The 144,179-nt window shown below is 44.2% G+C and overlaps 1 protein-coding gene across 1 annotated transcript; it reads left to right on the top strand.

Annotated features, from left to right (window-relative positions):
* The first annotated feature begins 62,258 nt into the window (after nt 1-62,258).
* TMA16 (translation machinery associated 16 homolog) lies at nt 62,259-128,453 on the top strand. Its single transcript, XM_044299900.1, has 7 exons — nt 62,259-62,396; nt 86,777-86,886; nt 90,744-90,781; nt 102,496-102,580; nt 105,700-105,848; nt 118,232-118,274; nt 127,743-128,453. Exons 1-7 carry the CDS (start codon nt 62,394-62,396, stop codon nt 127,903-127,905), a joined length of 591 nt encoding a protein of 196 aa, XP_044155835.1. The 5' UTR covers nt 62,259-62,393; the 3' UTR covers nt 127,906-128,453.
* The last annotated feature ends 15,726 nt before the right edge of the window (nt 128,454-144,179 follow it).

Raw genomic sequence — 144,179 nt, 5'->3', positions numbered from 1 at the left:
CCTAGTGCGAGCCCTGTGTTCAGCGTTCCACGTGGCGTCCCACGTGATCGGACATCTTACTTGATCTCCGATGCAGCACGCTGTTGTCTGCTGTTGGTGTGCTTTGGATCTTTGTGTCAGGGATTTCAAATGATGCACTGCTTTATCTGGTTGTGGCTGTACCAGGGATCTCTCTGGATTACTGTGGTCTTTCCATACGTGTTTCCGAGCAACAAGATCCTTCATCAGTGGCTCCTGCCAGTAATCCATATGTTGCTGCCATTTATAACCAAAATCATGGGTGGGGCAGGTTTCTCTCTAGGATTCTATCAAGAGGTGGAATGGATCCTCACATTGTTCTGGTCATACCTTCAGTGAATATACTAATAGATATTAAAAACATGTTAAACAATATATTAAAAGAATAGTTTATATAATCTCTACATACTATATAATGGACAATATATGGAGTTATCCATTTGTATATACCAATCAAATTCCACCCATTACCAAAAAACACATGTGCATTTTCTATATAGAGTCCATAAATGCACCTCTTCCATTTTAAGGAGAATACACAAAAAAGAAAGTGTAAACAGAGGAAAACAAATATATCCTCTATTCTTGGGGTATTGCTTCCCAACTAATTGATCTCCATCTATGAAATAAATCCAATACATCAATAACTGCATCTGCATTTTTTATGTGTTTTTGTACAATGGATAAATTATGTACTGTAAACACTAAAGAACCGTTTAATAGTTGTGTAATTGTATCAGTTTTCATATAAAAAGAACATATAATCATATATTTGGGACTTTTCTTTTCTCATCCTCATGTTTTTATTTCTGTATGTTTCCCCTCTCCTTTCCATTTTGTTATTTGTGTTCTTTCTTTCTTTCTTTCTTTTTTTTTCTTATTTCAGGTGGACCTCCTCAAGAGCACATACAGAAGAAAATAAATATATCCTCTCTTCTCGGGGTATTGCTTCCCCACTAATTGACCTCCATCTGTAAGACACATCCAATACATCAAATCTTTGTTTTTGATGTGTTTTTTGTACAAATGGATGATTTATATATTGTAAACACTAAGGAACTATTCAAGTTGAGTTATATAATTGTATAACTATACAAATCTTTGTTCATATATAAAGAAAAAGAACATATAACCATAAATTTTGCACTTTTCATATCTCATATTTTTGTTTCTGTATGTTTCTCCTATCCTTTCCCTCTTATCTATGCGCTTTCTTTCTGTGAGGAATATGGATTAATATTTACTGTCAGCCATGTCCCCCCCCCCCCCCCCCCCATGTGCTGACAGATAGCAGAGGTAGGGAACTCCACAGGAGGGCCCTGCTTCAAAGCCCCAGTCCTGATTGTAATTTGATGCACCTTTTGGCATGTTCAGTGTACATGCAAAATGGGTTTCCACCCCCCCCCCCAGCCATCTGAGTGTCAGTTGGCAAGAGCAGAGGCCCCAGGGGGTCCAGGCTTCAAGGAGAAGGTCACACCTCCGTGCACCAGTTTGGAGCCAACTGAATCTTGCAGGAAAACCCCCAGCATGGGGTATCCGCCCTTCCCCAGGATCAATGAGACTTCCCAGACATGTTGGCACCTACCTTTCATAAGGAATTATGAATCGCCTGGCCATCGCAGATGCAAACCAGATACATATTTGTGTCCCGGTGCCCACGAGGTACGTTCCCATGGTCTTTGTTTACTGGGACACAGTCGGGGAGGGAGATACCCATATCTCCCCATAGAAACCACATAACAGTACCAGGTTTGGGCTCTACTTGTAGCCGGAACCCAGGCGGGTCCATTAGTCCCAGAACCATCTCCCTGTGACCTTCTGGTCTGGAGCTATGAACCCTAAAGGGTTTTGTGGGTCATTTGCTGCCAGCCCAGAAGAGGGGGAGTGGACCCCTCCCTGAGGCGGGGAGGGGCCGGCTGCAGGTTAAAAGTCTGGTGCCAGCAAGTAGGCGGGTCTTTCTCTGAAGAGGGGTAACATCCTACACATGTGTTTAGAGCAGGGGTGCACAACCTGCGGCCCGGGGGCCACATGCGGCCCTTGATACCATTCTGTGCGGCCCCCAACCATCTGGTAACAGACATGTATGCCTATCTCTTGTGGCTGCTTACATGTATTTCTGCCATTAGATGGGAGTCCTGGAAGTGTAACTAGACATTAATGGTATATAATGTGTGTTCAATATGCCATAAGTACAATATTTCAGTTGTTAATACAACTTTAAAATTAAATTTCGGCCCTCGTCATTGGTTCATTCTGGCAATGTGGCCCCCAACCAGGAAACGTTGTGCACCCCTGGTTTAGAGGGACCCAGGAAATAGCTGAGTTCACGGCCCTTCATGTGGACTCCAGCAAAGAACATCTCAAAGGAACTTTCATCATACTCGGTAACTGACTTTTACACTGCTTAACCCTGTTGTAACCATATAACCTGTATCTGTAACCTCAGACCACTGTATATATTCTTAGTGCATATTGTGTTAAATCTAGTGTGCCCATACGGCTATTAAATCTATAATTTAATATTGTGCTATCTTGTATCTCGATCACGAATCCCTACGTCCGTGTTTTGGCCTAGTTATAAGCTACCGCGGGTTGGTTTCTGACCCTATATAATCCCGTTAGCGGACCGGGCTTATATCAAACGAGACTGGTGGCAGTTACCCGGGCTGAGGGCGTGCTGTTTTCACTGCGGCAGTGAAAAAGGCTCCCTCAGCTTGTTGCTTCTCTGTGCCCGCATGGACAGGAGGTGTGTGTGTAAACTATACCAGCCTGACCTTACGTGCTCCTCTGGAGGTCGTAACTTCATGTTTTTGGTAAACCCTGTGATCATACCAGGTCTCGTGAACCCGACGTGGTTGACGTCAAGTGGGCACGTGGTGTGGTATTCATCACACTTTCTTTTTTTGTTTTATTTCTTATTTCAGGTAGATCTCATCAAAAGGACAAACTTCATTAAGATGAAGATTAGGGATGGGGGCCTCCCACAGAGGCAAGATTGAGGTGCTGTTACACAGCCGGACCCCGATGTCGCATCCATAAAGGGCACCCATCCCAGTTCTACAAAAATCTGAAGAGTTCCATTTCTGAGTTTAGGCCATTGGGGATTAAGGTATCAAACTCAAAAATTCTCCTGGATTCATTTCTTGACATAGATGCTATATGATCTCCTCCTCTCCACTGTTTCCTCACCTTTTCAAGAGCTATAAAGGTTAGTGTTAATGGTTCTTTATTTTGAAACTGTTTATAATGTTTCATAACAAATGCTGTTCTAAACAGTTTTTAATATTATTAATATGTTCGGATATTCTTTTCTTTATTGTGCGTTTGGTTCTACCAATGTACAGGGAGTGCAGAATTATTAGGCAAATGAGTATTTTGACCACATCATCCTCTTTATGCATGTTGTCTTACTCCAAGCTGTATAGGCTCGAAAGCCTACTACCAATTAAGCATATTAGGTGATGTGCATCTCTGTAATGAGAAGGGGTGTGGTCTAATGACATCAACACCCTATATCAGGTGTGCATAATTATTAGGCAACTTCCTTTCCTTTGGCAAAATGGGTCAAAAGAATGACTTGACAGGCTCAGAAAAGTCAAAAATAGTGAGATATCTTGCAGAGGGATGCAGCACTCTTAAAATTGCAAAGCTTCTGAAGCGTGATCATCGAACAATCAAGCGTTTCATTCAAAATAGTCAACAGGGTCGCAAGAAGCGTGTGGAAAAACCAAGGCGCAAAATAACTGCCCATGAACTGAGAAAAGTCAAGCGTGCAGCTGCCAAGATGCCACTTGCCACCAGTTTGGCCATATTTCAGAGCTGCAACATCACTGGAGTGCCCAAAAGCACAAGGTGTGCAATACTCAGAGACATGGCCAAGGTAAGAAAGGCTGAAAGACGACCACCACTGAACAAGACACACAAGCTGGGCCAAGACTGGGCCAAGAAATATCTCAAGACTGATTTTTCTAAGGTTTTATGGACTGATGAAATGAGAGTGAGTCTTGATGGGCCAGATGGATGGGCCCGTGGCTGGATTGGTAAATGGCAGAGAGCTCCAATCCGACTCAGACGCCAGCAAGGTGGAGGTGGAGTACTGGTTTGGGCTGGTATCATTAAAGATGAGCTTGTGGGGCCTTTTCGGGTTGAGGATGGAGTCAAGCTCAACTCCCAGTCCTACTGCCAGTTTCTGGAAGACACCTTCTTCAAGCAGTGGTACAGGAAGAAGTCTGCATCCTTCAAGAAAAACATGATTTTCATGCAGGACAATGCTCCATCACATGCGCCCAAGTACTCCACAGCGTGGCTGGCAAGAAAGGGTATAAAAGAAGAAAATCTAATGACATGGCCTCCTTGTTCACCTGATCTGAACCCCATTGAGAACCTGTGGTCCATCATCAAATGTGAGATTTACAAGGAGGGAAAACAGTACACCTCTCTGAACAGTGTCTGGGAGGCTGTGGTTGCTGCTGCACGCAATGTTGATGGTGAACAGATCAAAACACTGATAGAATCCATGGATGGCAGGCTTTTGAGTGTCCTTGCAAAGAAAGGTGGCTATATTGGTCACTGATTTGTTTTTGTTTTGTTTTTGAATGTCAGAAATGTATATTTGTGAATGTTGAGATGTTATATTGGTTTCACTGGTAAAAATAAATAATTGAAATGGGTATATATTTGTTTTTTGTTAAGTTGCCTAATAATTATGCGCAGTAATAGTCACCTGCACACACAGATATCCCCCTAAAATAGCTAAAACTAATAACAAACTAAAAACTACTTCCAAAAATATTCAGCTTTGATATTAATGAGTTTTTTGGGTTCATTGAGAACATGGTTGTTATTCAATAATAAAATTAATCCTCAAAAATACAACTTGCCTAATAATTCTGCACTCCCTGTATTGTTTGTTACATGGACATTGTATAATGTACACTCTCCTAAAGAATTATTAAGAACACCTGTTCTATTTCTCATTAATGCGATTATCTAGTCAACCAATCACATGGCAGTTGCTTCAATGCATGTAGGGTTGTGGTCCTGGTCAAGACAATCTCCTGAACTCCAAACTGAAGGTCAGAATGGGAAAGAAAGGTGGGCTACAACAGCAGAAGACCCCACGGGTACCACTCATCTCCACTACAAATAGGAAAAAGAGGCTACAATTTGCACGAACTCACCAAAATTGGACTGTTGAAGACTGGAAAAATGTTGCCTGGACTGATGAGTCTCGATTTCTATTGAGACATTCAAATGGTAGAGTCCGAATTTGGCGTAAACAGAATGAGAACATGTATCCATCATGCCCTGTTACCACTGTGCAGGCTGGTGGTGGTGGTGTAATGATGTGGGGGATGTTTTCTGGGCACACTTTAGGCCCCTTAGTGCCAATTGGCCATCGTTTAAAGGCCACGGGCTACCTGAGCATTGTTTCTTACCATGTCCATCCCTTCATGACCACCATGTACCCATCCTCTGATGGCTACTTCCAGCAGGATAATGCACCATGTCACAAAGCTCGAATCATTTCAAATTGGTTTCTTGAACATGACAATGAGTTCACTGTACTAAAATGGCCCCCACAGTCACCAGATCTCAACCCAATAGAGCATCTTTGGGATGTGGTGAAATGGGAGCTTCGTGCCCTGGATGTGACTCCCTCTAATCTCCATCAACTGCAAGATGCTATCCTATCAATATGGGCCAACATTTCTAAAGAATGCTATCAGCACCTTGTTGAATCAATGCCACGTAGAATTAAGGCAGTTCTGAAGGCAAAAGGGGGTCCAACACCGTATTAGTATGGTGTTCCTAATAATTCTTTAGGTGAGTGTATATTACATCTGTGGAATTACATGTCAGGTTATCTTTAATCTCTAAATAAAAATAATTCCTTGTGGAATGTACTATAGTGGTCTTCTTTGGGAATTTAGTAATTTTAGAGTTGTTACATATCCCACATCTGAAGAACCCTTTTAGCTCCAATCAATTATGTATTTTCATTATTCCAGGTCTTTTGTATGAAGGGGCAATTTTTGAGAATTAAAGTCGCAGATACTTGAGTACGGCAGAGCTCCTGACTCTCCCCGCCCACCTGCTGCTGAATGACAGTTTGTTTCCATATGAATCAGCAGCAGGTGGGCAGGGGAGTGGCTATAGCTCTGAATTAAATATACGCCGGACTCATGTACATCACGCCGGACTCGAATCAGCTCATTAGCATGCGGCATGCGGCATCTTTGTGTGTATATTATGAGGTAACCATCTGTCACACCAGTAAGTGAATACATCTAAGGCACTTTTTAGTAGTTAATGATTGTATTTGATTAGTTAGATTATAATCAAACATCCACATGACAGGTTCCCTTTAAATAGTTTATTAGATATACACTAAAACTAGGGAGAAGTGTGTGAGTCCCTAAATCTACAAACAAACAAAAATTATATACTATATGTTGACACTAGACGCTTGTGAGATGCGTTTAGATCCCACCAGTACATGTGGCTGTACAAGAGGTGCGGAGCCACTATTGCATCAGCTAGTGACACAACATATGTATAGATGCTGGATAAACAGTGGTAACCTAAAGCGATGATAGCATCTGTGAAAGAACTACTGTGGCGTGCTCAAATCACAGGTTATCATATGCTATATCATCAAGTAAAAGGTTACCAAGTCTAGGACTGAACATTGCCAGGGGGGAGAAAAGTAACCACCTTTGAGTAGGTGACCCTCATTTAATGAACACCAGGTGAAAAAATCCTCCCTACATGCCCCTCCATGCAACAAACATTCAGAGTCCTATCTAATCCAGCAGGCGGCTGTCTGCCCTAAATAGCATGTGGATGCGCTATGTCCGTAGCCTAAACCTAATATTGAAGCTCAACGCTTCGCCTTGTGGAGGCTCATCAGGATTAAGTATTAGGTTAAGTATTGTTCAAACAAACACGTAGGTGCCGTCCGCCTCTGGTGGTGAGGCGACAGCTCCGGCGCTATGATGGCCTCACACAGTGAGCGCTAACTTGAACCCAGCCTTCTGACCCTGCCTACTTGCAGAACAAGTCCTAGGCAACAAGCCCACAACTGGTCGACGGTCCGTATACTGGTAAGTGCAGAGATACAATCGGAGACCGCAGGTACCTGTTCACACAAAGGACCAGACAAACAAACGCCAAGGAAAGTCATGCCAGAAACAGTCAAACCAGGAGATCAATACCAACACAATCACTAAGCAGAAGGAGGAAGCAATAACAAGCCAAGGGTCAATGTCGGACAAGAAGAAAGTACAGAATTGCTAAGCAGAGAGAGAGGTCTAAGTAAAGCCGAATTCAAGTCCAAAAGTAACAGTTCATCTAACACACAGGCAGCAGAGCACAGCAAAGAAAACCTATAAGTGGCAAAGATGATTGCCAGTAGCTGCCTTAAATAGGGAGCTAATCACCTGAGCGCTGACATCACCGAAGGGCGTAGCTCAGGTGACATCATCAGTGGACGTGACCATATCGGGCGATCGAGAGGGGGCGTGACCTACACACCATCAAGAGGGGCATGACCTAAACTACATCGAGAGGGGCGTAGCCTAAACGCAGAGTCACCAAGGGGCTTGGCATGACAGTGTGTCTGGCACCGCGCTGCAGTGTCCGAGCCCCAGACTGCAGCACTGGAGCTCGGACAGGCAACTTGTTGACATTACCCCCCCTTTTATGAGGGACCACCGGACCCTCAATACGGGGCGCCGGCTTAGACGGAAATTTAGAATGAAATTTCTTAACGAGACAAGGAGCATGGACATCCGATCAGGTACCCATGTCCTCTCCTCAGGACCATACCCTTTCCAATGTACCAGATATTGAAGAGAACCTTGAGCCATCTGGGAATCAAGGATTCTCTCCATCTCATACTCAAGTTCATCAAGAATAATAATAGGGTCAGGAGGGCTAGGAGGAGGAATTGCCGCAAAGAAATGTGAAAGACATTCAGGTAACTGCAGACGAAATGACACTGGATTTATGACAGAAATGATCTTGTAAGGTCAAATAAATTTAGGCACCAGTTTACCTGAAAGCACCTTGAGACGTAAATTTCTGGTAGACAACCAAACTTGTTCACCCAACACAAAATTTGGCCCCTTGGACTGTCTTTTATTGGCCTGTCTAGATTGGATCCTTTGGGCTTTTTCCAGGCTCTTGCAAGCCTGGGCCCAAACTGTGCACAGATCTTCTACGATAGCATCCACAGCAGGAGAAACATAACTAGAATGACAGACTGACGAAAACTGGGAATTTAAACCATAGTTACAATAGAACGGAGACATGCCGCTAGAGGAACTCACATGATTGTTGATAGAGAACTCTGCAAAAGTTAAGAACTTTCTCCAATCATTTTGGTGATTCAACACAAAGCATCTCAAGAATTGCTCCAGTACCTGGTTGACCCTCTTTGTTTGCCCATTAGTCTCAGGGTGGAAGGCTGATGAGAAGGAAAGCTTAATCCCCAGTTTCGTGCTGAAGCCTCTCCAAAAATTTGAGACAAATTCGACACCCCTATCCAAGATGATGGAGTTCGGAATGCCATGCAACCTAAGGATGTTATCAATAAATAAGGTAGAAACTCTTTAGCATTCAGGAGTTTTTTTAATGGGATAAGATGACACATCTTCGAAAACCTGTCTATTAAAACCCAAATGACCAACCTACCCTGGGAGTGTGGGAGGTCAGTGATAAAGTCCATAGAGATGTGGGTCCAGGCCCTCTGAGGAATGGGCAAGCGGCAAAGCAAACCTGCAGGACGTCTCCTGGGTACCTTGGCCCTAGCACATACATCACAGGCAGAGACGAAGGCCACTACATTACGTGACCAGGTAGGCCACCAGTATACATTAATATATTAGATGCTAAGTCCCCGCAATACCTGGATGACCTGCCAACACAGAACAATGAAATTCCTCCAGTACTTTAAGATCTAAATTTGGAGGTACAAACAGTTTGCCAGCAGGAAGATCATTGGGAGCTGAATCCTGACAACCAGCTATCTCAGTGGCCAAATTAATAGCAGCAAGCACAACCCCAGGAGGCAGAATATTTCCGGGCTCCGTAACAATACTCTGCTCCTCATGAAAACTCAGTGATAATGCATCCGCCTTTACATTAGCAGACCCGGGAAGATAGGTTACAACAAAGTTAAAACGCGTAAAGAATAGAGCCACCTTGCCTGCCGGGGATTTCAAGCGCTTAGCAGTATCCAGATAGGTAAGGTTTTTATGATCAGTCAGCACGACGATCTTGTGCTGAGCTCCTTCTAGGAAATACAAAAAGTCAACGGTCATAGGACCAAAATATCCCTTTAGGGGTCTCCACTGAATACTGTAAAGTAAAATTGTCTCTTTATTTCATTATTTAAAACATACGGTGTCAGGGCAGAAGAAAAACTTTAAAACTATCAGTCCAAGATAGAATTTAGAACCAATTTGCCCAGTGGCTGTTAGTAGTCACTAGCGGTGACTGAGAGGCATGTGTTCCTATGGCTATTGTAACCACATCCAAATGCTCATTGCACTATATTGGAAAGTGAGCAAGACAATATGTGTGGTTCTGAGTGCAAATTTACAAAGGGTATGCACATAACCCTATTTTTGAAGGCATATATTAGCCATTGACAACAGAGTATAGTTTGTATTAATGATGGAATCAGGCAGGCACTGTGATAGCTGATTTGTTGTTCATACGTGTGTGCATTACATGCAGGCTTTTGATGACTGAGTAATGCTAAATCTAACCACACAATTCTTTTGTGGTTGATCTATGTCTGTTTATTCCACAGGCATAGCACTTTTGTCAATTGTCCTGTAACTGTTGCAATGTGTGCTAAACAGCTGACTCGGTAGCATATATTGTTACTGAACACTATCTAAATGCTGCCCCTGTCTTTGTCTGTCTATACTGTGTAATGGCGAGCCTCAATTGCCACACATACTGCTAACTAACTTGCCCGCAGTGACACATCGCTCACTGTGATTCCACACTTGGACTGTCTAAAAACTTAAGCGCAGCACGATTACACCCCACCAGACATGTTTCGCCACAGAAGTGGCTTCGTCAGGGGATGTGGGGTACTAGCGTGTGCGCGCTAGAAAGTGCCGATTGATATGCATGTCTGGGGTCCGCCCCACCACGTCAGCGTCCAATGGTTAAAGGGAACCTGTCACCGGGATTTTGTGTATAGAGCTGAGGACATGGGTTGCTAGGTGGCCGCTAGCACATACAAAATACCCAGTCCCCATAGCTCTGTGTGCTTCTATTGTGTAAAAAAACTGATTTGATACATATGCAAATTAACCTGAGATGAGTCCTGTAGTTGAGATGAGTCAGGGACAGGACTCATTTCAGGTTAATTTGCATATGTATCAAATCGCTTTTTTTACACAATAAAAGCACACAGAGCTATGGGGACTTGATATTGCGAATGTGCTAGCGGCCATCTAGCAACCCATGTCCTCAGCTCTATACCCCAAATCTCGGTGACAGGTTCCCTTTAAGCGGTAATGCAAATTGTCTGGCGCACATCACTGACCAGCCGGCGCGTACTACTGACTGAAGCGGGCGCATCACTATGAGGTATTACTACGTTCAATACCATTTTAACCCTTACTGTACTCCCATCGATGTTCTGTCTCCTCCCCATCTGTGGCACTCATTGCTGTGAATTAACCCTATAGGTATCACTGATCTATTTACATCCATGCTAGGGAAGATTGATGGAGAGGGAACACCAAAGTATTCCTGATGATGGCCCTCCTTCCAGCCATATTATACTACACACATGTTGTCTGAGTGTATACACACCTAGGTGTGTTAATTCTATGATATCAGTATGTAAAAACGAATTACTATACTGTGACATGATTGTAGATTATCGCAATATGAAGAGGAGACGTGAACAAAGTTGCGGCACTCACCGAAGTATGAAAATCTTCTTTATTGAAGCTTCCTCAAAGGGTAGCTGGAGGATCCAGGGGCGGACACAAAGTTGCAAGCGGCGACGGCCGTTTCGCGCGCGGGATCGCTCTTCCTCAGGCCACTGGACACGTCATCGCGCATACATGCGCTTTATGCAGGTGGACAGGGGGACGGCCGGCGCCGTCAGCAACTATCTCGCTCCCACAGATAAATGACAAGACTAAAATACATGCAACTAACAGGTACGATTATAGTGAAAACATATTACAAAAAGACAGCACCAAAATTAGAAATACATCAGAAAAAGGCGAATATCGGGGAGCACAATACAGAAGCACAACACATATATAAAATTTCAGATGGCAATATTTGGATTATCATCAATGGGTGGTGGCAATATAAAGGGTCACGAATACAGACCCCCACCACCACCTGTGCCCAGTCACATTTATGTAATAAATTCGCCAATGCGGGAAAGGAGAAAATATGTGTGTAGTTGCAGAATATAAACAAAAAAAGCACCTCTATATCGAGCACATGCGACTCATAAGAACACTGACATATCATTCCTATCATTCATTCCCACCGCATGCATTGCTTCCGTCTGCATGATCCACCTTGCCTCCCTCTGAAGGAGCAGGCGATGTCGGTCTCCACCCCGAGAGATGGGACGGACATGCTCCACGCCTGCAAAGGAGAGGCAACGTGGATAGGCATCGTGGGCCGTGCGGATGTGTTCAATGAGGCGTGGACTGCCTCTACCTGATCGAATGGAGCCAACGTGTTCGCGAATGCGCTCGAATAGAGGGCGAATTGTTTTTCCTATATAGAAACGCTTGCAAGGACAAAAAACTACATATACCACGTAGGACGTACGGCAATTAATAAATTCCTGTACTGTGTGTTGTACCCCACCTATCTGTAGATATTTACTGCAGACGTTTAATGCACAAAAAGAACAATGGCCACACTTAAAATTGCCCACAGGTTTCCTAAGCAAACTCTCATCCCTAGGTGTGGAGAATACACTCCTAACCAATTTATCTTTGAGTGTAGGACACCTTTTAAATGTGACCAATGGTCTGTTGTTGGTGAAGCTGTTAAGAGTAGAGTCCCCTTTAAGTAAGTCCCAATTGCGATTAATAACCTGTCGAACCATCTCAGCAGCTGGGCTATACTGAAAAGAAAAAGCAAAGCGCAAGGGTTTGGCATTGGTACCCTGTTCCATGAGCAAGACGCTGCGGTCTAACTGAGCCGCTTTTTGAAGGGCTAATGAGACCTCTCTCAATGGATAGCCCCTATCAATCAGCCTAGCCTTGAGTTCCCCAGCCTGTCGATGGAAACTTTCGTCTGTGTCATTTATCCTGCGCAGTCGGACGAACTGCCCATACGGGACTGTGCGTTTGACAGACGGTGGATGGAAACTGGTCTGGTGGAGGAGCAAGTTGGTCGCCGTCGGCTTACGATAGCCGCTGGTGTGTACCACCCCATCTTTTACCATGACATGTACGTCTAGAAAATCCAGAACCTCACCACCAAAGTTGATGGTGAACTTCATGTTCATACGGTTACGTGCGTTCAAATGATCGACAAATGCACGACACGACCCCTCGCTCCCCGACCAGACCAGAAAAATATCATCCACATCTCTTAAAAATAAGTGGATGTGGCGCATGTAGGGGTTATCCATTGAGAAAATGTAAGTCTCCTCAAATACCGCCAGGTACAGGTTAGCAAATGTGCACGAAACAGGCGTGCCCATAGCTGTACCTAGTACCTGGCGGTACCACTGTCCATCAAATTGAAAGACATTGTTGCTTAGAACAAGGTCCAATGCCTCATGGATAAAGTCACCAAATGCTTCTGCTTAAAACAGTGCTAATTGCCTGGAGTCCTAGATCATGGGGGATCCGGGTATATAGACTTTCGAGATCTAGGGATACGAGACTGAAATCTGTGTATAGAGCTGAGGACATGGGTTGCTAGGTGGCCGCTAGCACATCCAAAGTACCCAGTCCCCATAGGTCTGTGTGCTTCTATTGTGTAAAAAAACGGATTTGATACATATGCAAATTAACCTGAGATGAGTCCTGTACGTGAGATGAGTCAGGGACAGGACTCATCTCAGGTTAATTTGCATATGTATCAAATCGTTTTTTTTACACAATAAAAGCACACAGAGTTTTGGGGACTTGATATTGCGGATGTGCTAGCGGCCATCTAGCAACCCATGTCCTCAGCTCTATACCCCAAATCTCGGTGACAGGTTCCCTTTAAGCGGTAATGCAAATTGTCTGGCGCACATCACTGACCAGCTGGCGCGTACTACTGACTGAAGCGGGTGCATCACTATGAGGTATTACTACGTTCACTCCCATTTTAACCCTTACTGTACTCCCATCGATGTTCTGTCTCCTCCCCATCTGTGGCACTCATTGTTGTGAATTAACCCTATAGGTATCACTGATCTGTTTACATCCATGCTAGGGAAGATTGATGGAGAGGGAACACCAAAGTATTCCTGATGATGGCCCTCCTTCCAGCCATATTATACTACACACATGTTGTCTTATGAGTGTATACACACCTAGGTGTATTAATTCTGTGATATCAGTATGTAAAAACGAATTATTATACTGTGACATGATTGTAGATTATAACAGGTATTGTGTAATTACTTGGCATCAGTGTGTAGAGGCCAATCACTTACCTGTGACGGAACTATGTGACTTTAATATATAAAAAACTGTCACAAAATTATACCAGGATCTATTTGGCCAAACGAAGCCTCAGTTAATGGCCAGCATTATGTGGACTACATGTGACCCGTAATCATTTTTATACGGTGCAGTAATGCTGTTATTTCATGGTCAATATAATGTGAAATATATGCAGACCACAGTCATCCTATAGGATGTAGTCACATTGTTACTTAAGGGCACTAAAACACAATGGGTGTGTAGGTATAAAAGGCCATATTTTACCTAGTGATCCTATGACATGCAATCAATTAGGCACATCATTCCATACCTGCCTGACTCTTGGCAGTATTCCTAATAAATTACTTGGCATTATTTTTACTATGTTAAATGTTAAATGAAGGCAGTATAGGAAAATCCTTCATTTAGGCCATTGGGGCTGAGGGTCTGTAACCTATGGATCAATCTTGCCTCTTCCTGAAGCAACTTTTGATCCAGGTTTCCACCTCTGGGGCCCAATTAAATTTTGGTCAAACCCCAGAATTTTAAGATGTCCAAATTACTGTTGTGGGCATATGTGATATGTCTATACAGTGAAGTATCTTTTTCTGTATTGATGGCACTAATGTGTCCTGATATTCTCCTCCTAAGTTCTTGTATTGTTATCCCTACATATAATTTAGGGCAGGAGCATGATGCCCCATATATAATCCCACTACTCCGACAGTTGAAGAACTCACTTATCGTGTATTCTCGCCCATCCACCGGATTTCTGAACTTCTTGACTTTGGGTACGTATTTGCACAGTGTGCAGTTACCACATGGGAATGATCCAACAATATTTGATTTTAACCAGGTTTCTTTTGTTTTTGTTTTTTGCATTGCAGGGAGAAAACTGTGAACCAATTTATCCCTAAGATTTTGTCCTCTTCTGTAGGTCACACTGGGATATGGTGATATGACTGTACTCAATTCTCGGTCACCGGTAAGTATCTTCCAGTGTTTTTTAAGGATGTTCATTATCTGTAAATGATTGTGATCATACTTACCAATACATCTTATCTTTTTTGTATCCTGCATGGAATTAATTCTCTTTTTTTGAGATAAAAGCTCCTCTCTTTTTTGATTCTTTGCTCGATTGAATGCTTTTTTGAGAGGTTTTCGCGGGTAACCTCTTGCTCGAAAACATTTGTATAATTCATCCGACTCCTTTTTAAAGGCTTCCTCTGTTGTACAATTTCTTCTAGCCCTTAAATATTGACCAACCTGTATCCCATTTTTCAATGGTGTCAGATGCCAGCTTGTCCAATGGAGGAGGCTGTTTGTCAACGTTGGCTTGTGAAAAATCTCAGTTAAAATCTGCCCATTTGCATCTTTCTTGATTGTTAAATCCAGGAAACAAATGATGTTTGGATGGATCTCCCAGGTAAAATGCATACCTACATCATTGGTGTTTAATTGGTCCACAAATTCTATAAACTCTTGTTTGTCACCATCCCAAAATAACAACACATCGTCAATAAACCTTCCCCAAAATAAAATGTGAACTTGTGAAATGTGCATAGGTGTCCGAAAATAGTATTTGGTCCTCCCACCACCCAAAAAACAAATTATCAAAAGTCGGTGCACAGGGTATCCCCATAGCGGTACCTTTCATTTGATGGTAAAAGGTACCGTTCAAAGGAAATAGTTATGAGTGAGTATGAATCTCAACAAACTTAGCACAAAATCATTATGTTCTTGAAAACATGTGCTCTTAGTGTCCAATAAATATTTAATTGCCTTGATGCCAATCTCATGTCCAATATTACTGTATAAAGCCTCGACATCTAAACTGGCTAGAAACGTGGATGCAGATAGTGTTATACCGCTAATTTTAGTGAGAACATCAGTGGTGTCCTTGATGTAAGACGGTAGTGATGTTACAAATGGTCTCAGCACAGCATCCACGTATTCACTAGCCAGTTGCGTCAAAGCATCATTCCCTGACACTATTGGACGTCCCGGTATTGGGATCTTTTTCTTATGCACCTTTGGGAGTGCATAGAATGTCGCAATAGTGGGATTTTTGTTATACAGGAATTCAAATTCTTCTTTGGATATCAAGCATTTCTCCCTCCCTGTCTTTAGAATTAGATGTCATTCATTGAGGTATCTATTTGTGGGATTCTCTTTTAGAATCTCATATATTTCTTTATCCATCAATAACCTATTGACCATCTGGTCATATTCCATTCTGTCTTGGATAACGATGTTCCCTTCCTTATCACTCTGTCATGGTCTTACCTTCTTGCCGTTCTCCTTCGTTTGACATGTGCTGGCGGCCATCTTGGTTTCTGGGTTTCTTGTAGCCTCCCACCCGGCGGCTTCTCCTTCCCACTGGGAGGAGCTGGATGCCTAGCTCATATATATAGGAGGTCTGTGGCTTCAGTTCCTTGCTTGGTCCTCCTGTGTTCACATGCTTCTAAGACTGCTGCTGCTTCTGGTTCCTGATCCTGGCTTCGTCTGACTACCCTGCTGGTTCCTGATCCAGGCTTCGTCTGACTACCCTGCTGGTTCCTGATCCTGGCTTCGTCTGATTACCCTCCTGGTTCCTGACCTCTGGCTTCGCAAGACCCTGCTTCGGTTTAGCCATCCGTTTGGACTTTTGCCTTACAGCTGATTTTCAATAAAGCCCTCTTATTTCCACTTATCTCTTATTGTACGTCTGGTTCATGGTTCCTTGACATTAGGACCAAGCCATGAATTCTGACGGTACAGGGCCATCCTCGCTACCTACGCTGGTTGCCAGACTTGATCAGCAGGATCACCTGTTGGATCGGTTCGCTGTGGCGTTGCAAACCCTGCTTGAACGCACGGCTCATTTAGCTCCCGTTGCCGATGGGTCGGTTGTCGCTCCTGGGCCCACTCCTACTGCCGCTCCGGTTTTTGCGCCAGAGTCTACCCCGACACCTGTTGCTGCGCCTGCAGTGTTTCGGGGTATGACCGGTTCTGCCCCCCTTCCACAGCGCTTTGGGGGAGAGCCAACTCAGTGCCGAGGTTTCCTTAACCAGGTGGGCATTTATTTCGAGTTGCTGCCACATGCCTTTCCTACTGAGAGATCAAAGGTGGGCTTCTTGATCTCGCTGCTCTCGGACAAGGCCTTGGCCTGGGCCAGTCCCTTTATGGGAGAACAACAATCCGGTGGTTGCCGAGTTTTCCGGTTTTGTTGCTTCTCTTCGGAAGGTATTCGATGTGCCGGCTCGTGCTGCCTCTGCTGCGAAGCTCCTTATGTCCATCAGACAGGGTTCACGATCCGTAGCTGAATACGCCATTGAGTTTCGTACCCTGGCAGCAGAGGTGGGCTGGAATAATGAGGCTCTGGTCGCTGCTTTCTCTCATGGTCTCTCGGATGCCTTGAAGGATGAGGTTGCAGCTAAGGACCTACCAGTGGAGCTCGAGTCTCTTATTTCTTTCCTGATTTTGATTGACACCAGACTCAGGGAGAGACCTTCCTTTAAGGAGAGCCTGCGGAGGTCTTCCTAACAGATTGGCGCCTACGTTTGCTGTCCCACCCGTGCCTCCCTCTCCTCCCACGCCTCCTGGGGATGACTTGTCTGGGGGTGAACCCATGCAGCTGGGGTTTGCTCGCCTGTCCGAGGGGGAGAGGGCACTCCGGAGACGCGAGGGCCGATGCATGTACTGTGGTCTCGGTGGGCATTTTCGGTTGGCATGCCCGAACCGTCCGGGAAACGCTCGCACCTGAGATCCTGTCGGGGGCAGATCTTGGGTGGAGTCTCCTCGTCCCCGGTTTCCCGTGTTGACAAACCACTGATTACTGTTGTCCTCTCCTGGGTCGGGGGCTCGGTGACGACCCAGGCGTTGGTGGACTCTGGTGCTGGTGGTTTGTTCATTGATAGTGTGTTCGCTGCCGCCAATTCCATTCCTCTGCAGCCTCGAGGTTCCCCACTGGCTCTTGAGGCGATAGACGGCAGACCCCTTCTGCCGCCACACGTGACTCATGAGACCCTTCCAGTGGGGATGGCCATTGGTGCCGTTCACAGAGAGTCGGTCTGTCTCCAGGTTATTTCGTCTCCACACTACTCGGTGGTCTTGGGGTACCCCTGGCTCCAGAAGCATAATCCGACTTTCGATTGGAGATCGGCCGAGATCCTCTCGTGGTCACCGCAGTGTGGGGCTAGTTGCATCCATGGGTCTGTCAAGTTGCTGTGTACTTCCTCGGACTCTCTGTTGCCTCCTGAATACGAGGAGTACCGGGATGTATTCGATAAGGTGCGTGCGGTTGCCCTACCTCCGCACCGCCCATACGATTGTGCCATAGAGTTACAATCTGGTGCCGTTCCTCCTCGTGGCAAAGTCTATCCACTGTCGGTAGCGGAGAATGAGGCCATGGAGGAGTACGTGAGGGAGGCGCTTTCACGCGGACACATTCGCAAATCCTCGTCCCCGGCAGGGGCTGGATTTTTCTTTGTGAAAAAGAAGGGCGGTGAGTTGAGGCCTTGCATCGATTACAGGGGTCTCAATCGCATCACGATCAAGAACGCTTACCCGATACCCTTGATTTCCGAGCTGTTCGATCGCCTCAAAGGGGCCACGGTCTTTACCAAACTCGACCTGAGGGCGGCATATAACCTGGTAAGGATCAAGGCGGGCGATGAGTGGAAGACCGCGTTTAACACCAGGACCGGTCATTATGAATCCTTGGTTATGCCCTTTGGGTTGTGCAATGCGCCCGCAGTCTTCCAGGAATTCATCAACGATGTTTTCCGTGACCTGTTGCAGCAGTGTGTGGTGGTCTATTTGGATGACATCTTGGTATATTCTGAATCCATGGAGGCCCACATTCTGGATGTCAGACGAGTGTTGCAACGGTTACGAGAGAACAAGCTGTTCGGTAAGCTTGAGAAATGCGAATTTCACCGATCCCAGGTAACCTTCTTAGGTTACATCATTTCCGCTGAGGGGTTCTCCATGGATCCTGAGAAGGTTTCGGCTGTCTTACAGTGGCCCCAGCCCAGTGGTCTTCGTGCCCTGCAGCGCTTTTTGGGCTTCGCCAATTATTATCGGAAGTTCATCAGGGACTTTTCCATGCTAGCCAAGCCTCTCACGGATCTGACCAGGAAGGGCAGTAATCCCCAGGTCTGGCCGCTCGAGGCCATCCGAGCTTTTGAGGCTCTAAAGTCCGCCTTTGTGTCGGCTCCGATTCTGTCGCATCCCAACCCTGGGTTGCCTTTTGTCCTCGAGGTGGACGCGTCTGAGACGGGAGTAGGCGCCCTTCTGTCTCAGCGTAGAACACCAGAGGGTCCTCTGCTTCCTTGTGGGTTTTACTCCCGGAAACTGTCTTCCGCGGAGTGCAACTATCAGATTGGTGACAGGGAGTTATTGGCCATCGTGCAGGCCCTTAAAGAATGGAGGCACTTGCTCGAGGGCTCGGTGGTTCCGGTTCTCATCCTGACGGACCACAAGAATCTGACCTACCTCTCTGAGGCCAAGAGATTGACACCACGTCAGGCCAGATGGGCTCTGTTCTTGTCACGTTTTAATTACGTGGTCTCCTACCTACCCGGTTCCAAGAACATCAGAGCGGATGCCTTATCACGGCAGTACTCCGAGCTGTCCGGGGAGGAGTCGATTCCGACTTCGGTCATACCTCCGAATCAGATCCTGGCCGCCATTCGCACCAGCCTGACCTCTCCCCTGGGTGAGCAGATTTTGGCGGCTCAATCTGGTGCTCCCTCTGGGAGACCCAACGGCAGATGTTTTGTGCCTGAGGAGTTGCGCACTCGGTTGTTGCGAACCTACCATAACTCCAAGGCCGCGGGGCATCCTGGAAAGAATCAGCTGTCCTGGGCTGTTTCACGTCTGTTCTGGTGGCCTTCTCTACGTTCCGACATCGCCGCATATGTAGCGGCATGCTCCGTTTGTGCCCAGAGTAAGTCCCCTCGGCACCGTCCGTTGGGCCTTTTGCAACCCATAGCCACCGGGGAGCGTCCATGGTCACACCTGGGGATGGATTTCATTGTGGACCTCCCTGCATCCCGAGGCCATACGGTCATTCTCATGATTGTGGATCGGTTTTCCAAAATGTGCCACTGTGTTCCTCTCAAGAAGTTACCCTCTGCACAAGAGTTGGCCACGATTTTTGCCAGGGAGGTCTTCCGGTTGCACGGTTTGCCCAAGGAGATTGTGTCGGATCGGGGGAGTCAGTTTGTGTCCAGGTTCTGGCGCTCCTTTTGCTCCCAGTTGGGGATTCATCTCTCTTTCTCCTCGGCCTACCACCCTCAGTCCAATGGGGCCGCAGAACGATCCAATCAGGCCTTGGAGCAATTCCTTCGTTGCTATGTCTCCGATCACCAAGACAATTGGGTTGACCTCCTGCCTTGGGCTGAGTTTGCCAGGAACACGGCGGTGAACTCTTCCTCTGGGACGTCTCCCTTCATGGCCAATTATGGGTTCCAACCTGCCGTGTTACCGGAGGTATTCTCTCCCCAGGATATTCCGGCTGTGGAGGATCACCTTTCCGTCCTACGTGCTTCTTGGGTACAGATCCAGAGGTCCCTTGAGGTCTCTGCGCAGCGCCAGAGACTCCAGGCTGATCGCAGACGAGCGCCCGCTCCTTCCTACCAGGTCGGAGACCGCGTATGGTTGTCCACCCGCAACCTCAACCTTCGAGTGCCCACTCCCAAGCTGGCGCCTCGCTTTGTTGGTCCCTTCCGAGTGCTTCGCAGGGTAAACCCGGTAGCCTATGCCCTTGCGCTTCCTCCTGGCATGCGGATCTCCAACGTGTTTCATGTCTCCCTGTTGAAGCCACTGGTGTGTAATCGTTTCACTTCCTCGGTTCCTCGGCCTCGTCCGGTCCAAGTGGGCAATCGTGAGGAGTATGAGGTGAGCAATATCCTGGACTCACGCCTGGTCCGCGGTCGGGTGCAGTTTTTGGTCCATTGGCGTGGTTATGGTCCAGAGGAGCGTTCCTGGGTTCCCTCCGCAGATGTCCATGCTCCTGCCTTGCTCCGAGCCTTCCACGCACGCTTCCCTCAGAAACCGTTCTTTACTCCGCGGAGGAGGGGCCCTTGAGGGGGAGGTACTGTCATGGTCTTACCTTCTTGCTGTTCTCCTTCGTTTGACATGTGCTGGCGGCCATCTTGGTTTCTGGGTTTCTTGTAGCCTCCCACCCTGCGGCTTCTCCTTCCCACTGGGAGGAGCTGGATGCCTAGCTCATATATATAGGAGGTCTGTGGCTTCAGTTCCTTGCTTGGTCCTCCTGTGTTCACATGCTTCTAAGACTGCTGCTGCTTCTGGTTCCTGATCCTGGCTTCGTCTGACTACCCTGCTGGTTCCTGATCCAGGCTTCGTCTGACTACCCTGCTGGTTCCTGATCCTGGCTTCGTCTGATTACCCTCCTGGTTCCTGACCTCTGGCTTCGCAAGACCCTGCTTCGGTTTAGCCATCCGTTTGGACTTTTGCCTTACAGCTGATTTTCAATAAAGCCCTCTTATTTCCACTTATCTCTTGTTGTACGTCTGGTTCATGGTTCCTTGACACACTCGATTTGATGACTATGTTCTTATTTGACCTTAGTTCCTCAAGAGCAACATATTCCTCATTTGTCAGATTTTCCAGAAAAATGTCAGTTTTAGCTTCTAATTTGTCAATATCCTGAGAAACCAGTTCTACGAAGGTCTCAATATTTTTTTACTGTGAAAATGGTGGTGTCCATTTACCCGTATCAGATGACATACTGGCAAATTGTTTGTGCAGTGCTAATTTCCGTGCAAATAAATTAATATCCTTCACCCAACTAAACTTGTCAAAATGTGGTACTGGTGTGAATATGAGGCCTCTTTTTAAAAAAGTGTAATTTGTGCCTCTGTTAAGGACAGTGCTGCCAGATTAATAACTTGGGTCGTATCCGACATTTCCGATAATTGATCTACATTATCAACTCTCATATAGGGGAACCCTAGGTTCCCTGGGGCCACATGTAATTTCAGCCATTGGTGACCTCTTTCATCGCCAATTAAATCTATTTTGCATTGTAGCCCCATTTGTCCCTGTCCCTTAGTTGGACATTGCTCTATCCTAAAAAAAGGGGGACTATAGGGGCCCATATTCTGTTGCACTGTCATGATGGTGGTGTTCACACCTATATGTGTTAGGGATGATGATGCTGTCACTGGGGTATTCTGCCTTTCTATTGTCATTTTTGGCCTTATAGAGATTGTATTGTTCATTGGTGCCTGAGCTCCAGTCCCCCTGACACCGTATGTTTTAAATAATGAAATAAAGAGACAATTTCACTTTACAGTATTCAGTGGAGACCCCTAAAGGGATTTTTTGGTCCTATGACCGTTGACTTTTTGTATTGATATCCCAAAGGTCTCTATTAGGGCGTTTTGAATACCTTCTAGGAAATGCTGCCACTCCTCAAAAGCCCATTTGATAGCCAACCACTCACGGTTACCGATATCGTAGTTTTTCTCTGCAGGAGAGAACTTTCGGGAAAAGAAAGCACATGGTTTTTAGGTTAGTCAGGGAGGACGGCCCCTGAGATAGAACAGCCCCAATACCTATCTCAGAGGCGTCTACCTCAACCACAAAAGGTTGTGTGACATCAGGCTGCACAAGCACAGGTGCCTAGAGTTTCAAAGGCAGACACAGCCTCAGGACCCCCCTTCCTGGTTAAATCCGTCAATGGTTTGGCAATGACTGAGAAATTCTTAATAAATTTCAGATAATAAATTGCAAAGCCCAGGAACCGTTGAAGGGCTTTAAGAGAAGTCAGCCTGGCCCACTCCACAATGGCACACACCTTACTCGGATCCACGCAAAAATTCTGGGATAATAATGTAGCCCAGAAAAGAGAGTTCTCTAACTCCAAGCTCGCATTTAATCAACTTAGTGAACAAATTACAGTCCCTCAGCTTCTGAAGAACCTTTCTCGCATGAAGTACATGGGACGACCAATCGGGAGAGAACACCAGTACAGATGTGTCCACGCTTAACTAATCACTTATCTCAACATGTCCTGAGATGTGTGTCACGAAATGGCCTTATATCTAAGGCTACTTTCACACTCACGTTTGGTGCGGATCCGTCATGGATCTGCACAAACACATCCGTTCAGATAATACAAATAATACAACTGCATGTATCCGTTCAGAACGGATCCATTTGTATTATCTGTAACATAGCCAAAACGGTTCCGTCTTGAACACCATTGAAAGTCAATAGAGCTTTTTGGTTTCCGCCAAAGCGTAATGGAGGCGGAATTGAGCCAAACTGAGCCAAACTGATGCATTCTGAGAGGATCCTTATCCATTTAGAATGCTTTAAAGGGAACCCGTCACCTGGATTTTGGGTATAGAGCTGAGGACATGGGCTGCTAGATGGCCGCTAGCACATCCGCAATATCCAGTCCCCATAGCTCTGTGTGCTTTTATTGTGTTAAAACAACGATTTGATACATATGCAAATTAACCTGAGATGAGTCAGAGCTTGAAAATATGACTCTTCTCTGGTCACACAAGTAAGATATGACTCTTTTATGTTAATTTGCATAAAAGTCGGGAAGTAGAAAAATGCCTAATACTTATTGAATTCATCTGCAAATGAAATTAAGTGTAATTTATATGTTTAGGGTAACACAATGAACATTTAGAAACGCTAAGTGAGGGTAGCATAGTAGAGGTGACAGGCTCCCTTTAAGGGCAAAACTGATCCATTTTGGACCGCTTGTGAGAGCCCTGAACAAAACCAAAATGCCAGTGTGAAAGTAGCCTAAATTGGATAAATTGCAATACAACGGTCAGACAGCAGGCGGCGCTTTGTGTTACTAGCTATACAACGTTCAGACAGCAGGTGGCGCTTTGTGTTACTAGCTATACAACGTTCAGACAGCAGGTGGCGCTTTGTGTTACTAGCTATACAACGTTCAGACAGCAGGTGGCGCTTTGTGTTACTAGCTATACAACGTTCAGACAGCAGGTGGCGCTTTGTGTTACTAGCTATACAACGTTCAGACAGCAGGTGGCGCTTTGTGTTACTAGCTATACAACGTTCAGACAGCAGGCGGCGCTTTGTGTTACTAGCTATACAACGTTCAGACAGCAGGTGGCGCTTTGTGTTACTAGCTATACAACGTTCAGACAGCAGGTGGCGCTTTGTGTTACTAGCTATACAACGTTCAGACAGCAGGCGGCGCTTTGTGTTACTAGCTATACAACGTTCAGACAGCAGGTGGCGCTTTGTGTTACTAGCTATACAACGTTCAGACAGCAGGTGGCGCTTTGTGTTACTAGCTATACAACGTTCAGACAGCAGGCGGCGCTTTGTGTTACTAGCTATACAACGTTCAGACAGCAGGTGGCGCTTTGTGTTACTAGCTATACAACGTTCAGACAGCAGGTGGCGCTTTGTGTTACTAGCTATACAACGTTCAGACAGCAGGCGGCGCTTTGTGTTACTAGCTATACAACGTTCAGACAGCAGGTGGCGCTTTGTGTTACTAGCTATACAACGTTCAGACAGCAGGTGGCGCTTTGTGTTACTAGCTATACAACGTTCAGACAGCAGGTGGCGCTTTGTGTTACTAGCTATACAACGTTCAGACAGCAGGTGGCGCTTTGTGTTACTAGCTATTAAACGTTCAGACAGCAGGTGGCGCTTTGTGTTACTAGCTATACAACGTTAAGACAGCAGGTGGCGCTTTGTGTTACTAGCTATACAACGTTCAGACAGCAGGTGGCGCTTTGTGTTACTAGCTATTAAACGTTCAGACAGCAGGTGGCGCTTTGTGTTACTAGCTACACAACGTTCAGACAGCAGGTGGCGCTTTGTGTTACTAGCTATACAACGTTAAGACAGCAGGTGGCGCTTTGTGTTACTAGCTATACAACGTTCAGACAGCAGGTGGCGCTTTGTGTTACTAGCTATTAAACGTTCAGACAGCAGGTGGCGCTTTGTGTTACTAGCTATACAACGTTCAGACAGCAGGTGGCGCTTTGTGTTACTAGCTAAATAGCTGAACTTAAGGTAAAGACCTGGTAATGGAATAACAACTGTGAAATTTGGCTGGTTTCACATCAGGTCTTTGTCTTACATTTAACATATATGAAAAATAGATGCTCTTTTTATTTTACTGTGCGAAGATTACCATATATTTTGACCTGTGCTATTGTTCATTACTATTCTATATGCGGTATACGATGATTTAGATACACTTGGCTTCAGTATACAGTGCTAGTCAAGTATTATAGTTATTATATTTAAAATAACACACACCAACCACAGTATTATGCAGAGATTATTATATACTTTTAACAGTCCTATTAAATATTACAAATGCTCATAATACAATTCAGACACATTGGGTATCAGTATATACTGCAATTTTTGCATGACATTTAAAATCCTGTGTGATACTGTCTGCAGAGCTGAGTATCTAATCCTATCCTGTGTGATACTGTCTGCAGAGCTGTGTATCTAATCCTATCATGTGTGATACTGCCTGCTAAACTGCATAGCTAATCCTACCATGTGTGATACTGTCTGCTGAGCTGTGTATCTAATACTACCATGTGTGATATGGTCTGCTGAGCTGTGTATCTTAACCTACCATGTGTGACACTGTCTGCTCAGCTGTGTATCTAATCCTACCATGTGTGATACTGTCTGCAGAGTCGTGTGTCTAAGCCTATTGTGTTTGATACTGTCTGCTGAGTTGTGTATCTAAGGCTACTTTCACACTGGCGTTTTGAATTCCGTTTGTGAAATCCGTTTCAGGGATCTCACAAGCAGTCCAAAACGGATCAGTTCAGCCCCAATGCATTCTGAATGGATGAGGATCCGTTCAGAATGCATCAGTTTGGCTCCATTCCACTCTGGAGGCGGACACCAAAAAGCTGCTTGAAGCGTTTTGGTGTCCGCCTGGCGAAGCGGAGCCAAACGGATCCGTCCTGACTTACAATGTAAGTCAATAGGAGCGGATCCGTTTTCACTGACACAATATGCGAACATATGGAGATATTCGCACCCGCCATATTCTTTTACATTGTGAAGAACTTTGACCCATGACACATCCATCAGGTGGTACAGGACAGCCAATTGAGACATTTCAGCACATGGACACACCCCCCTACCTTATAAATAAACCCGATCTGGCCGCCATTTTACATTCAGTGTTTTCCCAGTGTAGGGAGAGGTTGCTGTGTGGAGCAGGGACAGGCTGTTAGGGACACCAAACACTAGCTAATAGGGCCACAAAAGTCCTTTTAAGGACTGGTATAGGTGTGCTATCGATATGTGTGATACACAGAGGGGTGTGATATACTTATAATATACTTTTATAATGAGTCAAAAACACACAGGGCCAGATTTATCATGACTGACAGCTCACTCCACTTTCACATATGGCTAAAGTCCGTTTTAGCCAAGTCAGGTTTATGATCGGCCCTTTAAGACTGTAATTAATGTGGTTTGACGGTAGCAGTTTATCCGTCAGTAAGCAGCTTTACAAAAGTTGCACATCATCATCTAGGCCAGGGATGGATTTTTTTTGTTTTCCCTCCTGGATTCATGGATGTGCACTGGAACCCCCCGGATTGTGGTAGGACATATGGTTTCTGATTTAGTGCCGCCGGGTTCTTGTTATTGCCTACCACATCTATGCTTTTTGCTTAAATTTTATTTATTTTCATTTTGAGGGATATCTTTTCCATTCACACGTCCGCAAAATGGGTCCGCATCCGTTCCGCAATTTTGCGGAACGGGTGCAGACCCATTAATTTTCAATGGGGCCAGAATATGCTGTCCGCATCCGCATATGCGGATCCGCATATGCGCATCTGTGCATCTGTGCTTCCGTTTCTGCAAAAAAATTAACATGTCCTATTCTTGTCAGCAATTGCAGACAAGATTAGGCATTTTCTATTATAGTGCCGGCGATATGCGGTCCGCAAATTGCGGAATGCACATTGCCGCTGTCCGTGTTTTGCTGATCCGCAAAACACTTACGGACATGTGAATGGACCCTCTTAGTAACATTAATAAAGGTTACGTTTTATCTTCATGTATATTCTAATGGATTGCCTTCCTTGTACAATGTTATAATCTACTTTCTATGTTAGAAAGTATATTATAGTGCATTTGTATTGTGCGGCAGTTGTGTGCGGTTCTGCTGCGATACTGCAGGTATATAGAGGGACAAGCGTTATTGGAACAAATAATTTCTACTGGTGTGATATACCAGTCATCCCCCCAAAAAACTGATTGAAGCAGGGTGTTATATACCTATATACTTTCTTTATAGTGCATTTGGGTACTGTATAGTGCATTTGCGCATGTGCGTGCGCCAAAATTATATTTTCGATATTTTGCATTTAAAAAAAATAATGGAGATTGCAAATTCGAATAATACATCTGGTATGTCACTGTCCATGTTGTGGGACTTGTAAGAAGGAACAAGGAGCCGTCTTTGACGGAAGATACGTGTCACCGAGGTTCCTGGCCTCGGTGAGGTAAGAACCGGGTTTTTTCCTGAAGTGTCAGGTCTGTAGTGCAATCTGACACTTCAACTGTTAGAATGGCTGTAAAGCCAATCCGGGCCGGTTCTTATTGGGAGCAGCCAAAGAGCAGGGTGGGTGGCTGTTCCCCACGGTTCCAGGCCGGGTTTTGGCTGGAATGTAAAAAACCCAGCCAGCATGTTCAGGTGGTGGATTATCCTCCATGACAGAGGAGCTGAGGAGTCTGTGGTTTGGAGACACTGAGTCATCTGTTTGTGTGAGCCATAGGCTGGGGAAACAGGCCACTAAAGACTGCTGCGGACTCTGGGTGAAAATCATCTGCTGACCAGGTGACGTCTTTTTGCACTGTGAACTTTGTGTGGTGTGAACAGGCACCAAAACTGAACACTTTCTTTTGGCTTGTTTTCTTGCTATGTGTGAATAAACACTGAACTTTGAATTAAACCTTGTTTTTGCCTCTGTACTGCGTCCGCTTACCCTGCCTACCAAAGCGAATCCCCACATTTGGTGGAGGATGCGGGCAAACGCAGTGAGGCAGGCCTGAAGGCCGAAAAGTTTTTGTTTATCCGGGCACAAGTGCATGTCCTACATTAAGCCGGCAAGGTTACGACTCGTATCCCCTGACAAAATGGAGGCGGTCGTGAAGGCCCTTGTGGAGGCTAACTTGCAGCAGCGGGAGGCTAACAAGCAGCAACAAGAAACGAACCAGCTGCTATTGCAACATGTGATGGCGTTGCAGGCGTCAGGAGCGTCCCAGAATGTCCACGATGCCCAGAAAGCTGTCCGCGCGGCGATTCCGAAGATGACTCCCTCGGATGACGTCGAGACCTATCTGGCGGTCTTCGAAAAAGTGGCCGTGAGGGAAAAGTTACCCCGAGACCAGTGGGCTGAGGTCGTTGCTCCGTTCCTGGCATCTGGTCCCCAGCAAGTATTGTTTGATCTCCCCGATGATCAGGCGGCTGACTACCCGACAGTAAAAGGTGAGATCCTGGCGAGACTCGGGGTGAATGTATTGGTCCGGGCCCAGAGGGTGCATCAGTGGGAATTTAACCCGGCTGAACCCGCTAGACCACAATATTATGATCTGCTGCACCGTTTGCAAAAATGGCTGCAGCCGGACATGTTGACTCCCACTGCTATGTTGGATCGGCTGTTGGCGGATGTGTTTTGGAGGGCTTTGCCGTACCCTCTCCAGCACTGGATCGGCCAGGTGTCTCCGAATAATGCCCTGGAGATGGTTGACCTGGTGGAGCGCTATGAGGCCACCAGAAATCTACAGGGGGGTTCTTTTGGGAGGGGGCCAGTCAAACCCCGGAAAACTCCACCCCAGACCCGGCGGCCGGTGCCAGCTAGACCCGCCCGGGATGTACCCCCTGCCGACCCCAACCCGGTGGTCTGCTGGCGTTGTCAGGAGCCTGGACACATAAGGGCTGACTGTCCCCATCGGGGGGAACCCATGGACACCAACTATGGCTTCCGCCACTCATTATATGCCAGGATGTTGTGTGCCACAGGAACTTCAGAGACTATGGACAACAGCCACCTGTGCCAGGTGGAAGTGGGGGGCACTCTGGCGGTGGCTCTGCTGGATTCAGGGAGCCTGGTGTCCCTGGTAAGAGCTGCCCTGGTGCGGCCGGCTGAGTATACTGGTCGAAGAGTCGGTGTTGTTTGCATACATGGGGACTTAAAGGAGTATCCCACCGCCCTGGTCTCTCTGTCAATGGTGGCCGGCAGGTGGATGCATGAGGTGGCCGTCGCCACAAAGCTACCATATGACTTGATCATTGGGAGAGACTTCCCCGGGTTCCCGGCACTCTGGCCAGATACGAAAGTTACCCGGGAGACAGATGTACCCCTAGCAGAGTGGCCTGACTCAGGGGGGAGGCCAGAACCTTGGGAACCGGAGTCAGAAGGACCAGCGGTAGGGGTGACCGCCACTTCGGTGGAAGAGGGGGAGACAACCCCGTTAAGTGTGATGGTAGGAGACGTAGAGGATTTGCCGCCGGGTCCTGAGCTGGCAGACCTCAATGTCTCTAGGGATAATTTCGGTACAGCACAACACCAGGATCCGACTCTATCTCGAGCCTGGGAAAATGTGGTAGTAGTTGAGGGTGAGCAGCAACAACCGGGGGCCGAATCTATGTTCCCCCGTTTTGTGGTTCAACAGGAGATGCTGTACCGGGTAAATAAACTACGGGGTGAACATATTGAACAGCTGGTGGTGCCCCAGGCATATCGCAAGCTCGTGTTGAAATTAGCCCACCAACATGTTCTTGGGGGACACCTGGGCCAGCAGAAAACGCAGGACCGGATTTTACAGCGGTTTTACTGGCCCAGTGTGTTCAGAGAGGTAGAAGAGTTTTGCAAGTCTTGCCCAACCTGCCAGATAACCAGCCCCCAGCCACATTTCCGTAGTCCTCTGGTCCCTCTCCCGATTATTGAGGTTCCCTTCGAGCGGATCGCTATGGATCTTATAGGCCCAGTACCGAAGTCAGCTAGAGGGCACCAGCACATTCTGGTCATCCTCGACTACGCCACGAGGCGGTGCCATTGCGTCATACGTCAGCCAAACTCATAGCTAAGGAGTTAATGGAAATGTTTTCTAGAGTGGGTCTGCCTAAGGAGGTTCTAACTGACCAAGGGACCCCGTTTATGTCCAAGGTCATGAGGGAACTCTGTAAGTTGCTCCAAATAAAACAGTTACGGACATCCGTGTATCATCCGCAAACGGATGGCCTGGTAGAGAGGTTTAACCAGACGTTAAAAAATATGCTGAAAAGAGTGGTATCTAAGGATGGGAGGGACCTTCTTCTGCCCTATCTCATGTTCGCAGTGCGAGAAGTGCCCCAGGCCTCTACTGGGTTCTCGCCCTTCGAACTACTATACGGCAGACACCCTCGTGGTTTATTAGACGTCGCCAAAGAGGCGTGGGAACAACAAACCACACCGCACAAAAGTGTAGTTGAGTATGTCACCCAGATGCAGGGACGGATGGAGACAGTGTTACCTCTGGTTAGGGAGCATATGGAGGCAGCGCAGCGAGCCCAGAGTAGGGTCTATAATCGGCAGGCTCGGGTCCGAAACTTTAACCCGGGTGATCGGGTGTTGGTTCTGGTACCAACGGTAGATAGCAAGTTCCTAGCTAGGTGGCAGGGGCCCTACGAGGTACTAGAAAAAATTGGACCAGTAGATTACAAAGTACACCAGCCAGGGAGGCGAAAGCCGGAGCAGGTGTACCATGTGAATCTGCTCAAGCCGTGGAAGGAAAGGAAAACCTGTACGGAAGACAGCCCACGGCCAGGGTTCCTAGGGGAAGCGGTTTTGGCCCCTCAGTCTGAAGCAGGGGAAGCGGCTGTCACAGTGAAAATTGCTGACAGCCTCTCCTCTAAACAGGCTCAGGAAGCCAGGGAGTTCATTAGTCGGAATACGGATGTGTTCTCAGACCTCCCTGGACGCACGTCCGTAATCCGGCATGACATTGTCACTGAGCCTCAGGCGAAAGTCCGGTTAAAACCTTACCGGGTACCCGAGGCTAGGCGACAAGCCATCACGGAGGAAGTGCAGCTAATGCTCCAGCTGGGTGTCATCGAGGAGTCAAAAAGTGAGTGGGCCAGTCCGATAGTATTAATACCCAAGCCAGACGGGACATTGCGGTTTTGTAATGACTTCCGCAAACTTAATGAGGTGTCCAAGTTTGACGCGTATCCCATGCCCCGTGTGGAGTGGATGAGCTTATTGAAAAGTTGGGCCAAGCCCGGTATTTTTATGTGTTGGACCTCACCAAAGGGTACTGGCAGGTACCCTTGACGGAGGCTGCCAAAGAAAAAATGGCTTTCGTCACGCCAGAGGGGCTGTATCAGTACAAGGTATTACCCTTTGGTCTACATGGCGCTCCCGCCACGTTTCAAAGGTTAATGGATATTGTACTCCGTCCACATCGTCGATACGCTTCAGCGTACCTGGACGATATCGTTGTCCATAGCAACGACTGGGAAAGTCACTTACCTAAAGTCCAGGCTGTAGTGGACTCCCTTAGGAAGGCTGGCCTAACCGCTAACCCAAAAAAGTGCTCGATAGGGTTAGAAGAGACCAAGTACCTGGGGTATGTCATTGGGCGCGGAGTGATCAAACCTCAGGTGAACAAAATTGAGGCAATTAGGAATTGGCCCCGACCTGTCTCTACTCGGCAAGTAAAATCGTTCCTGGGTATGGTGGGGTACTATATGAGGTTTGTCCCCAATTTTGCTACAGTCGCCGCACCATTGACAGGCCTTTTGAAGGGACGCAAGTCAGTGACGGTCCACTGGAATGAGCAGGCGGAAAAGGCTTTCTCCGCTTTGAAGTCGGCCCTGTGTGGGTCCCCGGTTTTGGTGACGCCCGACTTCAAAAGGGAGTTTATAGTGCAGACCGATGCCTCCGAGGTAGGTCTCGGTGCTGTACTGTCTCAGGAAGTCAACGGGGAGGAGCATCCCGTTGTCTTCCTCAGCCAGAAGCTCACCCCAGCCGAGACTAGGTACAGTATAGTGGAGAGAGAGTGCCTGGCCATCAAGTGGGCACTCGAGTCTCTCCGCTACTACCTTTTGGGGAGAAGGTTCCGTCTGGTGACTGACCACTCCCCTTTGAAATGGATGAGCCAGGCCAAAGAGAGGAATGCTCGGGTCACCAGGTGGTTCTTATCTTTGCAAAATTTTAAGTTTTCCGTGGAACACAGGGCAGGCAGGTTACAGGGAAACGCGGATGCCCTATCCCGCGTACACTGTCTGGCAAGTGTTCACCCCCTCAGGGTTGAACAAAGGGGGGAGGTATGTAAGAAGGAACAAGGAGCCGTCTTTGACGGAAGATACGTGTCACCGAGGTTCCTGGCCTCGGTGAGGTAAGAACCGGGTTTTTTCCTGAAGTGTCAGGTCTGTAGTGCAATCTGACACTTCAACTGTTAGAATGGCTGTAAAGCCAATCCGGGCCGGTTCTTATTGGGAGCAGCCAAAGAGCAGGGTGGGTGGCTGTTCCCCACGGTTCCAGGCCGGGTTTTGGCTGGAATATAAAAAACCCAGCCAGCATGTTCAGGTGGTGGATTATCCTCCATGACAGAGGAGCTGAGGAGTCTGTGGTTTGGAGACACTGAGTCATCTGTTTGTGTGAGCCATAGGCTGGGGAAACAGGCCACTAAAGACTGCTGCGGACTCTGGGTGAAAATCATCTGCTGACCAGGTGACGTCTTTTTGCACTGTGAACTTTGTGTGGTGTGAACAGGCACCAAAACTGAACACTTTCTTTTGGCTTGTTTTCTTGCTATGTGTGAATAAACACTGAACTTTGATTTAAACCTTGTTTTTGCCTCTGTACTGCGTCCGCTTACCCTGCCTACCAAAGCGAATCCCCACAGACTATTTGTGCCCTTCTAGTAATTATTTCTTGGCTGCAAATATGAGCTGAAGGTTTTTCAGGTTCGCCTGCCATTAAAATGAATTGGAACCGCTGCGAACTTGAGGTTCGCAAACAGTTGATTGCGTTTGCGAACCGTCCCGGCAGATGTTTGTCCATCACTAATTGTATGTATCTGTATAGAGTGTTATACAGGTACAGAGATAAGGAGCTGTACACTCCAGCCACTGCTGAGATAAGAGAGGTGGGGAGGTGCTGATGGATTTCAGTCCCTGTATTTTCCTGTCTTGTGGAGGAGGCCTGATTACAAGTTAAATAAGTTATAGAAGCCCATTCATGTGGCTATTGGAAAACATAACACAAAACATTCTTTAGCCCCTTGCAGACTAGCTTGTTCTGATTAGGTCAGTGATAATTGCGCGTGTTAAAAAACCTCATCCGCTTGTTCGCGCAGCCGGCATCGTCTTCTTTCTTCTTCTTTCAGGACCTGCAATAGGACCTTTGATCACGTAATGAAGATAGAGGATTCTATCTTCATTCAGCAGGACCTGCGCTGACATCACCGCGCTCACCATTAAAGGTCCCTTTGCAGGTCTTGAAAAAAGAAAAAGAAAGACGATGCCGGCTGCGCAATCAATTAGATAATGTGAGTTAATTTTTATTTATTTTTAACCCCTTAATCCACATTTTACTAAATATTCTGTATTAATAATGCTATTATTTTCCCTTATAACCATGTTATAAGGGAAAATAATACAGTGAATAGACTTTAATGGGATCCGGGGTTGCTCATCCCTATCATCCTCAGCAACCAGGCTTGAAAATTGCACCGCATCTGCGCTTGCTTGCGGATGCTTTTGATTTTCACGCAGCCCATTAATTTCTATGGGCCCTGCGTTGCGTGGAAAACGCAGAATATAGAGCATGCTGCAATTTTCATGCAACGCACAAGTGATGCGTGAAAATCACAGCTCATCTGCACAGCCCCATTGAAGTGAATGGGTCCGGATTCAGTGCGGGTGCAATGCATTCACCTCACGCATTGCACCTGCGCGGAATTCTCGCTCGTGTGAAAGGGGCCTTATTGTTTTGGGTCCCTGAGGCGGTGCTTATTTTGAGAAAATAAATAAATAAACACTTTCCACAGAACACTACATGCCACTGGTTTTGTCCCCCTTACAGAACCAGGTATGTGGACCTTTAGAAAAAATGCTTGAGTACTCCTGATTCAGGGTTTAATTTTAATAAACTTTAATTATGGGTTTAATGCAGAAAATAACAATTGCACCATTTTAATTTACAACATTTCCCAATCCCAAAGAATTACAATCGTGCAGCTGTAGTCCAGGACCACATCATGGATCTACAGTAGGTCTGCCCTTTTCTCTTCCATGGCTAACATGAAAAGCTTTAGTGATACAGAATGTTACATGGTCTTTCTTTTCTATCACTAATGGAAGGACTTTATACAGATGATCAATGTGATTAAGTGCTCTTGCATGGCAAGACCACTTACTGTTATCTCACATACAGTCAGGTCCATAAATATTGGGACAATGTGCTTTAACTGCAGACTGTCAGCTTTAATTTGAGGGTATTTACATCCAAATCAGGTGAACGGTGTAGGAATTACAACAGTTTGCATATGTGCCTCCCACTTGTTAAGGGACCAAAAGTAATGGGACAGAATAATAATCATAAATCAAACTTTCACTTTTTAATACTTGGTTGCAAATCTTTTACAGTCAATTACAGCCTGAAGTCTGGAAAGCATAGACATCACCAGACACTGGGTTTCATCCCTGGTGATGCTCTGCCAGGCCTCTACTGCAACTGTCTTCAGTTCCTGCTTGTTCTTGGGGCATTTTCCCTTCAGTTTTGTCTTCAGCAAGTAAAATGCATGCGCAATCGTATTTAGGTCCGGTGATTGACTTGGCCATTGCATAACATTCCACTTCTTTCCCTTAAAAAAACTCTTTGGTTGCTTTTGCAGTATGCTTTGGGTCATTGTCCATCTGCACTGTGAAGTACCGTCCAATGAGTTCTGAAGCACTTGGCTGAATATGAGAAAGATAATATTGCCCAAAACACTTCCGAATTCATAATGCTGCTTTTGTCAGCAGTCACATCATCAATAAATACAAGAGAACCAGTTCCATTGGCAGCCATACATGCCCACGCCATGACACTACCACCACCATGCTTCACTGATGAGGTGGTATGCTTAGGATCATGAGCAGTTCCTTTCCTTCTCCAAACTCTTCTCTTCCCATCGCTCTGGTACAAGTTGATCTTGGTCTCATCTGTCCATAGGATGTTGTTCCAGAACTTTGAAGGCTTTTTTAGATGTCGTTTGGCAAACTCTAATCTGGCCTTCCTGTTTTTGAGGCTCACCAATGGTTTACATCTTGTGGTGAACCCTCTGTATTCACTCTGGTGAAGTCTTCTCTTGATTGTTGACTTTGACACACATACATCTACCTCCTGAAGAGTGTTCTTGATCTGGCCAACTGTTGTGAAGGGTGTTTTCTTCACCAGGAAAATAATTCTTCGGTCATCCACCACAGTTGTTTTCCGTGGTCTTCCGGGTCTTTTGGTGAGCTCATCGGTGCGTTGCTTCTTTTTAAGAATGTTCCAAACAGTTGTTTTGGCCACGCCTAATCTTTTTGCTATCTCTCTGATGGGTTTGTTTTGTTTTTTCAGCCTAATGATGGCTTGCTTCACTGATAGCAACAGCTCTTTGGATCTCATCTTGAGTGTTGACAGCAACAGATTCCAAATGCAAATAGCACACTTGAAATGAACTCTGGGCCTTTTATCTGCTCATTGTAATTGGGATAATGAGGGAATAACACACACCTGGCCATGGAACAGCTGAGAAGCCAATTGTTCCATTACTTTTGGTCCCTTAACAAGTGGGAGGCACATATGCAAACTGTTGTAATTCCTACACCGTTCACCTGATTTGGATGTAAATACCCTCAAATTAAAGCTGACAGTCTGTAGTTAAGGCACATCTTTGTTTCATTTCAAATCCATTGTGGTGGTGTATAGAGCCAAAAATGTTAGAATTGTGTCAATGTCCCAATATTTATGGACCTGACGGTATATATTATTATTATTATAGTCAAATTTACCACCCTAACTCCTCCCACACTTTTTACACTACATAGACAGTAATATACCGAAACGTCCGGATTGTTCCCAATTGGTGTGCTATTACTTTGTGAAACGTTTCACCGAATGGGTCACAAAATATCAGCGTTTTTGTGGCGAAATTAATCCCATAAGAATGAATAGTGGAATGTTCAGAGTGGGAGCTGACAAAAACTAGAGTGTGAGCTGAAAAATCAAGGCATGATTTCTAAACTGCCACCACTCCCTCATTTTCAAGCCCACCTACACAAATCATATCAAAACATTCAGCTATCCCTGCTGCCACTAAAAATTTCCACGGCTAAGCCATAATCCTGATAGTTCTCACAATATGACCATTTGTTTGCAACTCACACCGCCCAATGACATTTATTGAAACTCCACTCTAGCCACCTCAAATTTGAAGGGCAATTTCTAACCCACGACTGTGCCTTCATTTTTAATATTTCAGAGACATACTATGTACTTACTACATAGTGCTCTTTGCTGTAGCATTTATAATTTATAAACTACAACTGTTTGAAGATGGCAACCGCCAGTGAGGTGAGCAAGTTGGAGCAGTTTGTTTTTAACCGCTCTTCTCTGCCCTTGCTGTAGAGTGAGTTGACATAGGAACCCAGGTGTGTGAGCAGCCAGCAGAGTGACAAAAGCTAGAGTGTGAGCTGAAAAAGCAGAACAGGATTTTTAAACTGCCACCACTCCCTCATTTTCAAGCCCACCTACACAAATCGGCTACTAATGTTTTTATAAATGTATGTTTTAATGTAACTGTGAAGCACTTTGGGCAACAACATTGCATGTATATGTGCTATATAAATAAATAAAAGTTGAAATGCATTTCTCACTCTATCAAGCTTGCCAAGTGCACTTTTTTAATATGACTTACTCACTCCAAACACGCCACACAGTTACTCTGCCCACTCCATAAAGTTACTCTGCCCAGTCCAGCCTTTCCACAGTTACTCAAGCCACTCCACCCAGTTACTCCGCACACTCCAGTTGTAGACTACTGCTGGAGGCCAGAAATTGTAGATTTTCCAGTTGTTGCATTGTTGTACAGTTAGGACATCATCCCAGAACTTAAGTATCCCATCAATCAACTCCTGCATAGTCCTTTGGCTTTATTTTAGACCTTATAAATCTCTTGGAATTCCATACAGGTTTAGTATACCGGCACAGCCAACGCAGGACCTACCCATACATGACATCCTTGCCTTCTCTGGAAGAGCTGTATCTGACATTCCTCTAACTGTCATCACACCAGAACTGGCCGAATTATTGTTTGCCACAAGTCTGGGACAGCTTCATTGTTTTGCACAAGCAATCTTCCAAGAGCATGTGCCCCATGCGATGTACCTGACCTGGGTTAAGACTGTGAACTTTGATGGCAGTCGGGCAAAGAGAGCTCTGCCCAGCAACTTGAAGGAGGATATTTTATCCAGATGCCGAAATAGGTTCAGGCTGGGACTAACAGAGATTGGCATTATCCGTGACACCTTGAATGAGTCCAGCCATGGAAGAGCCATAAAGAACTACTAGCATTCCACCAGCCATTTTGACGTTTCATTCCCTTTCCAACTGTATTTCACTTTATAAATTTGGCAGCCTGAGAAAGTTGCAAGTTATTAGATTCTGTAAATTAATAGTTTTATTGTGTAAGAAGACATTACACAATAATTTTTTTAAAGAAAGTTTTATTTTTTTAAACAAACAGAATTTCGGCCATGCTACATAAGCACTTTCCCATTGCAAATACTGTATAATGTGTGGTAATACAGAATGTACTTATATGTGTGTGATTGTTTTTACTGCTGTTATTGTAAGTAAAATATTTCTTAAAACAAAATAACCACATGTAGCTGTTGGGTTTTATATTTGAATTGTAAAGTAAAAATATGACTGTAGGCACAATGAACACAGAAGGGCAGGAAATAAAATAAAATAGCAAAAGGCATTAAGTTACAATTGCTTAAATCACCTTTCTTTCCCATTCTGACATTCAGTTTGGAGTTCAGGTGATTGTCTTGGCCAGGACCACAACCCTACATGCATTGAAGCAACTGCCATGTGATTGGTTGACTAGATAATCGCATTAATGAGAAATAGAACAGGTGTTCATAAATAATTCTTTAGGTTGGTGTATATATATCTATAGCAAAAATAAAGGATACCGCGGCACCTCCAATAAAGTGACAGGTGCTTTATTAACCAATTAGGCGCAACGTTTCGGTTCACTCCACGGAACCTTTTTCAAGCAGTGACTCCATGGAGTGAACCGAAACGTCATACCTAATTGGTGAATTGGAGGTGCCGCAGTATCCTTTATTTTTGCTGTATGTACGGGTGGTAGGACCACCGCCTTAACTGGTGGCACTCAGACTTTGCCTCGATTTGGTGGTGCTGCCCAGGAGCATTATTTTCTTTATATATATATATATATATATATATACACACTACGTGCAGAATTATTAGGCAAATGAGTATTTTGACCACATCATCCTCTTTATGCATGTTGTCTTACTCCAAGCTGTATAGGCTCGAAAGCCTACTACCAATTAAGCATATTAGGTGATGTGCATCTCTGTAATGAGAAGGGGTGTGGTCTAATGACATCAACACCCTATATCAGGTGTGCATAATTATTAGGCAACTTCCTTTCCTTTGGCAAAATGGGTCAAAAGAAGGACTTGACAGGCTCAGAAAAGTAAAAAATAGTGAGATATCTTGCAGAGGGATGCAGCACTCTTAAAATTGCAAAGCTTCTGAAGCGTGATCATCAAAGAATCAAGCGTTTCATTCAAAATAGTCAACAGGGTCGCAAGAAGCGTGTGGAAAAACCAAGGCGCAAAATAACTGCCCATGAACTGAGAAAAGTCAAGCGTGCAGCTGCCAAGATGCCACTTGCCACCAGTTTGGCCATATTTCAGAGCTGCAACATCACTGGAGTGCCCAAAAGCACAAGGTGTGCAATACTCAGAGACATGGCCAAGGTAAGAAAGGCTGAAAGACGACCACCACTAAACAAGACACACAAGCTGAAACGTCAAGACTGGGCCAAGAAATATCTCAAGACTGATTTTTCTAAGGTTTTATGGACTGATGAAATGAGAGTGAGTCTTGATGGGCCAGATGGCTGGATTGGTAAAGGGCAGAGAGCTCCAGTCCGACTCAGACGCCAGCAAGGTGGAGGTGGAGTACTGGTTTGGGCTGGTATCATCAAAGATGAGCTTGTGGGGCCTTTTTGGGTTGAGGATGGAGTCAAGCTCAACTCCCAGTCCTACTGCCAGTTTCTGGAAGACACCTTCTTCAAGCAGTGGTACAGGAAGAAGTCTGCAAGGTAAGAAAAACATGATTTTCATGCAGGACAATGCTCCATCACACGCGTCCAAGTACTCCACAACGTGGCTGGCAAGAAAGGGTATAAAAGAAGAAAATCTAATGACATGGCCTCCTTGTTCACCTGATCTGAACCCCATTGAGAACCTGTGGTCCATCATCAAATGTGAGATTTACAAGGAGGGAAAACAGTACACCTCTCTGAACAGTGTCTGGGAGGCTGTGGTTGCTGCTGCACGCAATGTTGATGGTGAACAGATCAAAACACTGACAGAATCCATGGATGGCAGGCTTTTGAGTGTCCTTGCAAAGAAAGGTGGCTATATTGGTCACTGATTTGTTTTTGTTTTGTTTTTGAATGTCAGAAATGTATATTTGTGAATGTTGAGATGTTATATTGGTTTCACTGGTAAAAATAAATAATTGAAATGGGTATATATTAGTTTTTTGTTAAGTTGCCTAATAATTATGTACAGTAATAGTCACCTGCACACACAGATATCCCCCTAAAATAGCTAAAACTAAAAACAAACTAAAAACTACTTCCAAAAATATTCAGCTTTGATATTAATGAGTTTTTTGGGTTCATTGAGAACATGGTTGTTGTTCAATAATAAAATTAATCCTCAAAAATACAACTTGCCTAATAATTCTGCACTCCCTGTATATGATAGGATTAGATACACAGCTCAACAGGCAGTATCACACATAATATGATTAGATACGCAGCTAAGCAGGCAGTATCACACATTATATTTGGATTCTGGATTTAGTGTTCCTTTATTCTTATGTGTTTGACTTTCGCACATTTAATATTCTCAATAGATCTCACCAAATATAGATACGCCTGCTGCTAAATATCTCATATTTGAGACTAGCTTCTCTGCAGCTTAAAAGGAACCTGTCATGTGGATTTTTGATTATAATCGAACTAATTATATACAATCATTAACTACTAAAAAGTACCTTAAATGTATTCACTTACTGGTGTGACAGATGGTTACCTCATAATATACACACAAAGATGCCACATGCCGCATGCTAATGAGCTGATTTGAGTCCAGCATGATGTCATTGAGTCCAGCGTATATTTAATTCAGAGCTATAGCCACTCCCCTGCCTACCTGCTGATGATTCATATGGAAAAAAAACTGTCAATCAGCAGCAGGTGGGTGGGGAGAGTCAGGAGCTCATGGATATTCATGACTCCTCATTATCAGCTGGAGCTTTTCAATACAAGATGTTGGCAGATTGACTGGGTCAATTGAAGAAAGTGACCCAGCATTTTGCTAAGAGAATCAGTCACTTATTTATGTTGCCCTTAGTTAGGACACCATAAAACTGGTGACAGGTTCCCTTTAAGCAATAAGCTAAATACGGAGAACTCATCACCCAGTGGTTGTGATGTGTATTGCAGCTTTTTAGAGTTTAGTTACAGTCTTGCGATATGATGTTGTTTTGCTGTCAGGACAAAATTAACACCACTTCCAGTTTGGAGATCAGGTAAGAGAGGACGCATCTGTATGTCGTCTAAATACACCACAACAAACTGACCTAGATATAGAGATGGCCTTGTGGTTCCCGGCGGTCGTTTCACGGCAAACTTTGCTTGTTCGCTGTTCCCCGAACGAGCGAACATATGGCGATATTCGCGCCCACCATATTCTTTTACATCGTCAAGAACTTTGACCCATGACACATCCATTAGGTGGTACAGGACAGCCAATCGAGTTGTTTCAGCACATGGACATACCCCCTACCTTATAAATAGACCCGCTCTGGCCGCCATTTTATATTCAGTCTTTTGCCAGTGTAGGGGGAGATTGCTGTGTGGAGCAGGGACAGGCTGTTAGGGACGGCAAACGCTAGCTAATAGGGCCACACAAGTCCTTTTAAGGACTGCTATAGGTGTGCTATCGATAGGTTTGACTTACAGAGGGGTGTGATATACTTATAATATACTTTCTAACATAGAAAGTATATTATAGTGCATTTGTATTGTGCAGCAGTTGTGTGCGGCTCTGCTGAGATACCGCAGCCACACAGAGTGCCAAAAGCTATTGGAACAAATAATTTCTACTGGTGTGATTTACCAGTTGCCCCCCCCCAAAAAAATGATTGAGGCATGGGTGTTATATACCAATAATATACTTTCTATATAGTGCATTTAGGTAGTGCAGCATTTGTTTGCGGTTTTGCTGCGTTACCTCTGCTACAAAGAGTGACAAACACTATTGGAACAAATAATTTCTACTAGTGCGATATACCAGTTGCCCCCCAAAAAAACTGATTGAAGCAGGGGTGTTATATACCAATAATATACAAACCGGATTCCAAAAAAGTTGGGACACTATACAAATCGTGAATAAAAACTGAATGCAATGATGTGGAGGTGCCAACTTCTAATATTTTATTCAGAATAGAACATAAATCACGGAACAAAAGTTTAAACTGAGAAAATGTACCATTTTAAGGGAAAAATATGTTGAATCAGAATTTCATGGTGTCAACAAATCCCCAAAAAGTTGGGACAAGGCCATTTTCACCACTGTGTGGCATCTCCCCTTCTTCTTACAACACTCAACAGACGTCTGGGGACCGAGGAGACCAGTTTCTCAAGTTTAGAAATAGGAATGCTCTCCCATTCTTGTCTAATACAGGCCTCTAACTGTTCAATCGTCTTGGGCCTTCTTTGTTGCACCTTCCTCTTTATGATGCGCCAAATGTTCTCTATAGGTGAAAGATCTGGACTGCAGACTGGCCATTTCAGTACCCGGATCCTTCTCCTACGCAGCCATGATGTTGTGATTGATGCAGAATGTGGTCTGGCATTATCTTGTTGAAAAATGCAGGGTCTTCCCTGAAAGAGATGATGTCTGGATGGGAGCATATGTTGTTCTAGAACCTGAATATATTTTTCTGCATTGATGGTGCCTTTCCAGACATGCAAGCTGCCCATGCCACACGCACTCATGCAACCCCATACCATCAGAGATGCAGGCTTCTGAACTGAGCGTTGATAACAACTTGGGTTGTCCTTGTCCTCTTTGGTCCGGATGACATGGCGTCCCAGATTTCCAAAAAGAACTTTGAATCGTGACTCGTCTGACCACAGAACAGTCTTCCATTTTGCCACACTCCATTTTAAATGATCCCTGGCCCAGTGAAAACGCCTGAGCTTGTGGATCTTGCTTAGAAATGGCTTCTTCTTTGCACTGTAGAGTTTCAGCTGGCAACGGCGGATGGCACGGTGGATTGTGTTCACTGACAATGGTTTCTGGAAGTATTCCTGAGCCCATTCTGTGATTTCCTTTACAGTAGCATTCCTGTTTGTGGTGCAGTGTCGTTTAAGGGCCCGGAGATCACGGGCATCCAATATGGTTTTACGGCCTTGACCCTTACGCACAGAGATTGTTCCAGATTCTCTGAATCTTCGGATGATGTTATGCACATGATGATAGATGCAAAGTCTTTGCAATTTTTCGCTGGGTAACACCTTTCTGATATTGCTCCACTATCTTTCTGCGCAACATTGTGGGAATTGGTGATCCTCTACCCATCTTGGCTTCTGAGAGACACTGCCACTCTGAGAAGCTCTTTTTATACCCAATCATGTTGCCAATTGACCTAATTAGTGTTAATTGGTCTTCCAGCTCTTCGTTATGCTCAAATTTACTTTTTCCAGCCTCTTATTGCTACTTGTCCCAACTTTTTGGGGATTTGTTGACACCGTGAAAATTTGAATCAACGTATTTTTCCTTTAAAATTATACATTTACTCGGATTAAACGTTTGATCTGTCATCTACGTTCTATTACAAATAAAATATTGACATTTGCCATCTCCACATCATTGCATTCAGTTTTTATTCATAATTTGTTTAGTGTCCCAACTTTTTTGGAATCCGGTTTGTACTTTCTATATAGTGCATTTGTGTAGTGCAGCAGTTGTTTGCGGTTTTTCTGCGTTACCTCAGCTATAGATAGTGACAAACGCTATTGGAACAAATATTTTCTACTGGTGTGATATACCAGTTGCCCCCCCAAAAAATGATTGAAGCAGGGGTGTGATATACCAATAATATACATTCTATATAGTGCATTTAGGTAGTGCAGCATTTGTCTGCGGTTTTGCTGCATTGCCACATCTAAACAGAGTGACAAATACTATTGGAACCAATAATTTCTACTGGTGTGATTTATTAGTTGCCCACCAAAAAAATTGATTGAGGCAGGTGTGTGATATACCTATAATATAATTTCTATATAGTGCATTTGTATTGTGCAGCATTTGTGTGCGGTTCTGCTGAAATACCGCAGCTATACAGAGGGACAAACGCTATTGGAACAACTAATTGCAACTGTTGTGATTAAATATGAGCGAATCGAAGCTGACAAAGTCAAATTTGATTTTGAACGAATGAGAACTCCTCACGCTTCGTGGTAACGAATCGCATTATTAGCAAGAGTTTAAAGTGCCCACATATAGCACATAGTGGGACACTGCATCAAGATGAATCAGGCATGGATCAGCCAGGATTTCAACACACCAATGCCTGATGCATCAGACTAGATCTTCCATGGTGCCACACTGACATTTTGACAAAAGAGACCATTTTCTTCTGGCTACCTGCCTCAGCTACTATTCTGATGCTGTTACCCACCTGATGCCAAACATCTGATGCCAAGTGCTACTTCTTTCAGCCACCATCTTCAGCGAGTACTAGTATTGCCACCCACCTCCACACTGTCACCTTGCCACTCTGTGGCCTACTGATGCTGCCATGTCCACACTGTCACCTTGCCACTCTGTGGCCTACTGATGCTGCCATGTCCACACTGTCACCTTGCCACTCTGTGGCCTACTGATGCTGCCATGTCCACACTGTCACCTTGCCACTCTGTGGCCTACTGATGCTGCCATGTCCACACTATGTCACCTTGCCACTCTGTGGCATCCTGGTTCTGCCATGTCCACACTATGTCACAGTGCCACTCTGTGGCATCCTGGTGCTGCCATGTCCACACTATGTCACAGTGCCACTCTGTTGTATCATGCTGCTGATGCCATGTCCACACTATGTCGCCTTGCCTCTCTGGCCTCCTGATGCTGCCATCTCCACACTATATAACCTGGCCACTCGATGGCCTCCACATACTGCTGCCACCTCCACACTGTCATTGTGCCACTCTGTGGCCTCCTGATACTGCCACCACCTCCAGACTTTGTCATTGGGACACTGTGTGGCCTCCTCATGCTGCTTCCACCTCACCACTCTGTCATAGGGACACTCTGTGGACTTCTCATGCTGTTCACACCCTCCCCAATTCATGACTGGGCCACTATTTTGGCTTTCGGCCTGGCTGACATCATCATTTATTTGACCTTTCTTCTGATCTGCCAGAAGGAAGGAAAAATTAGACGCACAACAGATCCTGTCTGTGTAGCAGCTGTAAGTCCTGTATGGTCCCATCAGAATTGGCTTATGATTTGGTAGCCAAAAGCAGGAATGGGTACAAAACAAGGAAGACATGCAAATATTCCATTCACGTGTCATCTCTGTTTTACATCCACTCCTGTTTTTTGGGAATTAGCAATACTGATGGATTACTGACCAAATACTGACCGAGTGAGAGCATATGCTCAACAGACAGGATCAGTTTTCTGTGGGTTATATAGCCCATTTATCATAATTTCCTGAACTTGATCCTCCACCAAACTCTCCACCGTACCCATGCACCCAGAAGCACTACAGATATTGGCTGGTGACTGGTTCATGCAGCTTTATATCTAATCCCCTCTTTTTCAAGATAGCCGGACCATTGTACAAAACAAGCACTTTTACCTTTTGTGTCACCCCTTTCCCCTCATAGATTGTAAGCTCTTGTGAGCAGGGCCCTCATTCCTCTTGTTCTAATTATTGACTTGTCTTTTGCTATGTTATTTATAACTATTTGCACCTAAACCCCTGAATTGTAAAGCTTGCAGAATATGTTCCACAGAAAAGAAAAGAGATACATTTATGAATTGCCTACCAATTCGATCGATTAAAAGGGATTGTCTCACTTCAGCAATTAGCATTTATTATGTTGAGAAAGTTAATACAAGGCACTTGCTAATGTATTGTGATTGTCCATATTGCCTCCCTTTCTGGCTGGATTCATTTTTCCTTCACATTATACACAGCCCATTTCCATGGTTACGACCACCCTGCAATCCATCAGCGTGGCTGTTCTTGCAGACTATAAAAAAAAAAATAATTACATGGTCGTAACCATGGAAACAAGCAGTGTATAATGTTATGTAAAAATGAATCCAGCCAGCAAAGGAAGCAATATGGATAATAACAATACATTAGTAGGTGCCTTGTATTAACTTTCTCTATATGATAAATGCCACTTGCTGAAGTGACAAAACCCCTTTAGGGATCCACGCCGGGAGCAGAGCAGAAATCTCATCAGATGTATCTCCGGGTTCTAACCATGTGTGGTTTGCAGTATGCCATGGGAGCCCCCTCCTATTACTCATGTGACAGGAGCTGGCTAAATGTTATGGCATAATCTGAACCTAAGCCAACTTCTTTTAAGTATCTCTGAGAGGGATAATATGACCGACAAGTTATGAAGGATATTTTTACCAACTCAGGCATACCAAACATGAATATGAAATTATGAATCCATTCGACCAATATCTAATTGACTAGGTTTCCTGGGTCTGAAAATCCTGCACTTGTGACCAAAGATGCACCTACGCTCACTGATCATAAGAACATTAAAAAACGTAAATTATGGCAAGTTTGCTTTTGAAGTATCCCTTGGGTCTATGGATCATATGTCTCTTCTCAAGCTTTAGATGACTTCAGTCGTGATGGCTGTGGCATAAATTACTTCTACCAACAGCTCTGAGCTAGCTGGAAGGAAGGACAGTTTGGGACCTTTTGTCTGCAAATGACTTTAATAGCCCCCAACGTCCTGGATCTTGTCTCCCTTCGTTAGGAGCCAGGTCATAGCGGCAATTCAGGAAGAACCTTTCTGGAAATGTGATTAGCATCCTTTGTACAGGAATACACAATAGCATCTGGTTTTATACAGCTGAAATGATTTATACACATACAACATAACTCTTATAGGCCGTTACCTCCCATCCAGTTCAGATAGGGAAGATGAGAGGAATAGAGCACAGATTGTGGAGTAATTGGTACAGCGGGGGTATAGGGGAAAAGCGGTAATGAGGATTGGTTGAAATAAAAGAAATGAAATAAGAAGCATTAAAATTAAACATCAGTTTCAAAATATGATCGTCATTCCAAAGTGATTAAAGAACAATGTTCAAATACTGGAATGTACTTGTCTCCCCTTTTCTTTGTACAGATGTCACTGATAATATATTATTCAATGATGTACCTTTTTATATGCAAATAAAGCATTATTCACAAACATCCTGTGGATCAACTTGCAGGATGACAGGCCGAACTGGATGGACAAATGTCTTTTTTCGGCCTTATATACTATGTTATCTATACTAATAAAAGCCCTGTGTGCGTGCTCAGGGCTGGTGTCCATGCGTGTGTGGCGATCATTGAAGTGCGCATGAGCGGCGCACCGACCAATCAACACACAACTCACCACACACCAAAAGGCAGGGAACTGAGACCGAGCTACACAGTGGCGTACTAAGGAGGGGGGGGGGGGGGGGGCCGGGAGCTGATGTCCCGTCACTCAACGTTCAGCTCCCCGCGCTCCTCCCCTCCTTCAAGCCTGCGGTGCTCTGAATGGTGCCCCAGGTGCCTGATTGTAGTCGACGATACAATCGGGCTTGAGGACCGTTGCCGCTGTACCTCGCACAGGGACAGGGGTGATGCAATTACCATGAATGGTGGACAGTGCAAGGACATCCCTCTTGACCTTCTATCTGACAAGCAACATGTTTTCACTGGTAAGGGCACGGGTCTCACCCCTGGGGGTGGGCAGGGAGGCCGCGTTGATTTTTCCACACGGTCCCACAAGCGGACGTGGATCTGGCGGCGAGGGACTGGAACAAGGGGATACTGGTATAAAAGTTATCCACATAAAGGTGGTAACCCTTATCTAGCAGTGGGTACATAAGGTCCCACACAAGTTTCCCGCTAACACCCAGAGTGGGGGACATTCTGGGGGTTTAATACGGGAATCTCGCCCCTCATACACACGAAACTTGTAAGTGTACCCTAAGGGACCCTCACAAAGTTTGTACAGCTTCACGCCATACCTCGCCCGCTTTGAGGGAACATACTGGCGGAAAATGAGTCTCCCCTTGAACGCAATGAGAGACTCATCAACCGCGACCTCCCTTCCAGGTACGTAGGCCTGTACAAATTTGACCCCAAAGTGATCGATGACCGGACGTATCTTATACAGACGGTCATAGGCAGGATCACCTTGGGGGGGGGGGGGGGGGGGGGACATGCTGCATTATCTGAATAATGCAGACATTTCCGAATGGTCTCAAACCGGGAGCGTGTCATGGCCGTACTGTAAAGTGGGGTGTGGTATAGGACGTCCCCACTCTAGTAATGCCTGACACTAGGTTTCTTGACTAGGCCCATATGCAGCACGAGGCCCCAAAATGTCCTCATCTCGGCTGCACTGACCGGGGTCCAGCCACCGGGCCTGGCCAAAAAGGAGCCTGGGTGTTAAGCAACGAACTGTTGGGCGTACAGATTCATCTGCTCCACCATCAGATTTACCAGTGGGTCACTGAAAAAATGACTAAAAAAAGTCATATTCAGTGAAGCCCACTGTGGAAATCTGGATTCCTGATTGGCCTACAAAATCAGGAATCACGGGCTCGTATCGCTCTGGGGTACACCAGACAAGTTCACCGGCAGGGGGCTCCGGTGGATTTAACTGGTGGGGCGGAAAATTAGTACGAGCCCCAGAGCTGCTCGTACTAGGGTGGGCCACAGGGTCCCTAGCATGGCGGTCCCCTTGCTCCACCTGGCGGCTAGATGATGAGGAGGACACGGATGACAACAGGAAAGTGGGGTCATCCTCGTCCTCACTGGGACTTTCGGAGTCGGAGGCAAGCTGAGCGTATGCCTCCTCGGCCGAGAACGTCCAGCGGGCCATAGGGGAGTGTGTGTCTGCGTGTGTATGTGCGTGTGTGTAAATCTTTATTTGGTGTGCGTGTGTGTGGGGGCACGGGTGTTTGCGTACTTTATCCCTAAAACTAACAGAAAAAAAAAAGACTAAAAAAAAAAAAAGGGGGAAAAAAATGTGAAAAAAAGTTAAAAAAAATTCAAAACCGCTGATCAACCGTCTGAAGTTGATCAGCAGTGGGGTGTGCGATGCGCTAACAGTGGCCGGACGCTAAGAGTGCCGGCCACAGTCAGCGTATGCACAAAAAAAGTTGTGGGGGGGAGCAGGGGGGCAAGCAGCAGCACCCCTGGGGGGTATAGGGTCACACAGCTGTTCTGTGCACTCCAGACACCCTACTTAGAGTGATCCAAGAAAACTTTTTTTTCACACCAACTTTCCCTTTATTTTCCCTGCCTAGCCCAACCTTTCCCTAGACTTTCCCTAATTACCTGCAGATAAGATGGGGGTGCTGGGGCACAGATCGGGTCTTGGGGCAAGGATGGGTGCTGGGGCACAGATGCTGTCTCAGATCCGGCACGTGCAGGCAGCGCTCCTCTCTCCTCGGGCTCCGGACACAAAAGGAGGAGGAGAGGAGCGCTGCTATCATTTGAATCTCCCACCGGCCCGCCCTCCTACCAATCAGAGGCGATCCTGAGAGGTGATGTCACCATCACCACTAGGGATCGCAGGATGGTGATTGGTGGGGTAAAAATCACACCACCGATCACCATCCTGCTCCGGGTCCTCAGAGACCCGAATAACCCGGAAACGCAGCAAACCGCAGGTCTGAATTGACCTGCGGTTTTCTGCGATCGCCTAGACGGGGGGGGTCACAGGACCCCTGGCGCATTTGCCCCAGGTGCCTGCTCAATGATTTGAGCAGGCACCGGGTTCCGATCACCGCCCTGTGTCCTATAAGTACCAGGACATAAGGGCGTACCTGTACGCCCTGTGTCTGGAAGAGGTTAATGCAAGGTGTCTCGTCAGCCTATGATGAGTGGTGGCAGCTAAGATTGATTAGTTTCAGATGATGGAGTGCTGACAGAAGGAGGTCCAGCGTGATCCTGCAGGCTCCCATCCTGAATCTAAGTCTGTGATACTGACAGGTAAAGGGGTTGTCCGGTTTCAGAGCTGAACCCGGACATACCTCTATTTTCACCCAGACAGCCCCCCCTGACTTGAGCACTGGAGCAGTTAATGCTCCAATGCTCTCCTTTGCCCTGCGCTAAATCGCTTGCGGCAAAGGCATTTTCAAGAGTTCCGGTGACGTATCGGGGCTGCCAGGAAGCCCAGTGATGTCACCGGCACTGATGGGCGGGCTTCAACGCTGCCCTAGCCAGTAAAACGGCTAGGGCAGCACTAAAGCACACCTATCTAAGCCGGTGACGTTACCGAACACACTGCCGGGTGGAAGCTTCCACTCAGCATTGTGTTATTGCAAACAAAAGAGCTTGTGCCCTGCGTGATCTAGCGCAGGGCAAGGGAGCGCATCGGAGCATGAGATGCTCCAATGCCAGCATCAGGGGTGCTGCCTGAGTGAAAATAAGGGTATGTCTGGGATCAGCTCTGAACCCGGACCACCCCGTTAACTGTCAGGGCCCATTCACACAACCGTATATTTGAGTCTGCATCTGTTATGCAGTTCTGCTGAACAGATGCGGACTAGAGATCGCCTTGCGGTTCGCCCAGCTGTCGTTTCGCGGCGAACTTTAATAGTTTGCGATTCGCCGAACATGTAAACATATGGTGATATTCGCATGCGACATATTGTTTTGCATAGCGCCGAACTTTGACCCATGACACATCCATCAGGTGGCAAACACATGGTGCAACAGCAACGTGCACCTGCGTATTGGGATGTGCTGACCCCCCCTTTTGTGTTTCTAGTATTATGCATAGGAGTAGTGGCTGACTCCTATATGCTGGGTCGTGCACTCCATCCTGCCCCTCCCCTGCCTCGCAGGCTGATTTTAATTAGATTGAATACATAGTCTGCTCAGTATGCATGCTGGTACTTGTAGCCCCTGGATTCAATGAATGCCATTTTGGCTCCACACAGACATAAATCAAAAGGGGCCCAGCATGCATGTGGGACCTGCACTTCCTGGATTTCATGTGTTATAGAGATCGCCTTGGCGTGCGGCAGACGGGCTCAAATGATTTTGTACAAAATGTATTTGCTAAGCATCTCTGTTATTAGCATAGCATTTGTAATGTAATATACTTTTGTACTCTACTTTTGGTTTGTAGAGTGCTGTTGCACCATGTGTTTGTCAGATGTATATTTGCAGCCACAAGCAACAAGCAGCTGTGCATTGGGATGTGCTGACCCCCCCCCCCCCCCCTTTTGTGTTTCTAACATCCATCAGGTGGTACAGAACAGCCAATTGAGACATTTCAGCACATGGACATACCCCTACCTTATAAATAAACCGGATCTAGCTGCCATTTTACATTCAGTCTTTTGCCAGTGTAGGGAGAGGTTGCTGTGTGGAGCAGGGATAGGCTGTTAGGGACACTAAACGCTAGCTAATAGGGCCACGAAAGTCCTTTTAAGGTATAGGTGTGCTATCGATAGGTGCGACTTATTGAGGGGTGTAATATGCTTATAATATACTTTCTAATATGGAAAGTATATTATAGTGCATTTGTATTGTGCAGCAGTTGTGTGCGGTTCTGCTGCTGCAGCTAGATAGGGGGACAAACGCTATTGGAATAACTAATTGCAACTGGTGTGATATACCTGTTGCCCCCCCCCCCCCAAAAAAAAAATAACTGATTGAGGGGTGTAATATACCTATAATATAATTTCTAACATAAAAAGTAAATTATAGTGCATTTGTATTGCTGCGATACCGCAGGGACAAACGCTATTTGAAGTAGCTAATTGCAACTACAGGGAGTGCAGAATTATTAGGCAAATGAGTATTTTGACCACATCATCCTCTTTATGCATGTTGTCTTACTCCAAGCTGTATAGGCTCGAAAGCCTACTACCAATTAAGCATATTAGGTGATGTGCATCTCTGTAATGAGAAGGGGTGTGGTCTAATGACATCAACACCCTATATCAGGTGTGCATAATTATTAGGCAACTTCCTTTCCTTTGGCAAAATGGGTCAAAAGAAGGACTTGACAGGCTCAGAAAAGTCTAAAATAGTGAGATATCTTGCAGAGGGATGCAGCACTCTTAAAATTGCAAAGCTTCTGAAGCGTGATCATCGAACAATCAAGCGTTTCATTCAAAATAGTCAACAGGGTCGCAAGAAGCGTGTGGAAAAACCAAGGCGCAAAATAACTGCCCATGAACTGAGAAAAGTCAAGCGTGCAGCTGCCAAGATGCCACTTGCCACCAGTTTGGCCATATTTCAGAGCTGCAACATCACTGGAGTGCCCAAAAGCACAAGGTGTGCAATACTCAGAGACATGGCCAAGGTAAGAAAGGCTGAAAGACGACCACCACTGAACAAGACACACAAGCTGAAACGTCAAGACTGGGCCAAGAAATATCTCAAGACTGATTTTTCTAAGGTTTTATGGACTGATGAAATGAGAGTGAGTCTTGATGGGCCAGATGGATGGGCCCGTGGCTGGATTGGTAAAGGGCAGAGAGCTCCAGTCCGACTCAGACGCCAGCAAGGTGGAGGTGGAGTACTGGTTTGGGCTGGTATCATCAAAGATGAGCTTGTGGGGCCTTTTCGGGTTGAGGATGGAGTCAAGCTCAACTCCCAGTCCTACTGCCAGTTTCTGGAAGACACCTTCTTCAAGCAGTGGTACAGGAAGAAGTCTGCTTCCTTCAAGAAAAACATGATTTTCATGCAGGACAATGCTCCATCACACACGTCCAAGTACTCCACAGCGTGGCTGGCAAGAAAGGGTATAAAAGAAGAAAATCTAATGACATGGCCTCCTTGTTCACCTGATCTGAACCCCATTGAGAACCTGTGGTCCATCATCAAATGTGAGATTTACAAGGAGGGAAAACAGTACACCTCTCTGAACAGTGTCTGGGAGGCAGTGGTTGCTGCTGCACGCAATGTTGATGGTGAACAGATCAAAACACTGACAGAATCCATGGATGGCAGGCTTTTGAGTGTCCTTGCAAAGAAAGGTGGCTATATTGGTCACTGATTTGTTTTTGTTTTGTTTTTGAATGTCAGAAATGTATATTTGTGAATGTTGAGATGTTATATTGGTTTCACTGGTAAAAATAAATAATTGAAATGGGTATATATTTGTTTTTTGTTAAGTTGCCTAATAATTATGCACAGTAATAGTCACCTGCACACACAGATATCCCCCTAAAATAGCTAAAACTAAAAACAAACTAAAAACTACTTCCAAAAATATTCAGCTTTGATATTAATGAGTTTTTTGAGTTCATTGAGAACATGGCTGTTGTTCAATAATAAAATTAATCCTCAAAAATACAACTTGCCTAATAATTCTGCACTCCCTGTAGTGTAATATACCTGTTGCCCAAAAAAAATAGTAACAAATAAATCATTGAGGGGTGCGATATACCTATAATTGCAGTGCGCAGCCCTGCAGGGTGAGGCGAATGGTGAGGTCACAGGGGTAGTTACTAACAGAGGGTGTTTTTGGTACTCACATTTTTTATATACCCTGGGCAGGTGTACAGCAGTGATGGAGAGGCTGGCACATGGATCCTCTGTGGAACGCTGTGTATAGGGACTAGGCCAGGTGGAAGGTGAGGTGCCCTGGGTGTTGCAGGTTTAATGTGCCGGTGGCAAGATCCCTTTAGGTTTGCGACGCCAGTGACGGTAACGGTGGCACGATTTATTGTAGGAATAATTGAGGAACACAAGTTGCAGTGAACCAAAACTTCCTTTTACTGAAACAGTTCAACTATTTACAGTCTTTGGTTAGCTCCACATGTAGAAAGGTTGGATACAGGCAGGCTTTACAATAATCGCAGGCAAAGTCTTTACAAGATACTCAGAGGGTAAATTCACTTACAGAACAGGCTGCACTTTTCCTCAGAATCCTGTCTGTCTTTCTTCAAGGCCCGTATGCCCTATTGCTGACTTTATCCTTGGGTAGGGAAACCTTCCTCTGGTATATATCTCCTTGCTGTAGAATATCCTTCTGCCCTTCAGCTCTCTGTTTGGCTGGGAATACACTTGGCTCTGCACTGCACCTTTAAGGGAACTTGGTTTCTCAGGAGGCAAACTCTTCCCCTGGATGGCAGCTTCTGAGCTTCTTCTGCTCAGGCAGTCTAGACTGCACTAACTAGCCTCCTGGACTATACTGCACTGCCTCTTTCCTGTCTGGGCCTAACTATATATACTAGGGGTTCCCTAGCTCCCTCTACTGTCTAGGAGGAGGAACTACCCCTAACAGGCCTGATACAGGAGATAACAGGGAAATCACATAAAAACATCATATAAAATACAATGATCATGTTCCACAGGAGGTGGAGAATAACGTGGCCATATTTACCCTTGTGTAGAACCCACATTTACCTAGTGGGACATTACATAATATTGGATCACCAATATACCATAAGTGTTGTCATCCAAAGGTGAAATAGTATTAAAAGTAGAACCATACTATTTATATAACTATATGCAATTTACATCATAACAATATTGTTCTTTGGGTGCAAAGGTTCCGCACAGTCCACTCCTGCTGCAATACAAATGGCCTATTGTCACTTATTGTAATAATTGTCCAGTACATATATTGGTTACTACAAGGACATAGTTGTTGAAGGATGATGTATTCCTTATATGTTATCTGTTGCAACAATATCTCGTTTCCATTTAGTTTAAAGGTCACTTGTAGTGTTTTACTGGCGTCCTTCCATGTATGAACCCATTTGTATTATTCTAAAATGTCCGCCAAGAAAGGTAAACAATGTTACATTTGCTCGAGGTACGCATACCCAGCTGTGTTGATCGGTTGTTAGTACTTCCACACATTCATATCTATGTTAGTTAGGTCAGCTTACTCACGGTTCTGTAGTACGAGAGTCAGGGTTTCGGTGCCTAGCTTGGCGTCCCACGTGGTTATCGGCACTCCTGTCTTTACCTCCGATACTGCCTCCTGCTTGGGAGTTTCTCTGCTCCGGCGCCACTCTTGCGTGCAAATGGCTGTTGGTTTAATTGAGCGGAGCTATGAGTGCATCATGTGAGAAAATCAGCTGACCGTTTTTTCCGCTTTAGTTAGGTATAATCCCAGAGCGCTCCTTTTGAAAAATTAAAGCTGGTGGTCCATTAAAGTGCATGCATAGGGGGTAGTAGTACACCAGACGCGTTTCGGAACAGCTACACTGTTCCTTTCTCAGTAGTTAAACCCCCATATGATCTATGACAGCAATAAATACTCCATAGGTGTCTGAATCATTCAGGTCATGCTAAAACCTGAGATAGATTTGATTCAATTATTCTTTTTCCATATTTCAAATGTTATGTATCCCTATCAGTACTGCAGTATGATGACATTCATATAATAAAAATTCATAATCATTCATAATCGTAAGGCAATAGAATAATAAAAACTAACTATTTGACATTCACTATAACAGTCTTCTGGCTCATTGCCGCAATTTCATATCAATCTTCCATATACAGATGTCATGTCCTGCTCTGACTATGTACGGAGGTCGGCCAGAATTGCAGCACATGTTTAGTGTTCTGTTTAGGAGCCGTGCTGGATCTGCCTCCCATCAGTGGCACTGGGTGGGGTCATTAGTTTAAATGGCTCTCTATCCCAGTGCTCTGAGCGGGTTATAGAAATCATTCTGGCCTTGGAAGCAAGGAGGGAAGGTTGTCTGTTCCAGCTCAGAAAAGATTAGTGTGGTTTCAGTTTTTGTTGTTTGCTATCTTGGTTGTGTTGGTGTCATCTCTCCCATCCCAGGTTCTGTGCGAGCAGGCTGCTCCTATTCCCCTTTTTCACCATCTCAGGGAATCCAGGGTGTTTTAGTCAAGGCACAAAGACACATCATTCCTACCATTAAGGTGTGTATGTGGGCTGAGCAGAGCAGGCAGGGAGTTGCTAGGAGGTGACCCTTCCCCTGCTTCTCGCCTAGAGCCTGGTTTGCTGGTTTATCTGTATGTCTGAGATCCCGTCCGGCGTGACAACAGATGACTTACTAGCATCCCCCTTATAAAATAATCGATAGTGATCAATAATACCAACTCATCTATTCGTATTGCTCACAAAACGTAAAAAATGTAAACATTTTTTTTTTCTTAAAATTGGAGTGATTCTGAAATTGGAGTGCCAACCCCTTCTTTTAAACTATTCAATTTTCATATTTTGTGATAAGGTGAATCACAGAGGTCAGTGCACCTTTTTTATAATAGCATTGGGAGAGCCCCATCTACATTCTAACGTATCATATTAGACCTATAATATACCTTCTAATATAGAAATTTAATTATAGTGTATTTGTATTGTGCAGCAGTTGTATGCGGTTCTGCTGAGATACCGCAGCTAGATAGAGGGACAAACGCTATTGGAATAACTAATTGCAACTGGTGTGATATACCTGTTGCCCCCCCCAAAAAAACTGATTGAGGGTTGCGATATACCTGCTTCCACAAAATACTGATTAAGGGGTTTGATATACCTGCTTCTACAAAATACTGTATGAGGGGTGTGATACACCGGCTTCCAAAAAATATTGATTGAGGGGTTTGATACACCGGCTTCTACCAAATATTTATTAAGGTGCTTGATATACCGGTGTTCAGCAAATTTTCGTTAAGGGTTCTATATACCTGTTTCCACAAAATACTGATAGAGGGGATAGATATACCGGCTTCCACCAAATATTGATTGAGGCCTGCAATACACCAGCTTCCACCGAATATTGATTATGGGGTTTGAACATACCGGTTTCCAGCCAATACTCATTAAGGGGTTCTACTGGTGTTAGCAGAACCAGCTCCAGATCAACGCAGGCAAAACCAAGGAGCTGGTGGTGGATTTCCGCAGACACAAGCCCTCTGTTTTGGTTCCGTTGAACATACAGGGAACGGACATTGAGGTGGTGGACTCTTATAAGTACCTGGGTATTCACCTGAACAACAAACTGGACTGGAGCCATAACATTGATGCTCTTTTCAAAAAGGGTCAGAGCAGACTCTATCTGTTGAGACTGGGGTCATTTGGAGTGTAGGGGACGCTCCTAAAGACCTTCTTTGACTCAGTGGTGGCATCAGCCATATTCTATGGTGTGGTTTGTTGGGGGAGCAGCTTATCTGTGTCTAAGAGACAGAGATTAGATAAGCTCATTAAGAAGGCCAGCTCTGTTCTAGGTTGTCCCCTTGATCCAGTGCAGGAGGTGGGTGACAAAAGAACTCTAGCAAAATGAACATCATTGTTAGACAATGTCTCCCACCCCATGCACTAAGCTGTGGTGGAGCTGGAGAGCTCCTTCAGTGACAGACTGCTGCATCCTAGGTGAACGAAGGAACGTTATCGGATGTCCTTCCTCCCAGCAGTGGTTAGGATGTATAACCACCACTGTTCCCAGAAACCCAGTAGTGAATTTTTTAAGTAAATTCTGTGTTATGTTTTTCTTGTATTTTACTCTTTAATTTCAAATTACTCTTTTTTTGCTCCTGTTGTGAATGGGATTGCTGCTGTTATGCCAAAATTTCCCCACTGAGGGACAATAAAGGGATTTTCTTCTTCTTCTTCTTCTATATATCTGTTTCCACAAAATACTAAAAGAGGATTGATATACCTGCTTCCACAAAATACTGATTGAGGGGTGTGATACACCGGCTTGCATAAAATATTGATTGAGGCCTACAATACACCGGCTTCCACCAAACAATCGCTCTGGTGCGATTACGTCAAAGGACACACCAGAGTTGGTTGAGTGGCTCACTCAGCCTTCCTCTTATGCACCCTCCTCATCCTCTGTATCTGCACCCTCCTCACTCTCTGCTATGTGCACCCCTAAAGATACCACCTCCACCATAGCCTCTCCACTCGAGTCAGAGGAATTATTTTCCCATCCATTCCCAGACCTTACAGATGCGCAGCCATTCATGGCATCGGATGAGGAAGAGGAGGTAGCAACAGCCGCCACGCAGCTGTCTGACGACAGGAGTGTGGTCCCTGCTGTTGCTGCCTTCTCCGAGATCTCTAATGTCAATCAGACTCTTCAGAGCCCTTAAATCTCTCATCAGACCCTTCAGACCCCCATATCAGACCATAAAATAAATAAACTTATCTTTGCTGGTCTCCCGTTCTCTTCTGTTCCCAGGGCCTGCGCAGCAGTCACCTGACCTCCTGCAGCGTCAGGTGAGAGTGCGCCCTGTACATACTGACGCTGCATGCCGCCAGGACACAGCAGCACGGGCCCCGGGAACAGCAAGTAGGAGGAGGGGTAAGTAATGCGCTTCTCTCCCCCTCCTTCTGCGTACTAGTAAGTGCTTCCATAATGGAAGCGCTCACTAGTATTCCCTTTGTAAGATGCACTGCATCTTATAAACGGAAATATACAACACAACTGGCCATGGGGGCCCTATTGTTACGAATATGTTCTATATTCTGCACTTTTCACGCAGCCCTGACACCATAGAAGTGAATGGGGCTCCCATAACCAGTGGTGCTGTATATTTCCGTTTATAAGATGCAGTGCATCTTACAAAGGGAATACTAGTGAGCGCTTCCATTATGGAAGCACTTACTAGTACGCAGAAGGAGGGGGAGAGAAGCGCTGTACTTACCCCTCCTCCTACTTGCTGTTCCCGGGGCCCATGCTGCTGTGTCCTGGCTGCCTGCAGTGTCAGGATGCACAGGGCGCACTCTCACCTGACGCTGCAGAAGGTCAGGTGACTGCAGCGCGTTTTTCACAGATGGTTGCTAGGAGATGTATAAACCTTCAGTTTTTTTATTCACGCGTGTGAAAAACTCATCAAAACTGATTGCACCTGCGCTGAACTTGCTTGCGAAATGGTGCGATTTTCACTGAACGCACCCTGACACAATCCGTTTTGTTTGTGTGAAAGAGGCCTTAGGAGACCAGGCTGAAGGGGTGGGGGAGCTTGTCAGAACTACAGATAGGGCAGGCTGCAGAAGCAAGCAGCAAGACGTGCCCAAACTGGCGGTACATTGATATTTTGGGGTACACTTGCACCCCATTACATGCCAGCTACAGACCTGCAAGTTTGCCCAAAGTACTAGCTGGGAAAATGGCTGCACTTGGTCAGGAGGTAATGGGGCACATTTACTAACACCAGCTTTTTACACTGGTCCTAGTTTCCCCCTTGCTCTGCCGTTAGATTTGTCTAATTTATGACAATGTGTGCGCCTCGTCATAACTTACATAACTTCGACAAACCACAAACTAGCACACTGCCACACAGTTGTATAGAAAAGCAAAAAGATTTTTATTGAGTACACATGATTAAAAAGAGTAAGTCCATGATATCGACAGTCAAGAGCACTTGGATGGGCATAAATCCTGGTCACTTTTAAATAGTAAAAATATAAGCAGTAAATGCAAAAAATAAAAACCGCATTTGGGGCTCTTTCACACGAGCGGGTCCCTTGCAGGAATCACGCTCCTTGTGAGACAGGGATCGTACGGTCTTGACACTACCGAATCATAGTGACTAGTATTGAGTGTTTTAAAGGGAACCTGTCATCAGGATTTTGTGTACAGAGCTGATGACATGGGTTGCTAGATGGCCGCTAGCACATCCGCAATACCCAGTCCCCATAGCTCTGTGTGCTTTTATTGTGTAAAAAAAAAGATTTGATACATATGCAAATTAACCTGAGAGGAGTCCTGGTCCCTGACTCATCTCACATACAGGACTCATCACAGGTTAATTTGCATATGTATCAAATCGGTTTTTTTACACAATAAAAGCACACAGAGCTACGGGGACTGGGTATTGCGGATGTGCTAGCGGCCATCTAACAACCCATGTCCTCAGCTCTATACACAAAATCCTGGTGACAGGTTCCCTTTAAGTTCTGTGTCTAAAGTTCGGGTTATCGAAGAATCGCGTTATGGATTCCGCTACCACGGAGAATAACTTGGTCCATGGTAGCGGAATCTATAACGCGATTCTTCGATAACCCGAACCTGAACTTTAGACGCCAAACTTGAAATACAAGTTCGCTTAACACTAATAGTGACATAAAGCTGTCAGTATCATTCTGTTAGGCCTCATGCACACAACCGTTTTTTTTTAATGTCCGCGATCCGTGACCGTTTTTTCGTCCGTGGGTCTTCTTTGATTTTTGGAGGATCCACGGACATGAAAAATGAACAAAAAAAATCTAAGTCAAGTTTGCCATTGAAATGATAGGAAAAAACGGACACGGATCACGGACGCGGATGACAATCTTGTGTGCATCCGTGTTTTTTCACGGACCCGTTGACTTGAATGGGTCCGTGAACTGTTGGCCGTGAAAAAAATAGGACAGGTCATATTTTTTTCACGGCCAGGAAAAACGGATCACGGATGCGGCTGCCAAACGGTGCATTTTCCGATTTTTCCACGGACCCATTGAAAGTCACAACGGCCACGGATGCACACAACGGTCGTGTGCATGAGGCCTTACAGAAAGGTCGGGCAGAGGCACACAGCATTGTCAATCATGATAATTCTGTGTGCTTCTGTAGTCCAGACTTCACAAGAAGCGTCACTCCCCCAAGGGAAACGCTAGAGCCCTTAGGTCCCTTTCACACAAGCGAGTTTTCCGCATGGGTGCAATGAGTGAAGTGAATGCATAGCTCCTGCACTGAATCCTGACCATTCAATTCAATGGGCCTGTGCACATTATTGTTACGCATCATTTCTGTGTTCAGGAAAAAAAAATCGCAGTATGTTCTATAGTGTACGTTTTTCACACAGTCCTGGTCCCACAGTGTGATTTTGTAGTAAAGAGATCACAGAGAGGCACGGAGCATTATCAGTCATGTTAATGCTCCGTGCCTCTGCTGTCCGCATCGGGTCTTGGCACTCTTTCACGGAGCGGATGCCACGCACGGCATCCGCTCGTGTGAAACAGCCCTTAGAAGTGAATGGGGCTTCAGTGAAAAACGTTTTTCACTGATGGTTGGTAGGAGATGGTGTTTGTTAATCTTCAGGGTTTTTCTTTCCAAGCGTGTGAAAAAAGCATCAAAACTAAATTGCGTGGGAAAAAACGAAAACACCGAACACAATCGCAGACAAAACTGACTGAACTTGTGTGCAAAATGGTGCGAGTTTCACTGAACGCATCCGGAGCCAATCCGTAATGCTCATGTGAAAGGGGCCCTAGGGTGCTGGCACACACTGCCGCTCTGACAAGCATTCAGGACGCAGTTTTTTAGAGTAGCTAGCTGAAATTAATTAAAATCATTCCCACTATGCAGAACACCAGGGTTTAAAGGGAACCCGTCACCTCCCAAAACGATCCCAAGCCGCCAGCAGTACCTGCGTGTAGCCCGCAGAGTGTTTCTGATGATGCCTTTACTGAAGGCAGATGCAGCAAAAGTACTGAAACCGTGGTTTTATCCCCTGCCGGCGCGCTTCTCCACGCATGCTCGAAGTCACGCAGGCAGCGGCCTCCTTGCTTGAAGTCACGGTAACGGCGCCTCCTTCCATGCCCTCTGACTGACAGCGGTTATGCACGAGAGTTCGGCAAAGCCAGTCACCGCGAAGGGCACAGAAGGGGGCGTGGTTACCGTGACTTGAAGCTAGGAGGCCGCTGCCTGCGTGACTTCGAGCATGTGTGGAGAAGCGCGCCGGCAGGGGATAAAACCACGGTTTCAGGAGAAGTGTTACACTCACCACTGTTAATGGCTTACATCAGGGATCAGCAACCTTCAGCACTCCAGCTGTTGTGAAACTACAACTCCTAGCATACATACTTAGGCCTCTTGCACACAAACGTTGTGTGGCCGTATTGTGGCCCGCATATGGCGGGTCTGCAATATACTGTACGGGCGCCGGCCCATGTGCACTCCGCATCATGGATGCGGACCCATTCAGTTGCTTCAGCGCCTAGAGGTTTGGTCTGCGCACCCTTTGGCACGCCCAGGTCCAGTTGATTGACTTTCGAGTTCTCCTCAGTGTCCCGTAAATCCCGCGCCTGCGCAGTCCAGTTTAGTATTCGGCGCAGGCGCAGTGAGTGAAGGACACGTGGCAGGCAGGGAGTTATAAAGCATACTGTTATGTAGTGCTGACATTACCACATCACTAATGTCAGTCAGCTACATAACGTTATTTCTGATGAAATGACCACGACCCATGATTGGATCGCTAACGCTTACTATATACAGTATATGGCTATATATAAAGTCGTGGCTGCATCCGTAGAGTAAATTGTGCAGGTCCCAGCACTGTACATGACACACACAACCAGACTGTCAGCCAGCTCTGCACAGCGCACTATATCACATGCAGTACACACAAAGCTCTGCAGCTTCCAATGCACTATTACAGGTCCACACGTTTGCTACATGTCACCTCCTACCCAGCTGTAAAAAGTGTATCCCCGAGTGCGTATCACATGGTACAGACTGTGCACTGCAGAGCTGAGTGTGTATCACATGGTACAGACTGTGCACTGCAGAGCTGAGTGTGTATCACATGGTACAGACTGTGCACTGCAGAGCTGAGTGTGTATCACATGGTACAGACTGTGCACTGCAGAGCTGAGTATGTATCACATGGTGCAGACTGTACACTGCAGAGCTGAGTGTGTATCACATGGTACAGACTGTGTACACTTCAGAGCTGAGTATGTATCACATGGTACAGACTGTGCACTGCAGAGCTGAGTGTGTATCACATGGTACAGACTATGTACACTGCAGAGCTGAGTGTGTATCACATGGTACAGACTGTGTACACTGCAGAGCTGAGTGTGTATCACATGGTACAGACTGTGTACACTGCAGAGCTGAGTGTGTATCACATGGTACAGACTATGTACACTGCAGAGCTGAGTGTGTATCACATGGTACAGACTGTGTACACTGTAGAGCTGAGTGTGCTGACAGCAGCCTGCCAGGTGCACATCACCACGGTGTCAAAAGGCTCCGGAAACACACAGACCACATGACTATCAACCAGCAGCTTAACCCCGCCCACACATGTGACTGAGCACATGGTCGTGACGTCATGAAAGGTCCTTTACCTTCACTAGGATCTTACGGTTATCGTCTACTGTGGGAGAGATTCCGTGTATAAGGCCTGTGTAATCAGAGATTGTGACGTCACAATGGTAAGTGATGGTTATATTCCCGCGTGGTGCAGCCTCCAGTTTCACTTGTGACGTTAGGGGACAAGCGGTATGTGTGTGAGGGGACATATGCTGTGCACGTGTCTGTGAGGGGGGGCTGCAATTATAAGTTGTATGGACCAGGCTGGGCCCGAGTCTTATTCACATCATTTGTGTGTGTATATATATATATATTTATCATACCTCCCAAGTGTCCCTCTTTGATCCTTAAATGTCCCTATTTTTGTACCTGGAAAATTGCAGGTAATACATAAATGTGCATTAATAAATCTAGGCTACTTTCACACTGGTGTTTACTGGATCCGGCAGGGCTCAGCAAAAACCCTTCCGTTACTGATAATACAACCGTCTGCATCTGTTATTACCGGATCCGGTTGTATTATCTTTAAGGCCTCTTTCACACTTGCGTTGTCCGGATCCGGCGTGTACTCCACTTGCCGGAATTACACGCCGGATCCGGAAAAACACAAGTGTACTGAAAGCATTTGAAGACGGATCCGTCTTCAAAATGCTTTCAGTGTTACTATGGCAGCCAGGACGCTATTAAAGTCCTGGTTGCCATAGTAGTAGTGGGGAGCGGTATACTAACAGTCCGCGGGGCTCCCGGGCGCTCCAGAATGACGTCAGAGCGCCCCATGCGCATGGATGACGTGTACATGCGATCACGTGATCCATGCGCTTGGGGCGCCCTGACGTCACTCTGGAGCGCCCCGGGAGCCGCACGGATGGTAAGTATGCTGCTCCCCCCCCGCTCCCCGCTACACTTTACCATGGCTGCCGGGACTTTAGCGTCCCGGCAGCCATGGTAACCATTCAGAAAAAGCTAAACGTCGGATCCGGCAATGCGCCGAAACGACGTTTAGCTTAAGGCCGGATCCGGATCAATGCCTTTCAATGGGCATTAATTCCGGATCCGGCCTTGCGGCAAGTCTTCAGGATTTTTGGCCGGAGCAAAAAGCGCAGCATGCTGTGGTATTTTCTCCAAACGTTCCGTTCCGGAACTGAAGACATCCTGATGCATCCTGAACGGATTTCACTCCATTCAGAATGCATTCGGATAAAACTGATCAGGATTCTTCCGGCATAGAGCCCCGACGACGGAACTCTATGCCGGAAGAAAAGAACGCAGGTGTGAAAGAGCCCTAACATTGCCAAGACGGATCCGTCATTAACTCCACTGAAAGTCAATGGGGATGGATCCGTTTTCTATTGTAGCAGAGAATACGGATCCCTCCCCATTGACTTGCATTGTGGACCATGCCGGAACGTCATAGACTTGCCTTATGGTTCGTGGTAACGGAATCGCTAACGCAGTTCTGCTTTTACCACCAAACGAAGTGTGAACGAATTTCATAAGCGGAAATTCGCTTATCTCTACTACTTACTAAACTACCTGTATATTAGACCAGAACTTCCTTACTTGGTGCAATTTTGACCTTAAAATATCTTTAATCAGATTATTTATGAGCTAATATTTATATGGACATTGAAGCGCAAGAAGAAAAATGGCGGCAGGGGCTCCAGTAATTACGCTTAGGGCGGAGTTAGAGACCCGGCCTAGTACGAAAAAACTGCTGTGATGCCGCACACATTGTCCCTCTGCAATTTTCAAAAGTTGGGATGTATGATATATAATATAATTATTATTTTTTTAAATAAATTTTGAGGAGACTTTATCCGAAGTCGATTTGCTAAAAACGTTGTAATGCTGCCCAGAGTTCCCGCCATATACAGTATTAGAATGTATTGGCTCAGGTGAGCCGAAATTATTTGTGTAAAAGCTTCAGGAATTCATTGTAAAAAACCTTGGGTTTGCTTCCAAGGTACCACTGGGAACTGAAGTCTCGCGCATCTGAGCCAATACATTCTAACGCTGTATGGTGCGGAAACTCCGTACAGTATTACAAGGGAGTTTTTAGCAAATCGACTTCAGATGTACCCTCCGAATTCTATTCGCTCACCTTACTTCCCCAAAAAGGTAATAAAAGTGATAAAAAAAGTCGAATGTACGCCAAAATAGTACCAATCAAATCGTCATCTCATCCCGCAAAAATCATACCCTACTCAAGATAATAGCCCAAAAACTATGGCTCTTAGACTATGGAGACACTAAAAGATGATTTATTTATTTTTGTTTCAAAAATGAAATCATTGTGTAAAACTTAAATAAAAAAGTATACATATTGGGTATCGCCGCGTCCGTATCGACCGGCTCTATAAAAATATCACATGACCTAACCCCTCAGATGACCACCGTAAAAAAGCTATTTTTTGTCATCTTACGTCACAAAAAGTGTAATAGCAAGCGATCAAAAAGTCATATGAACCCTAAAATAGTGCCAATCAAATCGTCATCTCATCCCGCAAAAAATGTCACCAGGATTTTGTGGAGAGAGACGAGGACATGGGTTGCTAGATTGCCCCTAGCACATCCGCAATATCCAGCCCCCATAGCTCTGTGTGCTTTTATTGTGTAAACAAAACGATTTGATACATATGCAAATGAACCTGAGATGAGTCCTGTCCCTGACTCATCTTACATACAGGACTCATCTCAGGTTAATTTGCATATGTATCAAATCGGGTTATTTACACAATAAAAGCACACCGAGCTATGGGGACTGGGTATTGCAGATGTGCTAGAGGCCATCTAGCAACCCATGTCCTCAGCTCTATACCCAAAATCGCGGTGACAGGTTCCCTTTAAGATAATCGCCCAAAAACTGTAAAAACTATGGCTCTTAGACTATGGAGACACTAAAACATTTTTTTTGTTTTAAAAATGAAATCATTGTGTAAAACTTACATAAATAAAAAAAATTGTATACATATTAGGTATCGCCGCGTCCGTGACAACCTGCTCTATAAATTACCACATGATCTAACCTGTTAGATGAATGTTGTAAATAACAAAAAAAGCGTGCCAAAAAAGCTATTTCTTGTTACCTTGCTGCACAAAAAGTGTAATATAGAGCAACCAAAAATCATATGTACCCTAAACTAGTACCAACAAAACTGCCACCCTATCCCGTAGTTTCTAAAATGGGGTCAGTTTCTACTCTAGGGGTGCATCAGGGGGGCTTCAAATGGGACATGGTGTCAAAAAACCAGTCCAGCAAAATCTGCCTTCCAAAAACCATACGGCGCGCCTTTCCCTCTACGCCCTACTGTGTGCCCGTACAGCAGTTTACAACCACATATGGGGTGTTTCTGCAAACTACAGAATCAGGGCCATAAATAATGAGTTTTGTTTGGCTGTTAACCCTTGCTTTGTAACTGGAAAAAAAATATTAAAATGGAAAATCTGCCAAAAAAGTGAAATTTTGAAATTGTATCTCTATTTTCCATTAAAACAGCTAAAAGGTTAACAAAGTTTGTAAAATCAGTTTTGAATACCTTGAGGGGTGTAGTTTCTTAGATGGAGTCACTTTTTGGAGTTTCTACTCTAGGGGTGCATCAGGGGGGCTTCAAAAGGGATATGGTGTCCAGCAAAATCTGGCTTCCAAAAGCCATACGGCGCACCGTTCCCTCTACGCCCTGCTGTGTGCCTGTACAGTAGTTTACGGCCACATATGGGGTGTTTCTGTAAACGGCAGAGTCAGGGCAATAAAGATACAGTCTTGTTTGGCTGTTAACCCTTGCTTTGTTAGTGGAAAAAATGGGTTAAAATGGAAAATTAGGCAAAAAAATGAAATTCTCAAATCTCCCCATTTGCCAATAACTCTTGTGCAACACCTAAAGGGTTAACAAAGTTTGTAAAATCAGTTTTGAATACCTTGAGGGGTGTAGTTTATAGAATGGGGTCATTTTTGGGCGGTTTTCTATTATGTAAGCCTCGCAAAGTGACTTCAGAGCTGTAGTGGTCCCTAAAAATTGGGTTTTTGTAATTTTTTGAAAAATTTCAAGATTTGCCTCTAAACTTCTAAGCCTTGTAACATCCCCAAAAAATAAAATATCATTCCCAAAATAATTCAATCAGGAATTAGACATATGGGGAATGTAAAGTCATCACAATTTTTGGGGGTATTACTATGTATTACAGAAGTATAGAAACAGAAACTTAGAAATTTGCTAATTTTTCAAAGATTTTGGTAAATTAGTTTTTTTTTTTATGCAAAAAAAAATATTTTTTTTACTTCATTTTACCAGTGTCATGAAGTAAAATATGTGACGAAAAAACTATCTCAGAACGGCCTGGATAAGTCAAAGCGTTTTAAAGTTATCACCAGATAAAGTGACACTGGTCAGATTTGCAAAAAATGGCCTGGTCCTTAAGGTGAAATAGGGCTGAGTCCTTAAGGGGTTAAAGTAAATTATCAAAGCTTTTAAACATTCTGTTTTCATTTTCTCATTATGGGGTATCGCATGCCGAATGATGGGGGGGAAAAACTAGAGCTTTTTTTTTTTTTTTTTTTTTTTTTTTTTGCACACAGCCGTAACACATCAATATGTGAAAGCAGTGAAAGGGTCCTAAGACTTTCCGCATGCACTGTATATGACGTTTGTTTGCAGTTCTGAAAGCTAATCATTTATGGTATGTATTCCATCGTTTTTCGGCCTGGCAGCTTCCTTCTTCAGGGTTCGTCTGTCACAAGTAATAATAATCTGCGTAGTTCAGCGTTCCTTAAAGGAGAAATAGAGCAAATGGGCACAGTCACGTTTTTCTGTCATCCTTTAGGCCTTCTGATGTTTCCTGCACATTTCTTTTCCTTATAAGACTATCCAAACTGTTTGAGGTTTCACAGTGAGTGTAATTTGATTTTAAACCTCAAAGGGGTTGTCAGAATTAAAAATCTCTTATGGCAAACTGCTGTGGAGCGAGTTAAAAAAAAAAAAAAAAAAAAAAAAAGCTTTAAAGGGGTTCTGCACTTTGTATCCTCTGGATAGATCATCAGCATCTGATAGGCGGGGGTCCGACACCCGCCGCAGCCTTCACACTGTTTAGCGCTGGCCGAGTGACTTCACAACTTGTATCAACTGGTGTGGGCGGGGCCAAACTCCATTTAAGGGAACGGAGCTTAGCCACGCCCAGGTCGCCACAGGTCAGTGATACTAGTCGTGACGTCACTGGGCCAGCGGTAAACAGTGAGAAGGCCGCGGCGCCGCTACCTTCTCAAACAGCTGATCGGCGGGGGTCCCGGGTGTCGGACCCCCGCTGATCAGATGCTGATGATCTATCCAGAGGGACCCCTTTAACTAACCTTTACCATCCCCCTCTGATCTAACGTGGCTGCTCCTTTCTCTCCTTCACGCTGCAGTCATGCTGTATGTGGATGCAGATGTGCCTGCAGCAGTGATGTCTTGTATGGCGCTACAGCCCATTGCTGGCCTCAGCGGTGTTGTACACTCTTGGAGTCAATGATTGCCTTCAGTGGTATGTAGGACATCACCGTTGCAGAATGAGTGGCTGTGCTGGATTGGAAGGGGCTGGTGAAAGTGGCAGTCTGCCATGAGAGCATTTTGAATCTGACAACCCTTTAATTATCAAAGAGCAACAAGAAAAACTTTAGTCTTCTTTCAGACTTAGATTTGTGCTGAAGTTTTTTGCACCTGCCTTTTTTCCCCAGTAAATACATCAGCTCCAGATGTAAGGGTACTTTCACACTAGCGTTAGAAGAATCCGACAGGCAGTTGCGTGGCCGGAACTGCCTGCCAGATCCGGAAATCCGTGCGCAAACTGATATAATTTGTTTCCAGATTTGGATCCATTTGACAAATGCATTGAAATACCGGATCTGTCTCTCCGGTGTCATCCGTAAAAACGGATCCGGTATTTATTTATTTTTTACATTTTTAAAGGTCTGCGCATGTGCAAAATACTGCAGCATGTTGCAGTATTTTCTCCGGCCAAATATCGTACAAGGGACGGAACGGAAGACACCCTGATGCATACTGAACAGATTGCTTTCCGTTCAGAAGACATTAGGACAAAACTGATGCGGTTTTTTTTCCGGTATTGAGCCCCTAGGATGGAACTCAATACCGGAAAACTGTAACGCTAGTGTGAAAGTAGCCTTAGGCCCCTTTCACACGAACGAGTATTCCGCACGGGTGCGATGCGTGAGTTGAACGCATTGCACCCGCACTGAATCCTGACCCATTCATTTCTATGGGGCTGTTCACATGAGCGGTGATTTTCACGCATCACTTATGCGTTGCGTGAAAATCGCAGCATGCTCTATTTTGTGCGTTTTTTACGCAACGCAGGCCCCATAGAAGTGAATGGGGCTGCGTGAAAATCGCAAGCATCCGCAAGCAAGTGCGGATGCGGTGCGATTTTCACGCATGGGTTCTAGGTGACAGTCTATTCACTGTATTATTTTCCCTTATAACATGGTTATAAGGGAAAATAATAGCATTCTGACTACAGAATTCATAGTATAATAGTGCTGGAAGGGTTAAAAAAATAAAAAAGTTAACTCACCTTATCCTCTTGTTTGCGTAGTTCGTTCCCGGTCTGTTCTTTGCTAGCTGTGGGCTTGGGCTAAAGGACCTTTGATGATGTCAGATCACATGCTCCATCACCATGGTGATGGACCATGTGATTGGAGCATGTGATCTGACGTCACCACAGGTCATTCAGCCCAAGCCCACAGCTAGCAAAGAACAGACCGGGAACGAACTACGCGAACAAGAGGATAAGGTGAGTTAACTTTTTTATTTTTTTAACCCTTCCAGCACTATTATACTATGCATTCTGTAGTCAGAATGCTATTATTTTCCTTTATAACCATGTTATAAGGGAAAATAATACAATCTTCAGAACATCAATCCCAAGCCCGAACTTCTGTGAAGAAGTTCGGGTTTGGGTACCAAACATGCGCGATTTTTCTCACGCGAGTGCAAAACGCATGACAATGTTTTGCACTCGCGCGGGAAAATTGCGCATTTTCCCGCAACGCACCCGCCTCTTATCCGGGCAAAAAACATGACACCCGTGTGAAAGAGGCCTTAGTTGAACATCTTTGAGAAATATGAGCAGAACACACACAGTTTGTGTTTTTGTTAATTAGGTGGTATTTTTTGTCTCTTTTACTCTAAAACACAACGTGCTGCATCTGTTGGCATCCTTTACAGGTGTCTTACATCACCTTCTCTGTAGGGGAAAAATCCACCATGAAAAATATGCTATTGGGTGAGAAAAAATTGGTGGTGAATTGGCAGGTGGGCGAAAATTAAGTTTTTCTAGCGTTTTAGCTTTTTTTCTTTTAAATTCACTAGTGTATGGACCCTCGGAAAAAATGTGAATCCCGATGCTTAGATCAAGACGAGATGCAGAATATGGCCACACTTGGTGGGTCTGCTGAGGATTTTTGGCAATGTTAAATTCGACCGGAAATGCAAATCAGCAAAATTCACACCACATGTGGATTTTATCGACTTTTCCACTGCATTGTTCCAACTCTTCCCTTCCAAACTCTGATCCTTGATCAGCACGGACCCAATATCGATGGCATCTGTGATGTGCCCTTGGTTTTCACAACCCACAGACTCGGGGGTGGATTAAATGCGTCATAGGCTCTGGGCCGTCTACCCAACTTGGGCCCCCTCCTTCCATTTTCCCCTGACATCTCCCCTTCTGTGTGCAGCCCAATATTTTTTTTTTCCTCTATGAAGAGGCTGCGCTGCTCCATGAGTGCTGCAACCTCTTCCTAGGTCTTGTGACATGTCACCTTCATCAGTCACGGGGCCTAGGAGCACCTCAGTCCCATCCAAGTGAATGCTGCTATCACATGTACGAGGAGGCCGCATCGCGTACTGGAGACCACGTTCTCCTCAAACTGCTGATCAGCAGGGGTGCTGAAAGTCGGACCTGGCAATCTCATATTGATGACCTATCCTGAGGATAGTCCATCAATATGTGAATCCTGGAGAAACCTATGTTATCTGTGGTGTTACATATGACTGCAAGTACCATCTACTACACTGTACTCAGAGTTATCACTGTGTTCTCTGTGGTATTACATAGGACTGCAGGTGCCGTCTACTACAAATGAGTACAAGTAATCTAGTAGATGTCATCTGCAGTCCTATGCGCCCCAGATTATACATTGATAACTTTCTGGGTACAGGTAATGTAGTAGATGTTCTCTGCAGTCCTATGTAACACCACTGATAACAGACTCGTAACTCTTAGAGTACAGATAATGTAGTAGATGTTCTCTGCAGTCTTATGCAATACTTCAGATAACTCTATGGGGACAGATAATGTAATAGATGTCATCAGCAGTCCTATGTAACCCCACAGATAATGTAGTAGATGTTCTCTGCAGTTCTGTGTAAAACCCCAGATAACACAGTGATAACTCTATGGGTACAGATAATGTAGTAGATGTTCCATGCAGTCCTATGTAAAACCCCAGATAACACAGTGATAACTCTATGGGGACAGATAATGTAGTAGATGTTCCATGCAGTCCTATGTAAAACCCCAGATAACACAGTGATAACTCTATGGGGACAGATAATGTAGTAGATGTTCCATGCAGTCCTATGTAAAACCCCAGATAACACAGTGATAACTCTATGGGGACAGATAATGTAGTAGATGTTCCATGCAGTCCTATGTAACACCATTGATAATGTAGTAGATGTTCTCTGCAGTCCTATGTAAAACCCCAGATAACACAGTGATAACTCGATGGGGACAGTCTGGTAACGCCTCCTCCTTCTTGTCGTGCTGCTCCTCTGACCTCCTCCTCTTCTGGCGAGGAGCAGCTCGGCAAGAGGGAGGAAGCGGGGACTATCAGTAGAAGCTGTGCGGCCACACAGCTTAGGGCGACAGGACAGGGCTCGGTGTTGCTGAATTTATTGTGCGCATGTGGGCGTCTGGGGCGGTGCTGGAATTATAATCTGCCACTGCATATACTATAATGTGCCTGAAAGATCCGTAAAAATTGACAAAAATAGGTCATGCTTCTGTGGTTTCCAAACGGACCTACGTCTGTAAAAAACCACTGAAGAAAGTCAATGGGTAACATGTGCTGTCTGGAGACCATAGACGCCGCACATCCAGGATCCCTGATGTGTAAAAGAGGCCTTGCTAATATCTCCAGTGAAAGAATAAGGCTCCAAAAGCCCCAACTATGGTGCGCTCCAAACCTTGCAACTTTTTTATTCCAGTTTTCTAGTGCACGGAGGATCATTAATGTCCCCATATTTTTATAGGCATATGTTTATGTAGGCATATTTTCATAAAAATGTTTTCTGTCTGATTTATGACTAAGATGTCAAGAAATGTCAAAAGCGATGTTTTACACTCCTGTTGCCAAGTTGCAAAAACCATTTGGTATGACAAATATGCAAAATTAAATCTGGAAGGAGGCAAATAATTTTTCCTTATCACCGTATGATGATTATTCTAAGAAAGCTACCATATTTTTCACTTTATAAGACTCACTTTGTCCCTCTAAAAGTGGGGAGGTAATGGCAGTGCGTCTTACAAAGCGAATGATGTGCTGACACTGGTACATTGACGGCCGCCATGCTGCACAGCGTGGCCTGCGATGTATCAGCGGGGAGGGAGGGGGGTCTGGAGGCCGCTGATGTTGCGATCGCAGCGGGGCCCGGTGCAGTCACTGTACTCTATTACACAGGGCCCCGCGCACAGCAGTCATTGTAAAGTGTAGTCATTTAATCCTTAACCAGTGGGTTAGCTTTGTTAAAGTAGCGCAATCCTCTGTTGTAGTCCACCCTACAAAGTACCATAGCAGGCCGGCTGGCAGCGTAACGTCACTCACTCCGCCAAGCGCCTGCTTCATTAATAAAGTGTGAGGAGCAGGTGCGTGACGGAGTGAGTGATGTTACGCTGCCGGCCGGTCTGCTACGGTAGTTTGATAGTGAGTACTACTATAGACCAGTACGCTACTTTAACAAAGCTAACCAAGAGGTTAAAGGGCTTCTGTCAGCCCACTAAACCGTTTTTTTTTTTTTTTTGTTGTTTTTTTTGTTTACTAATAATCCCTATACTGTGAGCTCTGCATACATAAGTTAAATAATCATTTTGGTTCAGTAGAATTTGATAAAAAAGCTATTTTTAAAATATGCAAATTACCTTGCTACCAGCAAGTAGGGCGGCTACTTGCTGGTAGCAGCCGCATCCTCCGATCCTAATGACGCCCCCTCCGCATTGTGATTGACAGGGCCAGGGAACGTAATCGTTCTCTGCTGGCCCTGCCTGTTTGCAATCAAAATCCGGCGCCTGCACCTATCTTCAATCCGAGAGGCTAATGACGTCACATCTACACCCGGCGCAGGCGCATTGAGGATGGAGCGGCTGAGGGGGCGTCATTAGGATCGGTGGATGCGGCTGCTACCAGCAAGTAGCCGCCCTACTTGCTGGTAGCAAGGTAATTTGCATATTTTAAAAATAGCTTTTTATCAAATTCTACTGAACCAAAATGATTATTTAACTTTTGTATGCAGAACTCACAGTATAGGGATTATTAGTAAACAAAAAAAAAAAAACGGTTTAGTGGGCTGACAGAAGCCCTTTAAGGATTACATAAGATGCTATATATGTGTCATCCACAGACCCCCCCCATAAAAATGCATCATCCACAGATCCCCCTCCATAGCAGTGCGTCATCCACAGATCCCCCCCCCGCATAGCAATGCGTCATCCACAGATCCCCCCCCCATAGCAGTGCGTCATCCACAGATCCCCCCCCCGCATAGCAATGCGTCATCCACAGATCCCCCCCGCATAGCAATGCGTCATCCACAGATCCCCCCCGCATAGCAATGCGTCATCCACAGATCCCCCCCGCATAGCAATGCGTCATCCACAGATCCCCCCCGCATAGCAATGCGTCATCCACAGATCCCCCCCGCATAGCAATGCGTCATCCACAGATCCCCCCCCCCCATAGCAGTGCGTCATCCACAGATCCCCCCCCCCATAGCAGTGCGTCATCCACAGATCCCCCCCCCATAGCAGTGCGTCATCCACAGATCCCCCCCCCCCCATAGCAGTGCGTCATCCACAGATCCCCCCCCCTAATAGCAGTGCGTCATCCACAGACCCCCCCCCATAGCAGTGCGTCATCCACAGATCCCCCCCCCCATAGCAGTGCGTCATCCACAGATCCCCCCCCCCCATAGCAGTGCGTCATCCACAGATCCCCCCCCATAGCAGTGCGTCATCCACAGATCCCCCCCCCCATAGCAGTGCGTCATCCACAGATCCCCCCCCCCCCATAGCAGTGCGTCATCCACAGATCCCCCCCCATAGCAGTGCGTCATCCACAGATCCCCCCATAGCAGTGTGTCATCCACAGATTCCCCCCCCCCCCTATAACAGTGCGTCATCCACACAGACCACCATTAGTTCAAAACCATCCAAAAGCACACCTTTTGGTTCAAAATATTTGTTTTCTTATTTTTCTCCTGAAAAACCTAGGTGCCCCTTATCATCAGGTGCGTCTTAGAACGCGAAAAATACTGTATTTGACTTTTGTCTTTACTTGACTTTTGGTCCATTTGTCCATTATTATTTTTTTGCTCTCTGTATGGCATCTGGATTCAGGGTACTCTGCTAGGCTGAAAATGTATTTCCTGAGCATCTTCTACCACTGAAGGAACATGGATGCCATCTGTGCTCGGTTATAATTTTAATGGACTTAGAGACTTCATTGATGTGTTTGGTCGATTTCTCGGACCTAGTGTATGTCTGTCTCTGTTTTTGCTCTGAAAACTATATGAATGTGGTATTTTTGTATCAGTTTTACTGCATAGATAATAATACCTGTTATTTTACTGCATCCATAATAACTATATAATATGCAACAGTAAATGGTGCCTTCAAAAAGTACAACTTTTCTCGCAAAAACAAGCCATCATACAGCTATGTGAATAGGAAAATAAAGAAGTTATGACTGCAGGAAGGCAGGGAGTAAAAATGAAAAATGGAAAATCGTGGAGCGAGGAAGGGGTTTTTACATTTTCCATAAGATGAGAGAGGTGCTAGACTAAAGCTACGTGTGAAGAGGTGCAGGTAACAGCCTGTTAGACCCAGTTAGGGCCGCTTCACACGAGCGGATGCCGTGCGTGGCATCCGCTCCGTGAAAGAGTGCCAAGACCCGCTGCAGACTGCAGAGGCACGGAGCGGTAACATGACTGTTAATGCTCCGTGCCTCTCTGTGATCTCTTTACTACGAAATCACAGTTGTCACTGTGATTTCGTAGTAAAGAGATCACAGAGAGGCACGGAGCATTAACAGTCATGTTACCGCTCCGTGCCTCTGCAGTCTGCAGCGGGTCTTGGCACTCTTTCACGGAGCGGATGCCACGCACGGCATCCGCTCGTGTGAAGCGGCCCTTATTGTCATGGGGGAACACCATTAGACCATTAAGGCTACTTTCACACTGGCGTTTCTGGGTCCGCTTGTGAGATCCGTTTCAGGGCTCTCACAAGCAGCCCAAAACGGATCAGTTCAGCCCCAGTGCATTCTGAATGGATAAGGATCCGCTCAGAATGCATCAGTCTGGCTGCGTTTGGTCTCCGTTCCGCTTTTGAGGCTGACACTAAAATGCAGCTTGCAGCGTTTTGGTGTCCGCCTGACTATGCAGAGCCAAACGGATCCGTCCTGACTTAGAATGTAAGTCAATGGGGACGGATCCGTTTTTCACTGATGCAATATGGTGCAATTAAAAACGGATACGTTTTGACTTTTTTATGAATAATGCAAACGGATCCGTTATGAACTGATACAAGAGTTTGCATTATCGGTGCGGATCCGTCTGTGCAGATACAAGACGGATCCGCACCGAACGCCAGTGTGAAAGTAGCCTAATGTAGGGATATCAGATGAATGTAATGACCTATATAAGGGCAAAATATGGTAGACATTTTTCGTACGATAGAATGTATACATAACAGTTTGTCAGTCCTACCAAATGGCATCATTTTTTGTACCATTTTGGTTAACAGGAGGGCGAGGAAGTTTCTGTAAAACTTAGTTCTTACGTATATTCCTTCTTTGGAAGGAAGAAGAACAGGGATCGCCAGTGGCGCAACCAGGTAAGTCCAAACGGAGATGTATTGGTTAATTTACTTTATTTAATGTTCTCTTTCTAGGTAACGCTTTTCAGGCCTATATCACACTTTGGCCCCGAAACATGTTACCTAGAAAGAGAACGTTAAATAAAGTAAATTAACCAATACGTCTCCTTTTGGACTTACCTGGTTGCATCGCCGCCACTGATCCCGGTTTGTCTTCCTTTCAGTCCCTGATTTTGTCCGCCATGCTTGAAGGCTGAAGCTTGGCAGCATCCAAATCTACAGTTTAACTCTATATGCCGCTTTGTGTGTTGCGATCCTAGCATTTCCCCCATTAGGTGAGGGTCTATAAGCCCCCGTTCTCACCAGATAAGATAGAGGTTGTGCCTATGTACACTGTTCTCCCTCCTCTCTTAATTTACTTTGGGCTACCTATCATGAAACTGACGTCTTTTGCATGGACAGCCTATTGTGTATTCTTGCAGTTCTTTATGTATATAAGTATTTGTATATAAGTTTACGCAGAAGTATACGGCGAGTATTAAGTCACCTGAAATGTAGCAGTAACTCTGCATTTTGGTCATAAAAATACTGATGTTGCTTGTAGATTGTAAGCCCTCAGGGCCCGCTCTCCTTCTGTACCAGTCAGGAACTCGTCTTGTTCATGCTTAGTGCAATCGTCTGTAGTATGTATGTGCACCCCTTATCATATGTACAGCGCCATGGAATGAATGGCACTTTAATGCTAAATAATAATAATGTTCCTTGTTCCAGGGCAAAGATATTGTGAGAACAAGCAACGAATGCAGAAAACTTCTCTAAGGCTACTTTCACACCAGCGTTTTTGCTGGATCTGGCAGGGCTCAGCAAAAACGCTTCCGTTACTGATTATACAACCATCTGTATCCGTTATGAACAGATACGGTTGTATTATCTTTAACATAGCCAAGACTGATCCGGCATGAACTCCATTGAAAGTCAATAGGGGATGCACTGACTTGCATTGTGGGCCATGGCAGATCCGTTTTCACCGCATCCCAGGACAGAAAGCAAACTACAGCATGCTGCGGTTTGCTCTCCGGTATGAGAACGGAACAGAATGCATTTTGGAGCATTCCCTTCTGTTCAGTTACGTTTTGTCCCCATTGACAATGAAGCGTTAATGTTTTCCGGAATTGAGATCCGTCATAGGGTCTCAATACCAGAAAACATTACCGCTAGTGTGAAAGTACCCTAAAACTCTTAAAATGAATGCCCGTATAAGGCCTAAGATTGAGTCATCGGGATAAGGCGTTTATGTAGTATTTCTCTAGCCAGTCCCATGTTGAACAGCAGTTTCTTTCATTTGAACGGATGTAACTTCCAGTAACCATACTGGCTCTGCACTGGCGTATTGAAGCCTTCTACATCTCCTGATCTCTAGGAAAAAAAATAAGATTTTTTCTGTGCAATAATAAAATAACTTTACTTTAGACAAAACCAAAGTTTATTGTATCCACAGCCCACATTTTTCTCACTGTTCCTTTGACGGTCATTTCAGTTTAATAGATTCTTGTTTGTCCATAAACTTTTCATTTCTCTGACCTTTTTGATTTAGGTAGCTTTTTGCAATCTTTGTGTACTTTCTTTTGTATGACATCCATATAATTGACTTTCACCAGGGTACGATCAGTAAACCTGCCAATTGTAGGCAAATTATGGCCATTTAGGAGCGATTGTGACTCGCTGTAGCCCTGTTGTGTCCTTCCATTAATCTGCTTGCTGGAACGTTAAACACAGTGATCCCTTTGTGGTAATCGGTATTTGTAGAAACATTTCACTTTTCTGTCTTACTGTTGTAGAACGAAGGCAATTTCTTCTAAAGGTTTTATTTTGAGAGACAGCATTTCTTTAAAAAAAAAATATATCCAGCTCTGTAAAAAATAAGAGATCACTCCAGTTTTTCTTTAATCGGCATCTCCACATGTATGGCAGCCATTCCATCACAGGCACACCTCATCCTACTTATTGAGGTCAGCCAAGGGTACTTTCACACTAGCGGTTTTGTTTTCCGGTATTGAGTTCCGTCACAGGAGTTCAATACCGGAAAAAAACCTGATCAGTTTTATCCTAATGCATTCTGAATGGAGAGCATTCCGTTCCGGATGCATCAGTTCAGTCCCTCTTCCATTTTTTGGACGGAGAAAATACTGCAGCATGCTGCCAAAAATACTGAACAGATGCAGGATCCAGCATTAATTTACATTGAGGTGTATTAGCGCCGGATCCAGCATTAAGTGTTCCGGCAAAACGGATCCGGCTTTCCAGTCTGCTCATGCGCAGAGACGGATGACAGCGGAGAGACGGATCTGGTATTTCAATGCATTTGTCAGACGGATCCGGATCCGTCTGACAAATGCCATCAGTTTGTGTCTGGATTGCAGGATCCGGCAGGCAGTGTGAAAGTACCCAAAATCAAATCCTATTTAACAAGCAATAGTATAAAAACCACACCTGTGATCATCATTATTCTTCTGTTATAGAATAAGCTGGATGGCAAAAGCATTGCTAGTAGTACCTGAAGTAGGTGTAAAAATAAAAATACAGTCCATGCCAAAAGAGGTGAAAAGAGAGATCTGAGTGAGGAGAAGAAGAGCTTAATTCTACATTTACTGGCAGGAGGGATACAGTGACCATCAACTGGCCTGGGCGGGGCTAAGCTCCGTTCTCTTGAACAGAGCTTAGCCCCGCCCAGGCCAGTGATGCTAGTCGTGACGTCACTGGGCCAGTGGTAAACAGTGAGAAGGCTGTGGCACTGCTAGAGCGCCGCTGCTTTCTCAAACAGCTGAGCGTTGCGGGTCCCGGGTGTCGGACCCCCGCCGGTCAGATGCTGATGAGCTATCCAGAGGATAGATCAACAGTTTAAACAATGTGCAGAACCCCTTTAACACAACCATAGGATGACATCAATGGAACTACAAAATACTGTCAAGCAATAGCTGGGGTGGAGGCCTGTTCTGAGTGGAACCTGTCTTGTTAAACCACTGTATGGTCTTACCCACCGTGCTGCAGCTCAGTTTCAGGGTGTTGGCAATCTTCTTATAGCCTAGGCCATCTTTGTGTAAAGCAACAATTATTTTTTTCAGATCCTCAGAGAGAACTTCCAGTGACCAGTATGAGGGCGCTTGGGAGCGATAACACCAAATATAACACACCTGCTCCCCATTTACACCTGCAGGTTTAGTAACTCTGCGCCATTCTGTATTACCTGGCTTTCACCTAATTTTTCCTGTATTTTATCATCATATGCTTATGCCAAGGGCATCATCTACTATTAAAATGTGGTTTTACATAGAACCAGTTCTGAATGCATTTCCTTGAATCTAATATGCAATTTTACCCCGTTTTTTAATGCAACTTAAAGGGGTTATTCCATGATTGATGTAAAAAATGAAAATCAGATATCATAAAATACATCTACCATCTCTGAACCTCACGTGGATCCAGAGACCACCCCATTCATTACTCTACTAGATTTACTGTATATCAGACCTGCAGTTCAAAGGGAGTGTTTTGTCTGTAGCAGCTCCAAGGGCGTGTCTATTCTGCTGCAGCTCTCTCCCTATCACAGCTCAGGAGGCAGTTGAAGGATGAAACTGAGCATGTGCGGCCTTCTCAGTGGGACAAAGAAATAAGAAAAAGAACAAAGGGAAGGTGGCGCTATACAGATACTTTATTATTTAATTTTTTATAAAACTCAGTGGCTATGCAATTTTTTTTTATTACATTCAACTACAAAATAATTGAGATCCAGGTGCCAGTTTGAAAACTGTAGAATATATTTCATGGGACAACTTGTTTAAGTCTGGTCTTGAGCTTACCATACACATTAGATCTATGTCAACTGAACACGCCTATTTTGACCATGTAATGTATATGGCATGACTCTCGGCAGATGTTTGGGGAGATAAGGATTGTGATTGTTGAATTTCAACTGTTTTAGAGAGGCGTCTGGCAACGGCTTTCTCCCTTCTCCCCATTCAGTACGTATGAACAGAAGGCTCAAAGGACTCCTCCAGGCATCTCACTTAATAAGTACTTCATACTAACCGGTCAAAGGAATACCTTTTAGACAGTACTTACCTGTCCATGGCTCCCTCAATGCCACCATCTCTGCCGTGGTCCCAACTGGATGTGTACGCTTCAGCTGTCTTATAGTAAATGCAACTGAACAGGAAAAGATGTGCACACATCTGGTCAGGGCCCGGGCAGAAGGGCCCGCAGCCTGTGTCAGTGCAGCAGAGACGGCAGCATTGGGGAGCCAGGGACAGGCACTGTCTAAAAGATCTTCCTTTTACATGTTAGGGCAAAGTACTAATTAAATGAAATGCCTGGAGAACCACCTTAATACATTGCACGTGAATGCACATTCATCGATCAAACAAGCAGATTCAATAGACCAAACAAACTCGAGAAACAAAGTAAAAAGACCAACACGGAAGGGGAGAAAGCCCCGCCAGAAGAGCTTACAGTCGAGAGAAGATATTGCATTTTCTAGTCAGTTCTGTATCATGGCCCAATAAAAATACATTATTCAAGGCTTAGTTCACCAAATGTGTGTGTTGGAAGCCACCATCTATAATTGCAGGAACGTTATTTGATTCCAAATGTCAGGTTTCTTCGTGCAGTTTTGAAAGCCAAAATGAGGAGTGGATGATGAAAGGAGAGAAAGTAGAAACGACAGATGAGAGTTCTACTTTTTTTTTTAAAGGCGTTATCCCATGACTAATGTAAATCATGAACATCAAATGAAGCTGTGATGTGAACGCGGCCTCAGCCAGTGTTTGTCCAATCTGCTGGGCTTTTTGCTCATTAGACTTTTTTTATTAGTACGCCTATGGAAACCCCGGGCTATAGTGTTTCAGTCTTCTTATATATGGGTTATCCTTGTAACAGCAGGAGTATAATGTAATGTAATATAGATTTGGGCAGACAATGATATGAATAGAGATGGGGAAATGTTAGGCTACAAAGGGCCAATGGCAACACCCAATCATGGCTTTGTAGGTCTGGAATCACGGTAATGCACTTAATTGGACTAAGTGAATATGAAGTAAAATGTCCTGTTATTTTCCTTTAGTACTTTGATGTTTAGTGTTCTACAAACTAGAGTTAGACGATTTGTGGCCATAGAAACCTGGACAATTTCCAAGATCTGGCCTGAAGTTTTCGTGTCCTATAGATATCCATTAGAATCTATCAGAATGCGTTGCTATGGAAACGTATCGAAGTTCTAAATTTAGCCGCCAAGAGAAATCACAGAAATGCGCATTTTCACATATACATCACACACATAAGCAAGCCGGCTGCCTGGAGGACTCGCTTCCAATTTAGAAGCACAGGATTGCAGGTCAGAAGAGCTGGACGGAGAGACTTCGTTACAGAACAGAAACTCTGTTCAGCCCTGTCCTCCTCCTTTTTAAAGAAAGAAATAATTCTAGCAATTCCGACATTCGCGCAGTGTCTGTGGACGGTGAGAAAAGAAGAAAGTGAAGGAGCTGATTGACATATTAATTAGTGGACACTTGCAAAGTCTGCAGCCGCCCCCAGGATTTAGATCATTGGTTTTCTGTTCTTATTAAGAAAACATCTGAACCCATCATAATAAAGTGGGTATGTTTTGACAGATTCCCTCTCTTTGCCACACGGATAGTCAGCCAGAATTTTTATTTTTTTGTTGTTTTGTCTTGTCTTTCTACCTTGTAAATGTTTGTTTTAGGACTCGTGCAAACGAACATATTCACTTTAATGGGGCCGCAAAAAAAGGAAATAACGCTGTATGCATTCTGTGTCCACATGGCCATGCCGCAAAAAAACATAACATGGCCCATTATTGTCCGCATTATGGACAAGGATAGGACTGTTCTATTAGGGCCCGGCCATTCTGGTCCGCAAAATGCGGAATGTAGAGAGCTGCCATTTGCGGACCACAAAACATCTAACAGTGGTGCGCGTAAGGCCTAACAGTCATACTTATCGGAAAGATTTATAGCGACTCAGTCAGCAGTTTTAGTTATGCAGAGCGGATTTACACGGCCCAATTATCCTATAGTGTGCAAGCATGGCCACTGCTACTGGATTGCAGGGTGGTCGTGGAAACGAGCAGTGTATAATGTAATGTAAGAATTAATCTAGTCAGCAAAGGAGGCAATATGGACAATCGCAATACATTAGTAAGTGCCTTGTATTTACTTTATCTTTATGATCAATGTCATTTTCTGAATTAAGACAACCCCTTTAAAGGGAACCTGTCACCATGATTTAGCGCATAGAGCTGGGGACATGGGCTGCTAGATGGCCACTAGCACATCTGCAGTACCCAGGTCCCATAGCTCTCTGCGCTTTTATGGTGTTAAAATACCGTTTTTAGTGATATGCAAATTACCTCCTATGTGTCCTGTAGCCGGAGATGAGTCCAGCGGAAGGGAGCCCAGCACCGCCCCGCGTCCGCCGAATCTCCTCCTTGCCTGCTGACGTCATAGAGCTGCAGTGCCGAAATCTCGCGATGCGCGAGCTAGCGCATGCGCAGTCTCGGCATCATGTTCATTCCCTGTACTGGAATCAGCACAGGGAACGAACTACGCATGCGCTAGCTCGCGCATCGCGAGATTTCGGCACTGCAGCTCTATGACGTCAGCAGGCAAGGAGGAGATTCGGCGGACGCGGGGCGGTGCTGGGCTCCCTTCCGCTGGACTCATCTCCGGCTACAGGACACATAGGAGGTAATTTGCATATCACTAAAAACGGTATTTTAACACCATAAAAGCGCAGAGAGCTATGGGACCTGGGTACTGCAGATGTGCTAGTGGCCATCTAGCAGCCCATGTCCCCAGCTCTATGCGCTAAATCATGGTGACAGGTTTCCTTTAAGTAAATAGATGAAGTGGCTATGCTGATTATCTCTATTGGACAAATCGATTGCTTGTTCGCCGGGTGTCTTGAGCAGAGCAGCTGGGTCTTAGCAGACCCTGATCAGTTCTGCCTTTGTCCTTTTGGCTGCAAAAAAATGTAAATATTCTTCAGAGGCCTTTTAATGACCTCTTGGAAGAAATATTATTTACCAAACATTAATTTAAAGGGTTTCTGTCACCAGATTTTACCCCATTAAACTAGCTGACATTAGCACATGGCTAACTAGCCTATGCCTACTTTTATCTATGCCGTTACACCAGAAATCTAACTTTTATAGATGCTCCCTCCAAGTCCTGATTGACAGGGCCAGGCAGCGCTCGCATCTGTCTGCCAGCCCTGTGCTCTGGTGAAATCTCGCACCTTTCAGTATTCGGCGCGGGGAGGAAGCTGGCAGCCTGCGAGTGTCTTTCCCTCTCACTGCGCCGAATGCTGAACGGCGTGAGATTTCACCAGAGTACAGGGCTGGCAGACAGATGCGAGCGCTGCCTTGCCCTGTCAATCAGGACTTGGAGGGAGGCGACAAAGGTGGAAGAACGGTGTAACGGATCACCTGGCACCCCGACTGAGTACCTTCGTTGATGGATGCTCCTAGTGTTTCCTGAGGTTTCCAAGCACTCTGGCAGATACCACCATCACCGAACCGAAGAAGCATATAAATCTTCTCAAGTATATGAATGCTGTAGACAGTGGAATAGGAAACCATACGAATAGGTTTACGCTGCTAGCAGTCAAACTGGAACAGCATACCATAAATCCTCCCCCAAGAATGAGACGACACTTCACTTTGAGGGTTAAAACAGGAACTGACTTTATTTAGACATAGCACACCTACTTTAACACCCCCCCCCCCCCCATCAGCCTCATTTACATACAATAGGGCACATGGAGGACTATGGTACAAGGAAGGGTGGGGGCCAGACAATAGCAAGGGCTGATGGGAGATTGAGGAGCAGCTGGTTTAAACTGGTCTCCCAGTGTCCCTGAGTCAACACCTTGCTGGGGAAACAATGGGACAGGAAAAAGGGGGAGGAGAAGAGGCACAGAACAGCAATGCCTTTAACATAGTAAACATTACAGTAAGAGCAAGATGTATACAGTTCACAATACATTGCAATACAATTTAACCAAACCCATAATAACATACATAATATTTAAGACAGCCTGAATGCAATCTGCTATACAGTCTTAAAGGGCATTGTTCCTAAAAGTCATAATATGTCCACGGATGGTCCTTAAAGGGCCAGGAGCAGCAATATAAAATACCACATGCCCAAATTACATTCAAACGTACAAATTTACCAGGGGCCATAGTCAGCAGGTAGGAGGCTACCCGCCAGTCCTCTCCAATGCCCAGTGGCGAGGCTGGTTCCGCCACAAACGGAGCCTCTAGGAGCAGGAACAACGCGCCCCCCCCCCCCCCCCCCTGCTCCTACAGGCTAATTAGCATATTATAAAACTTATATTTCTGGGGGCATAGATAAAAGTAGGAATATGCTAGTTAGGTTTAGCTGACATTAGCACATCGCTTATGTCAGCTAGCTTAATGGGGTAAATCTGGTGACAGAAACCCTTTAAAAAGTAAATAAAATACATACAGGGTATATAATAGCTTAGACTACTTTCACACTATCGTTTTCAATTCTGCTATTGAGATCCATCATAGGATCTCAATAGAGGAAGAAAACGCTTCAGTTTTGTCCCCATTCATTGTCAATAGGGACAAAACTGAACTGAACGAAACAGAGTACATCAGAATGCATTCCGTTTCATTTGGTTGCGTTCCCATCGCGGACAGAAAAACACTGCAAGCAGTGTTTTCTCAGTCCACGATGTGGTGCGGAGCAAGGCGGATCTGTCCTGAAACACAATGTAAGTCAATAGAGACGGATCCATTTTCTCTGACACAATAGAAAACGGATCCGTCCCCAGTTGACTTTCAATGGTGTTCATAACAGATACGTCATGGCTATATAAGACCTAATACAACCGGATCTGTTCATTACGGATTCATACGGTTGTATTATTGTAATTTCAGATCCATGACGGATCCGCAAAAAACGCTAGTGTGAAAGTAGCCTTACACGCAAGAGAAAAAAAATACTAATTTCAACCGAAACAATTGCCATAGTCAACCTACTCACACAAAAATATACTGGTTATATATCAAAACAGCCGACACAAAATAGGGAACCCATTTTAATAATTTATTTTGATGTTACTTGCATACTTACAGAATAGCGCGCTATAGTTTGAAAAAATATACTTTTTTTTTCAGATTTCTCCCTAAACAAAAAACTCAAAAATTTAAAATGTAATGTACAAACAAAAGGACAACAATTATTTTAGTAGCCTATCAAATAAAAAGTTTGGAGCTGTTAAAACACTGCAAATCACAGAAAGTGTGTGGTCACTAAATGTACACCACTTCCCAATCCAACATGCTAATTGTTACGAACATCCAAAGTGAACAGCACTCCAAGTAAAAAAATAAAAAGATGGGTGCCTGTCTCCCGGGGTATAGGTTCAATCACCCATATAAGTTGATCCAAAATGAAAGAAATAGATGGAGACAGCACGTTCGTTGTGTTCCTTTTTATTCCAGATGTGATGCTTCAGTTTAACCCCTTAGTGACCACCGATATGTGTTTTTATGGCGTTCACTAAGGGGCCTTAGCCTGGGCCGCCGCTTTTTTTTTACAGCGGCCCAGTCTAGAGCCGCGACCCTGCTCTAACAGCCCGCCGCATGTAAAGCAGTGACAGAGGGAGCGGAAGGCTGTGTTTGAAGGCTACCTGGCATCTGTTGTAGGCCCTGGTCCCGGCTGTACGAATTTCCAGCAGGCTGCGCCTTTCTATGTTAAAATAGCATTTCTATTAAAATGCAATGCATTATAGGGATAATGCATTGCATTTTAAAAGCAATCAAAATACTGTCTGTTATAGTTCCCTTGTGGGACTATTAAGTGGTAAAAAAAAATCTATTAAATAAAAAAATTACACTTTTTTTTTCCCATTGAAAATAGGCTTTTCAATGAAAAAATAAAATAAAAAATCTCCCCCATATATTTTGTTATTTCCACGTCTGTAACGACCCGGACTACATATCACTTAAATTATCCCCTACAGTGAACGCCGTAAAAAATTAAAAATGGATAAAAAAGCCAGAATTGCAAATTTATTCTTAGTTGCCACAGAATTTTTTTTTTTATAACAAGTGATCAAAAAGCGCCATTTACTCCAAAATGATACCGATGCAACTTTATAGAAAGAAAAGGAAAAAAAGGTTATGGGTCTTGGGTAGCAGCAATGCAAAAACATATATATATTTTTTTTTTTTAAAAGGGGGTTTATTGCAAAAAAGTAGTAAAACCTAAAAAAAACTACATGTTTTTGGTATCACTGTAATCATACGGACCCAGAGAATAGAGATGATATTATGTTATACTGAAAAGTGAACGCCGTAAAATTTATAACGTAAAAACGCAGTGGCAATATTGCTGTTTTTCCCATCTCCCTCCCAGAAAGAGTTAATAAAAGTACATCAAAAAGTTATGTGTACCCCAAAATGGCGCCATTGAAAACTACAACTTGTCCAGCAAAAAACAAGCCCTCATAAAGCTATATAGACAGAAAAATAAAAAAGTTATAGTTCTTGGAACGCGATGAAGAAAAACGCTTTGTCAGTAAGGCCCAAAACAGGGTGGCCACTAAGGGGTTAAAATGTTTTTTTTATCGTAACGTCACATCTGGAATAAAAGGAACACAAGGGACATGCTGTCTCCATCTATTTCATTCATTTTTGGATCAATCCAGAATGCAGTGACATGGACCCAGTTGCTTTTCTCACTAGAGCTTCTAATGATGATCTTCCTGTTCACTTCCAGCCTGGTCTTCTGTTCTCTGCCGTGTCTTATACTGTGAGCGCCCATCTGATAAGAATGATTCCCTATGATGCTAAGTGACGAGCACGAGCTTTATTAGCAGATCGTTGTGTGGTCCGTGGTAGCGGAATCCACAACAGAATTTTTAGATAGCCCAAACCCAAGCCTTGTACACCGAACTTCAAAACACAAGTTCGCTCATCCCTACTCTTGATTGATAGCTCCAGCAGTCTCCAGTTTCACATTATGTCCTAACCAGCAGGAGACCACTGAAGCTTTTGGTCAAGAGTGGTGGTGTTGTGGAGTGTTTGCAGCCAAGAAGTCTTTACACTGACCTGGGTAAGGAATGCCATATGGACACGTGGCAACTCTTTAGTATTCATTAGTATACTGATTAAAATGTGTTTCTTCAGTTTATGTTAGCTGTAGGATCAGCTTCATAGGTATGATTGAAATGGATTCCTCAGAGCCTTTTAGCGATGTTGGCAAACACTTCTGACAGTTTCCTTTTAATGGTGGCTTTTACGTTGCAGCCTAAAGCACCACCGAATAAAGGTAAACCAGAAAACAAGGTCATCCATCCTTACAGTAGAAAAGCTGCTCAGTTAGCACGAGAAGGCCACAAGCAAGACAGAAAAGAGAAGTAAGTAATGTATATGACTGACACACTTTCCTGTATTCTCTAGTTGTTTAATCCCTTAAAGAGGTTGTCCGAGTAAAAGGGTTTCTACCACCAGATTCTCACCCATTTAGCTGTCTGACACTAGCGATCTGCTGCTGTACCTAACCATGTTCATGTATTACTCTTGTCTGGGGCGGTTAAGCTTAAAAACGTTTTATTTTATTGATATGCAAATGAGCCTCTAGGTGCTATGGGGGCATCTTTTCAGCACCTAGAGGCTCCGTCTACTCACTACTTCTGCCGCCCAGCGCTCTCCAGCCCGCTCCTCTCCTCTAGATTGACAGCTGTAATCGGCGCAGGCGCAGTGAAGATGCCGGCGCAGGGAGTGGTCCGACAGTCACTGCGCCTGCGCCGAATACAGAAGCACACGGCGCAGGCGCGAGAATTCGGCCGAGCTGGAGAGAAGTAGGCTGTCAATCTAGAGGAGAGGGGCGGGCTAGTGTCAGACAGCTAAATAGGTGAAAATCTGGTGGTAGAAACCCTTTAAGAAAAAAAAATATATAGCACTATAAATCTGATGGGCAGCAATATGTTTTATTTCCTCATTTCCCTGGTTCTCTTCTGGCCCTTTGTTTACCTGCAATAACAACAATCTCTGCCCCTCCCCCTGCCCTGAGTGAAATGTCTGCCTGCTGGAATACTCAGCAGCATGTTGTATGTTTAGGACTACAAGTCCCAGCTGTACAATGACACTGCTGATACACACAGGATCTCCCCCCTACCTGTTCTTGGACAATGCTCTGCAGAACTCCTCCAGTCTGTCAGCTACCTGCCCAGCATTTGTCTCCTCACTGCCTGCAGCTACTGAGTAAAGCCTTCAGCCCTAAGTCTGTGCTGCTTAAAGGGTTAAAGTTTCCTGAAAGAATCCAGGGTGAGAGCAGAGAGCAGCAGCAGGCTGCAGTGCAGGGGGTGTGGCCAGCACCGTGACGTCTGGTGTACAGATATCTGCTCTCTCAGGCTTGTGCATGAAACATCATCAGAGAAAGGAGAGAAGCTTACATCACAGGTCATGTGGCCATTAGTGAATTCTGGGAAAGCAGGCACTGCACATGAAGTAAATGCATGGTAAAGCCTTTACATTGCCTAGTTAGAAACATTCAAAGAACAAAAAAATAACTCTGACAACCCCTTTAAAGGTGTTGTCCACTTTATTTATATTGATGACCTATCCTCAGGATAGGTCATCGATATCAGATCCGTGGGGTTCTGACTCCAGTCACCCCTGCTGATCAGCTGTTTGAAGAGAATGCCAGTCGTTCAAGCGCTGCCTTCACGGTTTACCTGCTCGCTGTGGCAACTACAGCGTTGAGCCGTGTACTACAACTATGGCGCCCCCATTCACTTCTACGGGACGGCTCCTGTCTGTTCAAGTGAATAGTCTGGAGTCGTCCCATAGAAGTGAATGGGGACGGATGAGCTGTAATTACACTGCTCACCAGCTGCACTTGTGATGGCGAGCAGGTAAACAGTAAAGAGAAGGTAGAGCTTGCATGAGCGCTGCTTTCTCTTTAAACAGCTGATTGGCAGGAGTGCTGGGAGTTGGCCCCCTTCCCCTGCTGATCTGATATTTATGACCTATCCTGAGGATAGGTAGTCAATAGAAAAAAAGCGTACAATAGTTTTGCCCAAACTCTGCTCAGGCAGCAGGGGGAGGGAATAGGCCTGCTTTAACCCCTCCTATCAGATTTCGTAACGGATAAATATATGGGACTGATCTTGTTTGAAAGTTAACAGTCTATGCTTTAACCCCTTCCTGGTATGGCAGTTTTCCATATTTTTTTTATTTTATTTTTTTACTCCCTGCCATCCTCAAGCCATAATTATTTTTTTTTTTGTTCACATAGCCGTATGAGGGCTTGTTTTTTGTGGGTCAAGCTGTTTTCTTTCTAATGGCACCATTTAATATTGTATACTATGTAGTGGGAAGCTGGAAAAAATTCCAGAGCTTTTTTTTTGTGTTTTAACTTTTTTTTTATAGTTACCTCTACAGAACTGTGTAAGGGCTCATTTTTTGTGGGATGATCTGTAGTTTTTATTGATACAATTTTTGTATGTGTAACTTTTTGATTACTTTTTATTAAGTTATTTTGGTTAGATGAAGCAAGGAAAAACATCGAATTGGACAATATGCAATCATTAGATTGTGGTTTCTATTCAGTAATAGCATTTTATCCATTACTGAATACAAAAATCTATATATTCCAATGCAGTGCTGCCTCCTGCTGGCCTGCATTGGAATATACCAGTAATAGGCCTAGAAGGCTTGTATAGGCTCTGGTCTATTACTGTTAAGGAACGCCTTCTCTGACCTCAGCAAGGTTATCACCGATCACAGACATTAGCCTTGGGCACCCAGCGGCTATGTCGCACGCCATCTTTAAAGACCTGACATTCGCCATACATGTACAGTGGATATCTGGAAAGGGTTAAAACAAGATCAGAGTGACAGCATGATCTCCTCTACTTCGGAAGATACAGCTGTTGAAATTGATCGGGAGTATTAGCAGCTGAAAGTGAAAGCAGGTATAGGCTTTCAATTCCGACCCGATTTCTAACTGCTGTATCTCCCGATGTAAAGAAAGTGCTATCATTCTTGTCTTATTTTAAAGCCTAGACTGTCAGTGTTCAAACAAGACAGTCCCATATCTCTAGGTGTTACCAAGCCCAAGATATGAACAGTTAAAGCTAAGGGGTTAAAAATGTAAATTCTAAATCTAAAATAAAGTGACATTTTCAGGGGGGTTTCGAAATTTGTATGTGACTGTTGAGGGGTTAATGCATAGTACTTTGCGGTCGCAGGCTGTTTCTGTAATCCAGACTTTGTGCTATAATATAGTATAAGGCTACTTTCACACTGGCGTTTTGGTTTCCGTTTGTGAGATCCGTTCAGGGATCTCACAAGCAGTCCAAAATGGATCATTTTTGCCCTAATGCATTCTGAATGGATAAGGATCCGCTCACAATGCATCAGTTTGGCTCCTTTCCGCCTCCATTCCGCTTTGGTGTCCGTCTGACGAAACTGAGCCAAACGGATCCGTCCTGACACACAATGTAAGTCAATGGGGATGGATCCGTTTTCACTGACACAATATGGCACAATATAAAACGGATCCGTCCTCCATTAACTTTCAATGGTGTTCAAGACGGATCCGTTTTGGCTATGTTAAAGATAATACAAATGGATCCGTTCTAAACGGATGCATGCGGTTGTATTATCTGAACGGATGCGTTTGTGGAGATCGATGACAGATCCGCACCAAACACGAGTGTGAAAGTAGCCTTAGTAAAGTCATGTGTACAGATTCCTTGCATGGCAAAAGTTTTCAAGAAGGATTTCTTTAATGATTATGGGAAAAACAACACCTTTGGCAGATTGATTTTGACTGCACTGTTATTACCCCATAAGGCTAAATGCACATGATCAGGATTGCATGCAGATTTTCCCCGAGGATTTGCATGCGGAAAATATGCACCGTAGATCATGTACATTTTATTCTATGAGAATTTGAAATTCTCTTGCAGATTTTTTCAGTGCAGATTTTGACCTACGGTGCGGATATTAAAATCCGCAGCATGTCAATTTATTTTATTTTTCGTGACCGTATTTTCTCTATTCACTTAGTAAAATCCGCACCAAATCCAAATGTGGATTGACCGCACCGATTTGCCTGTGAACACATGCGGATATCAGTGCAGATTCTCCGCACATGAATCCTGAACGTGTGCATGTACCCTTGGTGTACATATTCATACCTCTTGACCTATTTTAGTTTTTTCCCACTGTATGGCACATTCATTAACTGTATGTTTTCTTTAAGGTTGAAGAATGAGAAAGCCTTGAAGTTAAGCATTCTTCGTAAGTAAAATGTACTATATTGTTGTTTGTGTGTGTGTGTGTGTATACACAGGTTCAGGTTCACCTATGTGTAATGGGAGGGAATGGTGGAGCCCTGAACTCACCCACACCACTGTCCCTACCTAATTGCACGATCTGTCCTAAAGCGGCGGCCCACAACTGGACGACAGTCCCTTCCTAAATAGCTGCTGGGCCCTATAAGGGAAAATACAAATGCAGAAAATAATAAATTAATGACATACAGGCAATAACAGGACTGGATCACAATCCAAAAGCAAAGTCAAAATCACAGCAGAGTCCATCATATTTTTGCTCTACATCCTATCTGTATTTTTTTCTGATCGTATGTGGAACTATTCCATATGTCTGTTCCACAGCCCTGCAAAAAAGATAGAACGTGTCATTGAACGAATCACACGGACGTCATCTGTATTTTTGGCGGACAGCAAAATACATACAGTGGTGTGTATGCACCCTTATACTTCTTCCTGCTGGATCCACTTTGCACTTTAGCTCAGAAAACTACCATATTTTTTGCCCTATAAGACGCACTTTTTTTTCTTTTTTTTAACTCTGCTAACACTGATACATTGCGTGATGCTGCACAGCGCTGCCTGCGATGTATCAGTGGGGAGGGAGGAGGGGCTGAAGGCAGACACAAGCTGTTGGAATCACGGTGGGGCCCGGTGCAGTCACTGTACTTTATTACACCGGGCCCCGCACACAGCAGTATTCATATGTAAAGTGTAAAAAAAATTTTTTCCTTATTTTCCTCCTCAAAAACGTATAGAGCGAAAAATACGGTATATACAAAAAGCTGCAATGCAGTTTCTCCAAAACTGTGTGTGAGAAATCCCCCTAAGGCCTCATGCACACGACCGTTGTGTGCATCCGTGGCCGTTGTGCCGTTTTCCGTTTTTTTTCGCGGACCCATTGACTTTCAATGGGTCCGTGGAAAAATCGGAAAATGCACCGTTTTGCAGCCGAGGCCGTGATCCGTGTATCCTGTCCGTCAAAAAATATGACCTGTCCTATTTTTTTGACGGACAACGGTTCACGGACCCATTCAAGTCAATGGGTCCGTGAAAGAACACGGATGCACACAAGATTGGCATCCGTGTCCGTGATCCGTGGCCGTAGGTTGCTTTCATACAGACGGATCCGAAGATCCGTCTGCATAAAAGCTTTTTCTGATCTAAGTTTTCACTTCGTGAAAACTCATTTCCGACAGTATATTCTAACACAGAAGCGTTCCCATGGTGATGGGGACGCTTCTAGTTAGAATACACTGCAAACTTTGTACAAGACTGCCCCCTGCTGCCTGGCAGCACCCGATCTCTTACAGGGGGATATGATAGCACAATTAACCCCTTCAGGTGCGGCACCTAAAGGGGTTAATTGTACTATCATATTCCCCTGTAAGAGATCAGGGCTGCCAGGCAGCAGGGGGCAGACCCCCCCCCCTCCCCAGTTTGAATATCGTTGGTGGCACAGTGTGCCCCCACCATCGCCCCCCCTCCCTCCCTCTATTGTATTAAATCGTTGGTGGCACAGTGTGCCAACCACCATCGGCCCCCCTCCCTCCCTCTATTGTATTAAATCGTTGGTGGCACAGTGTGCCAACCACCATCGGCCCCCCTTCCTCCCTCTATTGTATTAAATCGTTGGTGGCACAGTGTGCCAACCACCATCGCCCCCCCCCCCTCCCTCTATAGCAGTAACATTGGTGGCAGTGTGCGGTCTCAACAGTAGAAGATTCATACTTACCTGCTTGCTGCTGCGATGTCTGTGAACGGCCGGGAGCTCCTCCTACTGGTAAGTGACAGTTCTTTAGCAATGCGCCGCACAGACCTTTCACTTACCAGTAGGAGGAGCTCCCGACCGGACACAGACATCGCAGCAGCAAGCAGGTAAGTATGAATCTTCTACTGTTGAGACCGCACACTGCCACCAATGTTACTGCTATAGAGGGAGGGGGGGCGATGGTGGTTGGCACACTGTGCCACCAACGATTTAATACAATAGAGGGAGGGAGGGGGGCCGATGGTGGTTGGCACACTGTGCCACCAACGATTTAATACAATAGAGGGAGGGAGGGGGGGGGGCGATGGTGGGGGCACACTGTGCCACCAACGATATTCAAACTGGGGAGGGGGGGGGGGCTGCCCCCTGCTGCCTGGCAGCCCTGATCTCCTACAGGGGAATATGATAGTACAATTAACCCCTTCAGGTGCCGCACCTAAAGGGGTTAATTGTGCTATCATATCCCCCAGTAAGAGATCGGGTGCTGCCAGGCAGCAGGGGGCAGTCTTGTACAAAGTTTGTAGTGTATTCTAACCTGAAGCGTCCCCATCACCATGGTTGTTAGAATATACTGTCGGATCTGAGGTTCACGAAGTAGCTCATATCCGACAGTATATTCTAACATAGAGGCGTTCCCATGGTGATGGGGACGCTTCAAGTTAAAATATACCATCGGATTGGAGAAAACTCCAATCCGATGGTATAAAAGAACTCCAGACTTTACATTGAAAGTCAATGGGGACGGATCCGTTTGAAATGGCACCATATTGTGTCAACATCAAACGGATCCGTCCCCATTGACTTGCATTGTAATTCAGGACGGATCCGTTTGGCTCCGCACGGCCAGACGGACACCAAAACAACTTTTTTTTCATGTCCGTGGATCCTCCAAAAATCAAGGAAGACCCACGGACGAAAAAACGGTCACGGATCACGGAGCCACGGACCCCGTTTTTGCGGACCGTGAAAAAAAAACTGTCGTGTGCATGAGGCCTTAGGTAGATATTAACTATAAAGGATTTCCACTTAAAAGGTAGTTACGACCTACACAAGTAAATCAGAAATTGGAGAAGTGGTAATTATGTTTCTTTATAGCAATCAATAATCATGTGACCGTTTTACTGTCATTATCACTCATTTACAGTTATATATTTTTATGTTTTTGGTGGAAATATTTTTCCTCCACTTACCGCTACTCTAACGCCGAAAGGCGTCATCTCTGCGGCGCTCCCAGGCTACGCTAACGCCGATTGGCGTCATCTCGCGTGAGCCGAGATTTCCTGTGAACGCGCGCACACAGGAGCGCGCGTTCACAGGAACGCATAGTGCACAAGTTCATCTGCAGCCTGCCGGCCGCGATCATTGGCTGGCAGGCTGTAGATTTTTGAATCGTCCAATGAAATGGTTATGTCAGACGCTATTTTGAAAATAGCGTCTGATATAACTGCTGCCTGGTCCTCTGGTGGTCCCTTTCGCTTGGATCGACCACCAGAGGACACAGGCAGCTCAGTAAGTAGCACCAAACACCACACTACACATTAGATATTACCCTGTCATTTATTAACCCCTTATTTAGCACCTGATCACCCATATTAGACTCCCTGATCACCCTGATCACCCCCTTGTCCACCCCCCTGTCATTGATCACCCCCCCCTGTAAGGGTCCCTCACCCCTGCCAGGTAGTTAGCTACTTGCTAGGTAGTTTAGCGCCCACCGCACCGCACCGCAGTCACCGATTAGTCGCTGATTAGCGTCATCGCTGTCGCTAATCAGCACTAGTACTATATAGTATCTGTAAGTGATCAATACTGATCGCAATCAGATCTATATAAGTACATTAGGGTCACCTTAGGTTCTACAAAAAACGCAGTGTTCGCCCAATCAGGCCTGATCTTGTGCGCACACTTGCGTTCAGTCCGCCCCACCGCAGTGACAGAATTTTTTTTTTCTGATCACTGCAAAAACACCGTAAAATCGCTGCGGCGCTATAAAAGATCACTTTTGAGCTTTTTGGATCTTTATTAGCGATCGCAGCTTTACTTCGCAAGCACTCCCTTTTACTAGGCAGGTTTGCTCTTTTTCCTGGGTAGTCTCAGAGGAATACCCCCTAAATTTAGTGAACCCAAAATGTCAAACAAGGGGTATTCCGCTGAAGAGGCCTACAGGATTCTGGCCGTGATGGATGAAAGCGATGGGGACGCCTCATCCGCTGAATCCAGTGGTTCAGAATATGAACCTGTAGACAGCAGTGGCACTCTAACGGCTAGTGAGGATGACGAGGTAGAGGTCCCTGCTACGGCCAGACGTACCCGATCCCATGTAAGAGTTCTGCCTACCCTGCATGATGATCCTCATTTGCAGCAGAGTGGTGCTAGCGCTGATCTTGTTTATGGTGCGGCATACACCAGCAGCGCAGCACAGCCTGGACCTTCTACCAGCACTGCCGTATTCCCTGGTGAAGTGGCGAGCACCAGAAGGGCAGTTCCAGCTGGTACGGTGGCACGTGCAATAACTCCCCCGTCGCAGCCACCGCGTTCACAGGCCCGTAGAACCCTTAGTCTCCCAGAGGTGCTGGCAAATCCTAATTGGCAATCCCCTGATTCCGCCGCACCCGTATTGCCCCCTTTCACCGCCCAGTCTGGAGTTCGCGTGGAGACGGCTCATTTAGGATCGGCCCTTCAGTTTTTTGAGCTGTTCTTCACCGCGGATCTCTATGACCTAGTTGTGGCAGAAACCAACCGCTACGCCACACAGTTTATTACCGCCAATCCGGAAAGCTTCTATGCCCAGCCTTTCCGGTGGAAACCAGTCACTGTTTCCGAGTTTAAATTTTTTTTGGGCCTTCTCCTCAGCATGGGTCTAACTAAAAAAAATGTATTGCGGTCATATTGGTCTAAAGACCCAATACATTTCATGCCCATGTTCTCTGCTGCAATGTCTAGGGCACGTTTTGAGGCCATCATGTGCTTTATGCATTTTACGGACAATAGCACCTGTCATCCAAGAGGCCACCCTGCTTATGACCGGCTCCATAAAATTCGGCCCCTCATAGACCATTTGTCATCCAGATTTGCAGATGCGTATACCCCTAATCAAAACATCTGCATAGACGAGTCCCTAGTACATTTTACCGGGCGCCTTGGCATAAAACAGTACATCCCCAGCAAGCGCGCCCGGTATGGGGTCAAACTGTATAAGCTCTGTGAAAGGGCCACAGGCTATACATATCGTTTTAGGGTCTATGAGGGAAAAGACTCAAAACTGGAGCCGGTCGGATGTCCTGACTACCTGGGGAGCAGTGGCAAGATTGTCTGGGACTTGGTGTCACCCTTACTCCACAAGGGGTACCACTTATACGTGGACAATTTTTACTCAAGCGTGGCCCTCTTTCGGCACTTACATCTAGTCGGAATTCAATGCTGTGGCACCGCGCGACCTAGTCGCCGGGGCTTCCCCCAACGGCTCGTTAGTACCCGACTTGCACGGGGGGAGAGGGCTGCCTTGTGTGACCAAGAACTGCTCGCGGTGAAGTGGAGGGACAAGAGGGACGTTTACCTTCTGTCCACCATTCACGCAGACACGACTGTCCAAATTGAACGGGCAACTGGAGTCATTGTGAAACCCCTCTCTGTCCACGACTATAACCTTCACATGGGAGGGGTGGACTTCAATGACCAGATGTTGGCTCCCTATTTAGTTTCCCGCAGAACCAGACGCTGGTATAAGAAGGTGTCTGTTTATTTGATCCAATTGGCGATGTACAATAGTTTTGTTCTCTACAGTAAGGCTGGGAGAACAGGATCCTTCCTAAAATTCCAGGAAGAGATCATTTCGGAAATCCTGTATCCAGGAGGGTCCGTGCCCCAAGGCCCTGATGTAGTGAGCCGGCTACATGGCAGACATTTCCCGTCTGTCTATCCTGGTACCCCAACTCAACGTTCCACAAGAAAAAGATGTCGTGTCTGTAGCAGGGGTGGAATAAGGCGTGACACCACCTTTTTTTGTCCTGACTGTCCTGACCAGCCTGCCCTATGCATAGGGGAGTGTTTCCGCAAGTTCCACACTCAGGTACACTATTAGCATAGGGATTGCGTACACAGGACAGGCACACAGGGGTCTTAGGGCCCTTTCACACAGAGCTGCCACAAACCTCTCCTTTCACCTGGGACAAAGTGCATAATGTACTTCGCCGCATCTCTGGGCGATTTGCGCTTTGCACATTGTCCCATGGGGAAGGAGAGGTTTGTTCAATAAAGGTAAAAAAAAACAAAACAAAAAAAAAAATCACCGGTAAGCAAAAAAGTTATTGTTCTGTTTCAAAAGTTTATAAAAGTTTTTTTACCTTCTAGGTGGACCAAGCGATCAAGCAGCTGCAGCACTGATGTGCATTCTGACAGAAGCATTGCGCTGCTGTCAGATTACACAAAAGTCGGTGTATGCGGCGCTGCAAGACGAGATTTCTCCTCTGCAGTAACAGATATGTTTGCCGAGGCATACGAGCTGAGGAGGAGGCGGCGTTCCTATGCTTTGGCAAACACTTTGTATATATAAAAAAAATATAAAAAATCCCGGCAATGATTTATTCATCCACATCGATTGATGTGAATGGAGAAATCGGGTTTGCCAGGGCATACGAGCTAAGTGGGTATGGATGTTGGGCGGAGCTCCTATGTCCTGGCAGACGCCTTTCCCCTCCTTTTTTTTTTTTGGGCAGAGATTTTTTCATCCACATTGATCGATGCGAATGAAGAAATCTGTGCCGTTCATTTTTTTCTTTCAGCCCAGAGGCTGAACGGGAAAAAAAAATCTCATTACCTGTATGCTCAATATAAGGAGAATAGCAGAAACTCCTAATGCTGGCCATACATGTAATGATTGCGGAGACCCTCAAATGCCAGGGCAGTACAAACACCCCACAACTGACCCCATTTTGGAAAGAAGACACCCCAAGGTATTCCGTGAGGGGCATATTGAGTCCATGAAAGTTTTAAATTTTTGACCCAAGTTAGCGGAAATTGAGACTTTGTGAGAAAAAAAAAAAAAAATCAATTTCCGCTAACTTATGCCAAAAATGTTTTTTTCTATGAACTCGCCATGCCCCTCATTGAATACCTTGGGGTGTCTTCTTTCCAAAATGGGGTCACATGTGGGGTATTTATACTGCCCTGGCTTTTTAGGGGCCCTAAAGCGTGAGAAGAAGTCTGGGACCGAAATGTCTAAAAATGCCCTCCTAAAAGGAATTTGGGCACCTTTGCCCACCTTGGCAGCAAAAAAGTGTGACACATCTGGTATCGCCGTACTCAGGAGAAGTTGGGCAATGTGTTTTGGGGTGTCATTTTACATATACCCATGCTGGGTGGGATAAATATCTTGGTCAAATGCCAACTTTGTATAAAAAAATTGGAAATGTTGTCTTTTGCCAAGATATTTCTCTCACCCAGCATGGGTATATGTAAAATGACACCCCAAAACACATTCCCCAACTTCTCCTGAGTACGGCGATACCAGATGTGTGACACTTTTTTGCAGCCAAGGTGGGCAAAGGGGCACACATTCCAAAGAGCACCTTTCGGATTTCACCAGCCATTTTTTACACATTTTGATTGCAAGGTACTTCTCACGCATATGGTCCCCTAAATTGCCAGGGCAGTATAACTACCCCACAAGTGACCCCATTTTGGAAAGAAGACACCCCAAGGTATTCCGTGAGGGGCACGGCGAGTTCCTAGAATTTTTTATTTTTTGTCACAAGTTAGCAGAAAATGATGATTTTTTTATTTTTATTTTTTTCCTTACAAAGTCTCATATTCCACTAACTTGCGACAAAAAATAAAAAATTCTAGGAACTCGCCGTGCCCCTCACAGAATACCTTGGGGTGTCTTCTTTCCAAAATGGGGTCACTTGTGGGGTAGTTATACTGCCCTGGCAATTTAGGGGCCCAAATGTGTGAGAAGTAGTTTGCAATCAAAATCTGTAAAAAATGGCTGGTGAAATCCTAAAGGTGCTCTTTGGAATGTGTGCCCCTTTGCCCACCTAGGCTGCCAAAAAGTGTGACACATCTGGTATCGCCGTACTCAGGAGAAGTTGGGCAATGTGTTTTGGGATGTCATTTTACATATACCCATGCTGGGTGAGAGAAATATCTTGGCAAAAGACAACATTTCCCATTTTTTTATACAAAGTTGGCATTTGACCAAGATATTTATCTCACCCAGCATGGGTATATGTAAAATTACACCCCAAAACACATTCCCCAACTTCTCCCGAGTACGGCGATACCAGATGTGTGACACTTTTTTGCAGCCTAGGTGGGCAAAGGGGCACATATTCCAAAGTGCACCTTTCGGATTTCGCAGGCCATTTTTTACAGATTTTGATTTCACACTACTTCTCACGCATTTGGGCCCCTAAATTGCCAGGGCAGTATAACTACGCCACAAGTGACCCCATTTTGGAAAGAAGACATCCCAAGGTATTCCGTGAGGGGCATGGCGAGTTCCTAGAATTTTTTATTTTTTGTCACAAGTTAGCGGAAAATGATGATTTTTTTTATTTTTATTTTTTTCCTTACAAAGTCTCATATTCCACTAACTTGCGACAAAAAATAAAAAATTCTAGGAACTCGCCATGCCCCTCATGGAATACCTTGGGGTGTCTTCTTTCCAAAATGGGGTCACTTGTGGGGTAGTTATACTGCCCTGGCAATTTAGGGGCCCAAATGTGTGAGAAGTAGTTTGAAATCAAAATCTGTAAAAAATGGCTGGTGAAATCCGAAAGGTGCACTTTGGAATGTGTGCCCCTTTGCCCACCTTGGCAGCAAAAAAGTGTCACACATGTGGTATCGCCGTACTCAGGAGAAGTTGGGGAATGTGTTTTGGGGTGTCATTTTACATATACCCATGCTGGGTGAGAGAAATATCTTGGCAAAAGACAACATTTCCCATTTTTTTATACAAAGTTGGCATTTGACCAAGATATTTTTCTCACCCAGCATGGGTATATGTAAAATGACACCCCAAAACACATTCCCCAACTTCTCCTGAGTACGGCGATACCAGATGTGTGACACTTTTTTGCAGCCAAGGTGGGCAAAAGGGCACATATTCCAAAGTGCACCTTTCGGATTTCGCAGGCCATTTTTTACAGATTTTGATTTCACACTACTTCTCACGCATTTGGGCCCCTAAATTGCCAGGGCAGTATAACTACCCCACCAGTGACCCCATTTTGGAAAGAAGACACCCCAAGGTATTCCGTGAGGGGCATGGCGAGTTCCTAGAATTTTTTATTTTTTGTCGCAAGTTAGTGGAATATGAGACTTTGTAAGAAAAAAATAAAATAAAAAATAAATCATCATTTTCCGCTAACTTGTGACAAAAAATAAAAACTTCTATGAGCTCACTATGCCCATCAGCGAATACCTTAGGGTGTCTACTTTCCGAAATGGGGTCATTTGTGGGGTTTTTCTACTGTTTGGGCATTGTAGAACCTCAGGAAACATGACAGGTGCTCAGAAAATCAGAGCTGTTTCAAAAAGCGGAAATTCACATTTTTGTACCATAGTTTGTAAACGCTATAACTTTTACCCAAACCATTTTTTTTTTACCCAAACATTTTTTTTTTATCAAAGACATGTAGAACAATAAATTTAGCGAAAAATTTATATATGGATGTGGGTTTTTTTGCAAAATTTTACAACTGAAAGTGAAAAATGTCATTTTTTTGCAAAAAAAATCGTTAAATTTCAATTAATAACAAAAAAAGTAAAAATGTCAGCAGCAATGAAATACCACCAAATGAAAGCTCTATTAGTGAGAAGAAAAGGAGGTAAAATTCATTTGGGTGGTAAGTTGCATGACCGAGCGATAAACTGCTAAAGTTGTGGAGTGCCGATTTGTAAAAAAGGGCCTGGTCACTAGGGGGGTATAAACCTGTGGTCCTTAAGTGGTTAAAATGTGTGCTCATATAGTTTATTTAACAGTCCGGTTCAAACTGGAAAAACGCTCCCAAAAATGTCATTTTTTTATATTGTACATTTTTTATGTGTCTACAGTAAATCTTGTTGGTGCACAACTCAGGGAACACAATTGCATTTTTAACCCCTTAGTGACACAATTCATTTTAGCCTTAAAGACCAATAACATTTCCCCCGTTTATGTTTTAGCAGTCATAACTATTTAGGTAATTTTTTCTTCTATATATATTTTTTTTTTTTTTGTGTGTGGGATTAATTGTAGATTTTTTTTTTTTTTTTAGGAACCATTTTGGGGTATATACAGGGTGGGCCATTTATATGGATACACATTAATAAAATGGGAATGGTTGGTGATATTAACTTCCTGTTTGTGGCACATTAGTATATGTGAGGGGGGAAACTTTTCAAGATGGGTGGTGACCATGGCGGCCATTTTGAATCCAACTTTTGTTTTTTCAATAGGAAGAGGGTCATGTGACACATCAAACTTATTGGGAATTTCACAAGAAAAACAATGGTGTGCTTGGTTTTAACATAACTTAATTTTTTCATGAGTTATTTACAAGTTTCTGACCACTTATAAAATGTGTTCAATGTGCTGCCCATTGTGTTGGATTGTCAATGCAACCCTCTTCTTCCACTCTTCACACACTGATAGCAACACAGCAGGAGAAATGCTAGCATAGGCTTCCAGTACACATAGTTACCTGAAACTACAGATACTGGAAGCCTGTGCTAGCATTTCTCCTGCGGAGAGAGTTTCATTAAAACCAAGCACACCATTGTTTTTCTTGTGAAATTCCCAATAAGTTTGATGTGTCACATGACCCTCTTCCTATTGAAAATAACAAAAGTTGGATTCAAAATGGCCGCCATGGTCACCACCCATCTTGAAAAGTTTCCCCCCCTCACATATACTAATGTGCCACAAACAGGAAGTTAATATCACCAACCATTCCCATTTTATTAAGGTGTATCCATATAAATGGCCCACCCATACAGTGTATTAAATAACTTTTATTATTTTATTTTTAGGGGAAAACAAAAAACTGCATTTTTTTTACATTATTTTGTTGAATTTATTTACCGCGTTCACTATGTGGTAAAAACAACATATTATGTGGTCCGTACAATGATGATAATGCCACTTCTATATATTTTTACTATTTTTTTTCCTCTTCTCCTGCAGCCTGTCAGCTCTCCGACTGCCTCTCCTTTACCAAACTGACAGGGGGGAAGGGGGGAAGGGGGGGCATTTGCTTTATTTGCTGATACCTCTGGTTTGGTACCTGCTAGAGATTTTTCACTGTTAGAAATCGGGATGCAGTGAATACAGCTGAAAGTGTAAGTAAAAGCAGGTTTTACGCCCGATTTATTCCTGACTCGATTTCTAATAGTGATAGTTCCTCTGTTGCTTAGACTAATGCTCTCATTTTGGTCTTGTATGGATGCCAGCTTTCGAACAAGTATATTATGAAGGACTTCAGTCACCTGTAGCAATTACAAGTCCACACCAGAAGCTCTGCTTAACCCAGCACTGACAGTCTTTCAAACTTGCAGATTTGTGTGTACATTTTACCTCATTGTGCCAATATTGTATGTGAGAGTAATAGAAGTCATACTCACAAGTCGCTGGTACAAAACCTTTAGTTTTTAGTTTTTTTTCTTTACGTCATTCCAATATAAAATGGTACATCATGAGGGACGCTGAGACAGACATCGTTCACACCTCCTCCCCACCACACAACGTTTCGGGAGAACCCGCTCCCTTACTCAAGCTTCTAGCTGCTATCATTGAGGACGTATCCGCATCTAAAACAGCCCTCCTCCCTCCACTTTCTGCCCGAGCTCAGTTGGGGCAGAACAGTTCAGTACTTTTCCCACAGCGGACAGCCAGATAGTTAATGTCATTGTTATTTTTCTTTTCTACGTAGGTGAGAAACTTGAGTGGTTTCAAAGCCATCTTGATCCTAACAAAACAGAGTACACTAAGAAGGAAGCATGTGAGCTAATTGAAAGGTAGGTATTCTGCATAATTAGCTTTACGTTGTGTGTGAATTAAGGTCCGTTTACTAGAAAATATTTAAGTAGAAAATGTTAAAGGAGCTCTGTACTAATATTCACTTGTATTGCAGTGTCAGCATATGAAATGCCAATAGGGCCCGTTTCTTACCCTGGCACGCTCATAAAAGCCTCACCCTGCTTCCCATGGGTGCTGTTTGTAAACTGACCACCCCATCTAAGATAGCGTTGGTCACATGATTTACTCATGTGACTACCCCTCGTACTGCTCTCTGTACTGCACAGGTGCAGAATCTACTGTAGATTAAATAACATGACTATGCCTTTTTGGACTCTATGGACACGGTGGCCTTTTTTCATTTTGCACCCATTTGGCAGCAGAGTTGGGATGGTGTTTGGGTGTTGGGTACTTCTACTTTCTTAGGTAACCAATGGACCCTTTTATCTTTTCGTTTGCCATTACACATCAGTGTATGGCATTTCAGAAATTTAAGTAGAAAGTGGACAACCCCTTTAAAAAGCTATTCCTACCCACAGAATAAGGGATAACTATTAGGTTGTTGGGGCCCCCCAAAAAATAATGGAGTGGCAGTTCTGGCATGTTCCTGCTGCTCCATTAATTTCTATGGGAGAATTGGAGACTGCCAAGTACAAAGCTTGTTATTTCCAGAACTTCCATACGGATGACTGGGGGGGGCAGTGCACATGTCTGACCCGCTGCTCCATTCATTACTCACAACCAGGATACTGGCTGCCGTGTTATTTTAATTGATCAGAAGACCAAGTGTAAGTCCAAAATTGTCATATACAGTATAACTAGGCATAACACAGTGGCCCACCTTTTTAATTCAGTTTACACCTGATTTTGGTAGAAATTGCCTAGGTTTAGATCACGTCTGAACCTTCTGTCAGACATAAACTTCTGGAGTATACTTTCAATGGAACGCGTAATATTCCCGTGTTGCCATACAATGGGATATGTCAGCGTTTGACCACAATGTTAGAATTTTTATTTTATTTTTGCAATGGCCCACTGTATGGGAAGCACAGCCTGGTGCTTCTCCCTATACAGTTAAAAGAGCGCAAGAGTAAAAGGTTAGCAATGGGTGAGTTGGGGGTCTATGCCTATATTTGGGGAATGCATTGGGAGCTTTTATGGTGCAAACACCAAATATATCCATAACCAGAAAAGGAGATCTTTAAAAAGTTTCACCTGAAACTTCTTCTCAATAAAAACCCAACAAACCTGCACAATGTATCCAAATGCATGAGATGAATTAATAGATGTGGGACTTTTAATACATTCTGCATTCTCCAATTTTGCTTTCAATGTAGTATTACATAGTGCCTATTCAAATCAATATGGAGCCATCTAATACAGAGCTGGGCCAAGTTTGGGCTTATAGAGGAGGGATCACACTCTGTGGTGTCTGTATATCTTGATAGGGTGTATGCACAAATGTTGTTTTAAAGGGAGTCTGTCACCAGGACATTTACTGGTAAACCAGGCACAATACCTTGTAGGGAATGTAATGACACTTTTTACTTAGTAATATGTTGGTTGCTTCATTTCGGAGAAACAGTACTTTTAACCCATATGGAAATGACGAGTTAAGTGCACTGAGGGCAGGCCCATGCCATTCTGTGCACCCTTGTTTCTCCCACTTTCTCTGCAAGCAAAACAGAACAAAGCTAGCACATCCTGTAAAATAAAGTAAATATGCGGCTGAATATACTAAATCAAAATGCAGTAGCGCTATAGTATATATAAGTTTATGCCATATTACCTATATAAAATAAATATGAGGTACTTAGCAAATATATTTTGATAAAAATAATTTGTGGCCATTAGCATGGCAAGGTGAACTTTTTCTGGATGGGAATTTAATCATCACCTTGCCATGATGGATGGGCGCAAAATATTTTGATCAAAATATATTTGATAAGTACATTGGCAAGTATTTGTTTTATATAGTGAAAATAGCATTGTTTGCTTTTACTCCTCCTCCTTTCTCTCTCAGCCCCTCCCTCTCTTTCTTGATTGACAGGGCCAGACAGAAATACATCCATTAAATGGGTTGTCCAAGTTGTAGAAAAAAATAACACTGCAAACCTGATGGTCAGGAATCTGTACATTACGCACATACCTAGTACTGCTCTGGCCCCTTTGTTTACATGCAGTTGCAGAACCGTGGGGGGTGTAACAACATTCTATGACCTTCTCATGACAATATGTCAGCTAAAACTGCCCTTCTCCTCCCCCTGTCTTGGTTCTCTTTGCAGAATGGCTTCCATTACTTATTCACACGGTCAGTCTTGCTGCTCTTAGCTGACACAGGTTGATCTCATGCTGCAGCGCTTCCCATTAGTTACCGACCTGACATTTTTTCTTCTGTTTGCTCTCCTGGCCAGCTATTTCACCTGTTACAGTCCAGTAAACTATGTCCCCCACCCTGTTAGAACTCACTGGAATTCCTCTTCTGCTTATTGGGTTATTAAAGTTAATGCCAATCCATTCCACATACTGCCTCCAGTAACGTGCAGTGGGCATGGCGTCTCACTCTAACAGGCTCCACCCACTTGGCGGACCTCAGTACTGATGTTCAGTGCACATGATTGACCCATACACACTGACAGCTGGCAAGCGCTGTTCATTCAGTCTCAGCTAATGATGGATCGCACATGTGTGTTCCCGCAGATCAGACAACTAAGCCTGCAGACATCGGTAGTGAGCACCCGTGCACAGGGGCGTGGCCTGTCCCTGCAACAAGCACAGCCCACAGATCAGACTTCAGCTGCGTCCATCATAGTGGGCAAAGAAGCTGATGTCACAGGTCATGTGATGGTCGATGAACTATGAGAAAGAGACCACTGTAGAAGAAGTTAATCAATTGAAAATCCATTACTTTCATTTAGATACAAACATGCAAAGAATAACTTGGATGGCTCCTTTAATGTAGACTGAGCCCAGGTTATAGAGTCCTTGGGAAGCTTGTTCCGATTCTGCTGTGATAAACAATAAAATGCACTGAAACGCTTTTTGCTGATAACATAGTTATACCTGCTCAGATGATAGATATTATGGTCATCTTAGTAATTTTCTCTGCATTTTTCAGCTATTTACATCGCTTCGATAGTGAACTGGAACAAATTGAATTGCATAACAGCATCAAAGGTAGACAAGCCAGACAGCATGGCTCCCGGGAGACCGTCATTAAACAGACCATAGAGCGCGAAAGAAGACTGTACGACGGATATGGGATGGGTAATACTTTAGCTTCATTCTTTTGATTTATTTCTGTTTTTCCTTCCTTGGTAGAGCCATTATGTGTTACTGCAGTGTTGTATTGTTTATGGTTCAGTAGCTTGAACACATGCAGTTTCTAAATGTTTTCTCTTCTTATCCTACAAAACCATCAAAAGCTACATAAGAGTTGGAAACTGCAAGTGAGAATTCACATCTCCACTTCTTTATGGCACATTGCAGAATATATTAGACATCATTTTAGTCATCTCTGCAAGTAAAAAGGATAAATGCCAGCAGTTATTTATATGGTATCTTAACTGCTTAACGACCAGCTACACTATTGATGTTGTATGTTTTCTGCTGGAGGGTGAATAACTGCTGGAGTCTTGCTTTACAGTTGCAGCTGAACGATTTAGGTTTCCCAGGCCATATGTGCCTGTAGGCAAATATATGTGGGCCGTTTTACAGTAATTGGGATCCAGAGAGAAAAACCCATCAATGCCTTCTCTTAACTCCTCTTTTTCTCTGTATTCCATTCAGTTATAATTTTTTTTGTGATAAACCTTATATTGCATATCGTAATGATCTTTGTGTGTTAGGGTTGGCTTCACGACTGAACTGTTTTGCCCGAGTCCAGCTTGGGCACTGGGAAAAGTTCTTAACTGTTCTGGCAGAGCTGGGCTCGAGCAGAAAGTTGCGGGGGGAGGGCTGCTTTGGATGTTGCTTTCTCCTAGTAGCAGCTATTCACTGCATCCTAATTTCTAACAGTGATATCTTCCCCTGTACTGAACATATTGCACTCATTCTGGTATTGTCTGAAAGCTCGGAATGCCAGCTTTTGATCAATATCTCTAGCTGGTACTAAACCAGAAATATGGGCAGTTAAAGCAACTGCCTCACTCCCTTTCAGTCTGGAGGAGAATGAGGGGGCAGCTGCAGAGCTGACAGGCTGCAGGAGGAGAGAAAAAAACAGTAAAAATATATAGAAATGTTACATCATCATCATAGTGACCCAGATAATAAAATTATATTTCTTTTACCACACGGTGAATGGCAGAAATTCCACAAAATAATGTAAAAATTGCAGTTGTTTTATCTCTCCCCCTAAAAATAAAATAATAAAATGTATTAAATACACTATATATACACCCCAAAATGAAAAAAACCTACAACTTATCCCGCAAAATAAATAAAAAAACATTTAGAAGAAAAAATTTAAATTATGACTGCTAGAACACAAAGTGGGAAAATATTATTGGTCCTTATGGCTAAAATTTATGATGTCACTAAGGGGTCAAAAATGCAAGTGGTTCCCCTGAGTTGTGCAGCAACAAGATTTACTGCAGACACAGATTAAAAATCTACAATAAAAAAAGTGACATTTTGGGGAGGGTTTTCCCAATTTTAACATGATTTTTATCCACCTTTTTGAACACCAGTTTACATATCGAATTAATGACTTAAAAAGAGAACAACATTTCAGATATATTGCATTACTTGTAGTGATCCTTATATTTCCCAGCTATCCTTTTTTGCCCAGTTTTATAGTGCTCATTTACCCTTCCCTTCTCTGTTTTTCCGGTGGCTCAGACCCACCAGTCTTCTCCTCTTGCCTAGCCGCCAGACTACCTTCCTGGTTCTTCACGATGGCTGTGGCCTGCTTCTAGCTAGCACTGCCTCTCCCTGCATGTAGTGGGTGCGCCCCCTCTCTCTGGCCAATCCGCGCACAGTGATCTTCCACAGCCAATGACTAGTCACCAAGGGATGCTTCCCTGTGGGAGGGTGCCTGAGCAATAGGTTCCAGTTCATCTGTTCTTGCAATGGTGTGAATCGTGTGCTGTTTACATGTATTTGCCCTTGTACAAACTTCTGCCTGTTTCCTGAATTTTAATCCTTTGGTGTCTGTCGTGACTTTTGCCTGATCTTCGTACTGACCATGAGCTGCCCATCTTGACTTGTCCCTGACTACGGTTTTGTCTTATTCCTTTAGGTTTCCAGACCAATGTCTCTTGACCCCTGTGGGTCAGCTGTGACTTGAACATAGAGTACTCCGAGACATAGTGGCCTGGTGTTTTTTCTACAGGAAAGTGCAGATCCCTGTATAGGATTTAAAGAGTGAATACCAGGGGAGCCACTTAGAAAATGTCCTTGGGAGTAGCCCCAAGCCAAATTTGCTCAAGTGAGAAAGTGGGTCCTCACCAGCTGCACAACACACAAGTTGCAGTATTGTTGTGATTTGCATTTTGTCACTTATAATTTTTACATCAGGCACTGTTCAGTAATCTAACAATTAAAAAAATTGCTCCTGCTTTGTATTGCTCTTGTAACACGGTATTACGATACTGGTAAACACTCCTGGAATCCAAAGCAGGAAGAGTGAGTAGAGCACAGTGAAGGACTTGACAGTAGATGTCCCCAGCAGAACTGCTGAAGTGTAGATGAGGTGAAGTACAAGTCTAACGAAGAGTAAGAACTAGGGCTGCACGATATATCGAAAAAATAATCGAATCGCGATAATCGGTGCGAAAATGCCGCGATTATATCTGAAGGGGCCATGCGCATATAACTGGCTTTGTGTGTAAAGTATTTTACTACTGTGTGAAACAAGCTCTCTCCTATTGATAAAATGGCCAGCCTCTGTACTCACTTTCACAATGAATGCAGTGCAGTGACTGAAGTCACTTAGTAACGCTCCTGCTTCTTGAAGTGGGAGGAGCGTTACTAAGTGACGTCAATCACGCCCCGACCGGCCAGCTCTCTGCCGCTCTCTGCAGTGCATTGCATTCATAGTGAAAGTGAGTACAGAGGCTGGCCATTTTATCAATAGGAGAGAGCTTGTTTCACACAGTAGTAAAATACTTTACACACAAAGCTAGTTATGTGCGCAGATTAGGACACATGAGGGGAAACATAGGGCCATGAGGGGGGACCAGCATAAGATGCTATATGTGTGTCTTATATGGCCCCCCTCATGGCCCTATGTGTCATAGCACACATCCCCCCATAACAGTGCCATCCACAGATCCACCCCATAACAGTGTCATCCACAGGTCCCCCATAAGTGTCCTCCACAGATCCCCCACATAACGGCGTCCTCCACAGATCCCCCACATAACGGCGTCCTCCACAGATCCCCCACATAACGGCGTCCTCCACAGATCCCCCACATAACAGCGTCCTCCACAGATCCCCCACATAACAGCGTCCTCCACAGATCCCCCACATAACAGCGTCCTCCACAGATCCCCCACATAACAGCGTCCTCCACAGATCCCCCACATAACAGCGTCCTCCACAGATCCCCCACATAACAGCGTCCTCCACAGATCCCCCACATAACAGCGTCCTCCACAGATCCCCCACATAACAGCGTCCTCCACAGATCCCCCACATAACAGCGTCCTCCACAGATCCCCCACATAACAGCGTCCTCCACAGATCCCCCACATAACAGCGTCCTCCACAGATCCCCCACATAACAGCGTCCTCCACAGATCCCCCACATAACAGCGTCCTCCACAGATCCCCCACATAACAGCGTCCTCCACAGATCCCCCACATAACAGCGTCCTCCACAGATCCCCCACATAACAGCGTCCTCCACAGATCCCCCACATAACAGCGTCCTCCACAGATCCCCCACATAACAGCGTCCTCCACAGATCCCCCACATAACAGCGTCCTCCACAGATCCCCCACATAACAGCGTCCTCCACAGATCCCCCACATAACAGCGTCCTCCACAGATCCCCCACATAACAGCGTCCTCCACAGATCCCCCACATAACAGCGTCCTCCACAGATCCCCCACATAACAGCGTCCTCCACAGATCCCCCACATAACAGCGTCCTCCACAGATCCCCCACATAACAGCGTCCTCCACAGATCCCCCACATAACAGCGTCCTCCACAGATCCCCCACATAACAGCGTCCTCCACAGATCCCCCACATAACAGCGTCCTCCACAGATCCCCCACATAACAGCGTCCTCCACAGATCCCCCACATAACAGCGTCCTCCACAGATCCCCCACATAACAGCGTCCTCCACAGATCCCCCACATAACAGCGTCCTCCACAGATCCCCCACATAACAGCGTCCTCCACAGATTCCCCATAACTATGTCATACCCAGCCGCGTCAGCGGCTCATATGGGAAAATCCAAGCAAATAGACCTCTAACACAATTCCCTTAAAATATTGCATTGCATACCGTTATCGCAATTTTTAGGGCCCTAATCGCAATCGCACAAAATTCCCATATCGTTCAGCCCTAGTACGAACTGACTGCCAATGATAGTTCTCTGGGGGCAGGAGACTGGAACAAGTCACAATACTCAGGCAATGGTTGGCTAATTCGTATGGACTGAAATAGGCCCAAACAGGGAACAAGATGGTTCCCATCCCACAAACAATGGCCATCTTGATAAAGGGCAAACCAGCAGACTCCAGTGGTAAGAAGTCAACAGCATTCTTCTAAGTGTAAAACAGCAGTCTCTAGTGTCATTTAGCAGATTCCTGATGCACCTATTGTAAAAATGTTGTGTGTATTTGCTACAGGGTGATCTCGGGAGTCTGTCACCAGGAAATTCACTGTTACAGCAAGCACAATGCCTTGTAGGTCTAGCTCAGCTGAATTTAATGAAATCTTTCACGTAGGGATCCATTGCTTCATTCTAGGGCGAAATTTTTTAATCAATATGCAAATGAGCAGTTAAGTGCACCAAGGGCAGTTTGAAGTCACTTTGTGCACTCTCACCCATCCTGCTTCCTCTGCCACACTCTCCCTCTGTAAATAGAAATAGAACTGCTCACCCTGAACTCCTGACACCTTTAAATTATTCACCGTGTACGGATGAATACAGGACTGGACACCCAACATTTTTGTTCCATGTTGGATCCAGATACCCAGCACTAGTAAAAATATAACATTTCATTATTTAATACATGGAAAATCACAAAGTAAAAAAATGTTACCGCTTACTTTTCCTGTGTGATCACACTTGGTCATAGCATAAAACACAATGACAAGCCATCTCCGTATATTCTGTGAGTCACAGCTGAGAGAGGGGGCATTGCACAAACCTATATGTGATACACCAATAGGCGATTTAGCAAAACGGCAAGATTAGACACATACAGTATCACACTATTTAGGCCCTTGGGGTGATGAGTGTCAAATGTCATTATCCAAAACGCCTCCCTTTTCAAATGGACTCTATTCCGATATCCTCCATGTTTGGCTCTGTTCATTTTCTTCAAAACTTTCACGTTTAAATAATCTGTGTTGTCTGCATCAACAAACCTGAACATGTGGCAGCTTAGTTGAGATGGAAATAACTTTGGCTGTTGCCATCAGTGAGAAATAGTCATACAAAGATCACGCGGTGATACACTACAAATGTCCTTTTTGTCTGCGTATTTGAAACTGCCAGGTTCACATTTTCCTATGGGCTATTCGGTATATGTAGTTCTAGAGAAAGAGATTTTGAAACACTTGACAAAAAGTTTTTGTATTGACCCCATCTTCTGTTAGAAACAATAACTCTCTTGGATTATTTGTAGGTTCACCATTAGGAGCATTGAGATCATTGAAACCGATTTTAGGACTTTGAAAAGTGTGTACGTCCATCAATCTGCACCTAACATACCAATAAGGCCATGCATAGCCGCTCTGATCAGTGTAGTGAATGGATCCCCGCTTTGAGAAGAGATTGCCAGTGTCCGTCCTCTTGTGTATCCATGTGTGGCCACATTTGCATATCGGGCGCCAGAACTAACAGAACACATAAGGACTCGGTAGAGTGGCACAATCTGAGGGAGGTACAGTTTTAAAAGTTTGAGGAGTGACAGATGCTCTGTAAGTGGGTTATCCGATAATTAATGTTCAAAGTCAGACATCATATAATACATGACAGTCTATTTCTAACAAAGCTAGAACCAGCCCTGTACCTCACATGGATCCAGAGATCTCCCCATTCATTGCTCTGCTAGATTTATATCAAGCTGACAGCTCAAGGGGAGTGTCTTTTCTGCTGCAGCTCGGTGGGCGTGTCTCAGCTCTCCCTATCACAGCTCAGGGGGCGTGTCTCAGCGCTCCCTATCACAGCTCAGGAGGCGTGTCCATGGCCCTTCTATCACAACTCGGGAAGCAGTTGAAGGATGAAAAACAAATGGCAGGTGGCGCTATACAGATACATTCTATTGAATAACTCAGTGGCTATGCAAAATTTTGCATTACATGCAATTGCAAAAGGATTCAGATCCAGGTGCTGTTTTGAAAACTATAGAATATTTTTTATGGGACAACCCCTTTAATCCCTTAAGGACTCAGCCCTATTTCACCTTAAAGGGGTTGTCCGAGTTATGAAAAAAAAAATATATAGCACTGAAAATCTGATATATAACTGAGCTAAGCAAGTTTTATGCAAAAAAATAATAATATTTTTCCTCATTTCCCTGGTTCTTTTCTGGCCCTTTGTTTACATGCAATAAAAACAATCTCTGCCCCTCCCCTGCTCTGCTAAGGGAGTGAATATAAGAGCTGCCCTGAGTGACATGTCTGCCTGCTGGGAGACTCTGCAGCATGTTGTATGTGTAGGGCTACATGTCCCACCTGTATAATGACACTGCTAATACACACAGGATCTTCCCCCTACCTTGTGCAATGCTCTCTCTAGTATATCAGCTCCAGTGCCCAGCATTGTCTCCTCACTGCCTGCAGAGCTGAAGGGGTTAAGAATCCTAGCAGAGAGTAGATGGCAGTGAAGGGGGAGGGGGGCGTGGTCAGCACAGTGACGTCTCGTTTACAGGCTTGTAAACTACCTTTATCAGAGCAGGGAGAGAAGCTGACATCACAGGTCATGTGACCCTCAGTGAAATCTGAGAAACCAGCCACTGGAGATAAAGTGAGTGAATTGGAAAGCTGTTATATTTGCTTAGTTAGGAACATAGAAAGAACAAAAAATAACTCTGATAACCCCTTTAAGGACTTGGCCATTTTTTGCAAATCTGACCAGTGTCACTTTATGTGCTGATAATTTTAAAACGCTTTTACTTACCCAGGCCGTTCTGAGATTGCTTTTTCGTCACATATTGTACTTCATGACACTGCTAAAATTGGGTCAAAAAAGTAAATTTTTTGGCATAAAAAAATACCAAATTTACCAAAAATGTTGAAAAAATTAGCAAATTTCAAAGTTTCAGTTTCTCTACTTCTGTAATACATAGTATTACCCCCAAAATTGTGATGACTTTACATTCCCCATATGTCTACTTCATGTTTGTATTCTTTTGGGAATGATATTTTATTTTTTGGGGATGTTACATAGCTTAGAAGTTTAGAAGCAAATTTTGAAATTTTCCAAATACCACTTTTTATGGACCAGTTCAGGTCTGAAGTCACTTTTTGAGGCTTATGTAATAGAAACCATCCAAAAATGACCCTATTTTAGAAACGACACCCCTCAAATTATTTAAAACTGATTTTACAAACTTTGTTAACCCTTTGGGTCTTTCACAAGACTTTATGGCAAATGGACATAAAATTTAAGAATTTAGATTTTTGTTAAAATTTTCCATTTTAACCAATTTTTTCCTGTAAAAAAGTAAGGGTTAACTGCCAAATAAAACTCAATATGGGTTGCCCTGATTCTGTAGTTTGCAAAAACACCCCATATGTGGTCCTAAACTACTGTTTGGCCAAATGGGAGGACATAGAAGGAGGGGAACGCCATATGGGTTTTGGAAGGCAGATTTTGCAGGACTGGTTTTGTTTATACAATGTCCCATTTCAAGCTCCCCGTTGCACCCCTAGAATAGAAATTCCAAAAAAATGACTCCATCTAAGAAAGTACACCCCTCAATGGTGTAAATAAACCAGTCCATCAAAATCTGCCTTCCAGAAGCCATATGGCGTTCTCTTCGTTCTATGCCCTGCCGTGTGGCTATATAGCCATTTATGACCACATATGGGGTGTTTCTGCAAACTACAGAATCAGGGCAATAAATATTTAGTTTTGTTTGGCTGTTAACCCTTGCTTTATTACCGGAAAAAAAGGATTCAAATGGAAATTTTGCCCAAAAATGGGTGTTTTGGCACCATTTTTATTTTATATTTTTAACGCTGTTCTTTCAGGGGGTTACATGTTATTTTTATAGAGAATATTTTTACGGACGCGGCCATGCCCAATATTTATGGCTCTCAGACTTTGGAGACACTAAGCATGCATCCTCAAACTCCGGCCCTCCAGATGTTGTAAAACTACAATTCCCACCATGCCCTGCTGATGACTGTAGGTTGTCTGGGCATGCTGGGAGTTATAGTTTTACAACATCTGGAGGGCTGCAGTTTGAGGATGCCTGCACTAGAACTAATATTTTTTGGGGAAAAAAATGGTTCTGTGTATCCAAAGTCTGAGAGACATAGTTTTTTATGTTCTCTAGGGCAGTGGTCCCCAACCTTTTTTGCACCAAGGACCGGATTCATGCAAGACAATATTCCCATGGACCGGGCGGGGGGGCGGCTGACTGATTCACGCGCATAACAAAACACAAGGTGCATATTAAAATATATAACACTATATAAACTGACTATGGTCTCTGCTGCACTGGTCTCTGCTGCACTGTACCATATTTTTCGCCCTATAAGATGCACCTAGGTTTTAGAGGAGAACAATAAGAAAAAAATATTTTTCATTACACCTCAGGTCAGACCAGCAATCAGACCCCCAATGTTAATCAGACCTCAGATCAACCCCCAAACCTTTAGCCATCTATCAGCCCCCCAATGTTAGCTATCTATCAGCCCCCCAATGTCAGCCATAAGCCCCCCCCAATGTCAGCCATAAGCCCCCCCCAATGTCAGCCATAAGCCCCCCCCAATGTCAGCCATAAGCCCCCCCAATGTCAGCCATAAGCCCCCCCAATGTCAGCCATAAGCCCCCCCAATGTCAGCCATAAGCCCCCCCAATTTCAGCCATAAGACCCCCAAGTCAGCCATATGCCTGCCCCTCATGCCTGCCATATGTCTGCCCCTCATGTCTGCCATTTATGTCAGCCATATGTCCCCCAGGTCAGCCATCAGCCCCTAGTGCAAATAAAAAAAAATTAAAAAAACACTTACCTCTCCTGCTACTGGTCACCATCGCGATCCTCTTCATTCTGCTGTTGCCTGGCTGTGTATAGCGGCGCACAGTGTGAGGTCACAGAGCGACCTCACGCTGTGCGCAGCCCTGCACAGCCGATAGCTGAGCCGTGGACCAGGAAGTGGTGAGTACTGATCCTTCACCGCTTCCTGGTCCTTCTGTACTAATGAAGCACTTCCATAATGGAAGCGCTTCATTAGTACAGAGTTAAAGACTGCCCTGATCACCGCGGCCCGGCAAACCATCTTCCAGGGCCCGGTCCAGGGCCGTGGCCCAGCGGTTGGAGACCGCTGCTCTAGGGGACTGTTGGGGATTATACAAATTTAGTACGCCATGGAAGTGTGATACTCCCTGAAGCAATCGATAACGCAGAGGTCCGGATGATCGGGGCAAGTGTCACATTGAGTTGTGGTGTCCTTCCGTATCCCCCTCTTATGACACACTCTGCATCTTTTTTGGGTTCGTCCCTTCTTTCCAGTATGGGGGACCACACCTGGAAAATGTTGGCCAGGGACGATCCGGGCGCCTCCAATTCCCAAGGTACTCCGGCCTGCTCTTTCCCTGTCTGAAAAAATCAGGTCCCTGAGGACTGCGTCATAGAACTGGAGGAATGTCCCTGTGCTGCCAGCGCTTCGGGATAGTACAAAAGAGTTGTACAAGGCAACCTGTACCAAGTAGACCGCAACTTTTTTGTACCATGCCCAGGTTTTGCGCATGGCATTATATGGCTTGAGGACTTGATCAGAGAGATCAACTCCTCCCATATACCGATTGTAGTCGACGATACAATTGGGCTTGAGGACCGTTGCCGCGGTACCTTGCACAGAGACGGGGGTGGTGCTGTTACTGTGGATTGTGGACAGCATAAGGACATCCCTCTTGTCCTTATACCTGACCAGCAACAGGTTTCCACTGGTAAGGGCACGGGTCTCACCCCTGGGGAGAGGGACCTGGAGGAGGTGGGCAGGGAGGCCGCGCTGATTTTTCCACACGGTCCCACAAGCGAACGTGGATCTGGTGGCAAGGGACTGGAACAAGGGAATACTAGTATAAAAGTTATCCACATACAAGTGGTAACCCTTATCTAGCATTGGGTACATTAGGTCCCACACGAGTTTCCCGCTAACACCCAGCACCGCCGCAATCGCATTTTAAACCCATGACGTACCGGTACGTCATGGGTCCTTAAGGACTTGGCAAACATGCCGTACCGGTATGTCATGCGTCCCTGAGGGGTTAAATATTATGGTATGCCTTTTTATGGGTCTCCCTAATTTACATAATGAACCTGTATTTATTTAAACATTTATATAAAATGGGTTTTCTATTATAAAACCGTATACAGTTATTATGTGGGAGGCTAAATTCACATCTGCTTCAGAGTGTCTGCGGGAGTCCTCCGTTGCAAATTCTTTTTAAAATGCCAGAGGGAAAAAAGTCATGCACGCGGGCCTTTTTTTTTTTTCTCCACTTAAATTCCAGTCTGCTGAATGGAACCCATTATAGGCAATGATTTCCGTTTGGTTCAGCTATGTGCCAAATTCGGCAGTTCCGTTATTTCTGTTGTTCTGCTCCTAGATCAGAGCAGAAGGGCGGAAATCAATAGCACTGATGTTAATGCTGTCTTAATCCTTTGCAGGTTTTCTTTTTTTTTTTTTTCTTTTAATAACTGTCCTGCAGTTGATGCCATAAATATCACTAAACCAGAGACCTTATTATTTTATAACTAAATCCATATCTTTTTACTCTGTAAAGTACAAAACATGTTCTGTTTTCCTTTAATGGAATGTCACCCAGTGTGTGAGAAGTAAAAAAAAATGACTCACAAAGTATGTTATCCAATCCTGACCTTTCATGAAGCCTTGTTAATTCAGTCATCCATCTGCTTTCAGCTAAAAAGCCAATATTACCCAGAAGAGAATCTTTAATGTTAGCTCTCTTCTACAGAATCTCTCTGCAGGGATCTCTGCTTATACGCTGTGGTTTTGATACTGTACAATTAGTTGCCTGTTTTGAAAAATGATGAAAAATAAAATTATAGCATAAGTGAGCGAACATGGAGATAAGTTGCTTGCCCTTGGTTACCCTACTTGGCAATCCTTTTATGACTTATTCCATGTCCTCAGTACTAGACCGAGGACGTCATTTGATTGCAAGCTTTTGTCACTGGAGCATGATCAAAATCCTTGCTCTGACAAGTGAAGTCTTGCTACATATGTTGATCTTTTTTTTTCCCAATGAACCATAAAAGATCTGTTTTATCTTGATAACTACACTTGTTCTAAAATAGTTATTTTCGCTACCTGCAGGTTCGAAGCCAATCTCTGCGTCCTGTTCACAATGTTTCCCCCAAGGCAGTCTTTCTGCACTCGACTAGCAGAATTTTCTTAGTCCCGGCAACTTTGTTTAAGTATTCTGTTTTGCCTTCTTAGTTCTGTGTTGTATTGGAAAGCAGTGCATTTAATAAACCTAAGACCACTTAAGGGAACATTACAATTACCTAAACAAGTATTGTATTCTTAACACCTACACTCGGAAAGTCTTCAGACCCTGTCACTTTTTTTTTTACTTTTTAATTTAATAAATTTGAGTAATTTAACCATTTGAAACTATAAATTCATTTGATTATTCATTAGTACTGGACATCATGGTGACCAGGCACTTCCTCTTGTAATACAGCCTCCATTGGGATCACCTGTTTGATCACGTGATCGGCACATTGACCTGCCGATTCACACAGCGGGTGTTGAGATAACCAGAAGTCTCGCTTTCTTTTCGAGTTTCTTGAGACGGACATCCTGGCTCTCATAGACTCGTGCTGTATTTCATAGAGGATGTGCCAGGCGAGTAAGTTCTCCATACCCCAGTTTACACTCTTGTCAGATTATCACATTAAGTGCCTCACAATTCTGTTTTTGCACAGTTTCATTAAATAGAATTTATTTGCCGCTCAAAGCAGGAGCTCGGTCGCCCCTTACCTGTGCGTAAAATGTCTTCTTTCTTCACCAGCGACCCTCTGAAAATCAAACGATTCCTTTCTCTCCATGAAAATGTAAAGGTGTACTATGTGTTCTTAATATAATAACAAATCCATTGTAAGGTCAATACTTCCAATAACTGACAAAAGTTATATGGATCATAATTTTGTGCGTGTAAATATATATAATGTATATATAATTTTTTTTTATATATATCTATTTTTTTACTTTAACATTCACTGCTGACTAAAATACTCTTGTTTTACTATTTTACAGAGATACCAGATATTGCGAATACAAAACACTTAAAAACCTTTAGGTAAGTCTCCTTGATAACTTGGTACAATGGCAACCATTTTTCTCTTTCTCTGCCAAATAAAGATTCCATATGTCCAAAGACATAGATAAAATGGAACGGCTGCAAAGATGGGCTATAAAAATGGTGGAGGGTCTTAAGCATAAGACATACCAGGATAGACTTAAAGAACTTAGGGGGGGTCATTTATCAAATGGAAATACGCCTAAGTTAGGTGTATTTCTGGTGCAGATTGCGACGCGAAGGTCCTCTGTGCCGCAATTTGCAACTTCTTCCCGCTGATGCCAGATCTTAAAAAGGGGATTCATTTACTATTATAGACGCCTGTTTTAGGCATTAGAAAATGGTCTAAAGGTCTCTAGCCCTTGATAAGCACCTGATGATAAGATGCACCTAGGTTTTAGAGGAAGAAAATATAAGAAAAAATGTTTTTCTCAGAAGAGAACCTCAGATCAGACCCCCACATCAGATTAGACCTCCATATCAAACATCACATCAGACCCCCATATACGACCTCAGACCCCCATATAAGACCTCAGACCCCCATGTTAGACCTTAGATCAATCCCCCACATCAAATCAGACACTCATGTCAAACCTCAGATCAGAGATAGAATAAATGCATTAACTTGCATCTCCTGCTCTGCCACCACTCTGCAGATCCTATGGTGTCTCTTGCAGTCACCGCTGGTCTTCTCTGGACCCATGCCGCACTGTGACCTGACTGCGTACAACGTCAGGTCATAGCACTACATCCTGCCGCTCCACGCAGTCACGACACTGCAGCATGGCGCCCGGAGGAAGACCAGGGAGCGGTGAGTACAACACTGCACTCCCTTAGCCTCCTGGATACTAGGATACTAATTAGCTAAATCACTTTATAAGACACACTGACCCTTTTCTAATAAAGCAGAAAATTAATTAGCTAAATCACTTTATAAGACGCACTGACCCTTTTCTAATAAAGCAGAAAATTCTGTATATTAATACATACCACCTGCCGGCCAATAAACACGATGAGACAAAAGTCTGGTGTTTCCTTTTTAACTGGTGTAATTTATAGAAAATTTACTTCCAATATGTGAACGTATTAATTGGGAGGGAGATTGCCTTATTTGGTGAAGGAAACTTTTTTGGACACTGCTTTAAAATCCACCATATTGAATTCAGTTCAGCTTTTTCAGGTGCTAAAGGGTCATGTGATATGTTAATCTTGACTAAGATTTACTCAGAAACACAATGAAATGTGCAGCATGTAATATTGCTTAGCTGAAATCGTGACTCCTGCAGTGCTGTGAGGAAGTATCACCAGCGGTTCTTCAGCGTGTTCACAAACACTGGATTAAACGCTAAACCAAGGCCATCCGGCAGAATGATGGACACCCAAAACACGCTATGTAGAACACTGCGAGTGTGTTTGAGTAACTTCTAGCCAGATAAGGAGGGGGAAATCACACTTACAGACACACAGGAGGATCCTATAATTTTCAGAAGCAAAGTAGAAGCAGTTCTTGACCTCAGCTAGCTCTGACACTTCCTGTGAGCCGTCTTCTATGTCTCGGTTACTAGGGAGGGATCTTGCCTGACAATAGACAGTGGACTGCAAGTTAGGTGGGAGTGAAACCTCTAGTGACTAGAAGCTTTTTTCAGGGGGATGCAGAAATATATATATATATATGTGTATATATATATATATATATATTTTTTTTTTTTTTTTTAAAGTGATTTAGAAGTCTGCTAATTACACCATTCTCTATTAAATTAAATGACAGTGTTTGAAAGTACAGTGACCCCTCTAAGCTTATTTTGTATTAGCATAGTCCTGTATGGTAATGTATTATGCTCTGTGTCATGGCACAGGCTACTGTTAGGGCAATACTAGGGTTCCCTAACTTCAGGCTTACTGACCAGACAGCCCTGGTGTCCTTCATAGGTCCTCAGGGCTGACTGCGGATTGCTCCCCTAGTCTCCGATCGGGTCACTGAGATACTCAGTGACCTGATCACGGGGGGCAGTCCCCTTTGATCGTGCCACTTCCTGTGACCCTGGCTGTGAAGCAGAGCCTGCTCCAAGAACCCAAACTGTTTCCAAGCACCAGTTCTTCACTGGCGCGCTCCAGTGGCCTTTAAAACCCCTCAACTGCAGCTGCACCAATAGACATGGCTGTAGACCAAGGACCTGCACCATCTGCTGTCAAAACAGTGGATGGTTGTTAAAGGAAATAAGGAAAAACACATCATTCTGATTTCTACAAGGACAAGAATATTCTTGTTTATGTAGGATTCCCTATCAAACTGCATCATGTCCATCCTTTACAGCTCACTACATAACACCCACACTTATAGAATCTTAGTGTAATACAGTGCCTACAGTATTCACCCCCTTGACTTTTTTCGTATTTTGGTGCCTCACAACCTGGAGCTAACATGGAATCCTTGAGGATTTGCATAATTTAATTTACAGGACATGCCCACAACTTTGAAGATGTGTTTTTTTTTTTTTTTTTTTTTTTTATCGTGAAGCAAACAACAAATAGGACAAAATAACAGAAAACGTCAATGTGCATAACTATTCACCCCCCTAAAGACAATACTTTGTAGAGCCACCTTTTGCAGCAATCAGAGCTCCAAGTCGCTTTGGATAAGTCTCTTTGAGCTTGCCACATCTCACCACTGGGATTTTTGCCTATTCCTCCTTGCTAAACCTCTCCAGTTCCTTCAAGTTGGATGGTTTGCGCTTGTAAACAGAAATTTTTAAGACTGGCCACATATTTTCTATTGGATTGAGATCTGGGCTTTGACTAGGCCATTCCAGTGTGTTTGGGGTCATTGTCCTGCTGGAAGGTGAACTTCCGTCCTAGCCTCAAATCACGCACAGAGTGGTACAGGTTTTGCTCAAGAATATCCCTGTATTTAGCACCAGCCATCTTTCCCTCAACTCTGACCAGTTTTCCAGTCCCGGATTCAGTTATGCATTCAGTCATGGAATTGCGTTATGGTCCATTGTAACGGAATCCATGAGCAATTCAGATTATACCACATCCCGAACTCGAATTTCAAAATATGAAATTCGCTCATCCCTAGTTATTGGCTATAGCTGCCTGCCCCTTCCCTGTATCAATTTTTTTTTTCTGCTACTGCCAGATAAAAATGTAAAAAATGCAAACCTTCAAATGAGAACCTTGGATCCTGGAGACTGCGCCACTTGTGCCCTATTATGGTCACAGTTCCTGCTGTCTAATGACCTGAAGTAACTGTACATCTATACTATAGTACTATATTGCTGTATGTGTTTATATACAGTCCTCTGATAATGGTTGATCGGTTAGTACTGTATACAGTCCTCTGGTGGTTGATTATGTATAGATATATATCCTCTGTGTAAAATGCTCTGACTGTGGCTGATAATAGAGAACAACAGGGATGTGATTGGGAAAACTGTGAGGCTGCACGCATGTGAGGTTGATCCAGGGCTGTAGCGCTGTCCAATTGCAGTGCAGGGCTCACAGACGGGGAGAAAAAAAAAACTCCCCAGCTGTGAGCTCCTCGCTGTGATTGGACAGCACTACAGCCTGGGAGAAGGAACGCCCAGGGAGAAACAGGGCAGACTCCTCCCAGTATAACCAAATCAGCGAAAATACCAGGGGACATAGCGGGAGAACAGAGTGGCGCCCCGGAATAATGGTAAGTGCAGTGAGATCCCGGGGAGCCGCTCTACACAGCCTGATAGTTATCTTGCAATGTTTGGACCGATGAAAGGTCCTCTTTAAATGAGGGAGAAAAAATATTTGAAGAAAAAAATCTGAAAGTCTCTCCCGTGATTCAAACCTGGGATCCCTGTATGCAAGGCTGTCTACTTACTACCTGGCTACAGCCTTATCACATTGACAGTTGAGGTTTTTCTATACTTAAAAAGCTAATAGATATTACAGGTTTCATTATGATAATATATTGTGCCTGTGAATAAAGCCGAAATATGTATACTAGCTTTCTAAGCATAGAAACCCATTCTCAGTGTGGCAAGGCTATATAAAGTAGTGTATATGATATGTTCATGCTAGGACAAAGCTCTGCCCTCAGCATGCTGATGTCTATCTCCGTCAGTCAAGGAAATGGGGAGTGTGCAGAGGACAGGGGGTGTTACAATAGCATAAATAACGCCAGTCTTACTTATTTAACAGTCAGATGACACAGTTAGTAGTGACCGACACATCTGAGAAGTTAGGGAGGGGAACTTTTTCTGACTTTCCATTGCACCCTTGTGGTGAAATTACAAGGTGCTAGTCATTTAATATGGTAGCCTGGAGTCATGAGGGCAACCAGGCCTGTCATAGTAAACTGCTCATTAAACTCTGCCTGCACATATGTAAGTCACCTAGGATGACAAAAAAAAAGTTAAAAAATTCTAATCGCCCCTCTTTCTCAATTTTACATATAGAAATTTAAAAGTGAACATAATTTGTATTGCTGCGTACTAGAATGTCCAAACTATTACATTTAAAGGGATTTGTCCCATTCAATGAACGCAGTCATGGAAAAAAAAATCTAAATGCTCAAAATCACCTTTTTTTGGTCATCGCGTCTGCTGCAAAAAAGGAAAAGACATCAGAAATGTGTATGCACCTCAAGATGGTGCCTATAAAAACTACAGCTCATCTTGCAAAAAATTTGCCCTCACATAGTTCTGTGGATGGAATTATTGCAAGGTTCTGGGTCTAAATGTGACAATGCAAACAATTTAGATTTTTTTTTTTTTTCAGATTATTTACTTAAAAGTAGTATTAAGATCATAAAAACTACAGGTCCTTCTAAAAAAATTAGCATATTGTGATAAAGTTCATTATTTTCTGTAATGTACTGATAAACATTAGACTTTCATATATTTTAGATTCATTACACATCAACTGAAGTAGTTCAAGCCTTTTATTGTTTTAATATTGATGATTTTGGCATACAGCTCATGAAAACCCAAATTTCTAAATCTAAAAAAATTTGCATATTTCATCCGACCAATAAAAGAAAAGTGTTTTTAATACAAAAAAAGTCAACCTTCAAATAATTATGTTCAGTTATGCACTCAATACTTGGTCGGGAATCCTTTTGCAGAAATGACTGCTTCAATGCGGCGTGGCATGGAGGCAATCAGCCTGTGGCACTGCTGAGGTGTTATGGAGGCCCAGGATGCTTCGATAGCGGCCTTAAGCTCATCCAGAGTGTTGGGTCTTGCGTCTCTCAACTTTCTCTTCCCAATATCCCACAGATTCTCTATGGCGTTCAGGTCAGGAGAGTTGGCAGGCCAATTGAGCACAGTAATACCATGGTCAGTAAACCATTTACCAGTGGTTTTGGCAGTGTGAGCAGGTGCCAGGTCGTGCTGAAAAATGAAATCTTCATCTCCATAAAGCTTTTCAGCAGATGGAAGCATGAAGTGCTCCAAAATCTCCTGATAGCTAGCTGCATTGACCCTGCCCTTGATAAAACACAGTGGACCAACACCAGCAGCTGACATGGCACCCCAGACCATCACTGACTGTGGGTACTTGACACTGGACTTCAGGCATTTTGGCATTTCCCTCTCCCCAGTCTTCCTCCAGACTCTGGCACCTTGATTTCCGAATGACATGCAAAATTTGCTTTCATCCGAAAAAAGTACTTTGGACCACTGAGCAACAGTCCAGTGCTGCTTCTCTGTAGCCCAGGTCAGGCGCTTCTGCCGCTATTTCTGGTTCAAAAGTGGCTTGACCTGGGGAATGCGGCACCTGTAGCCCATTTCCTGCACACGCCTGTACATGGTGGCTCTGGATGTTTCTACTCCAGACTCAGTCCACTGCTTCCGCAGGTCCCCCAAGGTCTGGAATCGGTCCTTCTCCACAATCTTCCTCAGGGTCCGGTCACCTCTTCTCGTTGTGCAGCGTTTTCTGCCACACTTTTTCCTTCCCACAGACTTCCCACTGAGGTGCCTTGATACAGCACTCTGGGAACAGCCTATTCGTTCAGAAATTTATTTCTGTGTCTTACCCTCTTGCTTGAGGGTGTCAATAATGGCCTTCTGGACAGCAGTCAGGTCGGCAGTCTTACCCATGATTGCGGTTTTGAGTAATGAACCAGGCTGGGAGTTTTTAAAAGCCCAGGAATCTTTTGCAGGTGTTTAGAGTTAATTAGTTGATTCAGATGATTAGGTTAATAGCTTGTTTAGAGAACCTTTTCATGATATGCTAATTTTTTTAGAATAGAATTTTGGGTTTTCATGAGCTGTATGCCAAAATCATCAATATTAAAACAATAAAAGGCTTGAACTACTTCAGTTGGTGTGTAATGAAATTAAAATATATGAAAGTCTAATGTTTATCAGTACATTACAGAAAATAATGAACTTCATCACAATATGCTAATTTTTTTAGAAGGACCTGTATATAAAATTGATATTTGTGTAATTGTACTGACCTGCAGAATAAGGTTTATAATGTTGGGAGGAGCTAGCAGAGAAAGGTGGGAGGAGCACACTGTGGCTTTAGTCGGCCCTCGGTGCACTTAACTGCATATTTGCATATGGATTAAAAGTACCTTTTCTCCAGAATGAAGCAACAGATCGGTAAGTGAAAGATATCATTACTTTGAGCTAACTTACAAGGCATTGTGCCTGGTTCATCAGAGAATTTCCTGGGGACAATTCTCTTTAATTTCTTTTATTGGGACCTAAAGAGGATCTGTCACCATAAAATGTAATGTAATCTGCAGGCAGCATGTTATAGAGCAGGAGAAGCCGAGCAGATTGATATATAGATATTTGTGGGAAAAGATTCAGTAAAACCTGTAAGATAGATGGGATAGAATAGATAGATGGGATAGAATAGATAGATGGGATAGAATAGATAGGTGGGATAGAATAGATAGGTGGGATAGAATAGATAGGTGGGATAGAATAGATAGGTGGGATAGAATAGATAGATGGGATAGAATAGATAGATGGGATAGAATAGATAGATGGGATAGAATAGATAGATGGGATAGAATAGATAGATGGGATAGAATAGATAGATGGGATAGAATAGATAGATGGGATAGAATAGATAGATGGGATAGAATAGATAGATGGGATAGAATAGATAGGTGGGATAGAATAGATAGGTGGGATAGAATAGATAGGTGGGATAGAATAGATAGGTGGGATAGAATAGATAGGTGGGATAGAATAGATAGGTGGGATAGAATAGATAGGTGGGATAGAATAGATAGGTGGGATAGAATAGATAGGTGGGATAGAATAGATAGGTGGGATAGAATAGATAGGTGGGATAGAATAGATAGATGGGATAGAATAGATAGATGGGATAGAATAGATAGATGGGATAGAATAGATAGATGGGATAGAATAGATAGATGGGATAGAATAGATAGATGGGATAGAATAGATAGATGGGATAGAAAAGATGGATGGGATAGATAGATAGGATGGGATCGAATAGATAGAATAGATAGATAATATAGAATAGATAGATAGGATATACATTTCTATACAGGTATTTGCTCATTCCACCTCCTGTGAACAGCTATCAGTACAGGGAGGAGGTGTTATCAGTGACTGACAGCTATCTTTTTACGCACATTTAGGGCCGTAATACACTAGCCGAGAATTGGCCAGATCATTGCTAACTGGTGTTTGTAGGAATGCTCTTTAGCAGTGATCTTCTGGTCTAAAGGTGCCGCTGATTACTCGATGAATTAGCGAAATGCTCATTCATCGGGTAATCACATCTTTCATGTGGTAACAAAAATCATTGTTTGTTGGCAGCAGATTGTGCCGTCTAATTACGCTCTGCTGCTGGCAAATAATGATTGTGGCATTAGTGATCTGCTCCCCAAAGGGTCGTGCCTAGGGTATTTGGCACCCAGGGCGAGCCTTTCTCTGTCACCACCCCTTCCCCAACTTAAAAAAAAATGGTACCCTCTCACAGTAGTATTGCCCTCATTATACAACCTTCACAGTAGTTTTGTCCAGATATGTGCCCCCTCACGGTATTTATGCCCACACTGTGCCCCCTCACGGTATTTATGCCCACACTGTGCCCCCTTACAGTATTTATGCCCACACCGTACAATTTTCACAGTAGTTATGCCCACATTGTGCCCTCTTAAAGTACTTATCCCTTCATTGTGCCCCCTTCACAGTAGTTATGCCCTCATTATTTTGCATCCCCTCACAGTAGTAATGCCCTATATGTGTCCCCTTCACAGTTGTAATGCCTTCTTTTTGCCCCTTCAGAGTAGTTATGCCTTCACTGTACCCCCTTAACAGTAGTAATGCCCTCTGTGCCCCTTCACAGTAGTAATGCCCATTGTGCCCCCTTCATAGCAGTAATGTCCTTTGTGCCCCCTTCATAGTAGTATTGCCCATTGTTCCCCCTTCATAATAGTAATGCCCATTGTGCCCCCCTTGTAGTACTGCTCATTGTGCCCCCTCCATAGTAATAATTCCCATTGTGCCCCTTCATAGTAGTAATGCCAAAAGCAGGCAGATTTCCCGGCTGCAGGCTCCTCCCACACATGTGGGCAGCGCGATCTGTGCCTGCAGACTGAATGGTGGAGCAGGGAGAAGTCTTCATCATTCAGTGTGGGAGAGACGGATGTATTGATGGAAGCGCTCATTGCTTCTGCACCTGTTGCGGTCCGCCCCCGCTTAGCACGCCACTTGCTCCCCATACTGTGGAGGAAATCAGTGTATGTAATTACTGCAGTCTCCTTCACTGATGAGCTTCCTTCCCAGCAGTGTAATACAGACTTTATACACACAGTGCCATCAATAACTGGTAGCACCTCCTGAACCGATAGCTGCTCATCTCTTCCTACTCTATACCATGGTGCTTTCTAATTGCATTGCATTTTGTGGTGACAGGTCCTCTTTAAATTGCAATGTGTCATTTATTTGCAAGTCAGTAGTGCCTTAAGGCCTCATGCACATGATAATAACTTCGGTCCACATCCAATCCGTAATTTTTGCAGATCAGATGCTGACCCATTCATTTCAAGGGGACCGCAAAACATGCAGACAGCACAACGTTTGCTGTCTGCATCCGTATGTTCTTTCCACGACCCGAAAAAAAAGATAGATCAAGTCCTATTCTTGTTCATTTGCAGACAAGAATAGGACAAGTTGAAAAAAAATGCTGACATACACACGGCTGGGATCCACAATTTGCGGATTGCAAAACGGATACGGTGGTGTGCAGGAGGCCTAAGATCATATGTAGCTCAGGTTCTAATACACAAGGAATTGGGCTCCAGTAATGGAGATTGATATGATTTATAAACCACTGTTCTAGTTCAGCCTCCTGTACAGTTCTAAGCACTGAAGGTGTATGTGATTGATGAACCGTTTTCCAGCATTCCTCGGGGTAAATCTGTGCAGTTCTGATAAATTAACAAATGTGTGCTTTTTTTTTTTTCTTTCCTTCTCCTCAACTGCTTATTTTCAGAGAATGGGATTTGGATCTAAAGAAGCTGCCAAACATTAAAATGCGCAAATTTTCAGTCAGTGAATCATTACCTAAAATTAAGAAAGACGTTGCAGCAGAAGATTCTGAAGTTGAAGAGAAAATAGAAAGTAAAGACGAGTCTGACGACAATGGAAGCGAGTGAAGTGCGCCAAGAGACTGTTAAATTTACCTCTAAAATCCAGAAAGAGCAGAACAATCAAGACCGCAACGCCTTGTAAACCGAGTCTGCAGTGAAAACCCCGTTTTTGGATTTGGAAGTAACTGTGACTCCCGACAGAATGAAATGCAAAAGTCAAATCTTTGCAAGTTTATTTTGTGTTAATAATTCATCTTGGTGGGAGCTGTTCACACAAGAGCCACGCAGAAAACATGTTTGATATTTCTGTATTTGAGTCTGCTGAGGAATACGGCTCCGCGTGTCTCAAGTGAGATGATTAAGCGAAGCGAGGAGATTTCAGTAAGAATTAGCTGCACTTCATGTGCTGCAATTAATTGCTGTCTTGGGCTGAGGACTTTGCATGAATTTTAAAAGGATCTGTGTGGTATTTCTTCTCTTGTAGACATACAGTATATTTTTAAAGGCAGATGATATATTATCTTCGCTGTTGCTATTACTGTTGACTAAACTCTGAGTATTTCTGGATAATGTCATTCTTTAAATAAATCCTACATTTTAGGGTCTCAAAATGGGCTCTGTTTTTAATGACTGTCCTTCTGTGTGCAAGTGTGAATTTAATTCTCATTACAGCTTTTTATTCTTCACTTTTGGTAATTGCATGGGTTATTATTGACTTTTGAAATATCATCTGCATATTGATGAATACGTGTTTTGGAATTACATAGAGCTCTACCACACTATAGATTTTTTTTTTTTTTTAAAGACAAGCACAAAAAAGAACTGGCTATCCATACAAGGGTCTTACCCATGCGGTGGCTGTGCTTTTTGTAAATATATGGTCCCAAAAAAAAGAATTTATAAATCCCCATGATGGGAAGAAATACACCATCAGAGAATACATAAACTGCAAGACCACGGAGTAGTGTACGCAATACAATGTAAATGCCCTAAGATTTATGTAGGAAAAGCCATACAGGAGCTGAGAAGGAGAATTTCAAAGCATCTAAGTACTCTTAATACTGATGATGATACCCCCCTTGTACGACACATCAATAAATACCATAATGGGAATCCAAGAGATCTTCAAATATGGGAAATACAGAAGATCAAAGTAGGCCCAAGGCAGGGAAACATGGACAACAAATTACAACAGGAGGAAGCTAGGTGGATATATCGATTGAAATCACTGTCACCAATTGGAATCAATGAAGGGTTCACCTTTTCACAATTTTTATAAGAACAATGTGACAGAAAATAGATAAAAAGTTATAGAAATGAAAAAAAATATATAAAAAAATGATGAGAATAGAATAAATAATTGTAGACAATTAATGTGAGAGAGGGACCATCTCTGGAAAAGAATAACAACAAAAAAAGTCATACCACTGGAAAAGAAAGAAAATTATACTTACCGATGGCGTTGAAGAGGCGTCCATACGGAATGGTGGAGAGTCTGCCACAGGGTGAGTCAACTGGGTGGGAGTACACCATCTGACAAAATGATAACAAAGAATAGGTTGTTGCCAAAATATTGGATATAGCCTTAAAAAGGAAGTATAAAGAATGTGAATTATTACACTATTAAGAAAAAAAATTACTGTAAAAATAGATGGTACAATCTCGTCTAAATATAAAAAAAGAGCGTAAATAGCCCCCAAGAGAGAGGGTACAGCCGTGGATGAGTGAATGAAAAATATATGTTTCACATACATCTATACATGTAAGAGGCGGTGTATCCACTATAGGGAGAGCCAACCGTGTGTCACACATGGAAAGGAAGTACTGAGAATAAAGATATAAAAAGATATACCCATATAGTATGAATTATCCAACTACATGTACGAGTATAAGGAAGAAACTCTTCAAGCAGAAATAGTGCAGCTAGTTATAGAATAAAAATAGGCCCAGTGACAGATGAAAAAAAAGGTACTAGTATAGGTCCAGATGAAGAGAAGATAGAAGAAATCCACAAAGTCCTCGTGCCTGCGCAGTGTACACTCGGTTGAGTAGGAACATTAGGCACCGTGAATACACCAAGTACACGCGCAAGCGTGGTGTCTTGAACGGAAGCATCGTGAGAAGACCTGTGTAAAAATCTAAGTCCGCACGTAGGCGCGATTCTCATAGCAATCCCGCGAGAAGTTGATCGCTACTAATGAATATAAAAATAGATCTGGATCCAAATCATTGGTTACAGCGACAGAATTGCAATAAGTACACGCGCATGCGCAGAGTCATAAAAGGGAGTATTGTGAGAAGACCTGTGTGGTGAAATTAAAATTTAAGTCCGTACGCAGGCGCGATGCTTATAGGAATTCCGCGAGATTTCGATCTCAAGTAAAAAAAAGATATAAGTCCGGGCGCATGCGCGAAACCACGGTCATAGCACCGCTTCAGAAATAAATGTATCACAATGTTACGAAGTAGCTAATTAGTATAAAAGAGGCGCGGCAGCTAGAGCCAGACAAAAACGGTAGAATATATATAATATTTAGATAGACCGCAAGTAACTGAGCAAACCCGCATCACTGATACAAACCGGATTCCCAAAAAGTTGGGACACTAAACAAATTGTGAATAAAAACTGAATGCAATGATGTGGAGATGGCAAATGTCAATATTTTATTTGTAATAGAACGTAGATGACAGATCAAACGTTTAATCCGAGTAAATGTATAATTTTAAAGGAAAAATATGTTGATTCAAATTTTCATGGTGTCAACAAATCCCCAAAAAGTTGGGACAAGTAGCAATCAGAGGCTGGAAAAAGTAAATTTTAGCATAATGAAGAGCTGGAAGACCAATTAACACTAATTAGGTCAATTGGCAACATGATTGGGTATAAAAAGAGCTTCTCAGAGTGGCAGTGTCTCTCAGAAGCCAAGATGGGTAGAGGATCACCAATTCCCACAATGTTGGGCAGAAAGATAGTGGAGCAATATCAGAAAGGTGTTACCCAGCGAAAAATTGCAAAGACTGCATCTATCATCATCAACTGTGCATAACATCATCCAAAGATTCAGAGAATCTGGAACAATCTCTGTGCGTAAGGGTCAAGGCTGTAAAACCATACTGGATGCCCGTGATCTCCGGGCCCTTAAACGACACTGCACCACAAACAGGAATGCTACTGTAAAGGAAATCACAGAATGGGCTCAGGAATACTTCCAGAAACCATTGTCAGTGAACACAATCCACCGTGCCATCCGCCGTTGCCAGCTGAAACTCTACAGTGCAAAGAAGAAGCCATTTCTAAGCAAGAGCCACAAGCTCAGGCGTTTTCACTGGGCCAGGGATCATTTAAAATGGAGTGTGGCAAAATGGAAGACTGTTCTGTGGTCAGACGAGTCACGATTCAAAGTTCTTTTTGGAAATCTGGGACGCCATGTCATCCGGACCAAAGAGGACAAGGACAACCCAAGTTGTTATCAACGCTCAGTTCAGAAGCCTGCATCTCTGATGGTATGGGGTTGCATGAGTGCGTGTGGCATGGGCAACTTGCATGTCTGGAAAGGCACCATCAATGCAGAAAAATATATTCAGGTTCTAGAACAACATATGCTCCCATCCAGACGTCATCTCTTTCAGGGAAGACACTGCATTTTTCAACAAGATAATGCCAGACCACATTCTGCATCAATCACAACATCATGGCTGCGTAGGAGAAGGATCCAGGTACTGAAATGGCCAGTCTGCAGTCCAGATCTTTCACCTATAGAGAAAGTTTGGCGCATCATAAAGAGGAAGGTGCAACAAAGAAGGCCCAAGACGATTGAACAGTTAGAGGCCTGTATTAGACAAGAATGGGAGAGCATTCCTATTTCTAAACTTGAGAAACTGGTCTCCTCGGTCCCCAGACGTCTGTTGAGTGTTGTAAGAAGAAGGGGAGATGCCACACAGTGGTGAAAATGGCCTTGTCCCAACTTTTTGGGGATTTGTTGACACCATGAAATTCTGATTCAACATATTTTTCCCTTAAAATGGTACATTTTCTCAGTTTAAACTTTTGTTTCGTGATTTATGTTCTATTCTGAATAAAATATTAGAAGTTGGCACCTCCACATCATTGCATTCAGTTTTTATTCCCGATTTGTATAGTGTCCCAACTTTTTTGGAATCCGGTTTGTAGTTTTAATGTTTATAGGCTAAGTGATTTATTGTCAGAAGTAAAATACAATATATATATATATATATATATATAATGTGTTATAAGAATTATTAAAAGTGAAGTTTTAACACCTTAAGGACCCGGCTAATTTTCACCTTAAGGACCAGGCCATTTTTTGCAAATCTGACCAGTGTCCCTTTATGTAGTGATAACTTTAAAACGCTTTAACTTATCCAGGCCATTCTGAGATTGTTTTTTCGGCACATATTGTACTTCATGACACTGGTAAAATGAAGTAAAAAAATAAATAAATTTTTTTTATAAAAAAATACCAAATTTACCAAAAATTTCTAAAAAATTGCAAATTTCCAAGTTTCAATTTCTCTACTTCTATAATACATAGTAATACCTCCAAACGTATTTATTACTTTACATTCCCCATATGTCTACTTCATGTTTGCATCATTTTGGGAATGATATTTTATATTTTGGGGATGTTACAAGGCTTAGAAGTTTGGAAGCAAATCTTGAAATTGTTCTGAACTTTTCAAAAACCCAATTTTTAGGGACCAGTTCAGGTCTGAAGTCACTTTGTGAGGCTAATATAATAGAAACCACCCAAAAATGACACCATTCTAGAAAATACACCCCTCAAGGTATTCAAAACTGATTTTACAAACTTTGTTAACCCTTTAGGTGTTCCACAAGAATTAATGGAAAATACAGATACAATGTAAAAATTTCACTTTTTGGGCAGATTTTCCATTTTAATAAGTTTTTTCCAGTTGCAAAGCATGGGTTAACAGCCAAACAAGACTCAATATTTATGGCTCTGATTCTGTAGTTTACAGAAACACCCCATATGTGTTCCTAAACCACTGTACGGACACACGGCAGAGCCAGGGCCGTCTTTAATATTGATTGGACACTGGGCAAAAATTTACTTGGGCCTCCTGGATCCCGCCTTCCCACACCTTAGCAGGCAATCACGCCCTCCACCACAACACACACACAAAAAATCCACACATCTGGTAGAGTACAGTGAATGACTGTAAATGCTTCCAGTTCTGAAGACTCCAGCGGCTCAGGATCAGTGCTCTGGGCAGCTGGGCTCAGGCTGGAAGTGGGCACCGCTCTGCAGGAAGGAGACCAGGGCTCGGCTCACCCTAGTGTTACAGTGCACTGCAGTATGCAGTATAGCACCCTGTAGTATACAGCACCACACAGTATGCAGTATAGCACCTCACACTATACAGTACCCCACAGTAGATAGTAGAGCAGTATAGCAGCCCACAGTATACAGCACCCCACAGTATACAACACCTCACAGTATAGCACCTAACCGTATACAGCACCCCACACTATACAGTATAGCACTCCACACTATACAGCACCCACAGTATACAGACCCCCACAGTATACAGTACAGCAGTATAGCACTCCACAATATACAGCCCCCCACAGTATACAGCCCCCACACAGTATACAGCCCCCACAGTATACAGCCCCCCACACAATACAGGCCCCCCATAGTATACAGGCCCCCCATAGTATACAGCCCCCCCACAGTATACAGCCCCCCCCACAGTATACAGCCCACCCCACAGTATACAGGCCCCCCACAGTATACAGGCCCCCACACAGTATACAGCACCCCACTATACAGTAGTTTACAGTATATTAACATAACAGCCCCTGTCACCTTTTTCTAATGTAATCTTCACACAAAAAAGCTCCACAGTTAACTTCTGCAACACTCCTGGTAGGACCTGTGATGACCTTATAGCCATGTGACCAGTAATATTGCTAGGTTACTGGACACATGGTGATGATGTCATCTAAGGTCCTAGATCACATTCACAGCTCTAACACAGTACGGTGCCTGGAGTGCCGGCAGGCATGGCATGGCAGCACCCCCTGTGTAGCTGACAGCCTGACACCCGGGGCAGTGGCTAACAGGGCTGAAGAGGCAGCTGCCTTGGGCCCCCCAGAAGCAACTGGGCCCGGGGCAGCTGCCCCTTTTGCCCCTTGGTAAAGACGGCCCTGGACAGGGCACAGAAGGAAACGAATGCCATATGTTTTTGAAAGGCAGATTTTGCTTGACAGTTTTTTTTTGGACACCATGTCCCATTTGAAGCCCCCCTGATGCACCACTAGAGTAGAAACTCCACAAAAGTGACTCCATCTAAGAAACTACACCACTCAAGGTATTCAAAACTGATTTTACAAACGTTGTTAACCCTTTAGGTGTTCCACAAGAGTTATTGGCAAATAGAGATGAAATTTCAGAATTTCAATTTTTGTGCAAATTTTCCATTTTACTATTTGTTTTTCAGTTACAAAGCAAGGGTTAACAGCCAAACAAAACTCATTATTTATGGCCCTGATTCTGTAGTTTACAGAACGGCAGGGTGCAGAAGGAAAGGAATGCCATACGGTTTTTGGACGGCAGATTTTGCTAGACAGTTTTTTTGGACACCATGTCCCATTTGAAGTAGAAACTCCAAAAAAGTTACCCCATTTTAGAAACTACGGGATAGGGTGGAAGTTTTGTTGGTACTAGTTTAGGGTACATATGATTTTTTGTTGCTCTATATTACACTTTTTGTGAGGCAAGGTAACAGGAAATTGCTTTTTTGGCACCGTTTTTTTTTTTGTTATTTACAACATTCATCTGACAGGTTATATCATGTTGTATTTTTATAGAGCAGGTTGTCACGGACGCGGTGATACCTAATATGCATACAATTTTTTTATTTATGTAAGTTTTACACAATGATTTCATTTTTGAAACAAAATAAATATATCTTAGTGTCTCCATAGTCTGAGAGCCATAGTTTTTTCAGTTTTTGGGCGATTATCTAAAGTAGGGTCTAACTTTTTGAGAGATGAGATGACGGTTTTATTGGCACTATTTTGGGGTGCATATGACTTTTTGATCGCTTGCTATTACACTTTCTTTTTGTGACATAAGATGACAAAAAATTGCTTTTTTTACACCGTTTTACAGTGTTCACCTGAGGGGTTAGGTCATGTGATATTTTTATAGAGCCGGTCGATACGGACGCGGCGATACCTAATATGTATACTTTTTTTTTTATTTATGTAAGTTTTACACAATGATTTCATTTTTGAAACAAAAAAAATAATCATGTTTTAGTGTTTCCGTCTAAGAGCCATAGTTTTTTCAGTTTTTGGGTGATTATCTTGGGTAGGGTATGATTTTTGCTGGGATGAGATGACGGTTTGATTGGCGCTATTTTGGGGTGCATATGACTTTTTGATCGCTTGCTATTACACTTTTTGTGATGTAAGGTGACAAAAAATTGTTTATTTAGCACAGTTTTTATTTTTTACGGTGTTCATCTGAGGGGTTAGCTCATGTGATATTATTATAGAGCTGGTCGATACGGACGCGGCGATACCTAATATGTATACTTTTTTTATTTATGTAAGTTTTACACAATAATATCCTTTTTGAAACAAAAAAAAAATCATGTTATAGTGTCCCCATAGTTTTTTGCGGGATGAGGCGACGGTTTGATTGGTACTATTTCGGCGTAAATGCGACAATTCTGATCACTTTTATTACCTTTTTTGGGAAGTATGGTGGGCAAAATGTAAATTTCCTGATAGTTTTTATTTTTTTATTTTTATGGCGTTCTCCGTGCGGGGAAAGTAACATGACCGTTTTATAGATCAGGTTGTTACGGACGCGGCGATACCTAATGTGTACTGTATTTTTTTTAAAGTGTTTTTATTATCTTTACTTTTTTCACATTTTTTTTACATTTTTTTGGACCCAACCCACTTGGTTCTTGAAGATCCAGTTGGTCTGATGTATAATACAGTACAGTACAATATATATTGCACTGTACTGTATTTTACTTACACTGAACAGATCTATGCTTTTAGCATAGATCTGTTCAGCACCATGGACAGCAGGACGCCTGAGAAGGCGTCCTGTTGTCATGGGAACCTTCCCCGTCTGCCACAACTGAGCAGACGGGGAAGGGGAAGGAGGGGAGCTCCCTCCCTGTCCTCCCATCCATCTGGGGGCTGCAAAGGCACAGCAGCCCCCCCGATGGCAGATGGAGGGAGCTCCCTGACTTAACCCTTTCCATACCGCGGTCCGTACGGACCGCGGTATGGAAAGGGTGAAACGGCTGACATTGCAGCAATGTCAGCCGTTTATACCAGAGTGTCAGCAATGTGCTGACACTCTGGTATACCACTGACCCACCAATGAAAATTCAGCGGGAGGCGGGCGGGGGATCGCGATCCTGCCTGCCACACAGCCCGCCTCCCGCAACTGCCGCACCGCCCACAAACCGCCCCCCTGCACCCCGTCACATAAATGAATTCATGGGGGCAGGGGGAGGTTAAAAAAATTTGATTTTGGGACCGCAGGGATCAGAAACTACATAAAGCGCTGCAAACCGCAGGTCTGAATTGACCTGCGGTTTGCAGCGATCATCGATATGGGGGGGGGGGTCACAGGACCCCCCTCGGCATTGACCCTGGGTACCTGGCTGTGTGTAACAGCCGGCACTCAGCGCTGTCACCATGTCTGCAGACATGGTGACAGTTTAATGCCAGGACGAGTATACTCGTCCTGGTGCGCTAAGTACCCTTGCTCCAGGACGAGTATACTCGTCATAGGTCCTGAAGGTGTTAATATAACAAACAGTACATGATCCAAAAACGTAAACGGGTCCATCGTGACCATCAGTTAGTAATTTTAAACTACCACACTATAGAACCTATTAAAGGCTAATCTCCATAGAAATGAATGGGGCTGAACCGCGAGACCAAACACAGCTGCGGTACAACACTGTGCTTAGTAAGCACAGAGAATGCCTTCTCAAACAGCTGCTCGGTAGGGGTCCCAGATGTTGGAACCCCACAGATCAGTATTAAGATTTTGGAAAACCCTTTAAAGTTAATTGGGTTGTGTGCGCTGTAATGATATTGATGACCTTTCCTCAGTTCAGACATGAAAAGGAGGGGAAGACATAGCACCCCTATTTCAGTGAGCGGTGGGTGCACGTCTCTTGACAAAGGTTCTTCAGCCAAAAGTTGCATCTGGAATAAATTACAATTGAAGGACGTGCTGTCTCCATACTTCTTTTTGTTTACGCAGACTTTCCTTAGGTTAGGTCATCAAGATCGGATTTGTTGGGATTAGACACTCGGCACCACGATTGATCAGCAGTCTGAAGGGGCTGGGGTGCTAATGTGAACACTCTTCAGTGTTTAACAGCATACCATCTTGTTTATGGCGGAAGTGTAGTATAACTGCCTCTGCTGGTCCCATTTGGTGTGAAGTTGAACACTGAGGAGATTGCAGGACCTTCAAAGCCCTGATTGGCAGGGGTGCCAGCAGTCTGACCCCTGCAGGTCTGATATTGATAACCTATCCTGAGAATAGGTTGTCAATATCATTATATCATACAACCCATTTAACCACCTCAGCTCCCCTAGCTTAAACCCCCTTAATGACCAGACCACTTTTTACAATTCTGCACTACACTACTTTCACGGTTTATTGCTCGGTCATACAACTTACCACCCAAATGAATTTTACCTCCTTTTCTTCTCACTAATAGAGCTTTCATTTGGTGGTATTTTATTGCTGACATTTTTACTTTTTTTTTTTTGTAAAATTTTTCAAATAAAACTACATTTCTATACATTTTTCTCTAAATGTATTGTTCTACATGTCTTTGATAAAAAAAAATGCAATAAGTGTATATTTATTGGTTTGCACAAAGGTTATAGCGTTTACAAACTATGGTACAAAAATGTGAATTTCCGCATTTTGAAGCAGCTCTGACTTTCTGAACACCTGTCATGTTTCCTGAGGTTCTACAATGCCCAGACAGTAGAAACACCCCACAAATTACCCCATTTTGGAAAGTAGTCACCCTAAGGTATTCGCTGATGGGCATAGTGAGTTCATGGACGTTTTTATTTTTTGTCACAAGTTAGCGGAAAATGATTATTATTATTATATTTTTTTCTTACAAAGTCTCATATTCCACTAACTTGTGACAAAAAATAAAATTTTACATGAACTCGCCACGCCCCTCACAAAATACCTTGAGGTGTCTTCTTTCCAAAATGGGGTCACTTGTGGGGTATTTATAATGTCCTGGCATTTTAGGGGACCTAAAGCGTGAGAAGTAGTTTGGAATCCAAATCAAAATCCAAAGAATTTGGGCCCCATTGCACACATAGGCTGCAAAAAAGTGTCACACATGTGGTATCGCCGTACTCAGAAGAAGTAGGGCAATGTGTTTTGGGGTCTCTTTTTACATCTACCCATGCTGGGTGAGAGAAATATCTCTCTAAAAGACAACTTTTCAGAATTTTCTATACAAAGTTGTCATTTTAGAGAGATTTCTCTCACCCAGCATGGGTATATGTAAAAAGACACCCCAAAACACATTGCCCTACTTCTTCTGAGTACGGCGATGCCACATGTGTGACACTTTTTTGCAGCCTAGGTGCGCAAAGGGGCCCAAATTCCAATGAGTACCTTTTAGGAGGGCATTTTTAGACATTTGGATTCCAGACTTCTTCTCACGCTTTAGGGCCCCTATAATGCCAGGGCAGTATAAATACCCCACATGTGACCCCATTTTGGAAAGAAGACACCCCAAGGTATTCCGTGAGGGGCATGGCGAGTTCATAGAAGAATTTTTTTTGGGGCACAAGTTAGCGGAAATTGATATATATAGTTTTTTTCCACAAAGTCTCCCTTTCCGCTAACTTGGGAAAAAAAGTTCAATCTTTCATGGACTCAATATGCCCCTCAGCAAATACCTTGGGTGTTTTCTTTCGAAAATGGTGTCATTTGTGGGGTGTTTGTACTGCCCTGGCATTTGAGGGTCTCCACAATCATTACATGTATGGCCAGCATTAAGAGTTTCTGCTATTCTCCTTATATTGAGCATACTGGTAATGAGGTTTTTTTTTTTTGTCCGTTCAGCCTCTGAAGGCTGAACTAAGGATTAATATGAAAAGTAATAGCCCTGTTGTGACGAAACCAACCTCGCCACTGTGTTTTGGAGGGGGCTGTTTGCCAGCCTCCTGCCCAGGATTACGGCCCTTTGAGATACTTTAACTAACTTTTAAAACCCCTGAACCTAATCAAGTGAATTTTGGATGGGTTTGTCCCCAAGTTATACTGGTTGGGTTGATGTGGGTTATGTGTATGTACGATGTAGACTCACAAAGTTGTGGCAATTTAATAGAGGTGTAACTTTTCAGCTTAGGAGATAGTTGGGTGATACAGAAATTGACTCAATTGTCTCCTAGACAGAAGGGAGGAATATGCTGGGTGTGTTTCTATTGTCCCATTGTGTGTTTAAATGGTGATGTCTGTCCTGTTGTCTCCACATGTGTATTGGCGATTTCGCTTTGTCCTGAGAGATAATTGGATTGCTCCTCGGGTGTCTCCAGGGCAGAGAGGAGGAAACCATGATGCATTGTGGGGATGTGTTGTGTCTTTATCCTGAATTGCTACATATCTGTCCTGTGTCGCAGTCTCCCTTTTGGTCCCCTAGGGGCGTGAACGATTGGTTGCTGTACTTACATTGTATGTGTTGTAATATATTGGTTGTATTTCAAAACCCTGTGGGCAGTACTATGTTTGTGGTTTGTGAATAAAAGAGGCTGTACGTGCAAGTACAGTCAGTTCCTGTTTTAACCCTCAAGGTGAAGTGTCGTCTCATTCTTGGGGGAGGATTTATGGTATGCTGTTCCAGTTTGACTGCTAGGAGCGTAAACCTATTTGTATGGTTTCCTATTCCACTGTCTACAGCATTCATATGCTTGAGAGGATTTATATGCTTGTTCGGTGATGGTGGTGTCTGCCAGAGTGCTTGGAGACCTCAGGAAACGCTAGGAGCATCCAGCAACGGAGGTACTCAGTCGGGGTGCCAGGTGATCCGTTACATTGGTGGCAGCAGTGGTATGGTGTCCTAGTGCGAGGAGAAGCAGCTCAGAGACACCAGTAACGTGTGGAGTTACAAATTGAGGGCAAGGCTAGCACTCGTGCAGCGCCCCTGGGAGCAGAGGTATCCAGCGACTTGGAGCAGACGAGTATGGAAGGCTCTGAAGATGACTGGCTGGCCGAGGTGAGGCAGCAAGTGGCCCAGTATGGAGATAATGTGTCCATGGATATATGCCAGGCCATCTGGAACCAGGTCACAGCCAAGCGACACGCAAGGATGGAACGAGAATTCCGACTGGCGAAAGAGAGAGAAATTGCCCAGCGGAAGGAGTGTTACAGCAGCCGAGCAGAGGCTGCATCCGAGGAGGTTAGCAGTCTCCCCCTGAGGCGGCCAGAGGAACCCGAAGTAGGGGTTCTCATAGACTGGTCCTGTGAGGAACCACAACAGGCAGGTGGAGACGGGACCGAGGGCTCTCCACCGGGATGCTGGGCAGCTGGCCCAGACCCTCAGCAGCAGCCGGAGTCGCCAGGTGTGGACGCAGGTGGTCCTTACTTGCAAATGTTGAGGGACCTCACAGACTGGTCCTGGGAGGACCCACAGATGGCAGGTGGAGATGGTATCTCTACCGGCCCTACAAGGATGCTGGGCCGCCTGCCCAGATCTCCAACGGCAGTGCATGTCACAGGAAGAGGAGACAACCGGTCTCTCTCCCCAGCGGCAACCTGAGTTCCAGGGGGAGGAGATGCTGGGTCCCTCTGCCCTACAGCAACCAGAGTCCTGGGGAGGAGAGGCAACCGGCCTCACCTTCCAACAGCAGCCAGAGATACCGGGAAAAGAGGAACACAAACCCCTCTACACGGGCGCAGATGAGACCGCGGGTTCGGTGCCAGTCCTACAGGGATGCTGGATGGTTGGTCCAGATCTCCAGCCAACTCCGCAGGGATACCAGGAGGAGGAGGTAAGCGAGCCCTCCCCTTCCCAGCTACTTCCCAACCGAGTTCTGGGGTTTATGGTATGCTGTTCCAGTTTGACTGTTAGGAGCGTAAACCTATTCGTATGGTTTCCTATTCCACTGTCTACAGCATTCATATGCTTGAGAGGATATATATGCTTCTTCGGTTCGGTGATGGTGGTGTCTGCCGGAGTGCTTGGAGACCTCAGGAAACGCTAGGAGCATCCAGCAACGGAGGTACTCAGTCGGGGTGCCAGGTGATCCGTTACACCTGTTATTGAATCGCACTACTGATGGCAATGGGACAGCTCACCACCTCCCCCTTCCTGTACAGTGATGCACAGCATGCACATAACCCTCTGCCATAGAAGTCAGTGAGTCGTCTTCAGGCCATGTTCATGTAGTTGCTGTAAAGCAGAGGTACCCCACCACCAGTCAACATATCATCCGGTACTGGTCGCAAGGGGCACCAGAGTTGAGTTGGAGGGACAGTAATTATTGCTTCCTGTGCCCCACGTTTAGCCTCATAGGCTTCAGGCCTATGAGGCAATGCTAACACGCAGGAGGTCACGATGACTTATTTCCGACCTCCACCGGTGTGAAGATCACCTGTGCCGTAATCCAGGCAGCCGGGGCAGCAGCAGACTGGAAGAATGACGTGTGCAGACGGTGGGAGGGAGGTGAGTATTTTCTATTTTTTTTTTATTTGGTTTCTGAACACTACTGGAGGCACTTTGGGGGAGTGGTTAGTAGATTATTTACTGGGGGGCACTATATCTAAAGAGGTACTACTTGAGGGGTGTTATATTGAAAGAGACCACTGCTGGGGGCACTATGTATAAAGAGGGCACTACCTGGGGGGCAATACAGTATGTTTAAAGAGGCCACTACTGGAGGGGGCGCTATGTTTAAAAAGGCCGTTACTGGGGGGCATTATATTCAAGTGGGGACTATATGTAAAGAGGCCACAACTGGGGCCACTATATGTAAATAGGCCACTACTGGAGGGCATTATATGTAAAGAATCCACTACAGGGGGGCATTATACGTACATAGGGCACTACTGGGGAGTATTATATCTACTGGGGCATAAAAGTAGTCTTTAATACTAAATAGGTGTGTTAAATTATGCAGAAAGAAGTTGTGATCAGGAGACGTCATCATGGTGATCTGTGCAGTATTGAGAAAAAAGGAAAGGGGACATCACCTTTAAGTCACTGAGTGGGGGCCTAAACAGGATTATTAATGATGGTCATGATGTAGCGCTATTATTTAGCCTTTATAAAGTGTTATCAGTGGCAATGTTGGCCACTTATTCTGTTATTTGTACTTTATTGTGTTTTTTTATGTATGTGATTAACCTCCACGTTTTCATCCACCTTTGTGTTAGTAAGTATGGTCTTGTTGTTCTAGTTGAACACAGCAAATTTACAGGTTCAAGACCAGAAAGGGGACTTTTCAAATGACAAACTATGATAGAAATGTTCACCTCAGCTTACTTCACTTTGGCATAATCAAGGGATTGTCAGCACAGCTTTGCCCAGATGGGGGTGTTGGTAATATTTGACAAGCAGGGGGATAAAAATCTGATGGTTAGGACTTCATAAAACAAATATAAGACTTGACATGTTCTGACAATTTGATCCCTTGATCCCACACATCCATTACTGTGTAGTGTTTTTTAAAGATTTTTTTTTTCTAAGTATTTGTGAAAAGGTTTTGATGGCCCTAAAAGTTCAGCAAAATGTATAACAGTATGAATTATGGAAAGAAAGAAAATGTTAACTATGAAAGAGCCTGTGCTTAAAAAAGAAGTTGCTCCTATAAAGTTTCCAAGTTGGTACTGTTAATAGATTGGAATTAAGTTATTTTTTCTGTATTATGTAGTGAAAATTCTACATTAAGCTTTTACTGTGGAATTTATTTTTTTTGCCCTTTGCAGAGATCCCCTCCACCCAATTAGGGATCAATGACATAAAGTACAGTTGTGTAAAAAAAAAAAGTATAATAATAGGATCTGTTCCACAGGATTGGTGCATAACACACCAATTACAGAATTTAATACACACAAAAGAAATATATAAAAAATGTACACTATTGATTAAATATTACAAATAAAGGTATCAGCAGCAGCAACAGGCATATATAGATTACAATGAGCTCAACAGGTGGTATGCGTGATACAGACACTTCCCTCTTTCTTAGACAGCATAGGCACATAGAAGTGCCATAAATACTGTGTTAATGGTAGATAGACCAATATGCAAATTCAAATATGCACAAAGGTATACCAAGAAGAAGGTAAGTATAGAAAATAACCAAGATACTGACCAATGCAGCCCCGTACTCGAATGCACATTTTGCTTCTTGTTTCCTCAGGTGTAAGTAACTGACTCAGGCTAGTTTCACATATGTGGCAGGTTGTTCCGGCACCCCCATTATAGTTAATGAGGCCAGGGGGCATTCCTGTACAGTCTGGCAACGCCGGATCCAGAGAGCTCTGACAGGTTGTTCTTGGTGTTTATGTGCAACTAGCCTTAGGTTACTTTCACAGCTGTGTTTTCCTTTCCGGTATTGAGATCTGACATAGGATCTCAATAACGGAGGAAAACACTTCAGTTTTGTCCCCATTCATTGTCACTGGGGAAAAAACTAAACGGAACGGAGTGCACCAGAATGCTTTCCGTCTGCCTTCCCTGCGATCGGGTTCCCGTCACAGCATAGAACAAAACATACACTTCAACAGTACAAAATGTATTGTAATGCTAATGCTATGCTTATAAATTGGAGATGCTTGGCAAATACATTTTGTACAAAATTATTTGAGCCCGTCTGCCACACGTCAAGGCGATCTCTGTAAGACTGGAACCTAACACTAAGTTCAACCTGTTATGTGCCATGACAGCGACCATGAAGTTCAGGGGGTGTAGCTGATTTTAATTAGCATGAGTATAAAGCTTAGCCTGCTCTACATGCATGTTGGTACTTGCATTCCCTGGATTCAATGGAGGCCATTTTGGCACCGAAAATTATCAAAACCAAACAGCATGCATGTGGAACCTACTCCCCCTGAACTTCATGGTCGCTGTCATGGCACATAACAGGTTGAACTTAGTGTTAGGTTCCCGTCTTACAGAGATCCCCGTCACAGCAGCGTGAGGATCCGATGGCCACCCCGCACCTGGCAGGATCCCGCACGCACCGCGACTGTGCGAGGGTTAATGCGCCGGCATCGGTGTTTTCACAGTGGGAGAAACCACATTACACTTGCGATAAA

The sequence above is a fragment of the Bufo gargarizans genome, chromosome 1, assembly GCF_014858855.1.
Source record: "Bufo gargarizans isolate SCDJY-AF-19 chromosome 1, ASM1485885v1, whole genome shotgun sequence".
Taxonomy (NCBI): Eukaryota; Metazoa; Chordata; class Amphibia; order Anura; family Bufonidae; genus Bufo; species Bufo gargarizans.
The sequence above is the reverse complement of the archived record's forward strand: the minus strand, read 5'-3'. Positions and strand labels throughout refer to the sequence as shown.

Coding starts and splice junctions, on each gene's coding strand:
- TMA16 (XM_044299900.1), top strand. Junction 86,887..90,743: donor AAGCAAGACAGAAAAGAGAA/GTAAGTAATGTA, acceptor GTTTTCTTTAAG/GTTGAAGAATGAGAAAGCCT. Junction 105,849..118,231: donor GTACGACGGATATGGGATGG/GTAATACTTTAG, acceptor ACTATTTTACAG/AGATACCAGATATTGCGAAT.